Below are 129,401 nucleotides of genomic sequence, written 5' to 3'. Positions count from 1 at the left end.
CGCCGAAGAATAGATTCTTTTGAACTATGGTGCTGGAGAAGACACTTGAGCAGGGGTCTTGTTGTAGAAAAAGAGCTGCCGGAGCTCATTAGCATAACTCATTAGCATAACTTATTTGCATATGCCACGCCCCCTGACATCACCGGAAGTGACAGAAGGCCACACCCCCTGACATCACCGGAAGTGTGTCAGAAGGCCCGGCTACTTACCCTCCTGCTTCATCCTCATTCCCAAACGGAATGAGGATCGAAGCAGAGGGCGGGGTAAAGAAGGGGGCGGGGCTTCACCACGTGACCGCCCTGCCCCCTAGAGGTTCTCTTCCGGAGCTCCGTACCTGAGAGCTCCCCCCCGACTAGAGCCCTGCACTTGAGAGTCCCTTGGACTGCAAGAAGATCAAATCAGTCAATCCTAAAAGAAATCAACCCTGACTGTTCCCTGGAAGGCCAGATAATGAAACTGAAGCTCAAATACTTTGGCCACCAAATGAGAAGGGAGCACTCACTGGAGAAGACCCTGATGCTGGGAAAGGTTGAAGGTCAAAGAAGACGGGGACGGGAAAGGATGAGATGGTTAGACAGTGTCATAGATGCAACGAACATGAAGTTGAGCAAACTTCAGAGGACGACGGAAGACCGAAAGGCCTGGCGTGATCTGGTCCATGGGGTTGCGAAGAGTCGGACTCGACTGTGCGACTGAGCAACAACAACAACTTTTCAAATGCCTCCACCCTCAAGAATTAGTCGGAGAAACTTTTCCCAGCATGGGGAGAAATTTATATCAACTGATTGCTTGCTGAAGATAAAACTGCTACAAAAAGTCCAGTAGCAGACAGACAGAACTTCAGTGCCTTCCCATACATAACACGAACTCACAATATTTTCTTGGGCATATTAGTGGAAGGAAAATGTGTCCAAAGAGAGCCTTAAAGAACCTAGTATCATTGGTAACCTTTTCCAACCACACGCTGCTGAGCCCTGTAGAAGGATCTTTTGCTTTGCATTACCCTTTCCCTCACTAGAACTACAGGGACTTTTCTTAAGCTAACTATAACGACATGAGGACCGTCCTTTTACTTCAGTTAGAGCCCCATAAATAATATGGTGACCAGGAAGCTGATTTCTGCTGTTTACACCTCAAGGAATATTTCCTTCACATCAGTGAACAGTACTAGATAATTGATTGAGGGCCACCATCTTCTCAGAAATTCCAGTGAACAGGCCACAGACAAACAGCTCCCTTCCTCTCAGTTCTGTTTAAAGAAGACTCCTCATGGATCCCTTCTGATGATCCCTAATGCCACGCTAGATGTTTACTTTTTTTACTTTTTTTGCCATCAAGTTGCGATTGACTTATGGTAACCATGTAGTGTTTTCAAGGCAAGAGACTTTCAGAAGTGATTTGTCATTGTCTGCCTCTGTATAGTGACCCTGGTACTCCTTGGTGGTCTCCCATTGAAATCAGGATAGCCTGGGCTATCCAGGTCAGGAGATTTTTACACAGAGTGCCTTGATTACCAGTGTCCAAGCTGAAGTAATATATTGTATTTGTATTTGTATTTGATTACCAGTGTCCAAGCTGAAGTAATCATCAAACATGTTATTATTGCAATGCAATATAATAAAAATAGTGTCCTGTCAAGTCCCAATTGACTCATGGCAACTGTGATGGAACAGGCCTGCTTGACCTGCAGACCCTGTTCTGCCCACCCTCTGTTGGGCTGCCAACTCCTGGAGGGAGCTATTCTGCTTCCTGTCACTAGGGTATTGCTGCCATCATTGTCCTGTTAGGATTTTCCTGTTGGGAGGGACAGACTCCTAACTCTCCTTCTTAACCTGAGGCCCTGCCTTTGGTCTCCTGCTACCCAGTGCCTGGTTACCACAGCAACCAATTACTTATTTGGGGTTCCCCTCTGGCAGGTTTGCACCGGGTGCCTTGACTGCTTTCCTCCCACTCTGGGGACCCCTCCTGCAAAATAACAGCATGTCCCTGTGGTTGGGGCAAACTATGTGGTACAGAGACCCACATCAGCATCAAAGAATAAAATATTTATTGAAGAAGAAAATGTTTACAAGCATTTTTTTAAGCACAACACCAAATCAGTACAGGAAAAACAAAAGAAAGGTGGTGATAAACACATCCTCTTTCTTTTCCCTCTCCTCTAAACATACCCTAACTGATGTTATCAATAAGGTAGACACCTACTCTTAGAAAGTTACAAATTCTCTACAGCTCTTTCATTCACAGCAACACCAGGACCATGAGGTTTTTGGGGCAAGGGGTGAGTAGACGTGAATACAGCTTATAACTTCATGGCATCTCTATGGATACCTGGATGGCTCCCCAATATGGCAACATTTTTCTTGCCAACTTACAACAGCATTTCCTCACCTCCTGTGCCCTGACATCTTTAAACTACTTGGGTTTCACTGATGACATATTTATTATCTGGACTCATGGGAAGAAGACACTCGAGAAACTTCATCAGTGCTTCAACAGCATGAGTTTGTCCCAGGTCTTGAGCACAGTCCACACAGGAGGCTCACTTTCTAGACACCCCCGCACAACTCTGTGAAGTACAGATACGCACTTACCTTATATTATTTTTTTATTTATGCAATTGATAGTCCTCTTTTCTCACTGAGGCTCAAGGTGGATTACACAGTGTAAGTCAATGCAATCGGTAAAATGAAACATGTAATAAACAGTGTGACAGGACTGGGATCATAGATATGTGAAGCAAGCAGAAATCTGGAGCAGACACATTATGCAAGTGAAAAAAGGCAGGGAGGGGGGGAGTTGCCATCAAGTTGCAGCCAACTTATGAGGATCCCACAGGGTTTTCAAGGCAAGAGATGTTTAGAGGTGGCTTGCCATTGCCTGCCTTTATGTAGCAACCCTGGACATCTTTGGTGGTCGCTCACCCAAGTACTAACCAGGGTTGACCCTATGTAGCTTCTGAGATCTGATGAGATCAGGCTAGCCTAGGTCATCCAAGTAAGGGCATAAGAAGGCAGTGCTGCTGAGTGCAACTGACTCATAGAGACCCTTTCGTGGGGCATTGCAATACACTGAGAACAAGTTAAGGCATAGAGCAACAGATGATGCATACTGTACACCAATGTTCCCTCTAATCCCCCCCCCACCAAGCTGAGCAGTTCACATCCAGAGCAGAATATAACTGCTGAAATCCTAAAATGGGCAATGGGCAGTGCAAGACCCTGCAGGGCTTCAGATTGCTGCTGAGTGGGGCTTCCTGTTGCCAACAGCAGCAGACAAGGCAACCGCACTGAAATTTGGGTCCTCAAGGAAAGTAAACCAAGGAATCAATTCCTTGTTTCATTGGGGGGCAACCATACAACCATGTGTGTTCCTTTGACTGGTCATGGGAGTAAGAGGTAGCCTGTATGCTGCTACCCAGAATATGGTTGCATGCATCCTGTAACGAAATGGCTGCCAAGCAGAGGCAGCAGTTTATTTTAAAATAGCTGCCAGTCCGGTAGTCCTTCTGCAGAGGGGAGGTGCTCCATATGGAACAATGGAACTGCCATACCTCCCTGCCTACATTTCCCAGCAGCTTTAAGGGAAAAGTGCGGGAAAGTATGGACCCACCCCGGGGGCGAAGCCAGCCTGATAAAGGGTTCTGCCCATCTAGGGAGGGGTCAGTCGGCCTTCGCCTCAGCCTTGGACGAGAGCTTCAAGGGGCGGCATACAGGTGGGACTCGTGTTACCTCAGACTCCGTGGGCAATCCAGGCCACTATAAATCGTGGTGGAGAGCCAGGAGGGTGGCAGTACTGATCACCAGTCCTGAGGAGGGCTGGAGGTTTCTCTCCAACAACAAGGAGGGGGAAAGCAAATCCTATCCTGAGGCCACAACCTCCAGAAGTAGAGGGTGTGTGTGTAGGGACAGAGGAATTGCATTTTGATGCTGTTTATTTTCTGCCCGGTTGGGTTGAAGTGCCTTTGTTATTTTCCGTGCCTAACCTTGTATATAGTTAAATAAACTTTCTTTTTGAGTTATAAGACCTGGTAGTGCCTTGAACACATAGTCCTCCCCACTCAGGACGTTACCAGAAGCAAAGGGAAGCCAGGGGAACCCAAAGGCCCAGGTAGCAGCCACTGCCAAGTCGGCATTTTACCATCTTCGGCTGGCGCGGCAGTTGGTCCCCTTCCTTGGCCAGGATGACCTAGCCACAGTGATCCATGCGACGGTCACCTCAAGGCTAGACTACTGTAACGCTCTCTACAGCAGCAGACAAGGCAACCGCACTGAAATTTGGGTCCTCAAGGAAAGTAAACCAAGGAATCAATTCCTTGTTTCATTGGGGGGCAACCATACAACCATGTGTGTTCCTTTGACTGGTCATGGGAGTAAGAGGTAGCCTGTATGCTGCTACCCAGAATATGGTTGCATGCATCCTGTAACGAAATGGCTGCCAAGCAGAGGCAGCAGTTTATTTTAAAATAGCTGCCAGTCCGGTAGTCCTTCTGCAGAGGGGAGGTGCTCCATATGGAACAATGGAACTGCCATACCTCCCTACCTACATTTCCCAGCAGGTTTAGGGGGAAAGTGCGGGAAAGTATGGACCCACCCCAGGGGCGAAGCCAGCCTGATAAAGAGTTCTGCCCATCTAGGGAGGGGTCAGTCGGCCTTCGCCTCAGCCTTGGACGAGAGCTTCAAGGGGCAGCGTACAGGTGGGACTCCTGTTACCTCAGACTCCGTGGGCAATCCAGGCCACTATAAATCGTGGTGGAGAGCCAGGAGGGTGGAAGTACTGATCACCAGTCCTGAGGAGGACTGGAGGTTTCTCTCCAACAACAAGGAGGGGGAAAGCAAATCCTATCCTGAGGCCACAACCTCCAGAAGTAGAGGGTGTGTGTGTAGGGACAGAGGAATTGCATTTTGATCCTGTGTTGAAGTGCCTTTGTTATTTTCTGTGCCTAACCTTGTATATAGTTAAATAAACTTTCTTTTTGAGTTATAAGACCTGGCAGTGCCTTGACCACATAGTCCTCCCCACTCAGCACGTTACCAGAAGCAAAGGGAGGCCAGGGGAACACAAACCGGAGGGGTTGCCAACTCTCCAGGGGTACCCAAAGATTGAGGTACCCACTTTCCTGGGTTGGGGAATCAGCCGGACGGGTCTCACTGTCCCTCTAGGAAGGTGGTGTGAATCCAGTGAGTGGTGGCAGCGAGTGAGGAAGGGAAATAGCCCCACCAGGCAGGGTTGGCAGGTGAAACCAGGGGACTTGCGTGCCAGTGAACGGCTATTCAGTCTCTCAGGGCTGAGGGCGGGTCCCCATTTCGTCACACATCCTCTGGGGAGATAGTTAAAGAAGCTTTCTCAATGGGTATCGTTTGCTCAGAAGAGCATTCATGACTGGTATCCACATTTCTCTGCTTGGGTTGTTGTGAGGATAAAACAGAGAAGAGAACAATATAAGCCGCTTTAGGTCTCCACCACTGGGAAGAAAGGAGGAGTACAAATGAAATAAACAAAATAAATAAGTAGAGATCCAAATGAAGAAAACTCTTTCTCTGCCCTGAGAGCTTGTTTACTGCCTCACCAGAAAGCTGTCCCTAATGTTTATTTAGTGTAAACCTTTTCCCTGCAAAAGGAAGATCCTCTCTAAACAGAGTTTGTATTCTTCCTTTTCCTGTCATCAGTCTATTCTGCTCTTCCTCCAAGGACCTCAAGATGGTGCCCAGGATTCTCCTCTAATCCATTTTGACCATCACAAGAGACTGGGTGGCCCAGAGCCATCCATTAAGAGCTGCTTGGCTGAGTGGAATCTGAACCTGTAATTTGAACCTGAGTTTCTCCAGTTCTAAGGAGCTGCAGTGGCTCAAGTGATTAAGACGCTGAACTGCAGGCTGTGTCAGTAGTTCAGCAGTTCGAGACCCGGGTGCTGCATGATGGAGTGAGCTCCCATCTCTAGTTCCAGCTCTAGTTCCAGCTCCTGCCAACCTAGCAGTTCGAAAGCAAGAAAGTGCAAGTAGATAAATAGGTACCACTTCGGTGGGAAGGTAACAGTATTTCGTGCGCCTTGGTGTTTAGTCATGCCGGCCACATGACCACGGAAACGTCTTCGGACAGCGCTGGCTCTTCGGCTTTGAAACGGAGATGAGCACCGCAACCCTACAGTCGGACTCGACTGGCTTTCGAGCAAGGGAACCTTTACCTTTACCTTTCTCCAGTTCCAATCCACTAACCACTACATCATACTGCCTCTAGCAAGGTTCCTGTGTTTTTAACAGCTGTGCAACAGGTAAACATGCATTCTCAACAGAGCTACAGCCCTGCCAGATTAGATTATGATCTTCCAGGTCAAGCACTCAGGCTTCAAGACAAGTTTGAGCCCAGCATCTATAAACTTCTGTCAAGAACATAAACAAAACTGTCCTCAAATGTATTTTTCTCTATAGGGTGAACAATGCACTTGCATACAAGAGAGAAACAGAACCTTCTCCTCAGCCTTATTACATCTGGACTAGTTTGGTGTAGTGGTTAAGATGAAAAGTCCACGTGTATGTTCAATATGAGCGATAAAACCAGAGTTGGCAACTCTGGTTTGGGAAATTCCTGGAGATGATGGGGATGAAGCCTAGGGGGAGGGCCAGGTTTGAGGAGGGACCTCAGAAGAGTATGATGCTATAGAGCCTACCCTTCAAACCAGCCATTTTCTCCACAGGAACTGATCTCTGTAGTCGAGTTCAACTGTAATCCCAGGACATCTCTAGTCCCATACAACTTGGAGACTGGCAATCTTAGATAAAATACCTTTGTCTGAGAGATCTTTTTGCATGCATTCATGACCTGCTGTATGCATATACCCGAGGAGTATGTATGCAGGACTCTTGCTGAGTAAAAGTGGACATTCTCACATGCTTTTTTTAAAAAAATGCAGCCCAGTCATCAGAACTCTGTTATTACAGAGCATGAAGCAGATATACATCCTGTAAGTGACTCATCCAAGGTCAAATAGGAAATCTGCAGCACAGTAAGCAGTTGAAATACTGAACATTTTATTTCTCCTTGTTCATCCCCCCACCCCACCCAGGCACATAGTATGATTAACTTTTTTTTTTTTGGCTTCAGTAAATGGCTGTAGAGCCCCCAGACTTCTGCTTAGACATATATCAAGAACTGGCATTTTCCCTAGCAAAAAAGAATTATATTTATTTGAGTAATAGCTTTTTGAAGAGATCTGATTCCATTTTATTGAATTGCTGTACATGGAAACCTCTGCGAGCTTTTGGAAAGATGGGGTATCAGTCTTTTTCATTCATTTATGGGATTACTGGCTGGAAAGGAGAGCAAGACACTTCTACACTTAACACTTATATAGAAGAGAAATTTCAGGAGCTACTGCTTGTCATAGAGGGGGGAACAGGAACGGCCTTTTCTGAAATTTCCCTCTATTACAAAGCTGTTAAGGTCTGTCCTCCTTTGCAGTTATTAGCCTTAAATTTATTTTTCATTATTATCCAAGACTGCTAAGGATAGAGTTAAAAATTAGGCCACTGATTCCCAAACTGTGCCATGGTACCGAGGACATGATAAAAGCTGCATAAACTGAATAATTAAAAGCTTTTGCAAGTCTCATCTACTGAAGAGGCTGCCTGCTATAGCTCTCCATGATTTACTGATCAGGATTTTGCCTCCTTTCACTGAACTTCTGCTAGGGGTGGCTAATTCTGCCATGTCCCTGTATGTTCTATGAATTCCAGAGGCTGGGCTGCAGCAGAATTACTTTGAATAGGAGGGTACCCGTTGTGTCTCTGCATGAGTCAGGAGTCATGCTCAGAACTGTAACACATGGAAATTAATACTTTGGTATTTCATCTGCAGAAATGAGCTGCTGCAAGTCAATTAGGTACCTCTTTGATTGTCAAAGCCCCATCCCTCCATGATTTTGAAGCAATGCTTGAGCCACATCACAACTGTTTCTCCTTTGGCATACGGACGGGTTAGTCACACCCTAGTCATCATGAAAATAACCCCAAGACACTCACCACTCGATCCCAAGCCTCCTTCCTTTCTTCCAGGATGGACTTTCTAATTAATCACAAACGTTATCCCTAAAAAGTGCTGTTGCTACCAAAAAAAGAAAACAAAACGCTGTTCAAGGATGTGGGAATGAGCTGTATGTCATTAAATGTTGTGATTTCACAGCTGGCTCTCCTCACATCTGGAATTCATCAAGTTCTCTGAAAAGGACCAAGATTATGTCTTCAAGAACATGAAGGAACGCCATGAAACTTAGAAGGGCTGCATAACCTAATATGACGCTTTGATTTCAAAACAGTCTTGCAAATAAGTCCTTGCAAGTGACTCACCTACAGACTAGGGTTACCAACCTCCAAGTAGTGCCTGGAAATTTCCTGCTATTTTGACTGATCACCAGACAATAGTTCCCCTGGAGAAAATGGCTGCTCTGGAGGGTGGATTGTACTCAGCTGAGATCCGTCCCCTCCCCAAAGCCCATCCTTCCAAGGCTCCACCCCCCCCAAACCTCCAGGTATTTCTCAATCTAGAGCTGGCACCCCTACCTACAAACACTTACTGGCCTGCATACTTACCACATCAACATGTGCTACATCTTGTAGCTTGCCAGGGATGGCTCGAAAGGAAACTGTAAGACTTTCTTCCAGTTAACAAAATCTGATCACTTGCCACAGGCCGTCATTCTAGATACTAGTTACAGTCCTATCATTAACATGAGTGGCCCACACTGACTTTTAGATTTCTACAAGTGATTGGATCCATCTCATCAATGGTGAGGGAAGTTGCTCAATGTATGAAGAAGGCAGCCGTCACATACCTGGAAAGCTCATGGTGTAGTGGATCCCTCCATTGCTTTCCCAAGTAAATGGGAAAGCTTTCAGGCAATTTGCAAGTAAGCATAACATAAGACAGCACATTGGTCTAAAGCTAATTTTTAAAAATGCTAACAGGTGAGTTTTCGGGTTACATAGATCTCTCCTACGAGTTTTGACAAGTTAATGGCTAACAGTCATGATAGCTATATAGGACCTTTTTCTTCACAGGCAATCTCTCTCTGGATACCAGCTGCTGTAGGCCAGGAACAGGGAGCTGTTGACTTCTGTGCCCCAGCTATGGGCATTTCAGGGCATCTGGTTGGCTAATATAGAAAAAGAGGATGTTGGCTTAGATGGACCATTGGCCTGATCCAACAGGGCTGTTCTTATGTTTATATGTTTGGGGTGGGGGAGAAATGGGAAGCATTGTCTGGCTGTTAGTTTTGCTGTGCTATTCACCTGTTCCTACTGGGCTACTCTTTCTCTCTTCCCCCATATCTTAATTCCCTAGTGGAAAATTTTCCCTAGTAGAATCGACACTGAGGGACTGAACCACCATCTAGTCACATCTCACCTGTACCAATCAGCTTCCTACAGACCAATTTACTCAGTTCCACCGAGTCCACTACGTAGCCCTTGTTATTTGAGACCTTTTTAATCCAAAGCGACAGTCTCAGCAAGTGTTTTGCATGTGGAAAATTTTCCCTAGTAGAATCGACATTGAGGGACTGAACCACCATCTAGTCACGTCTCACCTATACCAATCAGCTTCCTACAGACCAATCTACTCAGTTCCACGGAGTCCACTATGTAGCCCTTGTTATTTGAGACCCTTTTAATCAAAAGCGACAGTCTCAGCAAGTGTTTTGCAGCATCGGTAAGCAAACTGCTCTCTTGTCAGGTTTGATATCAGATGATGTCATTATTTCACCAGAAAGGAAAATAAGAGCAAAATACAAAAACAAAACAAAAATAGAAAACAATCCGAGAACTCAAGCTTGTTCTGTCCCTGCTGACTTCTTTTATCAGTTCTTCAGACTAAGCAGCATCTCCCATTCCAGAAATTACACAATAACACGCAAACAGGAAAACTACCAGTTTTTATTTAAATAGATGCAGCCAGAGTCTATGTTCCAAAGACTTTGTGTAAAAACTAAGGGGGACTTTATTTCTCCCTTTTGTATTTTGCCCTTCTTCAAAAGAGCTGAAAGGAGCATATTGTGGGATTCTCTCTTTTTTTTATCCTCACAACAATCTTATGAACTAGGTTAGGGCAAAAAAATAGTGACAGCCTGGTCACTTAGCAAGTTTCACAGCTGGACACAGATTTGAATCTAGGTCTATATCCATTATACCACACTACCTCTTAGAATGCTGGATTAAGGATCTCAGATAGTCACTAACAGATAGTATTTGACAATCAATTCAGAATTTAAAAACTCAATAGAGAGAGAAGATTTTATTGTATTTAGCCATAGGCCATTACAAACCACAGACAGAGAAGAGCACAATAAAACACAAAAATTGTATAAAATATTTATCCTCACAACAATCTTATGAACTAGGTTAGGGCAAAAAAATAGTGACAGCCTGGTCACTTAGCAAGTTTCACAGCTGGACACAGATTTGAATCTAGGTCTATATCCATTATACCACACTACCTCTTAGAATGCTGGATTAAGGATCTCAGATAGTCACTAACAGATAGTATTTGACAATCGATTCAGAATTTAAAAACTCAATATTACTATACATTTTAGAAACTCTTCTAAACCCAACAACAGATCTTTCATATTGTTCTAGACTTTAGACATTTTCATCAGTTTTCAGGCTGTCTTCTGGCTACAGAAATAATGAACTAAGTACCATAAGAAATTCACATTTTCTCCTCAGCCTGTCCATCTAAATTTAAAGGACATAATTTGTCATCTAGTGAAGGCAAATCCTAATGTCATTGATAACACATCTATCCTCCGTTTTGAATTGTACTGTTACTTCCTATGTTCCCTTCACAATGTGGTCATCACAGATCTTGAACATACTTTTGAAATCCTAGCTTCTTATATGAATTAAGTTTACCAAGCACCCCCCAGTGTGTGGCTATAACCTGATGCAGGCTTAAGTGTGCTTAAAACCACTGAAATTAACCTGCAGAAGCATGCTTAACACATGGAAAGATCAGTCTAAATCTAAAGGGGATGATGAATCCAATTTTGATACAGGTAAATAAACTATCAGCACTACAACTACTCGCATTGCCGTCCTAACTGCTGGACCTCTTGATGGCACCTGGTATTTTTGACCACTGTGTGACAGTGTTGGACTGGATGGACCATTGGCCTAATCCAACATTGGTTTCTCTTATGTTCATAACTGGATTATTTATAGTTTTATTTCTTTACAAAACTGCCCAGAAATCTGAAGCAAATTAGAGGTGAGAAAGAACAGCTAAATAACCAGAGACTCTTGCCTACATTGTAATGTCAGGCTCGACACAGAGGATTTTTCAAAAGAGCATTTTTAAGGTGATCTATTCATAGCTTAGGAGCTGCGGTGGCTCAAGTGGTTAAGACGCTGAAATGCAGGCTGTGGAAGGTCGGTAGTTCAGCAGTTCGAGACCTGTGTTGCCGCATGACGGAGTAAGCTCCCGTCTCTAGTTCCAGCTCCTGCCAACCTAGCAGTTCGAAAGCAAGAAATTGCAAGTAGATAAATAGGTACCACTTCAGTGGGAAGGTAACAGCGTTCCGTGCGCCTTGGTGTTTAGTCATGCTGGCCACATGACCACGGAAACGTCTTTGGACAGCGCTGGCTCTTCGGCTTTGAAACGGAGATGAGCACTGCAACCCTAGAGTCGGATTCGACTGGCTTTCGAGCAAGGGAACCTTTACCTTACTCATAGCTTAGACCTACATATTTTATTAACCGTTTATATCCTGCCTTTCTCCACAATGAGGACCCAAAGCAGCTTAGATCATTCTCCTCTCCTCCATTTCTCCTCACAACAATCCTGTGAGGTTTGTTGAGTGTATGTGTTACCGAGTGAGCTTTCAGGGCATATTGGGGATATGAACCTACACAAGGTTAGAAGAAGAGTTGGATTTATTCCCTACCCTTCACTCCAAGTCTCAGAATGGCTTTCAGTCTCCTTCCCACCCCCCCACAACAGACACCCTGTGAGGTAGATGGAGCTGAGAGAGCTCTGAGAGAACTGTGACTGACCCAAGGCAGGAGTGTAGCCAAAAATATCGGGTGGTGGGACGTTGGGAAATCCTGTGGGGCAGGGGAGCTGTGGGAAAGAGAGAGAGAGAGAGAGAGACCGGTGAGCAGCGAGCTGCAAGCCTGCCCACAGCAGAGGAAGAGGACTTGACTTAGTGGCAGTGGCCTCACTGCACTTGCACCAGCCCAGCCATGTGACCCACCACCACCAAGCTGAGTCCTCTTCCTCTGCAGCAGGTGGGCTTGCTGCTCACCACTTGAGTGGCATTTAAAAGGGAGAGCCCTCTTCCATCTTTAAAAGAGGGAGCCAAGTCTTCTTCCTCATCTACTGGCTTCCTCATCTACATGAGTTGGGAAGGGGGGGATCTCCAACTCTCTAGAGAGCCAGTTTGGTGTAGTGGTTAAGTGTGCGGACTCTAATCTGGGAGAACCGGGTTTGATTCCCCACCCCTCCACTTGCACCTGGCTGGATGATCTTGGGTCAGTCACAAGCTCTGGCATAGCTGTCCTTGAAAAAGAGCAGTTTGTGTCAGAGTTCTCTCAGCCCCACCCACCTCACAGGGTGTCTGTTGTGGGGAGGGGAAGGGAAAGGAGTTTGTAAGCCGCTCTGAGACTCCAAGTGAAGGGCGGGGTATAAATCCAATCTCCTCCTCCTCCTCCTCTATTTTGCATTTTGCGATTTTATTTTTTGCAATTTTATTTTATATTTTTAAAAATCTATTTTTCAGCCTGAAAAAAAGAAAATGAGACTGAACCTTCCCTGACTGTGCTGGGGGTCATTTTGGAAACCCCTCATGCATCTTACATTTTTTTTTTAAATTTTTCCCATGGGGACAGCTATCATCCGTGGAGGGCATTGCCCCCAAATGCCCCATGTGGTTATGGGCCTGGCCCAAGGTCAGGCTTCATGTGGAGGAGTGGGGAATCAAACCTGGTTCTCCATATTAGAGTCTGCTGCTCTTAATCGCTACACCAAAAGAGAAGGAGAGGATGATGTGTGCTGCTTTGGGTATCCGTTTGAGAGAAAAGTGGGGTATAAATGAAGTAAACAAGTAACGCTTCATATTCATGTGCAAGAGCTTATTGGATAATCACAACCTGAAACAAGCTGTGGACACCTGCAGACCTCCTTCACCATCCAAGTGGTAGCCTGGGGTGCCAAGTAGGCAGGGGTGCCACATAGGAGGAAGTGAGAAATGTGTCTTGTACCTGTGGTCACCTCTCAGACTGGGACCCAGGCAGGCTGCACAGTCTCATCTGCAGCCTGCCTTGGACTGAGTGCCCCCTCCCTACTTATGCCACTGCCACCTGGCTCCAGTGGGCTGTAGAGTCCCTTCTTTTATGCCATTGCCACCGGGCTCCAAGACCGGTCCTCTTGCAGTCACATGCTTCGGGCAGCAAAATGAGGTGAGCTGGCCCTGGATGTATGTGATACTCCCACATACAGAAGAAAAGAACATGAGTCCAGTAGCACCTTAAAGACTAACAAAAATTGTGACAGGGTATGAGCTTTCGTGAGGCACTAAAGAAGTATCTGAAGAAGTGAGCAGTGACTCACAAAAGCGCATACCTTGCCACAAATATTGCTCGTCTTTAAGGTGCAACTAGACTCTTGCTCTTTTCTAATGCTACAGATAAAGTAACATGGCTACCCATCTTGATCTATCCCACACACAGAGTCACACCATTGGTCAGATTGTTTTAGGACTGGTGGGCAGTTCTCCAAGGTCTCACTCAGAGAGATCTTTGAGAACAGCAGCGTTTCAGAGGCCCTTTAGTGCCCAACACTGGAACCTTGCTCACACAAAGAATGTGCTCTATCACTGATCCATGGCCCCTTCCTGGTGGGACAATCCACAGATAAATCTGTGTGTGTGGATGCCACAAGAATTGGGTCCCTGTTGAGACTTAACTGTGACGGAGCTTTTGATCTGATGGGACCGAGGAAGTGCACAATGGGGGGATGAGTTCTGGCACAGCCCGTTGCCAGTCGCACAGGGGAGAAAGGCAGTCAATTGTCCTGTGCCGTGACTCAAGCCAGGGTTAATCAGCAGGTGCATTCAACATTGCTGGCCTTGGGCCAACCCCCAGCACCCATTCCATGATCACATGGGGGAAAAGGATGCACCCTGGAAATCCCATCTGTATCTAACAGACATAGTTGCATAGAGCTGCAACTTCTTCTCCCCAGCTCCTCATCCCATGCCATCAATCAGCCTGCTTTGGAGAGGTCCCATAGAGCAGACGGGAGGGAAAGGTTGGTGGAGGAACTGAATGGAAGAAACTGGGTCTGCATCCCACTTTTTCTCATTACAGATCATCGCCTTACCCTTCCATTTGCCTGCCTGCTATGGGGCAAAAGAAAGTCCTGCTTGCAACTATAGGCATGAGAGAATAGGCACGCAGAAGTGATAAACAGTCTGAGAATGATGACCTGGCAGCCTTGGCTACCAACACAGAGCATTTGTATCTGGAGTGAAGATACCTGGACCCTTAGAGGAGAGGCTGGGGTCCATGGTAGAGCATCTGCTTTGCATGCAGAAGGTCCCAGGTTGAATCCCCAGCATCTTCGGTTAAAAGGAACAGGGAGCAGATGATGGAAAGACCTGAGACCCTGGAGAGCCACCGCCAGTCACAGCAGACCATGTTGACCTTGACAGACCACGGTTTTTGACACAGCATTAAGGCAGCTCCACACATTCCAGATGTCAGCCACCAGTGTGCCACTTGGTAAGTAAAAAAGGAATTTTGTGCCACTTCTGGCAACTGTTTGCAGTAGGCCCCTGCAAATGGAGCAAAACTGACAGACCTGCTTTTTCCGACCTGAGACCCTGGAGAGCCACCGCCAGTCACAGCAGACCATGTTGACCTTGACAGACCACGGTTTTTGACGCAGCATTAAGGCAGCTCCACACATTACAGATGTCAGCCACCAAAAAAAGAGGAATTTTGTGCCACTTCTGTTTGCAGTAGCCCCCTGCAAACGGAGCAAAACTGACAGACCTGCTTTTTCCACAGTGCTGCAATTACCGTTTTTATTCACAGCCATGATCTCAATGACCTTGGCTGGTAATAATCCCGAAGAATATGGAGCACCGCTTGCCCTGAAGGAACGGGTGGTGATGCTGCTGTGTGGAAAAACCGGAGCCTGGGCTGGGAACTAGGTCAACTGCACTCCCCAAATCCACTGCCAGCCACACTGACCTAAAAAGGGCAGCTGCAAGTCTATCCACGAATGCTGGTCTTTCTCCCCCTGAACATACAAGCCGCTCTGCTATATTCAAATCCCTTTGACTAGAAATGGGACTGGAAAGGACCCAAATAGCCGCTCTGCATGCCAACAACAGAACACTGAGCTTCAAGTGTGATCTTTTTACCCTAGTAATGAGACCTTCTAGCGCCGCCTGCTGGACAAGGAAGAACAGCCTGCAGATCTGTAGGAAAATGTCAATCGCAGCAATAAAGATAACAACTTTTCGTTAGGAGTAACAAAAATAACATGAAACAAGAAGGAAGTGTTGACTTCTCAAGAACTCTTCAGCTAACTGGATGCTCAGTATACCAAAAACAAAAGCCAGGGAGAGGGGGAATTTGTTTCAGGAAATGATGGACAAACTACAGACTAGTGACTTCTCCATCGCATCCTGAAATACAATTTTCTTTCCCACTTTTGGGACATGGTTTGTACTGAACAGCTAGCTTGATTAAGAGATATGGGGAACTTGAACGCTTGCTCACTATTTTGTGATTAGTCCTGATTTTAAAAGGTATTAAAGGAAAACCAGAACTCTAATGTCCCGCTTCCCAATTATTCTTCCTCGGACTTCTTCCGTGTCCGCATTGTCCTTGCTCAGGCGAATAAAGCACATGATTAGCTTAGAAACACTAGGACAATACCATGGTTATTTTAGTGCCAGCCTGCTTGTAAAACAAAGAGAGAACAAGCTTCTCCTATTTACACAAAACATGGCTCTAATGTAGCCGAGTGGCATCTGCATTTTGAGAAGGACTGCACCTGTTCATCGGTCAGGGGGCATGAAAGAGACTGCACCAAAAGCAGATCTCGATGTGGTACTGGGAGTTCCAGAAACTGAGCCCCTAGAGGGTTGTTTTCCCTTTAAAATCATGGGGTGGATTTCCATGGGGAGTGTGACTCAAGAGGAGCTTTAAACCTCTCCCCCACACCATTTTTCCTTAGCATGGCCCCCCTTGCAGCAGCAAACACAGAGAACACTTTCTTAACATTCCAGGGCTGTTTCAGATGCAGAAAGAGGGGGAGCTTAACTCACACTTCCTAGCACCACAGTCTGGAACTGGGTCCCCCCCCAATGTGATTTTTAAAAGGAAAAACCCCTCTGGGAGCTCCTTTCTTAGAATCCCTTGCAGCTGAGTGCTAAAGTGACCATTTCTAGAAGCCAAAGCTAGTTAAAGCCAAAAAGGGAAAGCACATCATGACTCAAACTGGTAACTTGTTTAAAGGGCACAGCTGATTCGTGTTTCCCCAAAGCAGACATGCTTAGATATGCCTGAAAAGCATGGAGAAGGAAAAGAGCTTTTCTTGCTTGATCCCAAGAGGAAGTGTAGCTGGAAAGGTAAAGAAAAGAAATCCCAGACTCAAGAGATCACTACTGCAATTTTTTTTTTATTATTGCATCCTTTTTAAAAATGAGGAGGAGGAGGAGGAGGGAGAAGAAGAGGAGGGGGAAGAGTGGAGGCCACTACAGAGAATATGAAGGTGTCAAAAAACTTACACAGGATCAGGGAGAAGACATGGGACACTCCACCCACTCTGGTGCCTCTGAAAGCCAGCCCGACCCCCCCCCCGCACCTTATGCTGTGATGCTCCCAGCCAGCTACTCACCCCAATGTAGGGAGGGGGAAGAGAAAGGGATTTAGGAGGGTGGCAAAGTAGTCCTTGAGTATCTAACACATCAACAGCTGGGAGAAATACTTTTAAAAATTCAGACAGCATCCAACATAAAATAAAACAAAAGGTACAAAGGAGGAGCCTGAAGACTGCATCTTCTGGTCTGTGTGCTGCACAGTTCTCAGAACATGTTCCCCTGGGGACGGTTTGTTCCTATGCGCGCTATGTCCAGTCGCCATTCCAACCCCTTACAAATCCAATTCCAGGTCCTCCAGTTCCTCTTCCAAAGTTTTCCTCCGAGCCAGCTTGTCCAACTGCTCTTTGGTCGGCTGCTTGATCTCCCCAGAGTCAATCCGTGCCTGCAGCTCCTCCACCTGCCGTAGTTTCTTTTTCAGATTTTTGACTTTCTTGTTCTTCTCCAAGGCGGCGGCCACAGACGAGGCATCACTGCTGCTTGCTGGGGGCCTCACAGTGCCAGCCTGCACTGCCAGCTTGCTGTCTCCACTGCCTGCCATTGTCGACAAGGTGGCTTTCTCTAGGGACTGGATGAGGTCATCTGTATCTCGGTCTCCTTTCTCCTGCTGTTGCTTCCTCTTCTCCTTGCGTTTTAGGTTCCTCTTTGTTGTTTTGGAGAGTCCCGTCTCACCGCCCTCCGATCCTTTAACGGCTTGCTTGGCCATAGGGGTGTTGACCTCTGGATTTAGGCCCGGAGGTAGTTCTGGTTTACTTTTGAAGAATTTTACGTATTTATTCTCATATCTGCAGGGGACAAAAAGATACCCAATCTGCTTTTTATATTTGAAATATGTAATACATTTGGTAATACATCTGATTTTACTTGTATGTAACAATTCATAATATTTCACAAACTTGATGAATCTATATTTTCCCCGTACCCCTTTTTTCCTTCTATATCCCACCCTTTTAAAGAGAAAATTATAATTTTTTTTTAAAGATACAAGATCTTACAATAGTTGAAGTATAGGTGAAAGAGACACTGAGCAGGAGTCATTTCTTCAGTGCCTTTGAAAGAAAGGTGAGGGACAGCATACAAATATTCCAGCTGTGGTTTCCCCTCTCCACAGATGAGCAGCAGATTTGACAGAGGCACTACATTCGTGCTTTATAGCAAGCTGGCTGTGATGGGGACCCTCACGGGTGTTTCTCGGGCGAGTCACTGCAGATCAAATTATTTATAATACTGAGCTCTCTGAGAAGCCATTGCCCTCTTGAACATGGTACCCTGCCACTTCCTGCCCTCCTGAACATTGGGAGGAGAAGCCGGGGAGAGTAGCCCATAAGTAATACTATGCCAAAGAGTGCCAGGGACAGTGGTAAGGCCGTGCAGTCCCACGTAAGCAGCTTGAACAATCCATGCCAGCTCTGTTGTAGCCTGGGTGTTAGACGGAATGCAAATTGCAGCTCAGAGTAGCCACTCGAGTAACTGTCTTGCCCCAAGCCTACAGGGATCCTCTTGAGATCATACCATTTCCCAGCCCCCCCCCCCAAACCCCAACACTTTGCTCTGGAAGCATCTCATGGCTGTTCATTTCAAAATAACAGGCAGGAAACATGTAGCAGAGATGAAGGAAGGCATATTTCAGGTGGGTAGTTTGATATTGGTCTGCAACAGAAGAGAAAGATTCAAGTCCAGTAGCACCACAAAGACCAACAAGCTTTCCAAGGGATAAGCTTTTGAGACTCAAAGCTCCCTTCGTCAGATACATAGAGGAATGGAGATCCCGGAGCCCTTATACCCCAGTCAGAAGGTGCCACAAAGATGTGAGTCTGGATGAAACGGTACAAAGCAGAATGCAATCCCCTAAGGATTTCTCCCCTGCTGAAATCAACCTGATTACATTTTACATTGTACATATGCTTCCTGACTCCCTTCTTTGCAACACCTTCTGACTGGGGTATAAGGGCTCCGGGATCTCCATTCCTACTTGTATTTGATGAAGAGAGCTTTGACTCTTGAAAGCTTATACCCTGGAAATCTTGTTGGTCTTTATGGTGCTACAGAACTTGAATCTCAGTCTTCTAAGGAAGGCATGGAAGCACATACAGAAGCTTGTTATGGCTGCCTGGCATGGATGGATTCCTTCACATATCGGAAATTTTATGCAGCGATTACGTTTTTAATCTCTTCTTCCTTTCAGGAGCTCAGAGCAGTGCTCAAGGTTCTTCTTGCCCCCATTCCATCCTCACAACCTCACAGGTTAGGCAGAGAGATAATGACTGGCCCAAGGTCCCCCAATGCATTGCATGGCAAGTGGGGATTTGAACCTAGGGTCTCCCCAGTGGTAGTCCAGCACTTTATGCTCAACATCACACTGGCTCTCTCATGCTACCCCTCAAGCCAGAATGATGTGAGCCATGTGGGTTTACCAAGCTAGCTTTCACAGGCCTCGGCCACATGGGCAGGAAAATGCGGGGGGCGTGGGGGCGTGGCTGTTTGCCCCAGAGCAAACTAACGTGCGACTGCGCAATCAGGCTTCGGGTTGAGGTCCCGTTGAGCTCCCTTGGTTAGGGGGGAGGTGCCGATCACACGACGCGGCAAAGAAGCAGAGCGGTGCGGCAAACGGGGTTGTGTTTGTTTTTTTTAAAAAAAACCCTGAAATGTGCGCATGCTCCGTTGGGTGCTTGTGCACATCCGTGGAGACTTGGAAAAAACCCAAATCTTTTTGTGAGGGGACATGGGCAGGCACTGGAACTACCACCGGAAATGCGATCAGACGCCCGCCCTTGCCCCGCTGTTTCCAGAAACTAGTACCTCCAAGGTACTAGTTTTTTACCCCGCATCTTCGGCGGGAAGCCTCGGGTGCGCCACGGGAGCTCTACGCTTCCCAGATGTGGCGGTGAGATCGCGCCCGGAAAATCCCCCTATCTTCCATCTCTCTAGCGTGCCTAATGCTCCGTGTGACCGGGGCCACAGTTAAGCATCTTATTCAAGGGTTCTTCTAGCTATGGGAACTGGGTTCCAAGAGCAGTGCTTGTGTGGCCAAGCGTTTTTTGGTACTGCAAAGCAGTCTGTGCCTAAAATAGAACAATGGACTCAAAAATCTATCGGCTCTCACAGCTATGGGAAAAAAACAACATACAACCCAGCAACTCTTGCCCAATGAAGTTTCATTTAGCTGCCACACTTAATGGCTTTTCATTCATATAATCTGCTGGTGTGGAGGTGTAATTGAAACTGAAGGAATTATCAACACTTTTATGTCTAAAGCTATTAGATTTTCCAAATGTCAAAGGCTGGGCTCCAAAGAATAATTTTAGGCAGGCCAAGGCGCTTGGGAATGCCCAGTGGAACGTTCCCTTTAAACAGAAGATGCACATCATCCACTTATTCAAGTCAGCTTCAGAAGTCTGTCATGTGGCATGGAGAGTGGATGTTTGAAAAACACAAGTCCAGAGACCTCTTATGCACACACCACTGGCATGTGATTCTTTGGATCCCACACAATACAATCTAAAGAAAAATGAGTCTAAAAGCCAAGCACAAGTGTGAGCTAAAACCTTGCAGGTAACCTGTGAAGGCTCAGCACTACTGAGCAAGGAATTCACAAGTTCTATTTATGTCCTGATAACTGCAGGAATTGCTTGACTACGCAAAAGGTGTAAGCAAAGCCCCATTGTGAAACTTTATAAAACATGCCCATGGCTTCAGGGAAGCTCCTATCACGGCAGCCAGAGGGGAAGTGACATTTCTAGCAGGTGTTTGAAATTCAGTGATGAATTCAACCCCAAATGATAAAAGCAAAGAGGATTTGTGCGTATGTGCATACCCCAGAACATGAGAATGTCAACAACATTGCTGCCTTACCCTCCCTCTGTTATTCTTCTCATGCTGTGAAGCTAAAGTAAGAAGGAAGGAATGTAAGGGTAGTGCTATTGCCATCAAGTCGGGGGGAAGAATGGAAGACACAGCGTGGGACGGATAGGCAGCACCCAGCTTCCAAAAGGGGGACGTATACATCCCCTGATTTATCTATTCATTTCTTTGTACTGCCAAAGATATGCCAAGCTGTGTGCCATTTACCTTCACCAAGTGAGGGCAATATGTGGTTTGGAGAAAGTTTATGTATGCCAGCAAACTCCAGATGACAAAGATGATGGTACGACTTACACTGGCACCTCTTCTTGGGGGACATAGCCTTCTTTCACCCTCCTTTGCTTCCTCCAAGTACCATCTGGACGCTGTGTGGAAGCGATGTATTTTCCTGAAACATTACAACTATTTTAGTGTACAAAAGAATGTCACCCTGTTTTATTTATATATAAAAGTGATTATGGAGTCTTTTCAGTGTTCCCCATCAGAACCTATGAAGATTTCAAGGCAGAGAATTCATGCATACCTATTTTAGCCATGTATTTTTTGTGGGCACATCACAATGTTATCAAGTTCCTAGACTGAGCAGAGTAAAAATCCCAGGTAGCTTCACATACCTGATCCTTCATGGGGCTTTTCTGCTGTATTTAACTATATGTATTTACGTAACACTTTCAAATGCGCTCGCAGAAGTCCTCCTTAACAGCTGTGTACTGCATACTGCAATTGGATTCCATTATTTTTAGTTTCCATTGTCTCATTTTATTGGAGAGCATCATTTTACGCTGCGTAATCCACCTTGCATCACAGTGAAAAAGGTGGGCGATAAAGTAAATAAATAAGGCTGATCAGTATTATTATCGTCATATTGCAAATGGAATGAGCAAATGCCTACCAGGGAGGAATTTGGTAACCTATGAAGCACAGCTGACTCACAAATACCATGGCAAGAAGTCTTATCGCTTTTGTAATAATGTGAAAATAGTTGTATCTGTTTTACTTAAAGAGAGCAGATTGCATCTCTTGCTTGAGTGGTGTCATGATATGTTGCACCGTTAGGCCCTGGGACAAAACACAATAGAGGCTTCTGAATCTTTAGCAGCTGCAGAACAGGAAGTATCAGCAGGTGCCACCTTTCTTATCTCCGCATGACAAGCTGCATCTGCTGAAATGCTGTCTTTGCCACAACAATGAAATATCCCCTTTTGCAGCTGGTCACCTTAAGCTGGGGGAAGCCATGGGAAGAGAAGACATTTACAGTGGACATCCAACAGCCTAAAGAGCCCTGAATCTCTTCAAACCAGATGGGCTGGAAAATTGCATCTGACGCTTGAAAAATGCACCAGATGGACACAGCCTAAAACTTATCAGCCGTATTTCGAAAACGGGAATCAGTCAATGGAAACCTCCACAGGGATGAAATAACCAGGTGCCTTGTGGCACCCTAAAGCTGACATCTTCGGATGAACTGAGAAGATTCGTGCTACGCATTCATTTTATGTACGGACATGAAAAGCAAACTATCAGCAGGATCAAAGGGCCAGGCAAAAATAGGGTGAAACGCAACTATGTGAAATTTACATCTAATCAAGAGCGATACAGAGGCCATTCACTAGTTATGCTAGGCTAGTTAACATCTGCATAGGGTGGGGACTCCCAGGTTTTGCTAAAATAGTAAAGAGTGAGAAATCCCAAGTCCCTATTCAAGTGGGGATGGGGAGGTAGTTCAGTTGAAATCCCCATTCAGCAATATCATGCTGGTGGAGGTCTCCCTTTGAAGTTCTTTTGTTGAAGACTCGTGACTTTCATGTCAGACAGGGAACATTCAGGGAGATGAAGTCATGGTAAGAGTAATAATCCCAGAGGGAGTAGCCACATTAAGTCTGTTGCAGCAATAACTAAACAGGAGTCTTGTGGCAGCTTAAGATCCACGTTTTTCTAACGTGAGTTTTGTAGACTACGGCCTATTTTGTTACATGCACAGAGCTGGTCATCATGACTTCATCTGTAAATTTCTGCCTAGTGAGGACAGACTGAACATATCTGACAATGCAGTGTGTAGCTCACAAAACCTCAAGTTAGAATAAAAACATGAATCTTAGAACCTCACTAGGCAGACATTTATGAATCAAGTCTGAGAATCCACTAGGGGCATCTGACAAAGTAGGATGTAATCACATCACATGATCAATGCTCCCTCTAAGCTGTGGAGTCTTGTGAGCAACAATTCTACTTTGTGAGCTACTGGCATTAAAGTTGTGAGTGAGCGATTTGGCTACTGCATAAATTAGTTTGCTCTGGAGCCATCCTTTCTGAGCTAAGGCAAAAATGTGAGAGCCAGAGGCTAAAAAGCTGTGAGCTCGCTCACACTAACTCAGCTTAGAGGGAACACTGCACAGGATACTATTTCAACTACAGATGCTGAGGACTGAACCTAGGACCTTCAATATGCAAAGCTTACCAGATAGTCCCCAAAGGCTCACACTAGAACAAAAATGTGTTTTGTCTTTAAGGTACTATATAGCAAGGAACGCTTAAACAACTTCCTGCAGACCCCAATCTGTCCTGTAATTTTATTGAACTAAGCGTGTTTACCTGTTCATACATCCATACCATGAACTCAGAACAGTCCTACACCCCTGGTGCCTAGAGTTACCAACCTCATGGAGTTTTCCTGGAATTACAACTGGTCTCCAGACGACAAAGATCAAGTGCCTCAAGAGGAAACGGCTGATTTGGAGAGCAGACTCTATGGCATCATATCTCCAAGCTCCCTCCCCACCCAAACTCTCCCCTCCCAGGCACTGCCCCCAATCTCCAAAAATTTCCCAAGGTGCAGCTGGCAACCTTTAGCCTCAGGCTATTCCCATAAAATGTTATTTCCACACATAAGCAACAAAACGCGCAGAGAGGAGTGCACGAGGACCATCTCCGGATCATGCAAAAAACCGGCACCGATAGGCAAGAAAGGATCAGACACCAGAGGTACGGAAGGCGGGCCGCGGGGACGAAAGTTGGTCCCCTACCGCAAGAGGCGGGGCTAATCAGGGAGGGCCGGGAAGGGGGCGCGGCTAGCTCAGAGCGCGAAGGAGAAAACGCAAGGGGACGGAGAAAAGGGGGCGTGGCCAAAGAGAGGCTGGCCGCGGGAGGCGGGTCTGGAAGGTGCAAGGATGGGAAAAGGGAGGGACGGAACCTCGGGAGGAAGGGGACGCGTGATGGGCCAACAAGATGAGCCGCAGTGGGGCTCTGGTGAGCGGATGGAAGGGCGCGAGCCTGGAACGGAGACTTCCCCCCTCCCATCTCAGCCGCGTCTCCCTCACTCACCGGTTTCATCAGTAACATAGGGAGTCGCCATCTTGGAAACGCGACCTGCTTCCGGCCGCGTTGCCTCCACCTCCGGATATGGCGTAACGGGGCGGAGAAAACCAGGGCCCGCGGCCATTTTGCTGTTACATACAAAGCGACTGTTTGGCTGAGTCGTGTTGGGGTCTCGTATACCAACAGATTACAGGCCGGTGTGGATTTCTCCTCTCCTCGGACGGCCCTAGCAGCCTCCTAATTATACCAGAGTACAGATTTATCTTTTGAAGAAAAACAACAACAACCCTACTCTCCCGTGGCCATTCTGAATTAGGGGGAGAGAAATGTCCAACTCTCAAGATAGGGCAAATAAACTACGCCCCAGAGGGGAAAATGATACTAATCATCTATCCCTTCAGAGGGAGAAGTAGTTTTCATTCACTTTGTTTTAATCGTCACTCTGAACTCTCAAATCCCACAAAAGTGCAGTACAGAGACAAAAAAAAAATCACAGGGTTTGCAACTGTTAAGTATGGCACTAGGGAAGGAAGTCTAAGGCTGCCATCCTAAATGTGTACATAACATGGAATCCAGTCCTTTTGAAGTGGCTTCTGTGTAAGTGTGGATAGTGGTGGACAATAGAGTGACAATAATTTTTGTAGGCAGTTGAGCAGTGCTGTATGGCTTATACTTAATGGGGCTGAATTTCTGCCTCTTACTACTATGAGGGCTTCTTGTAATTTATTCATTCTGATCACTCGGATGTAGAGGCTGGATGGTGTTAAAACTCCATTGTAAAACTAACTGCAGCAACAAAAACATTTTGAAAGCCAATTTTAAAAACTTGCGGCATCCTGACTTGCAGCTTCTGGCAGCTGTTTGTTCACAGACTTGAGACACCAAAGAAAGGCCACATACTGGTTAGGAAAAGCTTGTCAGTCATACCACAAGAAAAGCCCCTGTGTGGATTTACAATTCCAGTGTTGTTAAGTACCGTAATTATCTCCATGTGGATAAATGAGCTGTCTGTATGCAGACTAGCTTATTTAGTTACAAGTGATAATGTCAAATAAAGTTAAATGTAGAGTAGTTAGGCTTTTCTGATATGTTCTTCAGATGGCGAGCTGTGTATAAATTATTGTGCAGAATCCCAGTCGCATGTTTTATAGACCAGCTTTGAAACAAAAATACTTGCAGTGAAATTGGTGACCTAAAACCAGGATTAAAGCCTTGAAAGGGGAGATGTTATATAAGTTCCATGATGGGAAAAGAACAAGATATAAATAAAATAATAATAGTGTAGGACACTAGAAAGTATCATACAATTAGAAGGAACCCTCAAGAAATAGAGCCCAGTACCCTGATCCAAAGGAAGTTACCATACCCTTCAGTTTTCCTCTGTACTTGCCATGACTGCCCTCTGCATATGCTGATTATTGGATAACTGCAAGCAAGATAAGTCAGTCACCAAGATGCACCTCGACAGCAGTGCTTGCAGGTAAGGAATAGGATTTGTGGAAATCTGCCATGATATGACATTAAAAACCAAGACTGCAGTCTTATGCACCATTTACCTGGGAGGAAGCTCGATTAAACATTGTGTTTGTAGGGCTCACCTCCAAGCAAATATGCATAGAATTGGGCTGTAAGTGATCCAGAACGAAAAGTAGTCATCATTTAGATAACTAGTTTCACAGCAGGAAACTTGAAAACAGTGACTAATTTATTTCAGTTTATCAACTTGACAGCTACACAATGAGGAGATTTCTAGTTGCAAACCTTCTGTGGCCTACACATAAAAATAGTACAGATTTGAACAGCTAGGATTGACAGTTACATAAACAATGGAGAAAGAATGTATGTTCTCCAGTAGAGAAGAAGATGAAGTGTGTAGGATCAGTCTGCTGTGAATAATATGGATTCTTTATTATATAGACATCATAAATCTAAGGTCAACTTTATATAAGTACTCACAAAAGCTCATCCACAACATAGCATGTTCCCCCAAAGAGAAATCAAAACTACAACATAATAGCTGCCAAGAAAAAGTCTATAGAGCTAGTTGTAGCTCTTTCTTATTATCCACTTATTCTGTTGATAAAAAAGGAAAAGGAAAAAAGGAGGAATCAATCTGGAAAGGTTTAACCAACTTGCTTTACTATCCTTTTTATTTATTATATTTATTTTATGGCAACAACTATGTTGGAGAGAGAGGGAATGTTTTGACTGGTTTTTAAAAAGAAGCATGATTAATGTGGTTAATAGAGTAAAAGACAAAGGAAATCAGTGTCCACAATTAGAAAACATGAGCCTGGATCCTATATGTGATTTCTCAGAAGTGCTGGTTTGTTCAGTGGAACTTGCTTCCAAGTAAGGATTGCAGACTGAGCAGGATGTGTTTTATGCTTTTCTGAGAAATACAGAAATAGGATGTTAAAAAAAAAAGAGGGATCAGTTTCTGTTGGCTAGGATTTTATATGTTCTTCCATGGCACCCTCATTGAGCATGATCTGACATATTATTTAGTCCAACCTCTGTGAAGTTAGAGATCCTTAAATATTTGATAGTTACATGAGTTTTTCCTCTGACCTTTTTTTAAAGCCAAAAGGAGTCTCAAAAGGTTGTACATTTAAGTGGCTGAAAGACAATGAGGCGAAGAGCTAATCCAACCTTGTGTCTCTACTGCAGAGAATTAGTTTTATTTCCATTCTGCCTGACAAAGAATTCTGTGTAGCTGAAAAGCTTGCACACTTTTTAAAATTCCTGCAAAAAAAAATCAGTCCATTAAGTGATAACATCTTGCCTATTTTGAAACGTGGGAGAATGTCACTGCGCAACTATGATGTTCTTTGTTCAGGCTGGCAGTACCATAATGAATAATAATCTCAGGAGCTTTCACAGAAGTGAATGCATAATGATGGGAGGGCTAAAACATTATTTTTGAATGCTAAGGTTGGGGGGGGGGTGAATTAAAGGCAGGTTTTGCCCTCTGAATCTGGTTGAGCCTCTTTTCCTGTCACAAGATTCCAACAAAAGGGGAACAACCTCAAAAAGATTTTTTTATTATTGTCTCGCCGTCTGAGCGACACTGTATCTTCCCCATCATAGAGATGACACAGGGTTGGTAGTGGATGTCAAATGTGATTTGACACCATTGCTGCCTGTGGTGTTCCTCTGTGGTGTTTCAAGTCCTGCTTATATGGGAGAATTCTGTGTGCGGAGATTTTACCCATAATTAGAAGGAAACCAGCACTTGCAATGTTGAGCTTGAACAGCTGGAGAGCTAAGGTCCCCCCCTCCCCACCCCGGACAGTTTAGTGTTGGCAGTGAATATGTTGTCCAGTAGGTGTCACTCTGGCATGCTCGCAGTAGGGGATGCTGGACCAAGAAAAATAGGTCTGGTTTATTTCTCCCATCTGGTTTGTGGCCTGAGAAAGCAATCTCTCCGCAGTGTATCATTCATGGTTGTGGACACCCTGTTCTGAACCTTTATTTGGGCTCTGCTCTTCTCTGACTCTGCTTGCATCCAGACCAAGCACACAGAGAGTCATGCAAGCATCCCCCCATCCCTTCAATCCTGCTTTAAGCATTCTGCTTCTCAGTCTGGGCAGTCTGTCCCTCATTTCAGTTTCCCCCAAACTAGGAATGTGGAGTAGCTTCTGAATCTGAGAAAAGTGAAGGTATTCCAGCATGAGAAATAGGAACGTCTTCCATACATGGGCATCTTCAGATTATTATACTGCAGCAAGGATTTCATTTATCTGCAATTTCCACTATAGCATACTTAACCTAGTGGTTAATCCAGCACAGATTTTCTTTTACTTGCGGGGAATGGCCCAAATCCTGTGTCATTGCTTGTACACCCTATATCTGTGCGACAGTATCTGCCACATCTGTCCAAGAACATTACTAGCATGCTGTTCCCTAGAGCCTCTGACAACCCTATCACAGTCGTAGCACTTCACCAGTCTCTTACATTTTTGGTGTTGCCTTGCTGTCTTTTAATTTAGTACAGTCGGCATAACCACATAGAACCGCCCACTCCCTGGCAACCCACGTCACAGTAACTTGAGAGCTGGCACAGCATGATAGATAGAATGTTGGACTAGGATCCTGGTAGACCTGAGTTTGAATCCTCACTTATACTGTGGAAGCATGCTGGGTGACCTTCGGCCCATCTCAAATTCTCAGCCTGACCTACCTCACAGGGCTGTTGCTGTGAGAAGATGGAGGAGGGGAGAATTATGTTCTAAGCTCCTTTGAGTCCAAACTGGGGAGAAAAGCAGGATAAAAATAAATAATTGAAATGCAAATGCCACAGACACTCGCACACTCACTAAATGTATTATTCCCACTGCCTCTTATAATCCCCCATTCTCTTAAATTGAATCTGACCCTGTTGCCATTTTTATCATACCCATTACCATTTTTAGCAAGGCTGGGGGGGAAAAACATAGCTTGCTGCAGATAGCAAGTTAGAACAAGCTCACAACAGCTGGATCCTGCGCTGTTAGATATGCTTAAAATTCAGTGAAATAAATGGGCTTGTGCATCTACCTCTGTATAGAAGGGTGTATAAGAAAAATATTTTGTAAAGCTTTTGATTTATTTTATTTTTAAAAGTCCACAAGAAGGACTTTTACATTAGTCATATACATGAAGTCAAGTGAGGCGTACATGTATTAGCACAGGAAAGATGAGACCATTTTCTCTTCATTCCCCTTCAGATCTGTAGTCTGAGGGTGTTCTTGGATCCAGGCCTACTCCTGGATAAGCAGGTGGCAGCTGTGGGCAGGAGCGCCTTTTCCAGCTTCGACTGTTTCGCCAGCTGCGGCCTTTCTTGGGCAGAAAAGATCTCACTACTGTGGTGCATGCCCTGGTTACATCTAGACTCGATTACTGCAACATGCTCTACTTGGGGCTGCCCAGTGTTTAAATTGTCATATTTATGTTTTTGTGTGTATTTTAACTCTGGTTTTCATTATTTTAATGGTGTGGTTTTTGTTGGTTTTAAAAGATTCTAAGACGTGGTTTTATTATGTATGTTTTTAATTTCTTAGCTGCCTTGGTGGCCCTAATGAGGGTAGACATGTGGGGCATACATTTGTAAAACAAAAACAAAAAATTATAAGTTCCATGAGCTGAATGAAAATTATAGCTGCAGTAGCAACTGTAGACAGAAGGTGGGAGACAGAAGCAAATGAAAGGTGGGAATGGGACAGAAAATTTAGTGGGGGTTAAAACAGCAACTAGAAACATTATGCAAGGATAGGTTGTTTATTTTTAAAATGTCATATGTACATTTGTTGCTTCATACTTGTGGTGATCTCTGTTTGGATCATGCTTTGGGAGATGATGATGATTTTATCAGAATCCTGCTGGTTGGAGCAAACATCCAGATTAGGGCACTGTCCTAAGGCTCCAAAAAGTTCCAGGTGGTAACAAAGCCCTGTGCTGTATGCACAGTATGCAGCACCAAGTCGTACCAGCGTTGGGCTGGTGTAACTCCGGCACCAGTGTTGAATTGGGTGGTTTCTGGTCATGTCAGGGAAGGAGTAGGGCTTAGTCCATATCCAAAGCCTCTGCGGCCTTAGGATCCAAGGCAATGTAGCCAGGACACCTGTCATGCAGATGACAGAGGGTGCAGAATTGGCTCTGTGTCTTCAGCCTCCTGCCATCCACACTGAGCACCCTGTGGGGGATTTTGCTGATGGGAATTCCACACAATGAGTGCTTTGCACAAATAGGGAGGGAAAACAAACAGTGTTGCCAACTATTACTAACACTGCTCTGCTCAAATCCATTTCATGTCTTCTGCCTCAGGGCACACACAGCAAAGGGAAGCCTCCTGTTCTTCAGCTGGGATGTATGGGCAATGCACCCCACACAGGTAAGCAAGAGAAGGGGGAATCTGTTCTTCAAACTGTGACTGCTGCTACTATCTTGCCATACCATCAGGGTCATGAACTTTCTCAGTGTATTGCCTCAACTGTTGCTAGCAGTAAGTATGAACAGTGCAGAAAGAGGGTGAGGGTTATGGGGGTTTACAGATATGCTGGCATCGCACTGTTAGAGTGATTCTATGCCAGCCTAATCCCATCCTTTGCAAAAGGGGGACACAGGAAGCCTTGCTAGAACATGAAGGTTGACAACCAGGCCCATTGCCACGAGAGGCATTTGGGGGCAATACCCCCACAGATGAATTCCACTCCGGTGGACAAAAATGCATTAAAAAATTTTTTTAAAAAATGTAACATGTGCATGGGGTTTCCAGAATGACTCCAGGCACAGTCAGGGAAACTTAAGTCTAATTTTCTTTTTTCCAGGCCAAAATCTCAGTGTATTGCCTCAACTGTTGCTAGCAGTAAGTATGAACAGTGCAGAAAGAGGGTGAGGGTTATGGGGGTTTACAGATATGCTGGCATCGCACTGTTAGAGTGATTCTATGCCAGCCTAATCCCATCCTTTGCAAAAGGGGGACACAGGAAGCCTTGCTAGAACATGAAGGTTGACAACCAGGCCCATAGCCACGAGAGGCATTTGGGGGCAATACTCCCACAGATGAATTCCACTCCCGTGGACAAAAATGCATTAAAAAAAATTAAATGTAACATGTGCATGGGGTTTCTAGAATGACTCCAGGTACAGTAAGGGAATTTCAGCCTAATTTTCTTTTTTCCAGGCCAAAAAATAAAAAAGTTTTTTAATGGGGGAAAAATTAATAAAATAAAATTGCCCCTGCCCCCCCTGGATTTCCCCATGCCTCACCAACCAAAATTTTCTGGCCACGCCCTGGTTGACAACCCCATTGATCTGTCTTGCTTTCAGTATTCCTGATGATCTTCAAGGAACATGTGGATCGCTTTGCCTCCATATGTCTGTCTGATTGGGGTTTGGTAGATGGGGGATGAGTTCCGCACTCCTGCTCATTACTGACCTTGGCTGTCTTCAGTATGAAGCTCACACTAAGAAACGTTATTTCCAATGCTTGCTTAGGTGTGTTCTTGCCAGAGGGAGGGGCAAGCTCCTCAAGTTGCACGTTCAGATCACTACTGGTGTCTGATGAGCTGTGCAGCTTGCATTATAGGGGGCAGGGACAGATGTAGAGCAAAGGTGGGATGAATGGGAGTGGCTGGCAGTAACTTGGTCCCACAAAGCGGTGTGGAGGTTGTGGAGGTGGGAGTGCCAGCCAAATTGATGGACTTATGGTGCACCCAATCACCATGAGTGGGCCATGCTGAGAGATTGTGTTCTGCAGTGCAAAATCCCAGCTGTGCCCAGAATTCCTTTCTGGGCTTCCCAGCCACCGGCAACTTTGGGTGATCTGCCTTTGCCTTCCCACTGTGCTATGCCTGTCTCTGTCATCCTTTGTTGATGCTAAGGTGACTGGGGGATTGCTAACACCCTGTGCAATGTCTTGCTCCCATGTGCCTGGTCAGCTGTGTGGTTACAGCACTGGTCCAAGTGCAGGTCCCAGGCCTAAGTGCCCTTTGGCTTGTATCTGTGACCTCACCCCTGGGTTAGACAAATGCAGAGGAGGAGAAAGAAGAAGAAGAGATTGGGTTTATACCACACCCTTCACTACCTGAAAAAGTCTCATAGGGGCTTACAATCTCCTCCCCCTCCCCCTCCCCTCCCTCTTCCCCTGCTGCCCCACAAAATTTCCCCATGCCCCACCAACCCAAAATTTCTGGCTATGGGGCTGGTCATATCATTGTGAAAAACCTATCTGGTCCATCTAGAACTTCTGGATGCTATCATGAAGTGTCAAAATCACTCTGTACATTTTGCATTTCTCTGCTCTGACCTGGGTCACTTTCTTCTTCCCTTTGTTTTGAGAGAGGCCTCATGTCAAAGACGTTTTGGTCTCAGCAATGGCTATTAAATTGCCTTTTCACTTCATACACACGGCATTGCCTTGTCTTAATTCAATGCCTGGGAAGCTAGAGATTTTCATTCCCATTTAAAAGTACTGTTCCCTGAGTTCTGCATTTCTTTGTTGCTGCCCTGGTGTCTGCATTTCAGTTGCCTGGCAAGCCCTGTCCAGCCCCAGTGTGGAACCATTTTGTGGGAGAGCTCTTGGGCATGCCTTTGGGGTTGCTTCTGCCGAGTGAGTAGTGATCTTATTACTGTGCATCAAGAGGCCTTAAAACTCCCCCTTTTCAAGCCTCTGAAAGTGTACGCATAAAAATAAATCCACGTTGGTGTAAATCTCGGTCTACTGGAGGTATTTGATGACATGCATACAAGAAGATATGTTACATTTGAACTATTATAGCACCAAAATGATAGAACAGAACTATGTTATTGCCTATTTTGTATGTCTTGAACATGGTAATGTGTGCAGAGGTAATAATTTTCAGCATTCCTTAAGTTATCAAAGGAAACAGAGTGCAACACACACAACAATATTAGTGGCATTTGTTAAAGCGCATGGTTTCCCTAGTACTAATTAGCTATCTCTGCCTTTATGGGGCATTAGTTCAGCTTCCTGGATCATTCCATATTTCCCAAGTCTAATGGGATTGTTTATACTTGCCAGTGCAAGTAATATAAAACAGAAGTACTCATTATTCATTAGACAGCGATTTATATTCTTTAAAGATACTTGGGCAAAACGAAGAACAAAGCTGTCCTTGAACTTTCTTCTAACCAGACTTTAGAGTTACTGTTTATTAGTCTCATCCTGAAAATCCTGTGTGTGTTGTAGGCACCAGTTGTAAAAGTCGAAGCAGTGATGGTATCCTTCTTTTACGAAGAAGTGTGTATTCCTGAAGGATGGTTCTCCCCCGCCTAATATCATCATGGCCCTCAGCTTGCAAGCCATGAGCAAGGCTGTTAACAATAGGATGTTTCAGAGGTCAGTAATTCATAGGGTTTCGAATTATGGTGCTGGAGAAGACTCTTGAGAGCCCCTTGGACTGCGAGGAGATCAAATCAGTCAGTCCTAAAATAAATCAACCCTGACTGTTCCCTGGAAGGCCAGATCCTGACGCTGAAGCTCAAATACTTTGGCCACCAAATGAGAAGGGAGCACTCACTGGAGAAGACCCTGATGCTGGGAAAGATTGGAGGTCAAAGAAGAAGGGGACGGCAAAGGATGAGATGGTTAGACATGAAATTAAGCAAACTCTGGAGGATGACGGAAGACAGGAGGGCCTGGCGTGATGTGGTCCATGGGGTCGCGCTGGATGGCAGTTAACATGCATACACACAATATCATCAGAAAGATCGATGCTTGATTTTGGAACTCTCTGCATTACAGATGTTTGTTTATTTATTTATTTGGATTTTAGCCCTCCCTCCCCTGTACAGCAGGGCTCAAGGCAGGTTACAACAGCAACAACTGTAAACAAACAATTAAAACATAGTTAGTATTAAAATCTATACACAACATTGACTAAAGCAACACAAGATGGCAGTCAGGTAGAAATTAATAAATGCTCCCAAGAGGAACTATATGTTATGTGTGCTCAAGGATACTGGGCAAGTGGGTGAAAAGCCACAAATAGTATGAGGTGGATGGTGCAAAGCAAGGTAGAGGAGGCCAATGTAATTTGACACTCGCCACCTCAACTGTAGGCCTGGTGGAACATCTCTGCGTTGCAGGCCCTGGGGAACTGTAACAAGTCCCTCAGGGCCCTGATCTCACTTGGGAGAGTGTTCCACCAGTCCAGAGCCAGAAAGGCGTTGACTCTGGTTGAGGCTGAGCAGATGTCCTTTGGGCCGGGGTCCACCAGCAGATGTTGATCTGTAGAGCATAGAGCTCTTTGAGGGACATACAGTTCCTTGAAGGGACATTTGTCCATCACAGTCACAGAATCCACAACTCACATCCATCTAAATCATGTCATTTGTTAGTGGCACAGTGAATGGGCATTGGAAGTCCATGGTATCTCCATATGGCTGAACTGTGAGTCCTCTCCTTGCAAAACTGCTGTGGAAGATAATTGAGCTTGCTGGAAGTTGACGTCTACTTCCACATTAGATAAGTCATTGATTTCTGAACTACATTGTTCCTCAAATGTAAAATGAGATAAGGATCTCTGAGATGTCTAAATCATATAAATGCTTAATTCCTTAGCAATATCCTGCATGTATTCACAGCGCCTATTCTATTTCTTGGCCTTTTGGCCCTACTGTTTAAAATATGGATCTGATGAAGTGGGCTGTAGTCTTCTAGTCTCTGTGTGTGTCATGTGCTGTCAAGTCACTTCTGACTGATGGTGACTCTATGAATTAATGACTTCCAAAACATCCTATCAATAACAGCCTTGCTCAGGTTTTGCAAACTGAAAGCCAGGCTTCCTTTAGTGAGTCAATCCATCTCATGCTGGCTCTTCCTCTTTTGCTACTGCCTTCTAATTTATATAAGGAGAAATCTACCAGTCCTTAGGATGCCACAAGGCTATTTTTTTAAAAAGAGATGTATTACATTTAAATCTTGCCTTTCTTTCATGAACTCAGTTGTTCTCCTACCCAGGTTCTGACCGGATCTTGACATCCTTAGCTTTAGCAAGACTGCTGTTTAATGGGCCTTCAGATTCTGTCTAGTATGGTTAACTTGCTCTGTAGTCTGTGGCTTATGTCCCCTGGATTTTGTCATCTAGAGTTATTTATTTATTTAAAATATTTATCTGCCTGCCTTTCTCCTGAGCACCTCAGGAGGACCCAAGGTAGGTAACAGTAATATAAGAACTCTTGGATAAAATAAACGTTAAAACAACAGTTCTCAAACATTAAAAGCCAGTCTGCTCTGCATACACTTTGTTAGTTTCTACTTTTTGCTTGAGGAGTGTTTGTAGGCTGGATTGTTTTGCCCCCACCCCTGATTTATTCTTTTTTGCCTATCTCATGCCAACATCAGACCCTGGCATTCCCCTCCACCAACTCCATTTCTGGCCCCACTTGGGTACACGTGGCCTGGAGTGTCTTTATGTTCATTTGTGAAATGCTGGAGAGGCATGGAGACAGTTAGCAAGAGACACCCATTTTGGTGGAGACCTCTGCGGTTCCACCAGCAGTGAAGGGTATCTGCTGATAGAAGACAGAGTCTAATACAGTTAGCAAGGGACACCCATTTTGGTGGAGACCTCTGTGCAGCTTCCACCAGCAGTGAGGGGTATCTGCTGATAGAAGACAGAGTCTACTTGCTTCTTTGGGCATCCATCCAGAGTGTGGCTGGCTCTGGCAAGAAGAGTGAACCAGGAGACCTGCCCTTTCTTTCTAGTGAAGGCATTGCTTAATTGACCACGACCACGTCCTTTGTATTTTTGGTACTAAAGACGTGTGCCCTGACTCCTGAGCTTACAGAGCTTAGCTTCTGGATGTACATTTGCACAGCTGTGTTGTTTTCAAACACAGTTCTTTCATCCTCTGGTGTTTGGTGGTTTCTGCCTCTCATGCCCTTACTCAGACGTGGGTGATGTAGCTACTGTGAGAAGCACTAGAGCTGAAGCTCTGTGTGAGTGTGTGTGTGTGTGTGTGTGTGTGTGTGGGTAGGAGAACTCTGACTCATCCACTGCAAAGAATGTGTTTTCTACTTTGGTACCAGCCTGTTCTGAACTACGTCTCTAGCCACCCCTATGCATTGCCACCTGCTTTTAAGAACCCTGCAATTGAATGGGCCAATCAGCTCACGCAGAGCAGCAAGTGTTTCTTTGTATAGTTGCACAGCAAGCCTGGGCTCAGTAGAACAATGGAAATCTTCGAAAGATGCAAGAAGTGTTTTTTTGTCCATTTTAAAATGAGTTACTTGGGGCCAGTTCTTAATCATATACTATATTCCTCAAACACAAAAAGCATTTAGCAGTAGGAAATAACACACAAATTGTGTGCAGATCACCTGTGGTCTCACAGGAATGCATTTTGATGTGTGAGAAGCTGTCAACGGCTGTGACTTCCCTTTGTATTTACACACATTGTTCAACTGTCTAGTGTGGATCTTCGACGTGGTCTCTGTGCTTCATACCCATGGGATCTAGTGCGCATGCGCTGGATCGATCGGTGCTGTAGCAAGCTCTTTTTAACAGATTTTCGCGCCCAGTCCCTCGGGCATGCGCAGGAACCCCACCGTGCATGCCCAGAGGGGTGGGCACGGACATCCTGCCAGTTCCTTTCTTACCGCCGTGTTGAGTAGACCTTCTTTGTCGGTTGATCGGTTCGCTGTTAGCTCACCTCACAGCTCTTAGGAATTATTTCCAAACTTCTCTTACTTTATTTTTTGTTTGTTTCTTCTTCAAAAACAGTTTTAAATTTTTTTTTTTGCTTTCGGTTGAGGGGAGTTTACCTCAGGTCTTCGGGCTACCCCCCCCCCAAATGTTCCCTCATCTTCTTTTCTTTTATGGAGAAGAAGTGGGGATTTTTTAATAGGTGCAGGGGTTAAGGTAGCAAACTTGCTCCTCCCGACCGCCATACCCTCTGCATTTTTTGCCTCAGAGAGTCTCACCAGCCAGAGTCCTGTCGCCACTGTGCACGTTTCTCCAACAAAACGAGAAAAAAACGTGCTGCGCGCCTTAAAGTGGTGCTGCTTGAATTGGCCCTTGCTCCTGCCTCAGCGATGGAGGCGAGACCGTCAACATCGACAGCTCCGGCATCGAGACCTGTCTCCAATGTCGACTGCCTGACGCCAAAGCTATCGACATCGAAGGCACAATTGTCCGCTTCCACGCCAGTCAAAAAGAAGGCTAAGGCAAGTAAGGATCACAAGTCCGCTAAGAAGGGCACCTCCAAGCCCCTGAAGGCAGCGAAGAAGGGGAAGGAAGTGGTGTCTGCACTGGGTGATGCCCCTAAAGTGCCTCCCGCTCCAACGGTAGTATCGATATCGGAGGCCCAAGTCCCTCCACCGATACCGACCATCCATGTTTTGGACTCCCCTGTCCACCAAACGGAGTGTCCTTACTCCAACATTGAAACGGTAGAGCTCCTAAGTCATCAAATGGATGCAGAGCCTTCTCCGTCTCCTTCCCCGTCGTTGACATCGACGGTATCGGAAGCTCCCAACATCGATCCACGTCAGCACCGATATACTTCATGCAACACGCAGCGTCACCCTCCATGTCTGCAAGGTCAATCTGTCGATATCAACGACCGAGACTACAGGGACGGCTCTCACAGACGGGCTGCTGCTTTGTCTCCCAGACGACCAAGGTCCAGAAGTCACTCACCAAGAGTCTTCCTCCCCCCCCACGCCCCCTTCCCCACCTCTCCTCGAGGACGTGTCCGTCCTTCTACAGAAGGGAGCCATTGAACAGGTACCACCACACCTCCAAGGGACGGGATTTTATTCCTGATACGGGGTGGATAGTAAGGTGGAAATATGCGTCCTGGAGGTCGAGGGTAGCCATCCAGACGTGTTTCCAAAGCAACGGCATGATCTGTTGTAGGGATACCATGCGGAAGTGGTGGTAGGTCACAAAACGGTTCAGTTCCCTTAGATCTAATATGGGTTGAATGCCTCCATCTCTCTTCGAGACTGTGAAGTATCAGAGTTCCACCTGCAGGCGGGGGGTCTTCCTCCCTGACTTCTTCCCAAATCCAACATCAGCGGAGGACAAATTATTACACACCCTGGACGTGAAGCGGGCTCTCCTATCTCAATAGAACCCACCCAACTAGAAGGGACTCACAACTTTTCGTCTCATATGCTCCGGCACGTCTGGGCACTAGCATCACAGCTCAGCACCTGTCAAAGTGGATTGTAGGTCTAATTCATCTATGTTACCTACTCGCCAAACAGCCAGTACCTGGCCCTATCAGGGCTCACTCTACCAGGGCTGTCCCGACTTCCACTGCCTTCCTCCAAGGAGTGCCAATAACGGACATTTGCAAAGCTGCTACCTGGGCCACGCCTAACACTTTCATCAGGCACTACGCCCTAGACATCCGTACAAACACCAATACCAACATGGGACGTCACATTCTGTCTTCGGCTATGCAGTAAAAGACCTGTCAGCACCCTCCTCCAGGTAGGCTACTGCTCGCTAGTCTCCCATGGGTGTGAAGCACAGAGCACGTCGAAGATAAGCAGGTTGCTTACCAGTAACTGGTGATCTTCGAGTGGTCATCTGTGCATTCACACCACCCGCCCTCCTTCCTCGCTGCTGTCAGCTTCTACATTTTAAAAAGGGGTTGATTTGCAGCAGTTTGAAGGAACTGGCGGTATGTCCGTGCCCACCCGTCTGGGCATGCGCGGTGGGGTTCCTGTGCATGCCCGAGGGACTGGGTGCGAAAATCCGTTAAAAAGAGCTTGCTACAGCACCGATCGATCCAGCGCATGCGCACTAGATCCCATGGGTGTGAATGCACAGATGACAACTCGAAGATCACCAGTTACTGGTAAGCAACCTGCTTATCCCATGCCATTTCCTACACCGGAGTCCTTTCTATGTGGAAAACATGTAATGTATGGCGTGGCCCTTTTCAAATACCTTTCACATTAGAGCAGTAGGTCTGCTATTCTCCTAACCCATCTAGTATATTGTACTATTGCCATGCAGTCATATTCTGGTTTAAAACTCAAGCAGTCTGCAGCCTACCTCTCCTGTCCCTTTCAGATATCTAAATAAGTATCACCAGAAGTCAAGTTTTGCAGTATTAGACAAATTAAGTACCATTCAAGTTGTTTTGTGTAAGTGTAGTTGGCTTACCAAATTCAGATGTTTTGACTGCAATGAATCTCACTGACAAAGGGTATTATCATTTTGGTAACCATCCTGAAAGCTTGTTGTCAATTATGCTGGAAATCCAGATAGGAGAATGGGTATTACGAGCACGTTTCCTTTTCCTGTCCCATATGGAATTGCAGGGCTGGAAGAAAACGAGTCCACCGAGTGCAACCGTCTTCCACACATCAGGCTTCCACATATCCTCCTGCCCACAAAGCTGGAACAAAACGCGTCACATTAAAGTGCCTGACAAGCAGACAGCTACACATGACTCACGTGAGTGAGCCATGGCGCATACTATAGCTAAGATTTTAAAACACACACAATAGCCAGCCTAACCCTGAAGGGAACCAGGATGCTCAGATGGTGGAGACCATGGCACAAGCAGAGAAACTATAGGGAGGAGAGGGGAAAGGGCACTAGAGGCAGAGAACAGCCTGCAGATCCAGGGCTTTTTCTTCTACTCTTTGAAGGGAGCCCTCTCTCAAAATAGGATTCAAGAGGTTTTGAAGTCTCTGTTCCAGATTACCATCACTTCCCTCCAGTTGTTGGTCTATTTTCCAATCCCCATGTTTTTATTCACCCTCAGCAGAGAGCTCCAACAGCTCTTATCTGGTCTCCAAATCTTTGGCTGACATTTATTTAAGGGTTTCTGTTTGTGTGTGAGGGGAAGGTGCTCCAGATAACATCTAAAAATAAATAAATTTTTCTGCAATAACTTCTTTATATGTACATACAGTACTGCCCTTTACTACTAGATCCAAGCACCACTGAAACGGCATCACTTTCCCCGTGAAGATCACTCCCCCACTTCAATAAGGTCCCCCAGTTTATGTAATAAGATTCCCGTGAAGATCACTCCCCCAGTTTATGTAATAAGGTCCCCCAGTTTATGTAATAAGAATGAACTGCCTAGTTTTGGAATAACTGCCTTTCTACAGAGTTATTGAAAGTGTTCCCCCAAATTAAAGTTCAGCCATAATACTCTTGCCAGTGTGGTGTAGTGGTTAGAGTGTCAGACTGCTAGGATCTGGGAGACTCAAGTTAGAATCTCCAGTCTGCCATGGAAGCTTGCTGAGTGACCTTTGGCAAGTCACTCTCAACACAGCCTACCTCACAGGGTGGTTGTGACAGTAAAGGAGAGGAGAGTGATGTAAGCCTCTTTGGGTCCCTGTTGAGAAGAAATGGTATAAATGAAGTAAATAACTGACTTTTCAGTAACTTTAGTGTTATATCTTACCATGCTAACTAGGGGTGGTGAAGGATAGTCTTGCTGCTGGGAGAGAGCTTTGTCACTCCTCTTTAAAATTTAAATTTAGCTAAACTGCATTCTTGTACGCTGCAGTCATATCCAGCGAAGGAGCGAGCAGCCTTAACAAAATGAAAAACCATTTACCAAAGGTTACTGCGTGACGGACAGAAATGTGACAAGTCCAGCTGTACCCAGCACGACGATGCAGTGATGGGGAAAGCGGCACCTGCTCTTCCTCAGCCTATCCCCCGTCTTTCAAAGGCAGAGGGGCCTCTGGGAATTGAAAGGTGATGGTCTGATTCTTTCATGGCACTACCAACATCCTGCTGCTCCGTCATGCCTGGGATTGCTTCAGCTGTGTCTCTGTTGTGATGATGGTGACAAGACGGGGAAGCCACGGCCCTTGCTGCTCATCTTGGATATTTTTGAGGGAGGTAGTGGGTTCTCAGCCGCAGCACCCGACTGGGGCAGGGTTTCTGTCTCGTCTGTACTTTGCCACTGGAGCACTAGCAAGGGTGGAGCACTGGAGCACTACCAAGAGTGAAAGGAGGCAGTCTCTGCAGCTAGTGGCCTTGTGACCCCCTCCCCACTCCAGATTATTTGTGTGATGATCCAGCAGAGTGTGCAATGTGGATTGTGAAAGGAGAGAGATTCTGCAGCGCAGAGAGCATGTTGGGGAATAACCAGCAAGACCCTGATAATAAAGCAAACATGAGGGAGGGGTGGCTGGAGGGGATTAAGAGGACTGCATGTAATGAGGACAACATCCTGAGCACTGGCTAGGGTGTGCGCGCACATCTGTTTTTGCCATTCCTCCATTTCTCCTGGGAATCCGTAATAAGGGAATGGACCTGGGTCACTGACTGCAGAGCCTGGCCTTTTCCACTCAAGAGGGTTGTGACAGCGCTAAGCTTTCTGGCTGAGAGATGGAGAAGGAAGGAAAGCGTGCATGGCAGCATTCACATGGCAACAATTTGCTAGATTCCTTCAGAATAGTAGCTTTCCTTCCACTTTCCTTACTCTGCCCCTCCCATCGTTTCTCCTTCTGTCCCAGGAGGGCTTTAGCTTAAAAGTGTAGCTGAATGCTATAGCAATATGTCAGTTACTGATTTTTGCAAAGCCTTCTAGTAGCACCCCAGGGGGGGAATGGCAGCCTTGGGGGAAACTAGGACAAGGAAAATGGCACTGATGTGGGTGGGGCCTGCAAAAACCAGTAACTTCCCATCCACGCAGCTTTCAAAGTCTCTGACTGACTGCAGTTTTTCCAAAAGATCATACCAAGCCAGGTTTAGGAAAGATCACTGCAAAGTAGTTGGGAACATGAAAAGTGTATGTTTAGAGGACAGCATAATGCAGATGTTAACACACACACACACCCCGGATTCAATTTAAGCATGAAAATGGACCAAGACCACTGCAAGGATGCAGCCTGTGTTAAGGAGCTGGACCTCTGAAGGACTCGAGAGGCCTCTTCTGTCTGCTCCTATGGCTGTGAGGTCATGGTGTTGCTCTCTGACATGGGAGACCAGGGTTCTAGTCCTGCAGCTTTCCAGCCATGTAATTTTGTTCCTAGCAAGACCACCAAATGAGTTCTCCCCAGCAAGAGACTCAAACCCACGTCTTCTGTCTCCTCTTACGTTGTTCTTTCCCACTGAGCTACTGGTATTGACTCCTGTGGGCATATGCATTCTTTCTTGTCCAAATGGCCCCCTTTCACCTTCCTTGCAAAATACATGTCCCCTTCCCACAGAAACCAATACAAATGTGTTAGATGTAGTGTTCCCAGTGGGTATTATGTAGGCATTATTCACTCAGCAGGTTTCTGCTGTATTTTATGTGCAGGCTTCCTCCAACTTCTTCTGTGCGTGGTCTGAACAGTTGATCTCCTCGATCCCAAGGTACAGTCTGAAGGCACAGAATCCAGTGATCTTCTAGTAGCTTCTCAGATTTGGATCCAGTCATTGCCTGGATGAAATAGCTCCTGGGAACCTTTACACGGTGCTGTGAGTTCTACGGCAAGATATACATTTAATAAATAGGTAATAAGTCATTCAATTAAGCAACTTTCAAACAGTTGTAACTGGAAAGACTGGCTCCCTGCCAGTAGGATAGTTGCTTTGCAGGCTGCTACTGCTGGTTGGGCTTCCAGGGGATACAGACCCTGGTCTGGGAGAAGCCCTGGAGTTGTAATTGCTGGTGTCAGTCACTGCTTTCTTGTCTGTTGAGTCACAGGAGGCTGCTGACAGGGAAGTTTGGCTTGGTTCTCCTTGAATGTGTGCATGCAGATGACATGTGGAGGGTGCGTGTACTAGGTAGTCTGATGTCATCACGGTATTCCCAGTGCAGCAGCAGGGAAGGAAAAGCAGAAGTATCTGTGAAGCTCAGCTAATGACTAGTTTGTGAGAACAGCAATGTTTAGTGTAGTGTAGTGGTTAAGTGCGCGGACTCTAATATGGGAGAACCGGGTTTGATTCCCCACTCCTCCACTTGCACCTGCTGGATGACCTTGGGCAAGCCATAGTTCTGGCACAGCTGTTCTTGAAAAAGAGCAGTTTCTGTCAGAGCTCTCTCAGCCCCACCTACCTCACAGGGTGTCTGTTGTGGGGAAGGGAAAGGAGTTTGTAAGCCGCTCGAAGACTTCCTTGGGTAGTGAAGGGGGGGTATAAATCCAATCTCCTCCTCCTCCTCCTCGTCTTCTTCTTCTGCAACAAAACCATCACTATATGTCAGGCACATGCATCTACATGCCCAGTGGGGTTTCCAGGTAAAGGACCATTTCAGACAGTTCTTTCATCTGCTCTTTTAGTATTCACCATCTCATAACAAAATGTTCTTGCTTCCAGACTATGATAAAATGCATAGGGACTTTAAGGACAGTATTAATGTACATTTTGGTGAAGGAGTTGTTTGAAACAGGTCTTTACCTGGAAAACTGTTTCAAACATAGAAGCGGGTGAACATGCTTGATATGTGATTTTTTTTTTGTTGTATCAAATATTCTTATTCTGCCACAAGATGGTTCTTAGGTTTGTTTGATACACACTTTTTGTTCTGATCACAGTGTTCCTGTCATTGCCACATGCTTGAAATGGACCTTTACCTGGAAACCTGTTTCATACATAGAAGCAGGTAAATGTACTTGACATGTGATTTTTTGTTGTTGTATCAAATATTAGTGTTCTCTCACAAGCTTGTTTGATACACACTTTTTGTCCTGGTCACAGTGTTCCTGTCGTTGCCACATGTTGATGGGTGCTTTCTGTACAAGTTGATAAGGGGACATCATTGGTTTCTAGGGATGGCTTGAGAGAGAGGTTGCACTGACACTTGTAGCTACACCTGTTGCTTGTGCCCTTATTTCTGGGAGTCCACAGAACAGTAGCATAGTGACTGTCAGCACAGCAAGACCGCAGGATCACCCTGGACATAATGCTAATTCTATTTTGGATTTTCGGAGAATCTGAAATGTTTTAGCTGTGCTTGTCTTGGTGGATAATGACAAGGGATGGAAGTAGGACATGGAGGAGCAAGTACTAGGAAAAGACAGGCAGATTAGTTTTATGTGACTTGCAGTCTAGAAACAACTGGTTATTGTGGAACATCAGAAAGCCCGGTCCTGCTCTTCCCCTTCCAACTTGATAGGAAATGTATGGCATCAACATCAGTCCTGAGACAATCTAGATGGCTCAACTCGAAAGGTATCTCTGCATTTCTCTGGCTCCATATCTTTTGTCATATCCTGAATTCAGCACTATGATCAGTGCTGGGAAATCTTGGTTTCTTGGGTACGCTCATTTGAGGCTGCTATTCCAGAACAAGTAAAGATCCTAAATATTTGATACTGGCAAATTATGGGTCTGAAATACTTAGGGTTGCCAGGTTCCCCCCTCTCCGGCCACTGGCATGGGATGGGGGTGTGTGTGTAGGTTTGCCAGATCCAGGTTGGGAAACTCCTGGAGATATGGAGAGGGAGCCTGGGGAGGACATGGACCTTAGCAGGGTATAATGCCACAGAGTCCACCCTCAAAGCAGCCGTTTTCTCCAGAGGAATTGATCTCTGTAGTTTGGAGAGGGATTGTAATTCCAGGGGATCCTCATGTCCCACCTGGAGGCTGGCATCCCTAGCAAATATTTTTTCCACACCTCTATGGTGAAAAATTGGATCTTCTCAAAAACTCTGCAGCACCAGAGCAAAGTAGTAATGACTTCACTTGGGCCCATCACTGCCAATTAGAAATATTCCTGGTGTTACCCTTTTAGGGAAGTGTTTGGGCACCTCCTCCATGTAGGTATTGAACCTTTTTTCATGGCCATCACTCTGATCCTACCTCCTGCCAAAACAGCTCCTCCGCAGAAGTCTGACAACTGCCAGCCACCTCAGACTTAATTAGCTGTTGCAATAAAAAAAACCTCGTCATCAGGGTTGCGTTGATTCATCTGAACTCTTTGTAAGTTACAGCACTTTTTTTTGGCATTAGAAATAATATCATTAATTCTCTGGTCTGCCCCCGCACTCAGTTACCATGGTATTTGAGAGCCTTTGGTCTGTTACGGATCCCCACAAAAGGAACACTCTCATTCAGCCAGCTCATCACAGTGTTATGTGCAGAACAAAACCAGGCTCTCGCTGAATACTAAAAGTGTGACTGTAAGTGGTTTCTTGTACTGTGCAAGGGGGATGTTTTCTCATTCCCATGGGGAAGTGAACAAAATATTTTACCTAAAGAGAGGGAGCAAAACTGTGTCAGGGAGGAGAGTGGCTGCATTAGAATCAGACAGCCAGTCAGAATCCATCGAAGCTGAGAGATGCTGTAAAGAAGATCAATACTGTTTCACTAAGCAACAGGAAATTCTAGGTGCAGCCTTTGACAAGGTTAATTTTCTTGTATTTGGGAGGATGATTATATTGTTTTTGAAATGTGGCCAGGTTATACAAGTTACAGATGTTCACACTGGACATATAGGCGGGAAACAGACATCCAGATTAATAGATGATGTCTTTAAAGTACTTTTGGTTCCCCTGAAAAAAAACAGCACGCCCTTAGATGTCCCCCTCCCCTCATGGCTTCTCGTTGCCAGACAGCTGCAAAAACTCTTTTGTCTCTTTTGTTGGCTGAGTTCCAGTTGCCCAACTGGTTTCTTCGGCCCCACCCGAGCAGGAAGTTTAAGTACACGGTCTGTTTTCTTTTAAATGTATGTTTTGATTTGTTTCAGATATTTCTATGCCGCTTTTCCACAAAAGTCCTACTCAGGGCCGTTTACAGTAAAAACAATAAAACATCTATAAAAACAAAACAACAGACAAGAATAAAAATAAAGCTTGAGGTACATGCCATTCAAATGTGATTTTTTTAAAAAGCAGCCAACAGAGCAAAAATCCTTGTGTCCCACTTTCTGGAAATGATTTGTCAGGTAGAAGCAGAACAGCTGGAGTGCAATCTCACTGCTCTGCCTGCTAAGAGATGTGGAAGGCTATGTTGGTTGAAGGTATCAGATGCCATTGAAAAGTCCAGGGGAATCAGCAGAGTGGTATCCACAGTCTGTCTCCTAGCTAGTTTGATCTACCAGGGAATCAAAGCAGTTTCAGTCCCCTAACTGGGCCAAAAAACAAATTGAAATGAGTCTAGATAATACACACCGGGTGCGTTCACACGGGGCATTTGCAACGGTATAGGTGCTGGTTGGAATCGGTGTACTTCCCGGCGTTCACACGGCGAACATCTGCCTTCCGTCCCTAACCATTGCAAAGAGCTTTAAACCGTTGTATTCTGCCACTAGGTCCCCAAGTGGTGGTATCCTGAGTGCAACGGTTGTAATCGCTTTACCCCCCCCCCCCGTCTGATCGCTCTCCAACGTTGTAGAGCCACTTCCGTTCGGAAGCCCGAGGCTTCTGATTTTCGCCCACCATTTTTTTTTTAGGTCGGCGATATGCGCTTGGGTGAAGCTTTGCCCTGGCGTTTGTTTAAAAAAGAAAAGAAAAGGTCCTTAGTTTAACTTTTAGAGGAGTCCAGGACATCAGGGAGGCCACTTTGCTCTTGAAACTTTAAAGGTAAGTCCTTAAAGGTAAGTCCTTAAAGGTAAGTTCTTACCTTTAAACTTTAAATGTAAGACGGGGTGTTTTGCGCATGCGTGAAGATCGCCATTCTGTGGATGGTTGCCTATGCGCATGCACAAACTGTGTTAAAAAACAAACAAACAAACCGCCGATGCCCGCTGTGGGCATACAGTGGGCATACAGCGATGGGCTCCGCAGACAGGAGGTAAGTGTGATCGCGTTTCAGCCGGCATAAACTGCACCGGTTCCAACCGGTATAGTTTATGCTGGCTGAAACGCCCCATCTGAACGCACCCATAATCTGCGAATGTCTGGAGCTGGGCAACCACCTCATTCCTTGTACCAAAATGGAAGATTAACTGCTGGTTGACAGTTAGGCAAATGATTAGGCTGAGTGAAGGTTTTTTTTAAGGAGGTCTCTCATAAGAAGCCAATGTTCGGCCAGGCTGATGGCCCATCCAGTCCAACACTCTGTCACACAGTGGGCCAAAAATACCAGGTGCCATCAGGAGGTCCACCAGTGCGGCCAGGACACTAGAAGCCCTCCCACTGTTGACCCCCCCCCCCAAGTACCAAGAATACAGGGCATCACTTGCCCCAGACTGAGAGATCCTATCTATACCTTATGGCTAATAGCTACTGATGGACCTCTGCTCCATATGTTTACCTAATTCCCTCTTGAAGATGTCCATGCTTGTAGCCGCCGCCACCTCCTGTGGCAGTGAATTCCATGTGTTAATCACTCTTTGGGTTAAGAAGGACTTCCTTTTATCCAGTCTAACCCAACTGCTCAGCAATTTCATTGATTGCCTAGACAGCTGCAAAAACTCACTTCCAAGTTCTTTAGGATGGCTGGGAAAACCATGTCTGTTGGTGTAGGATTGACCACCCAGATCCACCAAGCCTAGAATCACTGCTCTGTCTCTTATTGTCTACTACCTGGCACAAACACTCATAATTTCAGCTCTGCTACATAGGGCAACAGGAAAGGGAGATGGAATATTCAGTATGGCTGCAATTCCACTTCCTATGCTGGTGCTGTACCAAGAATCTAACTGGACACGTCTGTGGGAGGCTCACACCACCCATCTCATTGAGCCACATCTTGGTAACACAAGCTAGGCGAGCCCAACTTCCAGGGTTAAATCCTAGATGACCATTGTTTTAGGCTAGATTGACTTGGTGCTAAATAACAGTACTTTAGGGTTCACCATGGCAAGTTGTATTCCCTGGGTGGATAAAGGACTGGAAAGAGGGAGTTGTTTAACCACCTTTCCTCTTGCCTGATCATTTTGATTTTATTTCATCTTCTCTTCCCTCTGCCTGAGATGTTGAGAACTGGGGTGCTCCTTCTCTTCACATCATAACTGACCCTTGATTACCCCAGTAATCCTCCAGCCAGCCAAGATCATTTAGCAAGTATTTTCAGTTTGCAAGTGATACAAAAGTCTTATGAGATGATAATATTGCATCTCTACAGAGGATGCTTGTGAGAATACCAGCAAGCATCTTCAGCTTGCAAGCAACACAGAAGTCTCATGAGGAGATAATATTGCATCTCTGCAAAGGATGCTCATTGTAAGAACACCGAATATAGTATATGTGCAATCCCATGATAACTCAGGCATGAAGGGGCTCTACCCTTATAAATAAATTTGCCCATCTCAATGAGTTCCTTGACTTCTCAGTTATAGCACATTGAGGTCTTTCAGGTGCAGAGCAAGTAGGACATTTCACTTGAATATCTGCAAAGTATTAAGTAACAGCAAAGCAACCCCGAACATCCTGTGCGTCTGGTGTGTGTACACATAGCCCTAGATCCCTAAGGGAGATAAGAGCAGCACCTTTCTCTCTTTTGTTCACATGCTATTTTCGGCAATAGGGTTGAATTTCTGTACCTTCTGCTTGTGCCAAGTTGTTCAGGTTCTGAGATGAGAGGATGGCTCTAGCATTTACTGAGGTACCAAACAAGGAAACAAGGTAGTAAAATGTTTCCTATCAGGTCATAGTAATAAGCAGATTAATTGTACAATCTAACTGGTGATTAAAGAGACAATGGGATGGAGGGGACATTGCTACTTCATTTTATGCGAAGATTCAGTCACCATGCTGACGTTAGTGGTATGTAGACTATGGTTTCACCCTTGTGGGGTGTGTCTGGAAAGTAAACGGAAAGGGCGTAGGCAAGGTGACAATTACAACCTTTTTTTATAGCTCTCTTCATCCTGATTAAAATCATGCTTTCAATTAAAAGAGGACCAAAGGGTGTGCATTTTCTTACATACATATTGTTAAGGAGTTTCCCAGCAAATTGAAAGCTGAGATTTAGAACATATGTGAGACAAGTCTGAAATTGGAGTGTTTTGACATCAGATGTTCGATACTTGTGGCAAAAAGTGTATCCCGTAAATAACTAGCTAAGAGCAAGCCAAGCCAAAAATGATGGGTGGAATGCAGATGTGTGGGAGTTCCCTCTTCACATATATCAACCAGCCTTGGACTGGGGGAGGAGGACTTTGCAGTGACAGGAGTGTATTTAAGCTTGCAGAATGCAAGGTGGGTTTGCTTGTATTTAGTTTCCTTGGTCTTCTGAAAAGACCAAGAATGGATGAGTTTCAAAACCAACCTATAATAAAAGATATAAACCTTTTTCCAGACATAGTTAATTAACATAAGAATTCTGTTTGCTTGACCCTCAGATAACCAAATGCCAGTCCAAAGACTTTCATCGTCTCCAAATGATGTTCAGGCTTTTTGTGAACAAGTAGGTACAGTTGGCACCAATGTTCCCTCTAAGCTGTGGAGTCTTGTGAGCAGAAATTCTACTTTGTGAGCTACTGGCGCTAAAGTTGTGAGCGAGTGATTTGGCTGCTGTATAAATTAGTTTGCTTTGGAGCCCTCCTTCCTGAGCTGGGACAAAAATGTGTGAGCCGGAGGCTAAAAAACTGTGAGCTAGCTCACACTAACTCAGCTTAGAGGGAACACTGGTTGGCACGTTAGACGCTGACAATACTTCTTCACATGTTCTTGCAGTTTTAATGCGATGGGACAGTTTTTTGGGGAGCAGTTCTACACAGGGCTGTAAAAAAATCTTCAGAACCTAGGTGCATTGCTGATTCCCCACCCCCCCTGACCCAGGTGGGAATGTGCTCCTCACAATGGTAGTACAGAGGAAATATGTGGTGTCAAAGCTGCTGCCTTGGGATTTTGACCTGAGACTTGGTTGAATGAAGAAGGGAGAGGGCTTTCACAACAGTGCCTGCCAGTGTTCTCTGTACAATAACAAGTCAGACATGGTGGGAAGGGGGATGGAGTTGCCATGGTCTAGGAAGATTCAGTCTCCGTGCCCGGGTGTGTGTTGGGATTTACAAGTTCTCTCTCTGTAGTCATGAAATAATGTATTGTTTGTTTATGCATGGTGATATCTTAGTTTAACTTTAGAGACCCAGTGACCAAGTCTGCATGTATTTGCTGCCAGAGCAAGGTGACAAAATGCATAATTAGTTAGCATTGGGATTCTCCAATTGGGTAATTAATACTTTGGGGGTGGACTAGAGAGTAAGCATTGGGTTTCAGTTTTATTGCTTCCTGTTCTTCTCCTGTAGTTCGTCCTCAAATGAAGTTTAGAAGTCTCTAAGTACAGATGTAGGATAGAGCAGCTAGACAGGATGATTTTCCTGTATTTTTTGTTATTTCAACTCCCAGTTTATCCTCCTTCATTAGTAAAGCATCTTTAAAAAAAGCTAATACAAGTGTTCTGCTGCGTTTATTAACTCTGCAATATACATAGAAATCCCTAACAGTGTGTTGAACAGCAATTTCCAGATTTTGAGGGCTTGTACATTAGTGAGGAAGAATGGGGATTCTGTTGGTGCACTGTCTACCCTGCTGCCTAATAGTCTACCTGCCTGAGCTACCCAGGCTGATCTCTGTGTGTATGACTCTGAGGCCGTTAGTTTTGGGTGATGTCAGCATCCATGCTGAGGGGTCATTGGTAGGAGCAGCTCAAGGTTTCATAGCTGCCACAACAACTGGGGTCTATCTCAGGTGATTCTGAGTTACATATACCTGATTGGGTGTTTGAAGCATGGTTGGAGTCATCTGATTTGGAGGGGGGGATTAGTATAACTCCATTGCCAGGTAGGGTTTAGATTCAGGGCGGGGCTCAGGGGAGGCCTGTTAGGATGACTCATTCTCAGAGAAGGGTGGATCCAGATGCTTTCTTGTCACCTGTTGGGGGTTTTCTTTCTGAGATGGTTAGCTGTTGGGCCAAAGAGCCAGTGGACCCCTGGAATACAGAAACTCCTTATGCTATAGACATAATTGCTCCTGAGCAGTCTCTGCCCCTCACCTCTCCACATTTAACCCTTTGGTTTGTACCACGACAGGGATTTGGAGCATCAGAGGTGGCAACTAGAACCATGATGGATGGAAACTTGGGTGAAATCCAAATGAATGCAGATTATTTATAAAGTAATCTGACTGTGGCTCAGATCATGAGCTACTCATTGCAAAATTCAGACTTAAACTGAAGAAAATTAGGGAAACCACTAGGCCATTCAGGTTTGACCTAGATTGCATCCCTGATGAATATCCAGTAGAGGTGAAGAATAGGTTTAAGGGACTTGATTTGATAGATAGAGTGCCTGAAGAACTATGGATGGAGGTTTGTGACATTGTACAGGAGGCAGCAATCACCACCATCCCAAAGAAAAAGAAATGCAAGAAGCAAAGTGGCTGTGATGAGGCTTTATAAATAGCAGAGGAAAGAAGGAAAGTGAAAGGGACTACCAGAAGTACAAGCTGGGTTTCGAAGAGGTAGAGGAACTAGAGATCAAATTGCCAACATTCGCTGGATTATGGAGAAAGCAAGAGAGTACCAGAAAAATATCTACTTCTGCTTCATTGACTATGCTAAAGCTTTTGACTGTGTGGATCACAACAAACTATGGCAGGTCCTTAAAGAGATGGGAGTACCAGACCACCTCACATGTCTCTTGAGAAACCTGTATAAGGGCCAAGAAGCGACAGTTAGAACCGGATATGGAACAACTGATTGGTTTAGCATAGGAAAAGGAGTACGACAAGGATGTATATTGTCACCTTGCTTATTTAATATATATGCAGAGTACATCATGCGAAATGCTGGCCTGGATGAATCACAAGCGGGAATTAAGATTGCTGGGGAAAAGATCAACAACCTCAGATATGCAGACGATACCACTCTAATGGCAGAAAGTGAAGAGGACCTAAAGAGCCTCTTGCTCAGGGTAAAAGAGGAGAGCGCAAAAGTGGGCTTGAAGCTCAACATCAAAAAAACTAAGATCATGGCATCCGGCCCCATCACTCCTTGGCAAATAGAAGGGGAAGTCGTGGAAGTAGTGACAGACTTCACGTTCCTGGGATCCCAGATCACCGCAGACTGTGACAGCAGCCATGAAATTAAAAGATTTCCTTGGGAGGAAAGTGATGGCGAACCTAAACAGCATGATAAAAAGTAGAGACATCACCCTGCCAACAAAAGTCCGCATGGTCAAAGCAATGGTATTCCCAGTAGTCATGTATGGCTGTGAGAGTTGGACTATAAGGAAGGCCGAGCGCCGAAGAATAGATTCTTTTGAACTATGGTGCTGGAGGAGACTCTTGAGAGTCCCTTGGACTGCAAGAAGAACAAATCAGTCAATCCTCAAAGAAATCAACCCTGACTGTTCCCTGGAAGGCCAGATAATGAAACTGAAGCTCAAATCCTTTGGCCACCAAATGAGAAGGGAGCACTCACTGGAGAAGACCCTGATGCTGGGAAAGATTGAAGGTCAAAGAAGACGGGGACGGCAAAGGATGAGATGGTTAGACAGTGTCATAGATGCAACGAACATGAAATTGAGCAAACTTCAGAGGACAGCGGAAGACAGGAGGGCCTGGCGGGAGCTGGTCCATGGGGTCGCGAAGAGTCGGACTCGACTGTGCGACTGAACAACAACAATAACATTTTTAAATTGGTTTCCTCCAGGGAGCTCAGGACAGTATACATTATTTTGTGCCCCTCACTAGATTAGTATGGGAGAGATTGACTGGCCCAGAGTCACCCAGCAAACTTCATGGCAGAATGGAGACTTGAACCTGGCTGTCCTAGACCCCAGTCCAGCACTTGGACTGCTATTCACACAGAGCCCACTTGAAAGCCTGCTCTGTAGAACTGAAAAAGGAATACTTCTTTGCTACCATTGTGTTTGAACAGCATCATCCAGTGATCCTGTTTAAGGTGGTAGGAGGCTTGTTACATCCGCCCTCTTGGGAGAAATTACAGAATCCTTAACAGCTTTTTGTGACCAGCTTGCTAGGAAGTTCATAGGTGAAATCACAATGATTTTGACTTGGACTTCATTTTAACAACGAAACAGATGATGTTCCCAAGATTCCAGCTTGTCAGGATTTTTATGGATGCTTTTCAATTAATTGTTCCTGAGGATATGGACAATATTCTTGAAGAAATGCAGCCTGCTGCCTCAATCCGTGTCCTTCGTGGTTCATGATATTGGCCAAGACGGTCTTGGCACAATGGACTATGCCAATTATAAATAGTTCCTTGGAAAGAAGGAGTAATTCCATCAGCCTTAAAGCAGGTTATTATTAGACTTTTATTGAAAAAGCTTTCTTTGGAGAGCACAGATCTCAATAATAATAGAGTGGGGTCAAACCTCTTTCTTCTAGAAGGTTCTGGAAAGGATGGTTGCCAGGCAACTCCATTTTCTTGGATGAAACATTATCTGGATCCTGTTCATTCTGGATTCAGATTTAATTATGGTATAGAAATTGCCTTGATTCCCCTCTTCGATGTTCAGTGGTGGCCAGTTGACAGGGGAAGTATATCTCTGTGGTTCTCAGGTACTTCTCTGTGCCCTTTCATACTATCAACATTGTATTCTTCTAGACTGCCTAGCAGAGATGGGTCTGGATGTATCAGTGTTATGCTTGGCTCCATTTATTCCTGGAGGGTAGGTCCCAGAAGGTGGTGCAGGGGTCTATCTTGTCCCCTTGGCTTTTAATATCTACATGAAGCCACTCAGATTATCCAGAGAACTGGAGCACAGAAAGCCCTGTCTCTCCTTTCCAGCAAAACTGAGAGAGATAGTAGAAGTGCTGAACTGGTACCTATAGTCAGTAAATGAGTGGATTAGGGAAAATAAATTGATACTTAATCCAGACAAGAGATAAATGCTTTGATGTGGAATAAAGATGACATTGTTGTTGTTCAGTCGCACAGTCGAGTCTGACTCTTCATGCCATGATCTTAGTTTTTTTGATGTTGAGCTTCAAGCCCACTTTTGCGCTCTCCTCTTTTACTCTGAGCAAGAGGCTCTTTAGATCCTTTTCACTTTCAGCCATTAGAGTGGTATCATCTGCATATCTGAGGTTGTTGATCTTTTCCCCAGCAATCTTAATTCCCGCTTGTGATTCATCCAGGCCAGCATTTCGCATGATGTACTCTGCATATATATTAAATAAGCAAGGTGACAGTATACATCCTTGTCGTACTCCTTTTCCTATGCTGAACCAATCAGTTGTTCCGTATCCGGTTCTAACTGTCGCTTCTTGGCCCTTATACAGGTTTCTCAAGAGACATGTGAGGTGGTCTGGTACTCCCATCTCTTTAAGGACCTGCCATAGTTTGTTGTGATCCACACAGTCAAAGGCTTTAGCATAGTCAATGAAGCAGAAGTAGATATTTTTCTGGTACTCTCTTGCTTTCTCCATAATCCAGCGAATGTTGGCAATATGATCTCTCGTTCCTCTACCTCTTCGAAACCCAGCTTGTACTTCTGGTAGTTCTCTATCCACGTACTGTTGAAGCCTAGCTTGTAGGATCTTGAGCATGACCTTGCTAGCGTGTGATATGAGTGCAATTGTGCGATAGTTTGAACATTCCTTGGCGTTGCCCTTCTTTGGGATTGGAATGTATACTGATCTTTTCCAATCCTGTGGCCACTGTTGCGTTTTCCAAATTTGCTGGCAAATGGAGTGCAGAACTTTAACAGCATCCTCTTCTAAGACTTTGAATAGCTCAGCTGGAATACCATCACCTCCACTAGCTTTGTTGTTAGTAATGCTTTCTAAGGCCCATTTAACTTCACATTCCAGGATGTCTGGCTCGAGGTCAGTGATTATACCGTCGTGGTTGTCAAGGACATCGAGGTCTTTCTTGTATAGTTCTTCTGTGTATTCTTGCCATCTTTTCCTAATCTCTTCTGCTTCTGTTAGGTCCCTACCGTTTTTGTCCTTTATCATGGCCAGCTTTGCATGGAACGCTCCCTTTATTTCTCCAATTTTCTTGAAGAGATCTCTAGTCCTTCCCATTCTATTGTTTTCCTCTATTACTTTGCACTGTTCATTCAGGAAGGCCTCCTTATCTCTCCTTGCTGTTCTCTGGAAATCTGCATTCAGTTGGGTAAATCTTTCCTTTTCGCCTTTGCCTTTCGCTTTCCTTCTTTCCTCTGCTATTTGTAAAGCCTCATCAGAAAACCACTTTGCTTTCTTGCATTTCTTTTTCATTGGGATCGTGGTGATTGCTGTATAATGTCACGAACCTCCGTCCATAGTTCTTCAGGTTGATGACATAGGAGTGGGTATTTCACTTGTTTTTGATGGGGTGACATGCCTCCTGAACGATCAGGTTTGTGGCTTTGGAGGGTATTTTGGTCTCTGCATTGTCCCTGCATCTCACAGACCTTGGTGACATTTAGGCTGCTTCCAGACAGGAAAAGGTGCCTCTGCCATGGAAGCAACAGCAAGCAGAATGCAACCAGACAGAAATGGTGCCCACTTGCTGCTTTCTCTGCCCCTTTGTGATCTGTCTGTCAGTGATGACCACTGTAGGCAATGCCCCCTTTCCCCTTTCACAGCCAGGGCCGGCTCTTTCACTAGGCCAACTAGGGAGATGGCCTAAGGCGCAGATCTCCCAGGGGCGCAGCGAGGCCCCTGCCGCCACCCGCCCACCCCCAACATGGCTTTCTGGGCGCCTGCTCCACAGCGTGCCCCTTCCCGCCGGCTTGCTTTGCCTCGCGCCCCCTGAGTCAGTCGATTGTGTGGACTCCCCCCATGTTGTCCGCCTGGAGCCCAGGTGAGAAAGGCGGACGAGAAATGGCATCACACCATAAAATGGAAACCAATCTTGCATTTCGGCGGCGGGCTTGCTTAGGCACCTCCCTGCTGCCGAAGGACTTGGGGCTGGACCGCCGGGCGCCTTCTCTGGTCTGGAGCCTGAAAGACAGGCCGGTGGGGGTGCATGGACTTGGCTCCACGGGGGGAGAAGGAACGGAACGCGCACGAGGAGACGGCCGTCTTCCACCAGAAGTGGACGGGGGGGAGGGGCAGGCAAACAGGCCGGGACACCCAGCTGGCCAAGGCTGGAAACAGGGAACTGGGCAGAGCCTCAATCGGAGGCGGCGGCAGCTCCTCTCTCCCTCGATGTTAAATGTGGTTTCCGCAAGCCTTCTTGAGAGTCGGGAGATAAGGGGACAGGTTTTTTAAAAAATAAACGATCGCTGAAACCATTCCCGGCCAGGGCCTGCAGCCTGATCTCGACCCCGAGGCATGGAGGGAAGAGGAAATGGCCGCCCCGCTGGCAAAGGAGTCCTCTGCAACCAAGCCCCCGTTGGTTAGTCTTTAAGGCGCTGCTGGACTGTTGCTGTTTTCCAAATCCTCCAGGGATTCTGTTGGACATCCAGGTCAGCAGGACAACCCCCCTCAGCTTCCCCTTCTAGGGAGGGGCCAGGGAGGTTTCTCAGGTATTGCGCTCTGCCCCTTAGATGATGGGGCTTCTGCTCCAAGGGGCCTTCCAGCACCAGGGCTGGGCCAAGAAGCTGTTGCCCAGTGTGTGTGTGATTTCTGGACTATCGTCTTGGATTTGGTTCTGTTCCACAAAGACCCAAGTTACTCAACCAGTAGAAACTGACTTTGGACTTCACTGCTGCCCCTTGTGCACAAGAACTGGTTGTGTATTTGAACACACTCCCTGTCAATGGGGGGGGGATTAGTCATCAGGGCTAGGCTTACCAAACTCCAGGTGGGGGCTGGAGATCTCCCGGAATTACAACGGTTCCCCAGACTACATCAATCACTGGTTTATTTGTTTAAAACATATGTGCCACTCCTCCTGGAGAAAAGAGCTGCTTTGGAAGGGGGACTGCATGGCATGATTCCCCACTAAGGTCAGCTCATATTGACTCAGCTTGGGGGAGGGGGGGGCACAAGCTAGCCTCGCCTAGTGTGCAAAAATAAATAAATAAATAAATAAGTGTCCTAGCTAGGACCCACCATGGAGATCATATAAAGCCAGTGTTATCCCAGCTACTCTGCTTTCCATTTTCCCCCCCTCCTGGGCCCAATTCAAGGTGTTTTTCTAGACAGCAACCTCCATGGGCTGTTTGAAGTAGACTGAAACAGAACAGGTGCTATGCTCTAACTATGAGGTGGCAGTCACCTTAGCCGATGCTTTCTGGAAAGCTATGTGTGGGGGGGAGTTGGTGGGGTTTGTGTATTCCCTTAAGAGCCCCCTCCCTTCCCTCATAATTCAAAGACTCTCTAGACATATACAAACATACAGTAGACTATAGACCAGTGAGCATGCAGAGTAAACAGAAAACAAAATCACAGAACACCCAGATAGATAGAGGGCTAAAAGTAAATGCCATACAAAATGAGATTATATCTGATGTTTCAGATTTGGTATCCTGTGCCTATTCTACATTACCGGTCTGTCCTGGTCTGAATGTAAAATGAGGCTGCCTTTGCAATTTCTCTCTTTTTGGCTTCTACTAGGAGCTTTGCAATATTTACCTGTCTGTGTTCCTGATTAGAATGGCTTTAGGAAGCCCTTCTCAGTCATTCCTCTTTCCATTTGGCTGCAAAAACCGTTCAGCTTTGCCTTTGGAGTTTGCTTCCTTCCTTGTTGAGGAGCCCTTGGGTTCTATTTAGTCTTGTTTATTCTTACAACAGCCCTGCAAAATAGTTAGGCTGAGAGGCCATGACTTGCCCAGGAGGCTGAATAGCTGGGAGGTATTTGTTTCTGGGTCTGCCATGTCCAAACGCAGCCCTCTGTTCATTGCACCTGGCGTTTTCATAGCCTGGTTCGCAGTTGGAGCATCATTTGCTTTTAGTAGGTTGGGGGGGGGAGTCCTTTGGAGAGAAAGGGTAAACCAGTGACATATTCCCGTCTCTGAGATATTGGGCTGGAAGGATTAATTAGCTAATGATGGTAATTGAATCTAGAAATGCAACTGCAGAGTAGGCTGGGAGCAAATGTGTGCGAGAGACTCTGTGTAAACCGCAGCACCAAACACCTCCCGCCCACGCACATTTAACTGGCGGAGAAAACATCTGCAACCTCGAGAGAGGGGAAATTCCAGATGCAGCGTTCGTTACACAGTCAGCCAGGGGGTGGGTGGAGTGGTTCCCCTCCATCATCGAGGCATCCCTTGTTCTGTGTGTATGCGCGGCTGTTAAAATCCTGTATCCTCAGAGATAGTAACGGAAATTGAATAACCTGCCCTTAGAAGCATCTGCTCCAGGAGTGGGTGGGTGGAATGAGAAGTGCAGCTTCTCGCCTTTTTCAAGCCTTTCACTTGTCAACAGTGTCATGGAAGCAGCCTTGCCTTTTTCAAGCCTTTCACTTTTCCGTTGCAAGCTCACTTGTCAACAGTGTCATGGAAGCAGCTGTGGTTTCTTGCGGCATAAATAGGGTTGCAAAAGAAGGGCTAAAAAAGATCTGTGACTTACAGCCAGTCTGTTCTGTAGGCTATGCCGAGAGGCCAATGTTGAAACGTATGTATCTGACCCGGGGATATGTGATATTTGAGCTGTCCATTAACTGTGGTTAAGGGGTTGGGAAGAGCAGTGGTGTTACGCATTCTCCCCGCAAGTGAATACTCTACCTTTCTTCCCACCATCCTTATGCCTGGTTTGGCAGAGAAGTTAACCGTGTTTAACCTTAAAGCATTCTGGTAAATACAGGTTGCATTACTTATTTGGTATATTTTTGTCCTGTCCTCCTTCCAAGGAATTCAGGGGCAGTGTACACCATTCTCCTCTCCTCCATTTTATCCTCCCAACAATCCTGTGGGGTAGGTTAGGCTGAGAGAAAACAACTGGCCCAAGGTCAGCCAGCAAGCTTCATGACGTAGAAGGGATCAGAACCTGGGTCTCCTGGATCCTAATCCAACATCCTAATCTACACCCTACACTGTCCCACCCTTCCTCTAAGATAGCTTCAGGTGGACAGCTGTGTTGGTCTGCAGGAGAAGAACAAGATTCAAGTCCAATAACACCTTAATGTAAGCTTTTGAGAGTCCGAGCTCCCTTTGTCAGTTGAAGGGACCCTTGACTCTTGACAGCTTTGATTAAGGGAGCTTTGACTCTCGGAAGCTTATACCGTTGAAATCTTCTTCCTCTCCAAGGTACTATCAGACTCTAATCTTGTCGTTCCTTTAAGAAGCTCAGAACGGCATACGGAGTGTTCCAAGATGGTTCTGCAACCACATATTTGCCAGCCCAGACTTGTGATGGAACTTCATCTGGCACCTTCAGGCCTTTGTTTGATCCTTCAACTACGAGGTTATAGGTGTGGCATAGGTATGCAAAGAGATCTGAGCCAAGCAAACCTGAAGGCAGCCCTTAACCTATAGGAACCTTCCTACCAATGAAAAGCTGTGAGGAATTTGACCAAGAAGCTACTGAGTGTTTATACCACTGCCTTCTGTGGTGTTCCAGGCAGCATCGTCTGCTTCTCCCAGCCAGGTACTGGTCAGACCTGCCCCTGCTTAGCTTACAGCATTGTGTTCCCTCAGGCCAGGCCCTTAAGCTTCAGGGGTGTTAGCAAGGCATTCTAATGGTGTTGTCCCAACTGGTGATTGAGACTCACTACACTTCAGTCCTCCTTTCTTGAAGACAGGAGAAACATTTCTATGTAGACCAGTATTTCAGATTTAGTTTATTTATTTTAGTAGTGGTAATGCAGACTGCTGGGGATCCCCCCCCCCCCATTTATAGCTTTGTGATCATGTTCCTTTTAACTAGCTGCCTGGAGTCGCTGTTTTGTGGTGAGAAAGGCAAGATCAAAATGGAAAGAAAGCCGTCTCTAGTTCTGGAATCTGCTTTGTGGAAACTGCCGTGGTATGAATTTAGTTATATTCTAGAAACAGTAAAAGACAAGCATTGTACGATGGAGGATAGATAGGAGTTTTGAAAAAGTATTTCTGGTTTCTGTTTTGTAGTTCTAGGCTACAGAAGTTTTTTTTAAAAATGTTTTACAGCCTTTTCCATTGGAACAAAGTCCAGTGGCATCTTTAAAACTAACAAAGTTTTATGCTAGGAATAAGCTTTTGTGTGCATTCACACTTCTTTTCCATTGTTGTTACTGTTTCTGAGCTTGATGGAATGGGATATGAGAGTTAAAGAAAAAAACAACAACCAGTATGTCAGTGAGTACATATGCGCTCAGTTGCAGAAGACAGCCACAGTTTGACGTTCACGTAGACCACACCCGCCCACATGGATGAATTGATTCATGCACACAGTATTTATTGAAAAGCACACAGGCTCACTGAGTCAGGAGTGCCAATACATAGATGCGTGTTCCTATACCTCATCACAGTTGTAGACGCTGACACCCTCATCTTGAGACACTGATTAAATTATTTTTATTACATTGAGGCCATGCTACACACACAGAGCTAATAATGGACAAATGCATATATAAATTATAATCCTATTGAGATATGCTTATGCGCATGGGGATAGGAAATTGGGAAGCATGGCATTATGTATATTTCACCCGGAAATCCACAAAGCCCTGCATGGCCTTGGACCCTCATACCTGTGGGACTGTCTCTCTTCCTATGTTCTGTCATGACAGCTCTGCTCATCCGTTCAGGGCCTTCTGCAGGTGCCACCCTGCAAACGGACAAGATCGACTACTGCCTGTATCCATGCTTTCTCTTTTGTGGCCCCCACCTTGTGAAACCGTTTGCCTAAGGAGGTCAGCAAGGCTACAACGCTCCTGTCATTCTGCAAATTACGTAAAATGGAGTTGTTCAGGAGAGCTTTTCTATGAGGGTAATTGGCCTACACAATAATGGAATAGTACAGGAAGACACTTTCTGAAGGGAAAGGGACTGTGGATTATACCACTATGTACAGGAAGGACATATTATCAGTTTGCTGCACATACTGTTGTCATTTCCTCTGTCTTCTGCTGCCATAATACCACTTTTCTTCATTATATCCACACTCTGTATCATGCTTAGTATGTTGTGCTCACTCAGATTTTGGTCATCCTGGTTCTAGCACATAGTTCATTCGATGTCTCCTCATATAGGTTGTATTGACCTACACTGTGCTTGTTAGATATGTCTTTGCATGGACTGTTATTGATTTACACCGTGTAATCTGACTTGAGTCTCAGTGAAAAAGGCAGACTATAAATACAGTAAATAAATAAATAATGCCGGAACACACAGTAGTGTTGCCAGTCACAGAATTATCCCACCCTGGAGCATTTCTCATTTGCATATGCTAGTTTATAATGAAATAAATTAAAGATACAGACTACCTTATTTAGCATGCTCGGTTTAAAAGAGGCAACAAAATTCTGGTGCACTCTTTCACCTCTAGGCAAATGGAATCTAGGATCTGGGGATCTCAGTTTAAACCCCTACTCCACCATGGAAGTCTGTTGGGTGACCTTGGGCCAGTCACGGGGGAGTTGTTGTGAGGATCAAATGGAGGGTAGAATGCTGTAAGCTGTTTTGGGTGTCCATTGGGAAGAAAAGTGTCTGTCTATCATCATCATCTATCATAAAATAGAGGTACATAATATATGCAGACAGCACTGCAGCAGAGAGCCAGAAATGTCCTTCCCTATTTATTTAGGAAATATATATGCCAGCTTTCCAGAGTCTGTAAATTTGGTTTGTGGGGTGGAGAACTGCAGCCGCTCATTGCTCACCTGCTTTTGTGCATAATCCCCCCTCCCCATAACAGCAGGTGGCTGCTGGCAGCTGAGCAGCTGGATTTACCTTTCTGCCAAGAAGGAAAACCTTGTTGAAGAAAGAAATAACAGTAATGGGTGTAGCTTTTGCCCGAGCCAAGGAGTGAGCATGGCATATGGAATGCAGTTGTTTAGCCTATCAAGGGCCAGATTTCCTTAAGCACTCAACTCTAGTTTCAGCACTACATTACGTTTTCAGAGAGTCATCATCAGTTCCTAGTTTGTTTGTTGTCTCCTAAGAACAAATTGCTAGAAGAAGCTGCTTAACAGGGAGCTGAGCTCTTTGGACAATCAAGCACAGATTTTATGTCCAAGGCCCATTACTCTGCAGAGACATGCACATGAAGTGTGCCTTTGAATGGTATGCAGCAATGAGTTTGTGCATGCAGTCTCAAAGAATTTGAGTAGAACAGTGATTTTCTCTGAAGCAAGCTAGATTAATGGAATTTGGATGTGTAAAATTGCAGTCTGAGATTGTGATGAATCCCTTCTTGCATGGCCGCAATAACTGATATATAGCTGCACTCCAAAACTGAGTTATAAGGGAGTAAATCTTGTTGAACTCATTGGGATTTCTTGGATGTTTAGTGAGCCAGCTATATGCACAGGAGCGATGTTTAAATAGGGCTGCCAACCTCCAGATGGGGACTGGAGATCTCCCAGAATTACAATTGAACTCTGGACTACTGAGATCAGTTCCCCTGGAGGAAATGGCAGCTTCAATGGGTGGACCACCACAGATCTCCAAGGATTTTCCAAGTTGGAGTTGTCAGCATAATGTTTTGCACACAACTGCTGTGGAGCCTGCTGTCAGTCTAGATTTGTGGCAAACCGGCTCACATATTCAATCACTATTTAATAAAGGAAAGTGAGCAGATTAAAAAATAATACCCAACAACCTCATTTGAAACAAGATTAACGCCTTCAGCTTTCAAAGCACTCAATAGGAGGAGGCTGTGCAAAATAAATGTGGCAAGGAGTGTTCTTTAATACGCTATTCAAGTTGTGTTATTGTGATGAACAGGAAGAGCTGCTGTTGATGCCACCCAAATGCAGAAAGATTGTGTCATGTAAAGTGTAGTCATGTTTGATAAGGTTGGAACAGCCCCATAGCAGTTTATTGAGATGATTCTCCACTCAGTTCCTTGAAAGACAGCTGGTCTTCCATTGCCAGTCTTTCCCACAGGGGAAGTATGAGGTGGATTATGCAGTGGGTTCTCAGTATGAGGTGCAACCAGCCAGTGTTCTGTGTGGACTTATAAACGCATGAAGTTGTGTTGGCCACCTTGAGTTCCGTACAGGATTTTATTTCCAGCGTGGGGTGAGCAGTACGAAACAACTCCCCTTCGCTGACTGTTAGAAGCCATTGCAAGTGGGGAGAAGCAGCCTGCCTAAAATCCCTCATGTCCCCATTTGCTTCCAAATGAATGCCCTCCAAGCATTTGTAGATCAGTACATTGGAGCCCTGCAACGTTGGTTATGAATCACTGCTCTAGACCCTCCCATGCACACAGGGTTGAGACTGGTTTGTCTGTGGGGGTACTGCTGGACTCTAGCTCCATTCTCACATCTTTTTGTGCTAATTTGCTGCTATCCATTGATCTTACTGGCCACCTGATCCAATTTCATCTCTGCATATGCATCTTGGCTCTGAGTGGCCCCTCCTAACAGCTGCCTCTCACCCTCTTTTTTCCTGTAAATAACCCTTGAGGAGATTTTGTTCCATTTGTCTGAAGAAGTGTGCTTTGCACATGAAAGCTTACACTTTGAATAAAACTTTGTTGTTCTTAAAGGTGCCACTGGACTCAAAATTTGTTCTGCTCTAGACCCTACTGCGCATGTTCTTTTTAGGGTTGTCAGAAACCTTGGGAAGTGTAATTCTTGCCTGTTGAGATCAGCAGTGTCTCCATACCTTCTAGTGGAGATCTTTTAATCTGGAGATGCCCAGGATTGAATGTGGGACTTTGTGCATGCTAGGCATTAAGCCAGGGCTTTTCCACATAACTGGTTTGTTCTCTAGAATATACCCCTTGGATGTCCTGCAACGTACAGGTGTGCTCTTGGTTCCTGAACATGAAAACCCCTGCTCCAAGGGGAACTGTGATGGATGCTTTTGTACTTGTTTGTGTCTTCTCCAGGAATTTTTATATGTAACTAGTCCCCCTCCCTTTAACTTGTCTTGTGCGTGTATTCTTTATGAAAATAAACTATTACAGATATTTAAGTCTGGACGTGAGGGAAGTGGAAAAAGAACAGGGAGAACCAGGGGGAGAGAACTCGGGAGCCAGCTTTCCACAGTTCCACCAGGTACCATGGGAAGAGGTTTGGAGAGATAGGTGTGTTCTTTAAAAGCTCTATGCTAATTTGAGTTCAAGTCCCACCCTCTCCGTGGTTGGCCGGTTCTCATCTTGAGGAAGCAGCTCGTGTCTTTTTGCCAGTCTTTCCTGCCCTCTGATGTGTTTTTTTTTCTTTAACGTGTACAATGAAAAGCTGAAGGAAAGAAGAAGTCAAAAGAGAATCGCCTTGTGCTGATGTCAGGAGTAGGGCTGGCTCACAGGAGGGTGTGATTGAGTTTGGCTGAGCTTCAGACAGCCCTCTATCTTCTAACTTCCAGTGTGCTGAGACAGGCTGCAGAGCAAGGTACAGAACCCCTCCCTGCTTTCTCCTTCCTTACAGTGACGCTTTGTTGGGGGGGGGTGAGTGTGTGTGCGTGCGTGGGTGCGCAGAGGATGAAGGAATCCCAACAGGATTTGGGAGAGGAGGGTGGCAGAAGTTGGAGAGATGCAGTGAATAGTCAGTTTCAGGCCGATGTGATTTAGAAATGTCAGCTCCTCTGGCAGCGGACTGGAAAAGATTTCAAAGCAATAGAGAGCCCCGCTGCTTGGCTGTCTGTGATCAAAGCCTCTGGGGGCTGCGTGCAAGGGCTGAAGTGTGTACGAATGGTGTGGATCATAATTGCAGTCCGATTGCGTGGGGGTGGGGGTGGGGTGGGGTGGGGGAGTCTGCCTGCTTGGGAGAGCTGCAATCTTGGAAGGTGGAAAAATAGGTTTCTGTAAAATATTTATGACTCCGAGGCGCGTCCAGGGGAGCTGGCTGATATCTTCTTATTTTAGCAGCAACTAGGGGAGAGGGAGGGAGAACTTTGTCTGCTCTCAGGAGTGGGGGGGGGGAGAGAGAAAAAACGGATAATGAAACTTCACAGTGTCTCTGATGAATCACCTCTCCTGCCTTACTGAAATGGGGCACATCAGTTGCATTGAGAAACAAAGCGAGTGACCAAACTTTCTTTTGTGTTTGCTTCTTCGCCACCACCAAGAGGAAGGAAAGCCGTTTAGATCCTGCATGTTCGGTGGGGGGGGGGGAGTGCAGTTTCATACCACTTTAAACTTGAATGTTGTGGCACTGGTATCAGTTACTCGTTCACTGAAGGCCCTCTCAATTTATCTGACCCTGGGGAAGGCTTGCCTGGCCTCATTTCCTGTGGAATAAGAGGGCGTTGATTCTTCCGATTTAATGTATTGATAACAGGGTAGCGTATGTCCCGGTTCATTGGCACATCAAATTATTTCAGATTATAAAGCTGAGCATTGCCTCTGTTTCTGCGTGTGTGCAATCAGGGACGAATGGTGAGGTTCCATTTAGATATTTTGGCCAAAAAAACCCAAAAATGAATGCTTGGGTAAGTGCTTGGCAAATATTACTCATCTGTGTTCTGGGAGGTCCCTTTCTGTAGATGCTATTGCCGACATTATGGTTTAATGATACAGCAGGGTCCCCTTTTTCAACAGCAGGTTGCAGCACCCTCAAGGTCCCAGGTGTGGGTCTTTCCTAACTCTGCAGACAGAGATGGCTGAACTGAAGAGAAATGCTAAACCTGGACCCTCATGCATGCCCTGCTGCCCCAAGCTACAGCCCATCAGTCAAGAATGGCACATACTTCTTTACATAATGGTGGAGTCTTTGATAATCATAATAAGCTTTCCTGACTTTGAAACCCCTGCTGGGAAAGGCTCTGTATAAATATGAGAGAATCTGTTTTGTATAGGATTAAACCAGCTGTAAAAGGGAACCCCACACTCAGTGGAGGGCTCTAGGGACCAAATAAGGATGCCAGCCTCCAGGTGGGAGGAATTCCCCCACCCCCACCAGTTTCTGGGGGGACTTGACAACCTTCCAACCAAACCTTGCGGCCGCCATGACGATGGCTGCAGACATTGTAAAGTCATTTAAAAATGCTGTGAAGGCCCAATCCTGACTGGGCCCGCAGTGTGGCAGGCTGATGCACTCCTCCACTCCCCTTGTCAAGTGCTGAAATGGCTGCACATGTACACCCCACAGCTGTTCTGACACTTAAAAAGGTGGGGGGAACACGAGTGCCCCACTGCTTGGGCCCTTGCGGCATTTTTAAATGACTTTAAAGTGGTGGTGGCCACGAGGAGGACACCATCATGTTTAGTTTGGCCAAGACACCGTGGCGGTTCGGTTCACCTTTAATTCTTGTGCCTCTATGGATCTGTCCGCCTAGAGAGTGAATACCATCTGAGAGAATAACATCTGGGATGTTAACAATGCAGTAAAGGAGTCTGACTGCTAGGTTATGGGTTAGGGCTCTGCATAATCACAAAACGCAATCGGTTGCTCTTCTAAATCTTAAGTTCAGTTGGCCTTTCAAAGAATGGCATGGTACTAGTGTTGGGGGGCAAAAGACGAAGTTTCAAATTCATGTTCAATCATGACCCTCACAGAAGCCTTGGGCAACTCACTTTATCTCCATATGACCTGCATCATGGGGTTGCTGTATTGAGAAAACATATTGGACACTAGAAAGAAACAAACATTCAGTGGGTACTCAAATGCTGCAAATACCTTTGAAAAAACTAGCTCTCTCAGTGTTATACCTAAATGGCATAATCCAGTTTGGCCACTCAAAGCCCCGTTTAAGTCTAAGGAAATTAGCTGAAGGTCTCCGTAGATGAGACTCTTGGAGATAGAGGATCTTTCCAGTGCTTTTTAAAATTGATATGGCAGCCCTGTGCAGCCCCAATTCAGGCGGAGAAGGAGAGATAGGGTTAAGCTCTTCGTCCCAGCATGGTTTTGTCAGTTAAAACCGCTCCCAATTTGTGTTCCCATCTGTTATCATCCACAGACCAATGGCAGCATTCAGTTTGGTGAAACCATGCTTGAATGGTAACCTCCCCTCCCCTTCCACTGCATGACCCCAATCTAAATGAGGAGCCCCCCTGCAGCTGCTCTTTTTTTAGCTCTGTGGATGTTGTGGAGGTTTTCTTGTGGATCTTCCAGTGTCTCATCTGATGTCGGCCTCTGGGCTAAGGCTGTTCTGCTTCCATTGATCAAACCAAGACCTGTCCAATTAGCTATGTTACAATCTCTGGAGGCTCCTGGAAAGAGAAAACCAAGCAAACTTCTCATTAAGCTCAATGAGGCGGGCATTCCTCACCAGTTTTCATTCTGTTTCAGAGTACTGCTTTACAGTATGACTAGTGATTTCTGGTCAGGTCCCACTATTTTATGGTTTGGGGACTTGGGATCCAGGGAAAACCTTTCATGTCTTTTCTGGTAGCCGAGAACTTCTCCAAACACTGCTGTAAACGAGCAGTGAAGCTGTGGAGCCAGAAAGCCCAGTAACTGTGATGTTTCATGTGTATAAAGATTAGGGGTATCTTCTGTTCTAGCAGAGATCATCTTGAACATTTGGTTGAGCTGGTCTCGTAAACAAGAAGTTCAGTGCACAACTTGTGCTTTTTAAATGTTAAAGCTGAGTAAACCTTATGATTTAAAAAGCCTCCACCAAAACTGGAATTTCCCAGGGAAAGAAATTGGGAGAACAATACTGTTTTGACCCAGGATTCATTATCGGAAATAATGTTATTTCCAGGAACATTTCCCTACGTTTTTTTTTTAAAAAAATTGAGATTGGGTGAAGTGGTTGGAGGAGGGGCAAGCAATGACTCAAACTGACAAAGACGTTATTCTCCTGTTATGCTATTGGTGCTGTTTAAAGAATCTTCGTATGCTGGCCAAGTGCTTGATTTTTTAGCTATTAACACATCAGTGTTATGCCAAGAATAATATCTAGTCTGATAGAGAATTCTGCTTCCCTCTTGCTTCGTGAATATAAAGCACTCAAGATTGAGAAAGGCGATAACTTTAATTGTGCTAACATATGGTGGTCAAAAGGGTATATATAGGCTTTGGCTTTTTATTCCGTAGTGTGCTCTATAGCTCAACACATTTTCAAGTCCCCAAGTTATTTCCTAGCTTGGGTGCGTGGGGTGGGGGATCTTCATTCCGCATTCAGGGGAGGCTGGGATAAGCATTTGCTTGAGTGTGAGGAGCTAATCCAAGCTACGAAGCAGATCTATAGCAAGAGACACAGACACATCATCTTGTCTGCTGCTTCTCAACAAGTCGAGCTCCATGGTCAAAAGTGGTACTAGACACAAGAGTCCTGACTCATGTGACTTTTTCTTTCTGTAATCCATTAGGCATCTTATTGACCACTGAGACCACTTGGCATGACATTTTCACTGATGGCTTATTCATGGGACCCCATGGTAGCCATATAAGGTTGCTAACCCTGGGTTAGGAAATTCCTGGGAATTTGGGTCTGGAGCCTAGGGTGCCTGGGGTTTGGGGAGGGGAGGGATCTCAGCAGGGCATAAGGCCATAGTGGGCACCCTCCAAAGAGGCCATTTTGTCCAATGGACCTGCTCTCTGTCGTCAGGAGGTCAGTTGTAATTCAAGGAGATCTCCAGGCCCCGCCTGGTAGATCTGTAACCACATGACAGATCTCGGGGAAAACCTACCTGTTGGGCAAGCTGGTTATATGTCTATGTCTACCACAGCACTGCAGATGTCTCAGCAGGGATGTGAATTCTAAATCACTGCTGGTGGGCCCAGTGCAGATAGCTTACACTCTTGAAAGTGGCGGAGCTGCGCTGTTTTGATAGATGGGCTTTCAAGTCATTAAGGTTTAGAAAGTTAGTGAATTTGTGCTTCTTTTTACCTTCCCTTAACTGTGCGTTCCGTGCACCTTGGTGTTTAGTCATGCCAGCCACATGACCACGGAAACGTCTTCGGACAGCGCTGGCTCTTCGGCTTTGAAACGGAGATGAGCACCGCAACCCTAGAGTCGGATTCGACTGGCTTTCGAGCAAGGGAACCTTTACCTTTACCTTTTAACTGTGCTTCAGTGTTTTCCCCCAACTATGTTTTAAAAACCAGGCTTGGAAACTTTTATAAACATTAAAATCTTAGAAAAAGAGTTGGTTTTTATACCCTACTTTTCGCTACCTTAAGGAGTCTCAAAGCAGCTTACACTCTCCTTCCCTTCTCCTCCCCACAACAGGCATCTTGTGAGGTAGGTGGGACTAAGAGGGTTCCGAGAGAACTGTGACTGGCCCAAGGTCACCCGGCAGGCTTTATGTGGAAGAGTGGGGAATCAAACCCTGTTCTCCAGATTAGAGTCCAGCACTCTTAACCACTGCACCATGCTGGTTCACTTAGAAAGAAATCTTAGAGGCAGACCGGAGCCCAGCAGATACTCAAAACCAGGGCTTTTTTTGTAGAAAAAGCCCAGCAGTAACTCATTAGCATTATAAGCCACACCCCTGACACCACAGTTCATTAACATATCAGGCCACACCCCATGCCTTCTCTTGGCTTGCCTGGGCGCCCCGTGGCTGTGGGGAGCCTGGGAAAGCCAGCCCATGGAGAGAAGGGAAGGCAGTTTAAAATGCCTTTTGGCTTGCCCGGGCGCCCCGCAGCTGCAGGAAGCCTGGGCAAGCCGGCTCTTGGACAGGCCGGGGAAGGCATGGGGAGGCATTTAAATGCCTCTACGATCCTTCCAGAGGCCCCTTGGCCCACCCGCCTTGGAGTTGCCGGGAGGGCTCGCTCTCCAGGCCTTTCCTCTGTAGCCACGCACGCAGAGGTTTTGGCTGTAGTGGGCGTGGCCAACTCTGAAGCCTGCCGGAACTCCATTCCTGTGCGTTCCTGCTCAACAATAGCCCTGCTCAAAACTGTAGTGTTGAATGCGGCTTATGGGTTCAGTATCACCCACTCTCTCAACAGAATGTATTTGTTCCAGCTAGGGATGCCAGCCTCCAGGTGGGGCCTGAGTATCTCCTGGAATTATAGTTTATCTCGATGCTATGGAGATAATTTCTCATGGAGAAAATGGATGCTTTGGATGGTAGGCTCTACAGCACTGTACCCACTGAGGTCCCTGTCCTCCCCAGACTCCACTCCCAAATATCCAGGAATTTCCCAACCTGGAGCTGGCAGACCTATCCCCCCCTCCCCCACTAGGGGGGACCTGGCAACTCTAGTTCCACCCAAAGCAGAACTCAGGCACCCTGGTTTCTTATATTCTCCATGCTTCGGACAAATCTCTTTGATTTGTTTACTGCAAAGCAATTAGTTTTCTATTTTTATTAGATACCTGCCTCTTCCAGGGGGATCAGCAAAAACCATTGTTTGTGCATCCAATTCTCTTTACGTTAAAGGCATAACACCCACCTCTTCCATATATTTTCCTTTGTTCAAGGGCCTAGCGACAGCACACACACATGCCAAAGTACACATTTACTCAAGTGATCAGGGCGCCGTTTCTGGGCAAATATCACAGGACTTTATAACCTTCCAATGGAGTTATTTTTTGATTTAGGAAAACAAAAGAAACTTCCTGTCTAGAAATTAAGTAGGAAAAACAAATCAGGTACTAATCCATAAGAGACAATTATCTCAAAGCAAACAACGACCGTAATAAGGCCTGTAAATATTTTGTGTCTCTTGGGATTTTCCATATAGATGTAGAATTTGCTATCCAGAATACTTGTGGGACAATCCATAATGGAAATTGTGCACTAAGCAGGGGTGGGGTAGGAGGTAAGGTGTAGCGATGTGGTGACCAATGAGAGGTTTAGTACTGAGGCAAAGTGTAATAAGAAGGGAGGATTATCAGAGGCCTAAAATATGAAATAGCTTATGAACAGTCCATGGGTGGTACCCTGAGAGAATCTTAGCTTGTGTGTATGTCTTTTTGGCCACTTCCACACTATTATTTTTGTCACTCTTTTGTCCCTATTGCTTTGGCTCCCCCCTTTCCACATGTGTTTTGCTCCCTCTGGGACTACTAGAGAGAGCAAAACACATTGGGGGAGGGGGGACCCTGAAACAATACGGACAAACGAGTGACAAAAATTACAGTGCGGAAGTGGCTGTTTTAAAAAGCATTTTTCTAGCCATCAGTTTCACAAAAGAGAGTTTCCAAATCCGTGTCCTACCTTCAGTCTCTCCATTTCTCATCAGCTTTGGCTGTTCCTTACTAAAATCTTACTTAAAAAATAAAAGTAATATATAACATTCCAATTGAGTAGGGTAGCCGTCTTTAGTCTCCGGGTTGGGAAATACCTGGAGATTTTGGGGGTGGAGCCTGGAGAGGGCAGGATTTGTGGAGGGGAGGGGAGGAACCGCAGCAGGGTTATAATGGCATAGAGTCCACCTTCCAAAGTGGCTGTTTTCTCCAGGTGAATAGATCTCTACCGCCTGGAGATCAGTTATAATCCCAAAAGATCTCCAGCAACCCTTCTGGTAACCCCGCTGTTTGGCAGCCCTACTGGTAACAGAAGCAACAAAAGGTCTTTTCAAAGAAAGGCTTCCCCACTCTTTGGGGCCAAACTACAGCAGTTTTCCTTTGAGTTTCCTCACAACATTGTTTTCCATCTGTTGTTTCCCCATGGTTTCCTTGTCTTCTCCATGCTTACTCAAACGCCCTCTGTGTAGGGCTGCCCTTGAAGACAACACGGAAATGACAACTGGTCCAGAATGCAGCAGCACATCTGTTATCAGGAGCTCACTGCCGGGAACATATGTTGCCCATTTTGAAACAGCTTCATTGGCTGTCAGTCTGTTTCTGAGTTCAAGGTGCTAGTTATGACCTTTAAAGCCCTTCAAAAACCAGGGAGCCATATATTTGAAGGACCATCTCCTTCCATATGTCTCTGTGCGCAAACTGCAGTCATCAGGCAGCCATCTGTTGGCTATCCTAGCACTAAGTGTGGCCTGTTGGCATCTATTAGAACCTGGGCATTTTCTGTCGTGGCGCCAGCTTTGTGGAATGGGCTTCCTTGAAGAGGTGAGAGAGGCCCCCTCCTTGGAGATATTTAGGAGGTGCTGCAAGGATTACCTGTTTGTCAGGGCATTTCAGGAGATTTGAACAGCAGGTACCTTTTAAGAGGGGAGTGGGAGGGCTTTGAGGCTTTTTATTTTTATCTTAGATTTTAGTTGGGGAAGTTTTAATTATTGTAAGCCATGTTGAATCAAGAAGAAATGCAAGAATGTGAATGTTTTAATTAAAAAACCCCACACCTTTGTTCCCGTTTGAGAAAGCACGGGGGACCCAACGAAGAAACCATAAAAAACTATAAAATGAAAAATGATGAGGAAGCTTCATGAAGAAGCTCAGAGAAAAAATGCTGTAGTTTGACACCCAAACCAGGGAAACCCTCTGCATGAAAAGATCCATAGAGTCATCCTGACCTGGATAGCCTAAGAAAGCCCGATCTTGGAAGCAAGCAGAGCCGACCCTGGGAAGTATTTGGATGGGAGACCTCCAAAGAATACCAGGGCTGGGAAGCAGGGGCAGGCTATCAAGCCACTTTGCTGAACGTCCTCCATGCCCCAGTAGGAGTCGCGTGAGGTCGCCATGACTTCCAGGCATGGGTGCACGTGCATGCACGTGCACACGCAAATGCAAAAATACCACAAAAATAAAAGATCCATAGAGTCCTATGACAAAGTAAAGGTTTTTTACATAACAGCTAAGAATGATTAGGATTCCGTGTCACTTTAATACGATAACTCATGGAAGATGGTAGAGTTAAAAACAATTGGAAACTGCATGGAAATATGCCTAATTTATTCTAATTGCAGAAGTTGGGTTTGTTCCTTGCAGAATTTTGGAATAGCTCCCAAGTCTAGGTAGGATGTCTTGGTGCAGCTGCTTCTGCGCTGTTGAGAAGGTGTAAGTATTAGGTGAAGACATTTCTATTTGTTCAACATTTAGCAATTATGTTCGTTTTTCTTTTAACTTTTTTGGAGGGGGGAGGCAACTTGTAAAACATGCTGGAGTTCCTTTTAATCCACAGTTAGATTGTATTTTTATCAGTTTTATTGCTTATGCTGCTAACTAGGGTTTTCTGTGCTGCTGTTTGTTGTTCTGTTTTACACCTTTGTTTTATTGCTGTTTTGCCATTTGCTGAAAACCGCTTCATGTTACCAGGAGATGACACATAATGCTTCCGTTCTAAGAACACTTTCCTGGGAGTAAGCCCTAGTGAATACAGTAGGGCTTACTTCTGAGTAGCCCTCCTTAGAACTGCTCTCAGTATACTTTAGATAAATGAACTACCCCTTTCCCACCCCATTTGCAAAAGTGGTTGTAGCAAGCAGTTGTCAGTGCTTTGCTGTCGTTCTTTTGTTGTGCGGATAAGCTTTTATTCTCCATTTCAAATTGCACAAAATCTATGGAGGGACCAGTGAAGAAAGCAGGGATGTTTACTTTTAAATTATACTGGCTCCCTGGACAAGGGACACTAAAGTTCAACATTATTATGGCTTGGCTGCTGTTCATAACCTATTAGCAAAAAAAAAAAAATTGGTCAACTTTTGTGTGCAACCTGTTCAATATTTAATAATAGCATTTCCTAGAGTTTAGGGCATGTCACTTTTGTGTGTGTGTGCGTGCGTGTGCATGTGAGAGAGAGAAATCACGGAAAGAAGCAGGGGGAAAATTGCAGCAGCCGAACATTTCAAGATTAAAGAAGAGGGATGGAAATACATGGAAGAAGCATACGGAAGCAACCTGAGAAATCCAAAATGAGATCTTGAGTCCATTTGGTGTAGGGCAGCGCACAGCTGTCTGCAGACCGCAGGATGTGGAAGCAGATGGCTTGGCTGCTGTTCATAACCTATTAGCAAGAAAAAAAAATAGTCAACTTTTGTGTGCAACCTGTTCAATATTTAATAATAGAATTTCCTAGAGCTTAGGGCATGTCACTTTTGTGTGTGTGTGTGTGCATTTGTGAGAGAGAAATCATGGAAAGAAGCAGAGGAGAAATTGCAGCAGCCTAACATTTCAGGATTAAAGAAGAGGAATGGAAATACATGGAAGAAGCATACAGAAGCAACCTGAGAAATCCAAAATGAGATCTTGAGTCCATTTGGTGTAGGGCAGCGCACAGCTGTCTGCAGACCGCAGGATGTGGAAGCAGTTTTCCATCCCCAGGATTATAAGCAGGAGAGAGACTGGAAGGCTTGGCAAAACTTTGATAACTCCTGTTTGATAGGTATAATCCTGCACTGGATCTTCTTAAAACCCCGTTTCTTCACACAAGCGCTAGGGCAGAAGTACAGTCTACCACTCCTCTGTGGTAACAGTTGTGTGTGTGTGTGCCTTCCCGCCCAAGCCCTGTCTGGGTGTTTTCGTGGTGGGGGTGGTGGGGAAGCGCAGGGCTATCCCTTGTGCTGGGATACAGCGGAGGAAGAAGCACAATGCAGGGAGCAGATGACTGCAGGAGCGGGGAGGGTGGTGGAGGAGCAGAGTGGGGGAAGGGCACAGAGACACTGCAAAATTAGGCTGGCGACATGGGGGTGTGATGGATTTTTCAGAGCATCAAAGGCTGCTTGAATGAGGGATGGCTGCTGGGGATCACCTCGTTTTTTGCCTTAGGTAAACAAGCTCCTCAAGTCTTTGTACTTGTTTCAAAAAATGACAGCGGGACAAGAGAAATGCGTTTGTACTGTACAAGCAACCGTCAACTCTCTCTCTCTTGTCTCCAGTCTTTCCTTGTGAGGGCGTGCTGAGGGAACAACTCAGGCGTGGAGGGGGGGGGTGAAGAGTGAGCAACGAAGCAGATGCTGAGAGGTCTTCCGTGATGCGAAAAAAACAAGAAAGCATCAGTCTGATTTTAATCTCCTTTTCACCTGTCAGAATTTCTAAGGTAGAGCAGCAGTTCGGGACCTGTTTCAGGCACAACACAGAAGAGGGAGCCGGGTCCTAAGAAATGCCGGCCTCCACTGACAGAGCCGCAAGCCTCTGGGCCTTTCCAGTGAGGCGAGGCAAAAAGAGGCAATGTCGCTTTAATGGATGGCTCGCGCTTTTCGTTCAAGAGTCAGCATTCAAGGGGAATACTGGGTGGTAGCCTGACAAAGGAAAGGCGTTGGAAAGAGACCCTGGCTCATATTCTCGGTCTTTTTTACGTGCTTGGATTACAGATCATAGGGCCTGTCACGTGCCTGTGTGAGACCAAAGGCAGATCCCATGTGACAAAAAGAGGCTCGGGAGATGAGGTTCTGACCCAGTTCTGGTGTGCAAGGGCCGGGGAAGGGGGCAAAGTGTTTTTTTTTCAAAGCAGAGAGTTTAAAATGAGAGAGCATGATACATGACACGGTGCAAAATGAGTCACTGGTTGTGTCTCCCACTCTCTTCTGTTCTTTGCTTGCAAGATGTCTGCCATTTCAGAACCAGAAATAACAGTCCAGGAGACCCTTCTTTGCCTACGATCTGACCATTAACACCCATCCCTTCACAGAAATTTGCCACATGCCTGGCCGACCTCTTGTGCGCCTGTTGCCGGTAGTCGGGAAAAGAAGCTGAACAGATGAATTTGTATCTGTTTGGGACCTTTTATTTATTAAAAAAATTGCTGGAAGGCTTCCAAAATCACAGTGATTTTTGTTGGGTGTAGTGTAAAAAAAGAAAAGGAACAGATTTTGCTACCTAAGTGTCTTTATTATTGGGATTTTTATCCTATTCTGCTTCAGGGCTGCTAACCAGCATTTAGCAATAAGTAACAGAAAATAACTTAAACCATAAAATAGAAAATACATTTGCTGTGTTGTAAAGACAAATGAATTTATTGTGGCATAGATGAATTGTAGCATTGTCTGCATCTCAGAATATGAGCTCTCAAAAGCATAGGCCACAACACATTTTTTAGTCTTCAAGGTGCCACAAGACTCTTTGTTATTTTGATTTCAGGAGACCAACAGCATTCCCAAACCAAACATAAAACAGTCTAGTAAAAATCCACTATTTGTATGACTGGTCTAAGGACTGTAGAAATAAACTAAACTAAAACCACTATTGAAGAACCCTTTGTTCGCCTTCATTGCAAAGGGGAAACAGCCACAGTCTCCCTGCATGCCTTTATTATTCAAAATGAGGTACCAAAAAGAAACTGCCCTTTGTACCACTAGTGGAAAGATGCTGTCTTTTAAGTCAGTTGGATCTAGGATATTTAGGGATTTGTAATTTTTAAAACAGCTATCCTGTTCTGTCAAGTTGGCAGCAAGGTTCTAGGATCACAGGCAAGCAACAAGCCAGGGCAGGATCCAAGGGTCAAGGTGGGAGCTGAAGCTGGGGACTAGAGATGTCCACAAGAGGCAAAAGGGCACTAGAAAACTGGACCTAAGCAATTGGCTACTTTCTAGGCCAAATTACAATCTGCTTTAGATGTTGAACCAGCAAAGGTTGGAACTCAACAGCAGGTTTAGATTGGGAACTAAGTGTCCCACCTTTTTCTATAGCCAGGGCTAGGTCCCAGGTCCTGCCAAGATCTATAGACTAGTGCTGCAGTTTTCTCCTGAGAGAAGCTAGCATGGGAGGACTCAAACTGCCAAGTGTGCACTTCTCTACCTGGTCCAGGTTTCTGCTCTGTCCATCTGTCTTTTCCATTACTGGGGTCACAGGGGAGATGCTGGAGGTGGAGGAGGTGGACAGGTCCACTCAGGAGAACTAAGGGAACTTGAACAGGAGCCTGCTCTTGGAAGGGAGGCATGGTGTCTTCCCAGGGAGCTTCTGGAGTGCACGCAGCCTTGGACAAAGTAGAAACCACAGGAAGCCCTTCTTCTGAGGAGTTTTTGCCCCATGTGCAGGCAAAGCTAGGGCACACCTTGACACCAGCTGCTTGAACTGTGTGATGATAGAATTATAGTGAAGAGGTTCAGAGTCAGTTGCCCTGAGCTCTTGGTGATCTGTTGTTTTGGGCCCATGGGACAAAAGTGAGTGAAAAGTCTCTGGTTGTATTCTTAAAGGAGAATCTTGTACTGGCATCCATTCCTATGTTAGTGCAGGCACCTGGCTGAGTATCAGTGCACATCCAATACACAACTGACCCATGGCTTTGCAGGTCAGCAGGCACAGCCTCCCTTGCTGGCTATTCTCCAAGGGCAAAGGAGAGGAGAGCTTACTGTGGCCTTGGCTTGGCTGTTGGCACAGTGTAACTGAGCATCAGTTAGGTAAATGTGTGTGGACAGAAGTATTGCAAATTGGACATGGTTCTCTGAGAGCTGACAATCATTTGTTTTACTTGCTCGGTATATTTCTTGCTCACCTTTCTCTAATAACACAGAACCAAATTAAAAGATACTGATTAAAACATCATAAATACAATCTCAGGTTAAAATATTCAAAGGAACATATTTAAAATAACGTTACGTTATCATTCCCAATACATTTGCTGTTTTTTCTAAGGTGATCGAGGATTGACCTCTGCAAGCATCCTGAGGGAGAGTTCTACACTTTGTGATGCCACTGTAGAAAATGTCCCGCTTCTTGTAGACATCAGCCTAATCTCTGGAGGTGGTTGCATTTGGCTTGGGTTTTTCAAATTACTTAAAAGTCTGAGGAGGTTCATGTTGGAGAAAGTGCTCCTTAAAGGCAGGATCAAAATACTGTACAGCTTTACGCATCAGTACCACTACTTTGAATTGAAAAGGGGCTGTGTCTCAGGGTTACAGTACACGCTGTGCAGGTGGAAGTTCAGTCATCAGCGTCTCTAGTTAGTAAGTGCAGAGAATTCCTGCTACACTTGCTGAAGCTCAGGAACAGGTACCATGGACTAGGCTACAGAGCCGAGGAGCTCTTGACAGGGAGGATGAAGAACGTTAAAAATGGCATTGGGATTCCAAGAACACAGCCCGTGTAATTGCTTGTTTTAAGACCAAGCTGGCCCAGGCACCATTTCTTCTTGTTTGTGGCGCCTCGATCAAGTATCATGAAGGGTTAAGCTCCTCTTTCCTTCCTAAGAAGTTACTAAATAAGGGAAATGGTTAAAGAGCACAAGCTCTCCCCAGGCTCAGTGGGGAACCCAGGCTGTCCTATAAATCTCTAGCAAAGAGGCCACTATGCTGATCTAAGAAAACCTTCCTCCTTTGCTGCCACCACCGGGTGTTGGTAGGTCTGGGATGGAGTAAGGCAGTTGGCTCAGGAGAAGACCAGGATAGGAACATAGCAGCAAGCAGCAGTGCCCAGAGAGGCTGGCAATGGCTGCAGCAGAAGCCAGGAATTCAGGCTTCCTTCCTGCCCTCGCATCTAACCACATTGCCCTTTTGGGTTTGCTTCCATCCATACAGGGTACGCATACCAAACTGCATTTTCAGAACACTTTGCTCACTTTGAATATTTAACTGCAAATTCAGTTGTTACATGAACATGGAAATGAGGAAATGCTGTGTTCATATGCATGTTTTATGTATTGGGCATTTGGATTGCTTATTTGTGCTCTTTTGGGGTTTGTATGTGTGTGCCCATGCACCATTTGCGGTCATTGTCCATTAAGAAAAGCAAAGGCTTTAGTATGTTTTTTAAAGTTTCCTGAAACCTTGGGTGAAAGCTTTAGGAGCAGGTGAAATGTATTATGTGTGTGTACACTGATGGATGCCAACAGGGAATCCAGAGTTTAAAGCATCCATTTAGTCTGACACATTCATATTTTTTGCTGTGTTGTCCTGTTGTTCTCAGGAAAAATACATGTACGTGCTTGCTTCATACTTTTACAAATTGGCTGTCTGTTTTCTTTTTAAAACTTTGGAAACTAGGGGAATCTAGTTGCTGACTGAACCTAATGAAATATACTGCTTGAAAGTATCCTGCGTGAAGCATAATATGGCCCAGATGCCACTCAACTCTAATCTGCCCACCTTCTTGTGAATCAGGAACTCATTTTCCGTAAATAAGGCCCTGAAAGTGAAAAGTATATGTGGCTTGTGGTTGCTATTTCCTTTATCCTTTCAATTTAAATACACACACCACTCTACGTATAGACTAGGGCATATAGTCGTTTTCTTTCAAGTCCCTTGGCTTGTTGATAGTACATGGCTTGTTGGCAATGTTGTGGTATGATTGCCTCTCTTGAGCAGTGTGTAAGGCATCCCCAGTGACTCATCCCACTCCCATTATTATCCTAAATCATGTCCTGCCACACTTTTGATTTTCTAGCTGGGAGAATCCTTCCAAGCTTGAACCTAGGAATATCCAGGGGTTTCCTCCCCTGCAGTCTGAGATCCTGTGGAGAGGGGCGGAGGAGATCAGACACTGATCTCTGGCTTCTCTCCCTCCAACATCTGGTTTGCATTGTGCACTCCTGGCCCCCGGAGCCAAGGGCATCTGCCGCTGAACTAAAATTAGCTCAGGATGTTGATCTTGTTAGCTGGACTTGGTAACTCCAAGCTCCTGGGTGGACTCCAGAGATGAGTCAGTTCTCCTACCCAGCCCTCTGTGCATATTGGATCCAGTTCATGTCTTTTGCAGTGATACTCTCCCAGACCTGCTGTCTTTGCCTCGGTTTGCGCATCTATAAATCGGTAGTTGCGGCTGAAATTAAAGACAAGCCTGAGCGGCATCACCCTGTCTCAGTTGTTGCAGGCTGCTAGACTTCAGCCTTGCTGCCAGGAGCAGCCCTTGGGACACAGAGGGTCTTGCAGCCGAACTCTTCCTTTGTCTGCAGTGCTTGTCGACACATGCCTCAATCACTATTGGCAGGGCTGAGGTGTTTATGTAGGGCAGGAGTTTCATAGACTCGTACCACAGTGCTCAGGAGGGGGGAGGTGAAGGAGACTTCGACTTGTCAGTTGTTCCAGTGTGGCACAGTGCTGAGGCAAGGAGCCGTCTTTGGGCTCAGTTAGGATAAGAAAAATGGGGCTGCGGTGGCTCAGTGGTTAAGACGCTGAACTGCAGACTGGAAGGTCAGTAGTTCAGCTGTTCGAGACCCGAGTGCCGCATGATGGAGTGAGCTCCCGTCTCTGGTCCCAGCTCCTGCCAACCTAGCAGTTGTGAAAGCAAGAAATTGCAAGTAGATAAATAGGTACCACTTCGGTGTGAAGGTAACAGCGTTCCATTCCCCTCTGCGTTTAGTCATGCCAGCCACATGACCATGGAAACGTCTTCGGACAGCGCTGGCTCTTCAGCTTAGAAACAGAGGTGAGCACTGCGCCCTAGTGTCGGATTCGACTGGCTTTCAAGCAAGGGAAACCTTTACCTAGGATAAGAAAATGGCACTTCCTTGCGCCCTGCTCAAGTGGCTAATGCTCAGCATTCCCCCATAGTCACCAGTTACAGGGCTGATAAAACAATCAGCTAGTTCTGGCTCTGGAGAGAAGGGGTCTGATTTCTCCCATCCCCAGGATCCCCCGCTGACGTCACGAGCTGCTTTGCTTTTGCACAAACACAGCCTTTGCTTTTCTTCTGTGTGGCAGGCTTGTTAGCCGCATTCTTTGTGCATATGGAACAGGTCCTGATAACATGGGGAAACGAAGAGGCAGGAACACCTCTGCTGCTCCCCTGCCACATATCACACTGCAGGCAGTTCAAGTATACGAGAATGTCTGGCAGGAACAGGTCACTGTTCTGGTTGCATAGGATGGATGTGCATCCTGGGCTGTTTCCACAAGGAGGCTCTGCTCGGCCTGGGCCACCTTTCAGCAGTGCTGTTCTCTGCAGCATCCACATAACATCATCCTCTATTCATAACATCCCCCCCCCCCAATTTCCATAGTTTTCTCTGCTTTGCTGCGATCTTTCCCAAACCTGGTTCAGTACGATGTTTTTAGAAAAATTGCAGCCTGAGCACCTTTGGATGGTGTGTGGATGGAAAAGTGTACATTTTTTCAGGTGCTGCCTGCGTTGTGCTTTTTTCCTTACCTCGGTCATTGCGTTGGCTGCTTGTTTTCTGCTTATAAATCTGCAAGCTAAAGTGATAGAGTTACTTTTTTAAAAAGCCGACCTGAGCCTGTTTGCGGGGAGGGCGGGATAAAAATGCAATAAATAAATAAATAAAGGAAGCTGGGAATTAGTCCATTGTTACAATAGATTATTGTAATGTTTCTATAGAGCTATTATCTTTTTTTAAAAAGCCTCTGGTTAGCTGAGTCTGGTGGGGGGGGATTGGCAGCCACAGAGGGCTGAGATAACAAAAGTGAGGGGGAAACTTGAGTGTGGACAAGGGTGTAGACTTTCCAATTTCCCGGGGGGGGCTGGGGCTGGGCCAGAGGCATTGCTGTGCTAGGAGCAAGGGTGGCTCCCGGGGGAGGCTGAGCACTTTCCCGAAAATTTCGGCGGGGGCTGAAGCCCCGCCGCCCCCACGAAGATTACGCCTATGAGTGTGGATGCTCCATTGCCACTGGGAATATCTCTGCATTTGCAGCTGTAATGAAAGTGACATGGAGAATTTTCTCAGTGTAGCCCATTTGCAAGATGCAGTCATATAAAAGCTGCTACACAGGCTAATTTCTTGACAAACCCTCCTGGCTCTTCCATAAGAACATAAGAGATGCCAATGTTGGATCAGGCCAAAGGCCCATCCAGTCCAACACTCTGTATCCCACAGTGGCCAGAAATACCAGTGCCATCAGGAGGGCCACCAGTGGGGCCAGGACATTAGAAGCCCTCCCACTGTTGACCCCCCCCAAGCACCAAGATGACAGAGCATCACTTGCCCCAGAGTCCCTATCTATACCTTGTGGCTAATAGCCACTGATGGACCTCTGCTCCATATGCTTATCTAATTCCCTCTTGAAGCCGTCCATGCTTGTAGCCGCCACCACTTCCTGTGGCAGTGAATTCCAAGTGTTAATCACTCTTTGGGTGAAGAAGTACTTCCTCTTATCCGTTCTAACCCGACCGCTCAGCAATTTCATGGAGTGCCCACGGGTTCTTGTATTGTGAGAAAGGGAGAAAAGTACCTCTTTCTCTACCTGCTCTTTCCCATGCATAATCTTATAAACCTCAATCATGTCACCCCTCAGTCGTCGTTTCTCCAAGCTAAAGAGCCCTAAGCGCCTTAACCGTTCCTCATAGGGAAAGTGTTCCAACCCTTTTATCATTCGAGTTGCTCTTTTCTGCACTTTTTCCAAAGCTATAATATCCTTTTTAAGGTGTGGTGACCAGAATTGCACACAGTATTCCAGATGAGGTCGCACCATTGATTTATATAGCGGCATTATGATATTGGCTGATCTGTTTACAATACCCTTCCTAATAATCCCCAGCATAGCATTGGCCTTCTTTATTGCAGTCACACACTGTCTCGACATTTTCAGTGAGTTATCTACTACAACTCCAAGATCTCTCTCTTGATCAGTCTCTGCCAGTTCAGACCCCATCAACGTGTATTTATAGTTAGGATTTTTGGCTCCAATGTGCATCACCTTGCACTTGGCCACATTGAACCCCATTTGCCATGTTGACGCCCACTCGCCCAACTTTGACAGATCCCTTTGGAGTGCCTCACAATCCTCACTGGTTTTCACCACCCTGAACAACTTCGTATCATCCGCAAATTTAGCCACTTCACTGCTTACTCCCAACTCCAAATCATTAATGAACAAGTTAAAAAGCAGTGGACCAAGTACTGATCCCTGTGGTACCCCACTGCTTACACCCCTCCACTGGGAGAACTGCCCATTTATACTCACTCTCTGTTTTCTATTAATTAGCCAGTTTTTGATCCATAAAAGGACTTGTCCTTTTATCCCATGATTTTTGAGCTTGCTTAGGAGCCTTTGATGAGGAACTTTATCAAAAGCTTTCTGGAAGTCAAGGTAAACAATATCTATTGGATCCCCCTTGTCCACATGTTTGTTCACCCCCTCAAAGAACATTAACAGGTTAGTGAGACAAGATCTTCCCTTACAGAACCCATGTTGAGTCTGCCTCAATAGGTTTTGTTCATCTATGTGCCTACTAATTCTTTCCTTAATAATGGTTTCCACCAATTTACCCGGTATCGACGTCAGACTGACTGGCCTGTAATTTCCCGGATCTCCTCTGGAACCCTTTTTAAAGATGGGAGTGACATTAGCTACCTTCCAGTCCTCAGGAATGGAGGCTGATTTTAAGGAGAGATTACATATTTTTGTCAGGAGATCCACAAGTTCACAATTGAGTTCTTTCAGAACTCTTGGATGTATGCCATCTGGGCCTGGTGATTTATCAGTTTTTAAGTTGTTTATCAGTTTTAGGACCTCCTCTCTCGTCACCTCAATCTGACTCAGGTCTTTCAACACCCCTCCCGAACTCAGCGGCTCTGGAGTGGGCAAGCACCTCTCATCTTCCACAGTGAAGACGGAGGCAAAAAATGCATTTAGCTTCTCAGCCATTTCCCTATCATCCTTCAGTACTCCTTTTACCCCTTGGTCATCCAAGGGCCCCACTGCCTCCCTGGCTGGTTTCCTGTTTCTAATGTATTTGAAGAAAGTTTTATTGTTGGTCTTTACATTTTTTGCTATATGCTCCTCATATTCCCTTTTTGCATGCCTGACCACAGACTTGCATTTTATTTGCCATAGCCTGTGTTCTGTTTTATCAGCCTCACTGTGACTAGCTTTCCACCGCTTAAAGGAATCCTTTTTACCTTTTACAGCTTCCATTACTTTGTTTGTTAACCATGTAGGCTTTTTCTTATACCTGTTTGTGCCTTTCCTAACCTGCGGAATATATTTTATTTGAGCTTCTAGAATTGTAGTTTTAAACAGTTTCCAAGCTTCCCCAATGGTTTTGACCCTTTCTACTTTTCCCTTCAGTTTCCTCCCCACATGTCCCCTCATATCAGAAAAATTACCCCTTTTAAAGTTAAAAGTGGTTGTGTGAGTCTTTTTGGCCAATTCCCTATTTGTACAAATGTTGAACTCAACAACATTATGATCACTGTTCCCAAGCGGTGCAATCACTTTTACATCTCTCACCAGGTCTTGAGTGTTACTTAGGACCAAATCAAGGATCGCCTCTCCCCTGGTAGGTTCCATGACCATCTGCTCCATAGCACAGTCATTTAGAGTGTCTAGAAACTCAATCTCTTTCTCTCGACTAGAACACATATTGACCCAATCAATGTGTGGGTAGTTAAAATCACCTATTACGACACAGTGTTTTTGTCTAGCTGCTATCTTTAATTCATTCATCATTTTATAATCCTCCTCTATCTTTTGATCCGGTGGGCGATAACAAACTCCCAGTGTTAAGTTTCCTTTTGGCCCCCCTATTTCAACCCACAGAACTTCAAGAAGCGAATCCAATTCTCTTAGCCTCTCGATCTTTCTGGACTTTATACCCTCTCTGACATACAGAGCCACCCCACCTCCAACCCTTCCCCCCCTATCCTTCCGATATAATATATAACCGGGAATCACCGTATCCCACTGATTTTCCTCATCCCACCAAGTTTCTGAAATACCCACAATGTCTATTTTTCCCTCTGACACCAAGCACTCCAACTCCCCGATTTTACCTCGGACACTTCGAGCATTTGTATAGAAACAGCTGTAATTTCCCATACTGGTTAAGCCTGCCACCTTCCTCTTGCAATCTCGAGACCTTGTCAGGCAGTCCATGTCACTAGCCATGGTCTCAGTGGACAATTTCAATCCACCTCCCTGTAGAAAAGCAACAGGTACCCCCTCATCTCTCTGAGATGAGCCAACCCGAACCAGAGACTTTTCATCTCCTGTCGGCTTTCCCCCAATATTCAGTTTAAAAACTGCTCTGCCACCTTTTTGATTTTAAGCGCCAGCAGCCTGGTTCCTTCTCGGGACAAGTGGAGACCGTCTCGCCTGTACAGCTCCCTCTTGTTCCAAAAAGAATCCCAGTGCCTAACAAACCTGAACCCTTCCCCTCTACACCATCGTCTCATCCACGCATTGAGACTCCTGATCTGTGCCTGTCTCTCCGGCCCTGCGCGTGGAACAGGTAGCACTTCTGAGAAGGCTACCTTGGAGGTCCTGGCCTTGAGTTTCCTGCCCAGCAGCCTAAATTTCTCCTCCAGGACCTCACGACTGCATTTCCCCACATCGTTGGTGCCGACATGCACCACGACCACTGGCTCCTCCCCAGCACTATCTACCAGCCTATCTAAAACACGCGTAATGTCCGCTACCTTTGCACCAGGCAGGCAAGTCACCATACGGTCAGTACGCGGGTTCGCCACCCAGCTGTCTACCTGCCTAAGGATCGAATCACCCACTACCAAGAGCCCCCCTCCCACCCTGCCCAGGGATGGTTCCTTGGTGCAAAAGGATAACCGCTCACCAGCTGGGGAAGAGGTCCCTTCTGAGGGCACATTCCCCTTATCCTCAGCACGGTGCCCTGTTTCCCCTAGACCCTCATGCTCCCTGACAGCAGCGGGGCTGCCAGATCCAGAGTGGGACGTAGCTAACAAGTCCCCGAGAGTCTTTTCTGTGCGCCTAGCTGACTGTCTCTGCTTCTCCAGGTCAGCCACCTTGGCCTCAAGGGAGCACACACGTTCCCTGAGAACCAGGAGCTCCTTGCACCGAGCACACACCCAAGACTTCTGCCCAGTGGGCAGATAGTCATACATGTGACACTCTGTGCAAAACACTGGATAGCCCCCAACCCCCTGCTGGCATTCTGGCTTCATAATTCTTTTAAAATAAGTAAATGTAATCCCCCTTTTAAATCCCTTTGTATTTATGTGTTTTTTTCTTGTCAAAGTCAAATTACTTTATGGGGAAAACAAGGAGCCTAGGGTTTTCACTTTCTGCCTCTTCTTGGGCGTCTCACAGAGCCCCTAGTCCAAGAGTCCCTGGGCTAAGAGCCACGGGCAAAGAGCCCTTTAGCTCGCCCTTCGGCTCGTGCCAGAGGCTCGTGCCTCTGGCAAGGTGCTTCCTTAAATAGAGGCCTCCCCCAGCAGAGTGCTGGCAGCAGCTATTCAAATGCACCCAGGCACTCAATCACATGCAAAACAATGCCCCTTCCTTTTCCTCTCAATTGCAGTCAATCACAGTCAAACAATGCCCTTTCCTCTCTCAAGCAGCCAGGAATCTGCAAAAACTCCAAGCGCTTCCACACACTCCCAGACCAGTTCTCCCACCAAAATCCTCAGCTGGATCCTCTCCGCTGAAAGCAGGGACGCCTCAATTCTCTGGCATTTGGCCATTGAAGAGGTCGCCTCTCAAAAGCCCCCTGGCTGGGAGCCTTTTACCAAGGCTCTGGGGCAGTGTTCCCTCTAAGCTGAGTTAGTGTGAGCCAACTCATAGTTTTTTAGCCTCTGGCTCACACATTTTTGTCTCAGCTCAGGAAGGAGGGCTCCAGAGCAAACTGATTGATGCAGTAGCCAAATCTCTCGCTCACAACTTTAATGCCGGTAGCTCACAAAGTAGAATTTTTGCTCATGAGACTCCACAGCTTAGAGGGAACATTGCTCCGGGGGGGTCATGACCTGTCGGACCCCCTCCCACACGTTGGTGTGCAGTTTACATCCTCGGGACGTCCGGGAGATGTGTCTGCCTGCGTGTCGCCATAAACCGGAAGTCTACGCTCTCTCCTCTTACGTGAGCCTTAACTCACCCTTCCTCATCCCTGCTTGCCTCCTCCCCTCCCTGCCACATCTGCCCTCTTATTTCTGCTGCTCTTTCCTCAGCTGCCTGAATACATGCCCTTTATTGCCTCACTTTCTGAAATGGTGGAGGAACTTTGACCAGAACTTTGGCTGTTGGGAGAATCGTTAGTATCGGCTCAAATGCTTATAACGTTATGAAATCAAATAGACTTATCTGCAGTCCTCTCCATCTCCTCTGTGTGGGGAAGAAAATTACATTTCTTTTGCTAGCCTCTAATTTTTAACTCCCATTACTGGCCCTGCAAAGTCACCTTTCCTTTATGCATCTGCTCCAACCCCTGGAGCTATTTAGGTCTTCACTGAAGCCCATAGAGGAGCCTCAAGTCTGTGGTTTTTAAGTAACTGGGAATCTGATTGTCCAGATCCAAACGGCAAAATTCTAGGATATTTAACTGGAACAGTTTCTATTACTAGCTATGCTGCAGTTTCTGCAAATTGCATTTTGGGGCTGAGCATGTTTGAGCAAATATGCCATGTCTCTGTGAGGAATATATTTACGTTATTGTTGCCATGTTGATTCCATAGCATGAGCAATGGAGAAGGAAACAGACATGTAATCTCTCTTGTACATGTGTTGTTGAAATGCACAAGGACCCAGGAACTAGACCAATTCCTGAAGGGGTTTGGTCCCATTATGTTTTAGTGGGTAAGCTCATGAATTGCTTATGAATTGCCAGCTTTTGAACTCCTAGGGTTCTTCCTCTGTCAAAGGAATTTCCGTCTGACCTCAAGTTATGTATACAGGAAAAAGGCACAAAAAGTTTGTGTTGGATCCTATCCATATCCTACCATTTCACAGAGCAAAGCCGGAAGCCTTTCGTCAGTTTAAGGAACCTTCCTCCAGGTGAGGTGTCTCTCTTCCTCCAAAAGAAGAGCCACTCAAGTTGGAGAAAGGCTCCTTGGACAGACCTTGGATCCATGCCAGGGTGTGCAGTATTTCACACGTAGTGCTAGTCCAGTGCCAGGCCTGTTACTTCTAAAACCCCCCTGCCTCCAGCAACAGGTAGCTGGTGGAAGCTTTGAATGTGGGGGGGGGGGCAGTGGAGGTTGGAAGGCGGGTTAAAACTGCGTCACTTTGGCTGGAGGTGTTTGAACCAACCTGTAGAATCTGCAGGCTCTCACTGCTGTGGGCATCTGAAACATGTCCCAAAGCAATTTCTGAGTTTTGATCTGGCCAATCTAGTTTAATTTAAACAAGGGAGAATGGCAGTTTCATTGAATAATGGAAAAAGCAGTTGAAGATGTACAGCCGTTTGGCAAGGATTGTTTTATCTTTTAATTTACAGGAGTGTACAGCTGGAACGAAAACTGCCTCCACAGTTTAAAAAAAATTAAGTACGTTACAGCTTGTCATCATTCCAAGTAACAAATGCTGAGTGTTGATTTTCAAACCGAAATGTAGGGGAAAGCGCTAAGTAGAAGCACGAGGCAAGAGAGAGGCCTGTTGACAATAAAAGGATTGGGAAAACAAGTCTATGGGCTATGATTTGTGTTTGCTGATTTGTCAGATGCCTGGGAGGAGAAGGAATCCTTTTGCTGTTTGATCGTATTCTGCTTCATGGATAACGTTTTCTGAACATTCAATTATATTGAACGGCTGAATTGACTTTTTTCATTGTATAACAGGTCTTAATTGCTTAACATTTGAGAAAAGGAGCCTGCCTTTAAATGCCTACACCAAAGTCAGTCTTTCTCTGATACAGTCCCTCCGATGCCTGGGGATCTGTATGAGATAGAGACATTTTGGTGCACCGAGGTAAAAATCCAAATGGCACCTAGCCATGGTATTAAAAACTGATAATTTGCTACCCTTGGGCTCTCTACAAACTTGCTATTGGTAAGGACAGCCCTGCTGTGGCTACAACTTTTCATGCAGTAATTTCTCAGTATATTCCGGGCATGCTTTCTTCCCCTGTAAGTCATTCTGTGAAGTTGGGAATACTTTGTCATTCTGAATTTCATACTTTTAAACACCCTTGTCTCTGGCAGCAGGTACCTGGTCAAAGTTTGGAATGCCACAAGGGGCAGTGGAAGTTGGGTTTAAAAGAAAATGGAAATCCAGTCATGCTGGCTTTGCCGGCCATGGGTGTCTATTTCTCCCTCCCTCCCTCCCTCCCAAGGCTTACCTACAGCATCTCCTGTTCCCAAGGCTATGTGCCTTATTCCCCACCCTGCCCCCATTGCAAATCCCACACTGTCCTGCACCTCCTCCCTCTCTTATCTGGATATGTACACAAATAATCATTCATTCCTGGGCCGATTGGTTTGCTGGCTGGCTTGCTGACATCAAGTTGCCTGATGCAGAATGGCTGGAGGTGGAATGAAGCCAGGGTGACCACCAGCTCACTGGCCAGTGCATTTTTAAAAATAAATGTGTTATTATAGGGGCAGGTTTGCTGTGCCAAGAATCCAAAGTTCCGTCCCCAGTTGTTGAGGGGAAAATGCAGTCTAGTAGAATCGAGGTGACTGGGGGAGGTGTGAGTCCGCAGATAATCCTTGTTGCATTATTCATTCTCACTGTCACATCCTTCAGTGGGTCTTTTCGATGTATCTCATGTCCCCTGATTATGAAGGGATGGCAGAGCTATCGCATGTAGCACATTGGCAGCCTGGGGAGGGGGAAAAGTGTCACAGCCATTTTTGACTTATCAAATACTATGCCCTAGGGGACTGTTATCTCCCAAGTATCTGTGAGCTTCCTGGTTATGCAGACTCACCTGGCAAGTTAAGAGTCCTTGACTTGAACAATCAAAATTTCAGATCACTGTAGGCTAGAGGTCTCAGCTAGAGGTCTCCCACAAAGAAAACTTCTTGTAAGGGGGAAATTCATGCTAAGTGTATTAGATCCCATATGTATGACTCAGGTATCCCTTGGTCATGTTACAGCATGACCGATAGATAGATAGACAGACAGACAGACAGACAGACAGACAGAGGTGGGGAGGGGGAGGGAGAGGGAGGGAGAAAGGGAGAGGGAGGGAGAAGGAGGGAGGGAGGCAAGGGCTCTTTCCTTACTTTGATTGTAAAGGCCCGGCCATGGCTGGGGGTGAGGAGAGTGGGAGTGCTTTCCCACCTTCTTTTCTTGCAGCAGAAACCTTGGTGTTGAAGGAAGAAAGCATCCTCTTTTTCTCATGGTGACTGAAACTGTACCTCAGCTGGGCTTAAATAGATGGGGAGGGAATTTTCTCTCTCTTCCCCTGCCTGATTTGAGTACAGGTGAATAGCTTCCGCTGCAACTGGTGACAAGGAGCATGAGGACTCCAGCTGGCAACAGGGTTCCTGTTTCACTGGCTTGGGTTGCTTGGTGAATGGAAAGAGAAAGAAGCCTCTCCCTGCCCAACCCAGCTACCAGATCTGCTGCTGGCTGGCTGGCTGGCTGGCAGGCAAAGCCCTCTGCCCATCACCCTACCATGCCAAGCCACAGTGGAGGAGGGCGCTCAGCTAACAGGTGATTGTCAGGGGCTGTTGCAGAGGGCCCGGGACCTCTCCCTCATTTGCTGCTTCCCATTTAATGTGCTGGTAAATAAGATCTTTTGTTGTTGTAGTTTACATTGGGGTTTTTCCACCGTTATCATCAGGGATCACATCTATATAGGTCTTGTTCCGGGGTATTGAGAGCGCTCTACACTGGCTCTTGAAACGGCTTCTTAACTTAGTGCTCCCAAAGACCAGAGGAAATTCAGCGGCCTAAGAGAGAAAAGTTTCCACATCAGTTATCTCAGTGAATCCTTCTGACCTTAAAAAGTATGAAACTCTGGCTGAGGCCCCAGAATACACTAACTCGGCTCCCAGGATGCACTGGGTGGGATACCTTGTGTGTGGTGGTATTGTTACAGCAGCGGGAACGCGTGTTCTTGTTTCCAGCGGCAAAACTGCTGTAATTTAGTGGCTACAATAACCTTGGCAGATGTTGTTCTGGTTGCTAGGGAAACGTTTCCTTTGTCGTAGCCCACGAGCCACCGCGTGAAATTTATTGTTTTATTTAGTTTTAGGCTCCTGACAAGCAGGTTGTGATTGTGGTGGGAGAAGGGTAGGATTATAGCCTGAAAAGGAGGAGCCATCACTTCAGCCCTTGAGAAGAGGGCTGTGTAGGCAGAGCAAACCCCAGGGTTTAGGTTGGGCACGCTTTTATGCCCTTCACTCCTTTCCAATACCAGCTCTGAGAATTAGGGATTCTGTGTTAGAACCTTAGTTCAACCCACAAACCCAAACCCAGCTGTTGGGGGGGGGGGATATCAGACATTTGTATACATTTTACTTAATTTGCAGGCTGTTGATATAGTTTGCACAGTTACATAATGGGGTGTTTTTAAAATTAAGAGTGCCCCCCCCATTTTGATTTTTTTTCAGCGTGTGGAAATATTGGGTAGAACCATATGGAAAATGAAGGGATACTTGGAGCTTGAGGTGTATCAGTTGCATATAGAGGAGGAGGACTTCCCTTCATTTCTCATTCCATTGTCTTCTCCCTGCCCTTTCCCCTTCCTGCTGTTTGAAATTATAATGTAAGCTCCTCAGAGCAAGGCCCTGCCTGCCTTTATATTACTTTGTGAAGCACAAGCTACACAGAGGGTACTATAGAGCTAGATTCAAGTCCAGTAGCACCTTAAGAGACCAGCAAGATTTTTGAGGTGCAAGTTTTCAAGAGTCAAAGCTCCCTTCACCAGAGGGTACCAAGGGGCTGATGTCTCTGTTGAAAAAAAGAAAAGACCCACACCCTCCTCTGGACACTTGGAACTCTTCGGCAAGGAGAAAAATGTGTTCTCTGGGGGCCTAACTACAGGATATACTTTCCCCAGGTCAGGTTGAAGTTGCAAGCTTTGGGTTGGGAAATTCCTGGAGATTTTAGGGTGGAGCCTGGGGGATAGGGCAGGGTTTAGGAAGGGGAGAAGCATGATGGCTGTAATGCCGTAGAGTCCACCCTCCAAAGCAGCCATTTTCTCCAGAGGAACTGATCTCTGTTGTCTGGAGATCAGCTGTCATTCTGGGAGATCTCCAGACCCCACCTGGAGGTTGGTGACTGTAGTCTGGGGGCTCTGTGCCTCCCAGTTTTATATGAACTGGGGGCTTAAGCCTCCCCCTGTGCCATTCTCCTGACCCAATATGGCCTTGGTGAGCTGCTATGTGCCCCCTTGGGGAAATTCAATGTGGAGCCCATTAGTGTCCCCAAGGGGCAAATAACAGCTCCTCAGGGCCATATCTGGTCAGGAGAATAGCATGGGGTGGTTGTTGTTCAGTCGCACAGTCGAGTCCGACTCGTCGCGACCCCATGGACCAGATCATGGGGTGGAGGAAGGCTTAATTTCCACTCCCTGTGAGTCATGGTCCTGAACTGAATTGGGGATGCCTGGGAAGCACCTAGACCACATCTGTCAACACAGGAATGTAACTGGGGAAAAGTGTTTCGTATCGTTTGGCAGCTCTACATGATACACTTTGGCCTATTATGCACGGGACTTTTGCCTCACTTTCACCGTGCATGTTCATTGGGTTTTCTTTTTCATTCTGCATTGTTTTTCCTCCCTTCAGTGCTCAGTTCACTTTCCGTTCGCTGAATCCCCAAGTTTTCTGAGAGTGATTTTGTGCCAGTTTTTCCCTTGCTTCACTTCCAAGCCAAAGGGTAATTCAAAAGCATACAGACTCCCTCGGATTCCCCCTGCCACCCTTTTCCTGCCCCTCGTAGGCCAGTCCCACGCTCACATCCAGGTTGTTCCGCCCACTCTGTACCTTCCACCATTCAACAGTGTGTCCCCCGTTGTTTTGCATTTAATTTTTTTTTACAAGCAGCATGAGTCTAGCGATATGAGACTATCTCTAGTCTCAGATCGCTGTAAAGAATGACTCCTGGCTGGGCTGCCCTCTCCTGCCACTCAGTTTAAACTGGACAGTGGGAGGAGGCAGCACAGAGGCGCGTCTGCAGGGACCCATCAGCTCCCTGCAGGCACAGTGAGCCTGGCTGGGCTGCCCTCTCCTGCTGCCCGGTTTAAACCAGGGGGCGGGAGGAGGCTGCGCAGAGCTGTGCCTGTGGGGAGTCATCGGCTCCCCACAGGCATACCGAGCCCAGGTTTGCTGCCCTCTCCTGCCACCGGCGGCAGCAGAGGTCGATTCGGGGGGGATCGCGGGGATCACAGTTCCCCCGGGTGAGGTGCAGGGGGCGGGGCACACGACAAAGCCCCGCCCCCTTCCGGCTGCCCCCTGCTTCCAGCCTCATTCTGTTGCAGAAGGAGGAAGAGCAGGAGGGTAAGTTGGCGTCCTCCCCCTCTGCCTGGCCGAGGACACTCCACGTGGCCTCCGCAAGGACTCCCAGCCCCATCCAGGAGCTTCCCCGGGGTAGCTGTGTTAGTCTGTTGCTGCAAAATAGTCCAAGAGTTCAAATAGCACCTTTAAGACTAACAAATAGCACCTTTAAGACTAACCTTTAAGACTAAGACTAACTGAGTGGTGGGTGTGGCCATATGACACACTTCCGGTGATGGCAGGGGGTGTGGCATATGCTAATGAGTTCCCCTAGCTCTTTTTCTACGGAACGACCCGTGGGCGGCAGGAGGAGGCAGCGCAGAGCTGTGCCTGTGGGGAGTCATCGGCTCCCCACAGGCATACCGAGCCCAGCTTTGCTGCCCTCTCCTGTCACCTGGTTTAAACCTGGCGGCGGGAGGAGGCAGCGCAGAGCTGCGCCTGTGGGGAGCCAGTGGCACAGCGGTCCTGGCTGGTTTGCACGCACCGCTTACTGCAGAGAATCTGAGCAGTCAAGCCTTTTTGGTTGTAGCTGCAGAATAAATACACCGGAGAAAAAAGAAGGGTTCATATGGCAGGCACAGAATACGAAGTCAGGCTTAAAGGCTTGACTGCTCGGATTCTCTGCAGTAAGCTGTGTGTGCACAATAGGCCCTCGTCTTCCAGGGTGAGACCTACTGATTTAATGAAGAAAGCTCCAGTTGCCTGTGTACAGATGATTGCTTTTCAGAGATGTAGAAGGGATGTGTTTGATCACAAAACGTGTATCCTCCCTTCCCCTCCCCACAGATTCCTGGAGCACAGTCTGTGATGTGCACGCACACGTCCCACAAAAGCCTAGGGTAACTTCTTGAAACTGGTATTGAAGGGTTTTTTAAATTATGAAGCTCCCCAATCCCTCGTTACATTGGTACAGTTGATGCAGTCTCGATTTGCAGCAAATGCCACAGTAGAGCTAAGGGAGAAATCTGTTGTACAGAAATTGTCTGTACATATAATGAAGCTGTCCACCCACATGATATGTATAAGTCCTCTCAGGGCCAGGCCTGGAAAAAGCATTCCGGGTTACTTGCAGTTTCTCTGCACTGATTCAGCCTTCGTACTGGCGTTCTCTGTACCAGCTGCTGAATCCAAGTTTGGTTTTCAGGGGTACTGCTCTTTCTTATAAAGAAAACTAAATGGCAAAGGCTGCTCTGAATATCCCACCACTTTGAGAAAGAAGAGCCAAGTTCTGAGGGGGTTGCCAGCCCCAGTATGGGGCCAGGGTTCTTGTGGCTCCAGCATCTGTGTGCGTGGGAATCATTGTGTGGGGCTAAAATTCTCCCTCCTGTACTTGCTCACCTGTGATTCCAGGGCCCTGACCTGGTCTCACTGTGTTGGGAAGACTCACTAAAATGTATGCATACAAGAAGGGGGGGGATGGGCTTGAAAACCTAGCAAGAAAATAGCAAAATGGGGTTATAAGATAAGGACTGAAAAGGGGTTCAGGAGACCTGTGGCAAGGGAGTGCAGAGAAGGAGAGAGAGAGCTATGGGGCAGGGTTGATGAGGGTTGATTTAATGGGCCTGGAAATGGCTGTTAGAGTTGGGATGAGTCCTTCTCCTCCCAGTGTTTCCGTAGAGCTAATTGCAATTAGTCCTATTAGCACTAATGGGTCTGAATGCAGGGCTTTTCTTTCCACACCCAGTGGGGAGTAGGTAGCATTTGGTGCTGCCGCTCTTAAGTGAAGCGGGGATCAGTCTGAGTATGAATTAATGATACTTAGGGGAGGTTCCTGCCTGCTGGGCGGTAAATAACCAGACGGACTGAGTGCGGGAACAAAATGGGGAAAATCTGACAAAAGAAGTTCTCGGCTGTAGTTCTAAACAGGGTGAAGCAGCTTGGCTCGTGAGATTGGGATAGTGAGTTGCCACGTGGGGACAGGACACAAACTTGCCAGAAATGAGCAAACTTCCAATTCTCATACTAGACTCTGCTAGGGTTGCCAACTCCAGGTCTGGAAATACCCGGAGATTTGAGGCTGGGAGAGTGGGATTTAGGGAGGGGAGGGGGCCTCAGTTAGGGTATATTGCCATGCGGTCCACCTTCCAAAGCAGCCATTTTCTCCAGGAGAAGTGAATGAATATTTTAAATGAATAATAATTAAATAAACAATGTATGTAGTCTGGAAATCAGTTGTAATTCTGGGAGATCTCCAACCCCCACCTGGCAACCCTTGACCCTGCAGCTCTATTCCTCTTTCTTCCCCTCTCCCCTTAGCTCCAGAAGTCCTTGCTTGAACTTTCTTGGTCCACCCCCAGGACTGCCACCTCCTCCCTTCTCAGGAGCCAGGGGTATGACTATATGAAATCACCATCTACCAAATCAAAGTATTGGCCCATCTAGCTTAATTAATCATCAAATCATAGAGTTGGAAGGGGCCATACAGGCCATCTAGTCCAACCTTCTCAATACAGGATCAGCCTAGAGCAGAGCATCCCTGACAAGTGTTTGTCCAGCCGCTGCTTAAAGACTGCCAGTGAGGGGGAGCTCTCTACTCTGACTGGCAGTAACTCTGCAGGCTCTCTGTCAGAGAAAGGTCAGCATAGGTTAACCAAGATTCTTTTGATTGAGCATGGCAGAGATTAAACCTGGGCCCTCCTTCATGCGCTCTATTCCTCTTTCTTCCCCTCTCCCCTTAGCTCCAGAAGTCCTTGCTTGAACTTTCTTGGTCCACCCCCAGGACTGCCACCTCCTCCCTTCTCAGGAGCCAGGGGTATGACTATATGAAATCACCATCTACCAAATCAAAGTATTGGCCCATCTAGCTTAATTAATCATCAAATCATAGAGTTGGAAGGGGCCATACAGGCCATCTAGTCCAACCTTCTCAATACAGGATCAGCCTAGAGCAGAGCATCCCTGACAAGTGTTTGTCCAGCCGCTGCTTAAAGACTGCCAGTGAGGGGGAGCTCTCTACTCTGACTGGCAGTAACTCTGCAGGCTCTCTGGCAGAGAAAGGTCAGGATAGGTTAACTAAGATTCTTTTGATTTAGCATGGCAGAGATTAAACCTGGACCCTGCTTCATGCAAAGCACGTACCCTACCACTGGACCACAGCCCTGCCTCTTTGCCTTGTGGCTCATTCTCTTCCATAACTCATGCGTGCCGGTTGAATTAAAGGGTTGCTATTAATATGCTCGAGACAGAAGAGCACAGAATGAGTCCAGCTATATAGTATTAACACTAAGGCATCATTTAATGTTCTTTGCCGTGTACAAAGCATCTGACGTACATAATGATCCTTTCAGTAGCCCAGTAAGATAGATCATTATTATTGCCCCATATCGCATCGGTAGGGCTGAAGGTGAATGAGAGGGTGGCTTGCCAAAGGCCACCCAGGGGCCTTATAGCGTAGGCAGAACCTGGGGTTTACAGTGCTATCCGATGCACCTGGGCGAGAGCCCCACTGAGCACAATGCGGCCTGATTCTGGGTAAACATGCATCGGATCGCTTGGTTACAGTGTGATCCTAAACTGAGTTATAGCCTTCTAAATCCATTTAATGCAGTTGTCTTAGAATGGCATCGCTCTGCTTGGGACTGTATTCTTAACAAGAAAAATGAGATTTCTGCATTTAGAAGAGATTGTGCAAACTGGTTCAATTTACGTGCATATTTAGGGGGTTGTACCATTCCGAAATAACCTCTGATTTTTGTGTGCCCACCTACGCCCTCCTAGCTTGTGAGCACTTAGCAGAAACTGCCCGTGAGTTTAGATATGATTGCAGAAATAATACGTGAAACACTATACAGCCAAAGGCATTAAAAGTAAATGTGCACCTTGGGCTCCGATCAGCCCATCTCAGGGAGCACCATAGCGGAATTGAAAAGAACTTTAAAGGGATTGTTTGGCTCCAAGGAGAGTCAGCTGAGAAGGTGGGGAAGTACCCAATCATAGGAAAAACCAAATGGTGCTTCAAGCTTTTATGTCATCCCAGGGGTACCTGCTGAAATTAAGCAGAAGGCATTTTTCCCCCCATGCAGCATATTGATCTGTGGAACTGCCTGCCATGGGGTTGTTGAAGGCCAACAGTATAAATGGGCTAAGAAAAAAGAAAGAACTGAACAAGTTTAATGGGGGATAAAGGTATCAGTAGCTGTTAGTGGGGTCAGGGAGGGCAGTTTCCGACTCAGATCCTCTTTCTAAGCATTAAGTGCCTGGAATTTGTGAGTGAGGAACAGGCTGGGGCACAATTAGTGCGTTGCTGAGGGTGTCTCCTGAAGCATCCAGAATTGCTTTTGCTGGCCACAAGCTGTTGGGCGAGATGGACTCCTCATTTGACCCAGTCAGAAGGGGATGTTCTGGCATCCTTAACTGATGCCTTTCTCCATTTCAATAAGTTTCCTTGTGGAAGTGAGCAGGTGAAGAGCTCCGGCCCAGCCAGCTCCCTGCAAATTCCCACCTTCGTGCTGACGGCTGGGATCGCATCTTTTTTACAGCGAGCATACAAACAGTGCAGCATTTCCGGCAACAATGCACAAAAAGTTGGCGCGGTGACTCTTCTCCATTAAATATTAATGGGATTGGGGCTGGCACCATCCGCAGCAAAAGGGTATAAATTGCCAGACTCCTTTTTTCCTCCACCTTCCAGTGTGGACAGTCTTGGCGCCAGCCTGTTGCTTGGCCTATGAGCCACTCTGCTGGAGACCTTTCTAGCCCCGGGCGTGTGTGTGTGGGGAGGGTAGTCTACAGCAATGGGCTTGCTCTGGGGTAAAAGATGCGAGAAGTGCTCTGTCGGCTGTCCACCTACCTATGCAGGTAATGGGGCACTATTCCTTTAAGAGGCTGCATGTGCAAGCATGTCACAGATGAGAGGGGTGAGGTGCAAGGGGTGTAAGCGTGGAGGCCGTTCCTGGGAAGGAGCAGTGCATTCCCAATTTGGCTATGCCCGCCACCCTTTTTCTCTCCGCTCCAATCACACTTCCGACTGGATCGAGAGCAAAGGCATTCGGATAGCTGTGTTCCTCTGGGGGTTAAATCTGCCAGTGGCACTTCTTTTCCTCGGCTGTGCCTGTGCCGCTGGAGTCTTGCCTGCTCTGTGGCTGCATGTGCTGTGGCGAAATTCCCAGTTGCTGCTCTGGAAACCAATTGTGCCAGTGAAGAATGTGCCGGCTCAGCGAATCGGTCAGGAGAGTGTGAGAAGGGAGAGGGAGAGGGAGAGAGACAGAGAGAAACTGAGCCCAAAGCAACCTCTCTCTATCTATTCCATCTCCATCCCTTGCTGCCTTACAAGATCTCCTTGACTCTCCTGTTTTCAGGAGTCAAGTGGAACAAGGAGGACGCGATGTCCGACAGCAAGGAGTGGGCCACGCTCAGCCCGGAAGAGTTCACCCAGCTGCAGAAGTACATTGATTGTAAGTTGTTTTTCCTTCTCTCTCTCCATCGCTCTAGTTTGGTCCCACCACCCTTTGGGGAGGAAGAACAGGTAGGAATGACCATTGTGAGGGGAAAGCTTGCATTGTAAAAGGGACTCTCTTTCTGAAACCGAAGGTCACTCTGGGACACGATCCCCCAAATGTGGTATATCAGCCTATCCTGTGTCATTGAGCTATGTGGGATTGAGGAGGGGGGACCAGCAGTCCCTGTTCCAGTCCAAGGGAGGCTTGCAGGGATACCAAAGGGCCCACTGGTCCTGGGGATCACCCACCACCACACTGCCATGATGATAACTTACCTGGTGTTGCCTGTGGGAGACCAAAGCCATATTGGGTAACCACAGGGAAGTATGGGGGAAGGTGGAAGTCAGTTTGTGAAGGAGTTTGTGGGGAAAAGACCTTGGATTCTGCTGAGCTTGGCAAGGTCAGGAGGGTTCTAGATCTCTGCCTCTCTTGGACTGAAATGCTTGGCCCACTGATCCCAACTGATGCGTGGGCAAACGTGAAATTTCATTGCGTCCCATGATCAGGACTGTTGAAATCCTCATGCCCTGCCATTTTTTTTTTTGTGTGTCTTGCTGCGGCGTCCTGTTGCCCATTTCCCTTTCGGAATAAGGCACAAACCTTGGAGCGCTGATTGCCAGCCTCCCCCACCGTTCTGCCTGCCAATCCTACAGGCATGGGCACTTGCCCGGATTCCTGGACTCTTATCGTTTTCTCTGGTTTCTTTGCCCTACAGACACCAACAAGAAAGTGCAGGATGTGCTTCAGGAATTCTACGGAGAGGGCACCTTGTCCAGGCACTTGCAGGGAGATGTGAGTACGCTCTTTTCCTCCCACCCCCGCCCTCAAATCACTTACATCGCCAGGTTGGCGAGTGGTGAATCTCTCATTCCAGGAAAGGAATTTGCCTCAAATATTTATGCACATGAGGTGATCTTGCAAATGTGCCTTCTGTTCCACCCCTGTGCACCACTTCCCATCCCAGCCACTCTCTGGCTAGACTATCCGGCACACGCTTCCCACCTCTCTGGCCTCCTGCTTGGGCTGCCGAGCCTTCCCTTCCACTTCCTTTCCTATGTCCTGTGACAGTCCAAAGCTGCCCTGTGACTTCTCTTGCTTCACCCACTCCAAGTGCTCCTTCCTGCCCAGTCTTAGTTTCTGGCTGTCAGTTACCTGCTCATCCCGTGTGTTGACTCCTCCCTTTCCTATCGCCACTCTTGTTACATTCCGTTTATCCCCATTAGATTGGGACAGAAAGAGGGAGCTTCTCCTCAGCTCTATCCATCAGGCACAGAAGTTAACTGTGGTCGTTTGCCAAATTAGTGCTCTGCCAACCTGGTCTTGCAATAGACAGCACTGGTAGTTCTAGCTGCATTTACCTTTTTTCTTCCTCCCCATCCTTTTCTCTTACTCCTCCATTGATGATGTCGGTGCCAGTCAATAGACTTTGAGGGTTTCAAGCTCTTCTTAAAAACCTACTTGGAGGCAGAGGAGATCTCCGATGAACTTTGCCGCCACCTCTTCATGTCCTTCCAGACAACTGCAGGGCAGGACACAACGGAACCAACAGCACACTCTGGTAAGGAGACTGGCATGATTTTATCTTGCAGTGGGATGCAGAGAATTCTTCCGCCCTCTGTGAATTTTTTTTTTTTAAAATCAGTGCTTGCAAACTGGGCCAGAATGCAATACTAATAATCAGGCTACACTTGGCATCTGAAACAGCAGTGAAATAATCTGGACATTTATTTGAAATATGGAGTTATGGCATGGGGTGCATGAGAGAGGGGGGGGGAGAGGGGAGAGAAGCCCCTCGGTTCTTTGGTCACTGTTTCCTCAAACCTCTCTCTGCTTTTCAGCCCCTGGTTTTGTTTGCGTCAATGATGTCTCCTGTTACTTCTCACTGCTGGAAGGTGGGAGGCCAGAGGACAAGCTTGAATGTAAGTACTGCAAAAGAGTCAAGAAGGAAAAGCAGTATGAGACCCAAGTTCAAATCCTGATCTTTTTGTGTGTGAAAGGGGGGTCAAATATTAGCAGGGAGAAATCTGACCCTGGCAGTTCCCAGGTGCAGCCCATCAATTCATTCTCATCTTGCTACAATTAGAACATCCTTGTCAGGGCCACACTGACCAGTTCATTCTGTCACATACGCAAAAGCTATTTTGGTATCCCTCGAGGGTCTCCCCGCCCCAGCAACATGCTGGTTTTCTCCAGCATTCCTGGGATAGTCATATGACCCCCCCCCCAGCATGAGATTTGCTTTCAATCTGTGGCTGTTCTATTTCTGAAAGAGAATTTTAGGGGGCTTTGTTGGAGAGAAATTATTCTATCCCGAAACCGTGGGAAAGCCTCCTATAGAGCTATGTTTCTCCCCCATAGAACACAGCTGGGCCCTGAAGGAACGGAGACTCTGCACTGAGCGTTCAGATCAGTAAAGGCCCCTGATGACCCCCAATCCAGAATCCCTCATTTTTCTTACCCTTCTTTCTTCTCCCACAGTCACCTTCAAGCTCTATGACAAAGATGGCAATGGCCTGCTCGACAGTTCAGTGAGTAGCCCAAGACATTCAGCAGCTACAGGTTAACCCTTTGGGATTGCAGCTCATCTGTTCAGTTCTTTCTCCTCCCCACCATTCAAGCAAGAGAACTGGCTTATCCCCGCCCCTCCCAATCCTACAAAGCTAAGCCTTTGGACTGGGTGCTTTTAATTCCAAGGCTGGCAGAAGTAGAAAATGGAGATAGCACCCACCCTTCTAGGCGTGCACACACAGGCAGGAACTAGTGTAAATGTTTTTCTTCCCAGTAAGACTGTACAAGAGAGCATCCGAGCATGCCTCACAGGTCAGACATGTCTCTCCTGTTCTGCTCTGGATGGTGCCCCAGCTCTGCTGCCTGATAGCCAAATTAGACATGACAACACAAAGCCACCGCCACCATTGTAAAGTCATTCAAAAATGTGGCAAGGCCGCAGCATGGTGCTCTGGTTCCCCCATCCTGCCCTGCGCCTTTTCAAGTGCCGAAAGAGCCGTGGGTGGGAGTGCGGCTGTTTCGGTATTTGGTAAGGCACTGGGGGAGTGAGGGGGGGAGCTCCTCAGCCTGCCATTCTGCCCTCGCAGCACATATAGTGTGGTCCTGAGTTGCCATCTCTGCCTCTGTTCTATGTTCATAAGGACTCCCCCCCCCAAAAAAAATGAGTCCTCTCTCTTGGTATCCTGCCCTGATTTCTAGTTCGTAGCCTAGAGCCCTCTCAGCCTGGCTAGGATTCCAGTCCTTCCTGCTTCTGCCCTTTCATTAATGCAGTATTTTGAAAAGGGCATTTGACATGACATGCAAGATAGATCCACCCATGTTTTCTTTTAGGCCGTTTCCACGCAAAGGTCTCAACTCAAGCATGTCTTTTTCTGAGTCTCCACATGACGTCATTCTGTTTCTATTCATTCTGTTTCTGTGTTTTTGCCCCGCTTTGTGGTGATTTCTTTTTCCTAGTCTGGTTTGGTACAGTTTTTTGGGAGAGATCCCAGTCCAGTGCCTCAGCATGCTGTGTGGATGTGAAGGTGCATATTTTGGCAGGTCCCGCCCACGTCACTGCCCTTTTCCTTGCCTCAGTCCCTCGCAGCTACCATTTCCCTTGTGCTACCAGAGGGCTTTAAAAACGTTGCTGTCGCTTAAAACTGGTATTGCTACACTGATGTGTTAAGTTACTGATTTTTTAAAAGCCCATAAAAGCCCCTCCGGTGGCACTGGAGGGGGGTGGGGGTGGGAATGGCAGCTGCAGGGCAACGGAGAGAGGAAAGTGCTGGGAAAACTGTTGTGTGGGCCCTCTGTTGCCACTGCAAATGCCTCTGGATTTCTTGTGGCAGTGGAAGGAAAATCATTGCCACATGGATGCAGCCTTAAAGAAGCATGATTGGTGTTTCCTCCCATCCTAGTCCAACTGAAGTCAGCACCATATCTATCACATGTGTACCTGCCTGGTTTGCTGTGTGCCTGGCGGAAAATCAGCAGGCAAAGCTTTCCCCTATCACTGCATCTCCTGCTAGACGAACGGCAGTCACCCTGTTTCTGCGTGGGCAAAGATATTGCACTGACCTTGGCTTCTCCTCTCCCTATGATGAAAGGCATCTCCTGCCCCCTTCAGGCCCTAACACCTCATGATCTGTTTGCGTGCCCCCAAATACTTTACTCTGGCCATATTTTTTTTTTGTCAGACTCTTCTTTAATGCTGGCACTAAACTCTGTTCTTTGGCAGGAGGTGGATCGCATTATCACGCAGATGATGCGCGTGGCTGAATATCTGGATTGGGACGTCACTGAGCTTAAACCAGTAAGTGCCGAGCTCCCGTGCCCAACTCTTCTTCAGCGGTTACACAGCAGACTGTATGCCTCTGAGATTATCTGTTGGGATTAACGGGGAACATACGAGGGCAGGTGGGTGAACTGTTGCCTTCAACATCAACATTTCACCTGGCATCAGGAAAGGGAGGCACCAAAGCAGTGTGCGTTTATGGAGACGGAATGATCAATAGGGAAGGAGCTGGAGAGGAATGAGTTAAGGCAGGCAGTGGAATTGATGTATGAAATCTGTCCTTGCTTAATGGGATTATCGTCAGAGGGTAGCCTCTCCTTGCTCTGAATTTCCCGGCACAGAGTAGCCATGCAAGCCCCGTTCCCCTCATCCCTGTGTATATACTGTGCTGTCACGTGAAGCCGAGTGTTGCTCGTATTCCACTGTAGAAGTTGGGAGGATGCGAGACCGATATGAGTGGAAGGTTGGCATCTCATATATTGGACTTTGATACACATGTACGGGGAGAATGCCTTGTCCTCCAGGAGACTTCCAGTTTAAACTGCAGGGGAAGAAGACATGGCTTGCATGTTAACTGGAGCTGAACAGGATGCAGTGATCACTGGTGTCGCTCCCCCTGATCCTCCCTCTTTCTCCACCTGCCTTCCACTCAGATCCTGCAGGAGATGATGCGAGAGATTGACTACGACGGCAGTGGCACGGTGTCTCTATCCGAGTGGCTCCGTGGTGGCGCCACCACTGTCCCCCTTCTGGTGCTCCTGGGGCTGGAAGCGGTAAGTGCAAGAGGGGAAGAGGGAGGAGAGAAGGGCAGAGATCAGAAGGCCCCTGAGCCACGACATAACATTGGGGCTGAGAGGTGGATGATCTTCCCTGATCAGGGCTTGTTTATTCTTGCTGGAAGCACCCAGTCAGTTATGCCAAAGGCCACCATAGAATGGTTTCAAGCTGACACCCTGTTTGGGAAGAAAAATGTCAGAATATATACAGTTGCCTTCTACCAAGTCAGACTGTTGGTTCTTCTAGCGAACAGTTGGCTGTTTTGACGGGCAGTGGCTGTCTCGGGTCTGCAGGCCAAAATAGACAAGACACTGGGACATCCATCACCAGATCCTCATAGCACTGTTAAAGATAAATAGCAGCCAGGTGGGGCCCCAATTTGAATTGGGGATGTGGCGTGAAGGGAGCTGAACCATTCCCACCCCGTTTCGTCTTGTAGATCAAAACCAACCAATCCCCAGACTGTCACCAGTCCTGGAAAAGGGGGGAAAAAGACAAGCAAATAACTACACAAGTTGGGAGAGTCACCCATGTAGGAGTAAGAGGGGTAAACCTCTTCTTCCTGTTTGCAGTGACCCTGATCTGGATGCCAGTAGCTGCTCTGGGCTGCCATGGCAGAGATTGCCGGAAGCCTCTCTGGGCCTGGTCACCTGTGGTAGAGGACACCGGGAGCCGCTCGGGGCCTGGCCTGGAGCTGCTGTGGTCCAGCAGTGGGGGAGGGAGATGGGATTATTCCTACCATGAGTCTTCTGGGCTCCTCACTTGTTTGCAGTTAAAAAACAAACAAACGATCAGGAGTCTCCCAGCATCTTGTTTTAGTTTGACCCTGAAGCAGATGATGTGCTTGCTGCCTTGGATCCTTTTAACTGGTGATGCCAGGGACTGAACTTGAGACTTTGTGCATGCAAAGCATGTTCTTTACACTAAGCTGTGACCCCATTCCACTGGAAGCTGTCGCAAACAGCAAAACGTACCCCATTGCATTTACAAAGCTAATGTAGCTTGTTGAGTAGGCATGTGTGTGTTTGAATTCATGGGACGTGACATTCTGAGGACCCAAAGGTGTGGGCTCTTACCTACACACTTGTAATGTCCTTTACCTCCCCTCCCCAACCCCCCAGAAATATTGCTACTATTGTCTTAAATGCTTGCCTGTTTAGAATGTTTCCTCTCATCTTAAGGAGCCCTGATTTCTCTGTGAGCCGCGTAAACTCAGCCCACCATTCTCATAACCGCTGCCTTTCTCTGTTGCCTTCAGACCATGAAAGATGACGGACAGCACTTGTGGCGCCTGAAGCACTTTAACCGCCCAGTTTACTGCAACGTGTGTGAGACGCTGCTGTTAGGGTTGCGCAAGCAGGGCCTGCGCTGCACCTGTGAGTGAGTCACTGTGTCCTTGGGTTACAGGTGGGAAGAGATCAGATGCATTTGTTCTTCTTTTTTTCTGGCAAAGGGTTCTCTAGCATCTTTCCACCACTGTGTCCTAGAAGGGACCTGGGAAGGTTCTATTTGAAATGAAAGAATCTGAGGGCCGGGAAGCAAGAAGGGGCCATATATATATTCAGAACATCTCAGGGCACAACTAGACATCGTCAGAGGCTTGAGACTGCCCCTCCCTCTCCCTCTTGATCTCATCTAGTGTAGCGCAACAAGGTGATGTTCCCGTCACATGTTGCGTTATCCTAGATAGTACCAGAAATAGCAGAAAAGGAAGCACAGCATGACAGCAGCTCTGTATCTCTTGTAATGTTTTATTAACAAGGACATAAAGACCTACTGCTTGAGATTCTGAGCAAGTGTGGCTTTAAGGTAGCTTGATGTCAGCAAATGTCACGTTGGTTTCATTCACAAGGCCCTTGTCTGACATCACTTTAGAGACATGAGAGATGTTGCCATATGGCTTCTTACCTTGACAGTCTCAGGTCCCAGGGGGAAAGCTGGCAATACAGCCAGTTCTTGTGCATTGTGCATCCTGGGATGCAGGGAAAGGGAGGCATGGAGAAGGGGCCATATCATGTTTTCCCCACATGATGTTAGGCTTCTGACATTACTGGAGTGCTTGGCATGCAACAGTTTGTCCTGAGAGTGTTGACGGGCAGACGTTGTGAAGAAACAATGACATGAATTGTAAGATGTGTAGCACACCTTAGTTTTACTTTGGGCCCAAATCCAGAATTCTGTGAATAGTCAAATCTTGTAAGTTTTCTGTGGATTAGCTGGGGTTTTTTCCCCCGGTTTGCAATTTCAAGAACTAATAGCATAAATCAAAAGTGTAGCTCCTTTTGCTTGGCCGCTATTGCCACAATAGATGTGGTGGGGGGTGGAGGTGGAATAATGTGTGAGTTTCCCTTATTGGGAAATTTACTGGGAGATTGACTAGACCAAAAACTTCTTGCGATTTCTGGAGATCAAAGATAATTGTGATTTCCCCCTCGCAAAATGCTCACACAGGTACGTTAATTCTGGACGCTGCTTGCAATCCTACTTTGGTCTCAGAATCTGTGAAAATGTTTTCTTCCCCATGTAACAATGTTTCTCACAGAAGCTTGCCTGTTAAAAACAAACCAAGAGTAAGGTTCCCAAGAATCTCCTGATTAGTTGTTTGCTACTTCTTAAGGAATCTGGAAGCCTCTCTGAAACTTGGCTCCCAAGTGGTGCTGTCATGGAAAGGGGGGAGTGGAGAGTCTGTGTTGTGATTGGTTGTCTATTGTCATTAATTATACCACAGGCCATGTCCAACAATGGCCTTGACATTTGCCTATTCACATTCCATGCAGCAACTAATGAGTTATCTAAGAAAAGGACTTGATATTTCCTGGTACAAAGTATTATGATTTGCACGCATAGGGAAACGTGGTACCTTTTCAACAACAAAGAGTGTGGGATGTACAGCAAAAAGGGCTCAGGCATGCATTTAATGCACAGAAACGCATTGTGAGACATACCCCTTAATGTCTCTTCTCCTCCTCCCAAAAGTTCTGGTTGTGCTAAAAAATACATTGACCAAAGAAAAGGAGCTGCAGCAAGTGGAACCGGGGAGGACAGGGAGGGAAAAGAGCTTTTAGAGTCAGCTGTTAGTTGGGAGGGGGCGGAATCTATGAGAGCGGCCTGTGGACTATTGTGGACAAGGCTGTAGAGGAGTTCATTCCATCCCTCAACAAATCCATCCTTCCTTCTTGTTCCTGTTTCTGCAGTCTGCAAGTTCACAGTTCATGAGCGCTGTGCCCGCAAGGCCCCACCAAGCTGTATCAGCACTTATGCCAAGAGCCGTCGCGACACCAATGTAAGTGGCATGGGCAGGGGGAAGGCATTGTAGCCCCAAACCAACATTTTGTCCTTTTGCCTGCTTGATCCAGGTTTGCTTGTTTGTTTTGGTAGGCTCCACCTGTCTTTGCTTTTTCCATTCCACCCCCACTCTCCGTTGGCCCTGTTGTGACTCCTTTCAGAGCCAGAGAAAAGCCTGTCTCTTCCTCTGGTCCCCTTTGTGGACTGTCCCTCCTTCCTTTTAGGAGCTGCTTTTACCTGTTTCTCCTGCCCTTTTGTTGTTCTAAGAAATGTGGGTGACACTATCTCTTCCTTTCATTCCCAGGAAATAGTATTTTAGTGGCCATCACCTTCCATTTCTAGGCATTATTATTCCTTCTGTTCATACCTCTACTGGTAGATTGCCTCTAGATCTTGCAGTAAATAGAGGGTGCCTGGCTAATTGCAACACCTGTGTCCTTGGGGTGGAAAGTGCCACAAGGTTGCAGCCAGCTTGTGGTGGCATCATAGGTTTTCAAGTCAGGAGATGTTCAGAGGTGGTTGGCTCTTGCCTGCCTGTTCATACCAATCCTGGACTTCCTTGGTGGTCTCCCACCCAAGTACTAACCAGGGCTGATTCTGCTTAGCTTCCCAGATCTGGTGAGATTGTGCTAGCCTGGGTGCTGTATCTTTACTCCTGGACAATGGGTTACATCTGTTCTCTTAACTGAAAGAGAGAGGAGGACTGACTGTGGTAGCTGTAAACAAAGGACTCCCGAGTCTTGGCCCCTATCCTCCCCTCCCTCCTTGTAGCTCTTTGGACCTTCCTGTGTTCTAGAAGTCAGAGGTAGAAATGTAGGGGGTGCCACTGGTTCCTGCCTGTCCACTGTTACCACTTGTTGCTTTTTCCCTGCAGGTGCAAGCCCATGTCTGGGTCAGAGGTGGTTGTGACGGCAATAAATGTGATCGGTGTCAGAAGAAGATCAAGAGTTTTCAGAGCCTGACAGGCATAACCTGTGCCTGGTGCCATCAGACGGTGAGTTCTTGCTTCACAGGGTTGCTCCACATGTGATAAAGCAGCTTATGTGCATGGGTTCACTACACAATTTGCACAGTTTCCAATGCAGAAGTGACTGTTTTGTAAATAGCCCTTCATATCAACTCTGAAAGGTGTTTGGGTGCAGACTTTAGTAAGCCTTCAGAGGAAGGCATCTCTAGAGCTTGGGAGTTTGTCACTAAGAGTTCATCCCCTGCTAGCACGGTAATGTTTCAGTGTGATAGGAGATTGGATTTATACCCCACCCTTCACTCGAGTCTCAGAGTGGCTTACAATCTCCTTCCCTTCCTCTCCCCACAACAGACAACCTGTGAGGTAGGTGAGACTGAGAGAGCTCTGAGAGAACAGCTCTTGCGAGAACTTGTGACTGACCCAAGGTCACCCAGCAGCTGCATGTGGAGGAGTGGGGAATCAAACCCGGTTCTGCCGGATTAGAGCCCTCCGCTCTTAACCACGACACCAAACTGGCTCTCTCTTTAGAATAGAAATGGCTAGGTGGAGGTATGTATAGATCAAGGGCTTGTGTATGGCAAGCACCCTTGAGGGATGTACTGCAACTCTGGGACCCCTGTCAGTGAGAGGAAGGTTGCCCATTGTCAGGAATGGATGTTGCTGTTATTGCAACAACATTCTTTTGCTTAGCACTTTACTTTTCCTGTAGGAATAATATGGCAATCATTCACCTGCATCGGAGAAAGTAAAAAGAGTGCAGTCAGGTACACTGTTTGGGTGAGAACTAAACTAGCACCTACCTTCAGGGGCTCCCAGTCATTGAAAAGCAAACCTGATCCTAGAATATACTTACCTGGCAGGGGAGACACCTTGATCACCTTGAATGTGATGGGATGCTTGGAAGTGGGATGGGGAGATTAATGCTGTGTGCACATGACACAGATAAAAGTTTCTCTCTGCCAATGGCTATTTCACACGCATACAAGCAAACATGTGGCTCGATGTGCCACTGCAGTGGAGAGGGCTGTGCTGGGTATTATTAGGAAAAGGACTGAAAATAAAACAGCCAATATTGTAATGCCCCTGTAGAGATCTATGGTGCAGCCTCATTTGGAATACTGTGAGTATCTCAAAAAGGACATTGCCGTGCTGGAAAAAGTACAGGAGAGGGCAACCAAAATGATTAGGGGGTTGGAGCACCTTCCCTGTGAGGAAAGGCTGAAGAGTCTGGGACTTCTCAGTTTAGAAGGGGGGGGGGGACATGATAGAGATTTACTGAATTATGCATGAAGGTAGAGAGAGTAGACTAGGAGGACTTTTTCTCCGTCTCCCAAAATACTAGAACTCAAAGGCATCCAATGACATTTATGTGCCATACACTGAGGATGGACAAAAGGAAATTCTTCTTTACTCAACAAGTGATTAAAATGTGGAATTCACTGCAAGAGGATGTAGTGATGGCTACAGGCACAGACAACTTTAAAAGGGAATTTAACAGATTCCTGGAGGATAGGTCTATCATTGGCTACTAGCCATGGTGAATAAGGGGAATCTCCAGATTCAGAGGCAGTAAACCTCTGAATGCTAGCATCGGAAGGCAACATCAAGAGAAGGTCTCGGCCTCTTTGCCCTATTGTTGGCCCTCCGAAGGAACTGGTTGGTCACTGTGTGAGACAGGATGCTGGACTAGATGGACCTCTGGTCACATCCTGCAGGGCTCTTCTTTTCCCTTGAGAGTTCAGGTTCTAGAGGAGTAGTCACATTAGTCTATGTGGTGTCAAAGACAAATACAGAGAAAGCTCTATCTGCTTTGGTGTAGCCTTTTGTAGACCATTGCCTTTTTTGTAGCTTACCACATGTAAGTATTTCCTCTTATCCTTCCGGTGGAGGAAGGGAAGGATAGTGAGGGGCAGTGCATAGGAGGACTCACGGTGAGCCTTAAGGGACCTAGATGAGGATAAGCAGGGACAGGAGCGGAGGCAGGGGAGGGGAGAAAGGGCTGGCTTCTAGATGGTCTGTATCTGATGAATGTTGACATCCACCATGAATAGTGGCTGTCCCTAGAACAGTTTCATGAACATCCTAAAACAGAAAAACATTTCCCCGCTGTTCAGACTCAAAACAAATGAATACTAGCCATCATGTTTAGGGCCCTGTCAGCATTCACCAACGTATCTCAGTACTCAGATATTCGCAAAATGTGTCTGGGGTTGTAAGTGTTCACAAAATGTTAGCTATTCACTGCGACATATATTTATCAAGTGTTTGGGTGTGTTGGGTTGGTGGGCAGGTAGGTAGGTAGCCTTTGTTAACACAGAGACCAACAACGTTAGAAATAACAGCTCTAGGAATATTCAACAATTAAAAACCACATAAGCTGTGGAAGCAAGAGGCATAATTAGGCAGCGAACAGCACTATAAGAAATACCTAACATCAGAACAATATAACATTGTCCAGGAACAGCCCTTGCCTTAAGTGCAGGAATCGCCACAGTGTAAGAAACTGCCATTTCTTCTCCTTACTATGAAAATTTGAAATTTGAGAAATCCCTGCTGTTACTCTCCATAGATCCATGACGAGTGCCTGCCCTTCATGTCTTCAACTTGTGATTGCGGGATCCTCAGGGACCATATTCTGCCACCTTCAGCAATCTACCCTGTTGTGCTGGTGAGATCAAGGGACTTAACTCGGATATATGGAGTACACTCAAGAGTCACACATACACACACGTTCAAATATACTCTCACTTGCACAGGATAGACACAGACAATGGGAATGTGTACTGATCTGAAGATGCACCGGCCATGCCTTTTGAGAGATGTGAAGGCAGTGTTCTTGAGTTTGTCTTTGCCCAAAGTGTATGTGTTCAGTGTTTACATCCTGCTGTAGTCTCTACGGCCCAAACTACACGTTATGTTTGCCATGAGTTCAACCACAGGAACTCATGAGTTCCCCATGGAAAATCCATTAAGAAGTGCCTCAGGGGCCTGATTTTCATCATGACCATGGTAAAGTCACGCCGTGGTCCCAACCAGAACTGGGTCCCCGTGGCACTTCTAAATTGGGTTCCCACAGGGAACTTGCAGCTATTGCATGGCTGCAAGTCCCCCATGATGATAGTGTGGCAGATGGACTGTGTAGTTTGGCTCTTAATCACCTGATTTTGTATATTCTCAGAGCTCTTAGAGCTGAAACCTGGGAAAAGTGGAGCAGGCCTCCAAAAATGTAGTTGATGCTGTTGCAATAGATGTGTTTTGCTGCCGTTCAGTTTTTGGCAAGTACCCATGATATGTATCCTATTTCGTCTTTGTTCCTGAGGCCCAAAGCAGTCTTCAAACTATGTTTGAATTTTTGTTTGGTTACCCACGTATCATCAAACTGGAAAAAGAGGGCAGAGCAACGTGCAAACTCTGCCTCAACAGCACCCTGCCATCAAGACCATTTGTGGTTTTCCTTAAGAGCATAACTGACTCGGTTAGGGAGTGTGGTCTGCTCTGCTCTGCTCTGAAGCTTGTCCCTTTCTGTTCCAGGAGAGGCAGAACAGTCAGAAGAATGGAGTTTGCGGGACCCCTGGGACCCCTTCAGAAGAACCAGCCCAACCCTTCACCACCCCGGAGGGACAGGCATTACGAGTGAGCTGGGGAATCACGAGGAGGGGGTGTTACCCAGTTTCCCCTGCCCCCCAATAACCCTTGCTGGCCTGGACGCTCTGGGCTATCTGAGCATTGCCTGCTCTGTAGCATAGCACAGCAGTGACCCAACTGGTTGCCCGTGGGAGAAAGGTCAGGCAATAGATAAACTTCCATAAACCTTTGATTGTTTTCAGCCATGAGGCTACGAAGCACATTCAAGCCAGTTTCGTGTGAGTTGTCCCACATGTGCAAATTGTTGGTGCCAGAAACTGAATACACATTCTTCTCAACATGGGTTTCGCATTCAGTTCTAGCACAAACCCATTTGAGCCTTGCATGTGAAAACGCCCCCCCACCCCCACCTGAAGCTGACGGTCCTGCATCTTAAGCTGTAGCTTCCTTGCTTACTCTGGTGGAGACCAGATGTTCAGATGCAGTCGTATGTAAACGCACACACACACACCCCAGCCTAAAGCATCATAAGGTGGTTGGTTGCGAGTTTAGCAGAGGAATGGAGAGTTGAGGGACTTAACTCCCCACCCCCCCAACTGTTTGTTCACTCAAAATGTCACTCCTACATGCTGTTTTACACCTACAGAGGAAAAAGATATATAATCTGTATATGTGGGGAAAATGTTGGGGGGGGGATTTTTAAGGGGGAAAACAGCCCGAGGGAAACTCTGTACTTCCCCATGCATCTATTCAAATTCTTAGCTTCCCGAGGCTGCTTTTGGATTGAAAAAAATGTTGAGTGGGCAGAGTAGAGCATGATTGTATGTAATGTTTAATTGGGCCCTCTCATGATGACCCTTCACTTCCCACCCTCTTTTCTATCCTTCCCTCGCCCAAGCAGGCCTTTTCTGGGAATCCATAAAAGGCCCAAGGGCTCCCCCTTGTGATGCAGAAACAGCCAAATCCTTAGCAGCGGCTGTTTGGAACCTTCCTCATTCCAATTGCATCGATACCTTCCGCTAGTTTAAAGCATCATTGTTTCTCTCACAGGGACCCCTGGGAATTACAGTTTTGTGTGGGGTGCCTGCTTTCTGGCACCAACTATTGTGAGAGATTCCTAGGGCCTTGGAGAACTAAAATCCCCACGACTGGTTGGGGATTAAGGGACGGGGACAAACATTCTGCCAGTTAAAACCGGTTGATCCAAAGATGCAAAGTGTGCTCAAAACAACTCCCCCCAGAAAGGGAAGAGGTACAGTTGGGTGACTGGGAACGATCCAAATTATGCCGTACCCTGTTAAACCCATAAGCCTGTGTCTCGACCCCTGCTTGTCCCTCTGAACCCTTCTGCAGTTTGCTTGTCACAGCCCTGGACAACCAAATTTGGCCCTTGACCTATCTGCTGCTCCAAACCTTTTCTTGTTCCCATCGCTCTTTCCACAGATCATCCCAGTGCCTGACACTCACCCCTTGCTTGTCTTTGTCAACCCCAAGAGTGGTGGGAAACAGGGAGAGAGGTGAGAGGGGAACGGCATCCGATGCGTAAAGGGGAGGGAGGCTAGGGAAAACCCTCTTTCCTGAGTCAAACCATCCACATCAGCTTTCCTTTTGGATGTTTAGATGTAGGGCTGTTTTGTGATCATTTCTTCAGAGGCACTTCTTCCCCAAAATGGGCGCCCCTGCCTTCAGAATTAAGTCTCTCTTAAGTCTTAATCATGCAAAAATAATCTCGATGGAGATCTTTTAGAGCCCCGGGTTGTAACGCATTGTTTTCTGCAATGTAATGTTTAAAGCAGGCTCCCAAATTACTGTTGTGGAGCATTTATTACTGTCTTCTGGAGTTGGTGATCCGTAATATTAGACAAAAAGTAGAATCTTGGCAACAGTCAGTGATAGGGAGGGGGAAGTACTGTATTCTCTGGGGACATGTTACTCCCCCAACAGCGTTCCAGAGACTCAGTGTCTTCTGCACCACAAACACACTATCTTATGAGGTGGTACCTTCTTGCAATAAAGGCATCACAGTTAGGAAGCCCACTTATCAAGGTATTAATGTATGAAATCCAAGCATGGGCTGTCTCAGTCTCTTACAACATGATTTCCCCCTCCCCCTTAAAGCAGTGAGCAAATCTTTTCCCTCACTTGATTTAAATCACGGCTGACAGGAATCTGATAAAAATGTGCAGGGTGGAGCAGGAATATGTGTGTGTGTGTGTGTGTGTGTGTGTGTGTGTGTGTGTGTGTGTGGGGATGTTGTCTGTAGACTGCTTGGTAGCTATCCTTAATCTATGAGATTCAGTCATCCATAATCCTGTCCAGAAGTGAGTAGGTGTGGCAAAGAGCCTGTTGTGAACTCAATGGAGGTGGCTTCTGACTAGCTGCCTCTGTCCTGTCTCCCCTGGCAGGGTGCTGCGGAAATTCCAGTATCTCCTTAACCCACGGCAGGTCTACAATTTACTCAAGGGGGGGCCTGGACCAGGGTGAGTAGCAAGGAACTTGGGGGCGTACTAGCCTGATTTCCCTGTCGGACATTTGCCTGTGTTTCCAAGCCTCTTTCGCAGGCTGGAGGAGAAAAGAAGTGTGTACATGGGAGATAGATGAGCACTGGCACATTTGTGGGAACCTGAGATCTATAACCGGGGGCTGGGTGGGTTGCAATTTAGGAGTAAGGGGGCATCTGCAACACCAGTTGGTCCATGCTTTTCTCCCCTCCCCCCAGGCTGAATTTTTTCCGGGATGTGCCAGATTTCCGTATCCTGGTCTGTGGTGGTGATGGCACAGTGGGATGGATCTTGGATGCCATCGGTAGGTTCTGAAGAGACATGAAATGCTTAAGTTTCTCCAGTCTGTGTGGATAGAGCAGTCAGTTCAGAAGCACGAAAGCTTACTTAAAAGGGCCATCTTTCTAGCAGCTGGTGTTGCCACTCAATCCATGCGCTTGCACCACTTTTGAGTTTTGGCCCTATTTCCCTTTTCCTTTCAGATAAAGCGAATCTACCGACTCGGCCTCCAGTGGCTGTGCTGCCTCTAGGAACTGGCAATGATCTGGCTCGCTGCCTTCGCTGGGGAGGGGGTGAGTGTATCACAGTATAACAGCTTGGTGTATTCCTGCTTAGAAGTGGGCCAGTTTATTCAGTGGAACCTTTTCCCTGGCCCAGCAAAGACCTCTTAGCCACGTAGCGTTTCTCCATCAGTCCTGAGTAGGATCAGTTGGTCCACATCAGGGCCCCCCAATGTTTTTGATCCTGCAGGCACCTTTGGAATCCTGGCACAATGTGGTGGGCGCAGTCACAAAACGGCTGTCACAGAACAACTGCCGCAGGAGGCGGAGCCAGCCACAAAATGTCTGCTACGGCTCATCTTCAGTCACAGAGTGGTGATCCTTGTGCTGTGGGGGCAGCTGCTGCCAAAGGAATGTTTTTAAAAATCAAATCTCCAGTGGCCAATCAGAAGGCTTGCTGGGCAAAAGCCCTACCTGGTCCCACCAACTTCCTAAGAATACTGGATGGGTACCAAAAAGGTGTTGGTAGGTGCAATGGCACCCACCAGCACCCTGTTGGGGGGACCCCGGTCCACATTATTAATGATCAGTGTGTCATTTTCCTTGTTATTAACCAAATGAAGGAACTTAAAGGACCTCTCGGCTGTGGGTTTAGACTCTGAATGTGAAGCTGGTGGTATAAGGTGCCTCTTGTGTTTCTTTTATGATTTCAAATTCAGTGTCTGCAGTTTGAGTTCAGAACATTTAGTCCATGAGCTATCAGCTGTAGGTTACAAGAGCGGATATAGCATTGGACTTGGATTCTGATTATCTCTTTATCTCTCTAGCATCTATCATCTATCTATTTTATGGCAGAGTTACATACAGGAAGTATATAATGATATAAAATATGTAACCAAGTTCATACAGTGGGTATGCAGACTGATTGGGCAATCCCCCTAAATATGAACATCTAGATTCTAAGTCCACTCAGTTGCAGCTGGGGAGAGTTCAAAGAGCTTCATCACATCTCCCTGGAAAGCATGACACTCACATTCCTGGGACAGATGGAAAATAGTTTGGTGGGGCTGCACTACAATCGCATTTGGATTCTGGTGTCCTGGTTTCAAATCTCCACTCAGGCAAGAACCTTTTAGCATAATCTGTCTGACTGAACTTTTTTGAGGGAAGGATGAGATGTAATTTGCCCTGAGCTCACTGGAGGAAGGGCAAGATACAGATTCAAGAAAAATAAGAGGAGAAACATGCATGAAAGACAACTGCCAGAAATACTTAAGGGCATCTTGTCAGACTGAGTGTGTAACCAAAGGGCATTCAATTAGGGCTAACTCTTGTCCCGAAGTACTAGCAACCCAAATGTTCTAGTGTGTGAGAGCTAAACTAGTATGTGGAAAAGTGCACTCTACCTGAGTGCAAATAACTGATCCGATACAGCACAACAAATAGAGATTTGTTTCGATGGTTATTAAATTTACTGATAATTCTTTATTAAAAAGGCTCAAAATACTGTTTTTTTAAAAAATGCAGGTGCTGACTTGGGGCACTGTTCACCATGCATTAAAAAGATCAACATTAAGCACCATTGAATAGACTTGAGTAAGATTCTGAGTAGACCTGTTTAGGATTTCTCTCTTAGTCTGCAATCCTGCACACACTTAGTAGGGAGATGGTCCCTTTGGACCCAGAGGGACTTGCATCCAAGTAGGTGATCTTAAGATCAGATAGTCAGAACTCAAGATAACCCTCTTGAATTCACTGAAGGAGTGGGAATGAATGGGATTCTAGAATGTTTGCTTCAGCCAGAATGTTCTGAATGTGATGTAGCACGACAAAAGAACAAGCTTTTTTTGGGGGGGGGGTCGTTTTAAAACCTTTGCTAGCAAAGCTGCTGGCATATACAAATCACACCTGGAAAGCACATCTTGCTGATTGATTAACCTGACAAGATACTACAGTATGTTTTGGGGAGAAACAGAGAAGACCGTCTGGCATTTCTTCTTTGCTCTTGGTTTTTCTGAAGTTGTGCAACCACTGGGCAAGTTTAAAGGGAATAGACTACATGAAATGTACTTCCCTTTCCAAATGCAGGTGCTGACTTGGGGCACTGTTCACCATGCATTAAAAAGATCAACATTAAGCACCATTGAATAGCCTTGAGTAAGATTCTGAGTAGACCTGTTTAGGATTTCTCTCTTAGTCTGCAATCCTGCACACACTTAGTAGGGAGATGGTCCCTTTGGACCCAGAGGGACTTGCATCCAAGTAGGTGATCTTAAGATCAGATAGTCAGAACTCAAGATAACCCTCTTGAATTCACTGAAGGAGTGGGAATGAATGGGATTCTAGAATGTTTGCTTCAGCCAGAATGTTCTGAATGTGATGTAGCACGACAAAAGAACAAGCTTTTTTTGGGGGGGGGGTCGTTTTAAAACCTTTGCTAGCAAAGCTGCTGGCATATACAAATCACACCTGGAAAGCACATCTTGCTGATTGATTAACCTGACAAGATACTACAGTATGTTTTGGGGAGAAACAGAGAAGACCGTCTGGCATTTCTTCTTTGCTCTTGGTTTTTCTGAAGTTGTGCAACCACTGGACAAGTTTAAAGGGAATAGACTACGTGAAATGTACTTCATTGTCTGTTACATCTCCCTCCTCATGACCTCTACTTAGGTTAAGCTTGGCTGGCCTAGGAGGGGACATGGAACCCAGGTAACTCATGATAGTTGATCCCTGCCCCCACCAGATTATATTCAAGGTTCATAAATTAGTTTGCCCTCCTGCCAATTTGGTCATAAAGCCATGTCCTCCCACATACTCCCACTCTTGTTCCTCTCTAATGCATCCATCTCTTCCCAGGGTATGATGGTGAAAATCTGGTGAAGATACTGAAAGATATTGAGGCCAGCAACATCCTGCAGATGGATCGCTGGTCAGTGCAAGTGATGCCTGATAACCCCGAGGAGAAGGGTGACCCTGTCCCCTATGAGATCATCAACAACTATTTCTCCATTGGTGTCGTAAGTATTAGAAGGGGCAAGGGAAAGTTCCCGGGAGGGAATGCCTTCTTGTTTGAATTTTTAGAGAGTAGGTATTTTCACTTGTGTCTGTCTGTGTACTGTGAGAAACAGGAGTAGTGGAACGCACGCTCTTGCAAGCTCTTGGTGTGCTGGTGCCCCTGAAGTTGTTGGTGGCAGGAAGTGAAACCGCCATACCTAAGTGTGTGTGTGTGTGGGGGGGGAATGCCTGCAGGGTCTGGGAAGCCTGAAACAAGAAAAGCAGATGGTGGCACAAAGAGCTAAGCAGAACTGAGAGGGGAGCTGAGAGATAGAAGAAGGAGAGGGACCTTTAGGTTGTTTCACTGAAGGAATCTGCAGTGACGATGGCTCAGATGTGGGATACAGATAAACACGCACACCTGGCCACCTCCTTTGTTAATCTCTGCTCCGTTTTCTCCCCTCCATCTCTCATTGTCCTCTCTCTCCAGGATGCCTCCATTGCCCATCGATTCCACGTTATGAGGGAGAAATATCCGGAGAAATTTAACAGCAGGTGAGATCAGCAGGTGGGAGGAGCCCTCACCCTTCTGCTAGCTTCCAGCTAGAATCCTCTTGGCGCTTGATTTGTTGCCTTAGAGTCACAAGACCTCCTCCGTAGCTAGCCTTTCTTAGAATTGGCTGCTTCATCAGGAAGCTCTTCTCCTGGAAAGGGACTTCCTTGGTTCATGACCTCTTTGGCACACAATCACTTTTTGGTAGTACCTTGAGGAAGGGATGTGGGATGTGTAGGGTGGCAGGTGCGGTTCTTTACCTGCAGCAGGATCCTGCCACGTGTTCCTCTTTTGTTGCTTTCTCCTTGCCCTGAACAGGATGAAGAACAAACTCTGGTATTTTGAGTTTGCCACGTCTGAGACCATCTTTGCCACGTGCAAAAAGCTCAAGGAGTGTCTGTCTGTGGAGGTGAGCTTCTCTCTGGTTGCCTTTGAGTTGAGCAGCTGTAGGTGAGAGCGTCCTTCAGTGAACAGCTTGCCTCCCTGTTTGCTGCAATGACGTTTGCTGTGGCTTAATTTGCACCCTTGGAACCTCTTGTGAATGCCAGAACTCAAACCAGAAGCCACGTAAAAGAGACTGAGCATGTGCAGAGTGTTGTTTCCTTATTGTGGAGTAACCAGAAGCAACCTGGAGTCTCCCACCCCATGTTTGGGATCAGAGCTCCACAGTATGGTTGCCAGATAGGGTTGAGCTCCGGTGTCTTTTGTTTTAAAAATAAGCATCCTCCCCGCCTCCATCCCCTCTATGGCAGCGCCATCGTATTCCCTACAGCTTCCATGTTTTATGCCCCCCCATCTGGGCAGAATCTGGTCTTCCATCTCAGTGTTGTTTTAAATGAGGGATTGCACTGGGAAGGTTCCATACCAAGTCACTCAAGTTTCTTTTTCCCCTCCCCCCCCCCCCCTCCAGTGCTGCGAGCAGCCCCTCGACCTCAGTGGAGCGCTTTCTGGAGTGGCTATTCTCAACATTCCCAGCATGCACGGCGGCTCCAATCTCTGGGGCGAGACCAAAAGACCCTTGGGGGAGGCCGCAGCCCGAAGCACAGCAGGGGGGGCAGTGCAACCCCAGGTGATCACTGATGCTGAGACCCTGAAGAACTGCGTGCAAGGTGAGCAGAGGATGGAGACAGGCTGGGCAGGCTACTCGGGTCACGAAACGTGAGAGTCACTTGGGAGTATCGAGCAGGGCACGGAGCGAAGCTTTGCAGGTGGCAGGCTGGCCTGGATGAGCCAGGCTTGTTGGTGTTCTTGAAAGTCCCACCAGAGAGGATTTGGAAGAGGAAACTCACCATGCTTGGGATACTTCCCAGTGTCCTCTGTCCCCCCCCCTCCCCCCAGATCTGAGTGACCGGCGCGTGGAGGTGGTTGGCTTGGAAGGTGTGATCGAGATGGGACAGATCTACACAGGGCTGAAGAGCGCAGGCAAGCGGCTGGCCAAATGCTCTGACATCATGCTGCGGTGAGTGGCCCATGTACTCAGGGCAGCTTCTCCTCCTCCTCTTGCCTGGAACGTCATGCAGTCTAAGGGGAAGAATGAGGGTGGAAAGTCTCTGGCCCTGCTGACCCCCCTCCCAGAGGGGGCCAAATAAATGATTGCCCTGTTAGTCTGCTTACACCCAGAATTAAACTTTGTTGGTCTCAAAGGTGCCACTGGACTCAAACTTTGTTCTAACATTTATTTCAGTGTAATGTGAGCTTCCGTGAGTTGCAGCTCACTTCCTCAGATATGTGGAGGGAAATTTTCACCAAATGCATGACACCTGGCTGGGAGAGCAACATTTGTTGCTCAATTTGAACCAGGAATCAGTATCGCAACATTCTTGCTGTTCTGTGGCTCTGCTCTGTTGGTGGTGGAAAGTGCTGTCAAGTCACAGCTGACTTATGGCGATCCCCACGGAGCTTTCAAGGTGGTTCGCGTTCAGAGGTGGTTTGCCATTGCCTGTCTCTGTGTCATGACCCTGATATTCCTTGGAGGTCTCCCATCCAAATACTAACCAGGGCCAACCCTGCTTAGCTTCCGAGATCTGACAAGATTGGGCTATCCTGGGCTATCCAAGTCAAGGTGGCTTTGGTCTGGGACATATGAAAGATTCTGTACATATACTGTGCAACACTTTCATCAGTAGTGGTCAGTACTGTCCACGTGGGATCCAGTCAACATAATGTAGCTAATAGCCTTCAGCAAGCCACTCCTTTCAACCCCACCCAATCCCACCCCAGCAATCTGAGAATAATAGTACTGGCCAAACTCACAAGGCTGTTGTAAGGATTATTGCAATAATGTTTGAGCATGCTTTGTAAATGCTAAATATTATTAGTATAGGTTGCCATAGCAGGAAGCCAGAGATCAGTACAATGGTCTCATAATTTAGTTATTTCTAACCTACACAACTCTTTCATCAGATAGTGAGATATATATTTGCTTGAAATCTGTGGTTTTGTGCCAGCCTCCCTCCACTGAGTTTCTGTCCTTTGCAGGACCTTCAAGCACCTCCCCATGCAGATTGATGGAGAGCCTTGGATGCAAGCACCATGCACAGTAAGCATCTGACAGGGCGGGGACCACCACTGGCATTTGCAGTGTAAAAACCTTGTGACTGCAGGTTTATCCGGAGCTTGCCTTCCCCCCCCCCCCATCAGAGGATGGATGTCCAGTCAGAATGCTGCCAGAGCTGCAACGCGTTACCTGCTGGGATGGGAGGTGGCCAGGGAAAGGGCTTTCGAGAGATTTCCCTCTATTGCTCCCACCGATTTCAAAGCTGTGTTTTCGCTTGATCAAAAAAGAAATGAAGCTGGGTAACAACTGCTGTGCCCAGTGCCAATTGCACGCTGTGCTTAATGGTCAAGAGGAGAGGGAATGAAGTTTTTAGGCATGCCTTCTCTTGCACATTTCCAGATCAAGATAACCCACAAGAACCAGGCCCCGATGCTCATCGCACCGCCTCCACGATCCTCCAGCTTCTTTGGCCTCAAGAAGGGACCACAGGAGGCCTGAAGGTGCTTTGGTGCCTGTCGGGGAACAGCAGCCTCTGTGGCGATGCAGCCTCTGGGCCTGCGCCCGGGATGCCACGTGCCCTGCACCACGGGGTGTGTGTGTGTGAGAGAATCCTCCTCCGCCATCGCCCCACGAAACTGAGCGAACCAGGTGGCGCTTCTTGCTGCCTCGTACATGACAAGGGGAGGGGCGACAGCCGCCTCCACCACACAGATCAGCCTTGCCAATTCCCTGGCCTGGGGTGGGGTTCCCAAGGCTCTCTGCCCCTTAGGCTTTGCAGCGCCCTTGTGTCCAGTGTTGCCCCTCAGGCTGCCCGACTGTCCCGTCACCCTCCCTCCCTCCCTTGCAGATGCCAAATCCTCTGCCCCGGCCTGCCCCCTGAATGGCCAGCTCTCGCCCTTGTAATTCTGCCCCACGTAGATTCCACCCCTACACTTGAGGTAACTACTGAGAGACTGTGGTGGCACCAGCTGTTCTCTCCCACTTCTCCCACTTCCCTCTTTATTTATTGCATCTCCATTCCGAGTCCTCCACTTGCAGTTAAGTTATCAGAAGTGCCTCAGCATAGTAATAAAGGGTAGGGTTGGGTTTTTTCTCTCCTTCTGTTGTATCTGATTTCTTTAAATATGGGAGTATGTGAGAAACCTTGGCTGTGGGGTTCCAAGAATTTCAGGTCTTCCTGTTGGCCAGGTCTGAACACTGCGCTGGTAAACTGTGCAAATGTGTCGAGTATGTGCACACGCCTAGAAATAAATGTTCACTAGACCAGTGATGCCTAACATGGTGCCTGCCAATGAGTCACCTAGTGGCCGCTTGCTTCTTCTTCAGATCGTCTCTTCCTGAAAGCAAAGAGCCAATCCCCTTTTTCCTGCACCTCACTGGAGCTTCAAAAGAACCCAAGAGGGTTCTTCTGTGTTTGTAGGGAGCATCCATTAAGTAATTTTCTCCATCGTAGGAGGATGCTTGGCTTGCAACTAGCCAGCATTTTGTGTGTGGTTGCCCTTGGAGAGGTGGGGCCATTTTGGGGTGGCGGCCACTTCCCCTTCTCAGAGTTCCAAAAAGCTCAACAAGGTTGGGAATCCTTACACTAGACTTTGGGGGATGTAATAGCTTAGAATTTAGACAAATGTCATTTTGAACAAAGCCTTTCTGACTCTTCTCGCACATTTACACTCAGACATTGGGATGTTTGCTGGGTCAAAGTTCGGAATTGTGCAGCACAATCTCCACTCTACACAAAGGAGGAGGAGGAGGGTTTATACCCCACTCTTCACTACCCAAAGGAGCTTTGGAGTGGCTCACAATCTCCGTTCCTCTCCCCACAACTGACACCCTGTGAGGTAGGTGGGGCTGAGAGAGTTCTGAGAGAACTGTGATTGACCCAAGGTCACCCAGCTGCCTTCATATGGAGGAGTAGGGAATCAAACCCGGTTCTTCAGATTAGAGTCTGCCACTCTTACCTACTACACCAGGCATTTCACTGCAGTCAAGCGAAGGACTCAAAGTGCAGACCAGCATCTTTGCTGCTGCAGCTCACAGCTACTGCTTCGCCTGGAGCCATAATGTGTCATTGTAGGCTCTTCCATGGGAACACTGCTTTTGTTTTGAGGGATATGCCTCACTTCCTCCTCCTGCAAGGCAGCAGTGTAAGGTGGAGCAGAAATTACATTAAGTTAATTTCAGGTGCTATTTTTTTGATCCTCACTGATCTTATAACAAACGGTCTTAGTCACTTGGGTTTGCTTTGCATCCCGGATTTGCTCTGAGATCCATTTGCGACACCGGGACCCTCAGTCTGCAAACAGTTATGTCTCTGGTGGTGTGGCAGAACTGCCATGGCACTGGCCCTGATCCAACAACTATAAGCTTGATAATGATTTTAATATGGCTTCATATTAATGTGGCTTAAAATGGCTTCAGGTAGCAATAAAGGACTAAGAGAGATGACTTCCTTTGGGGAAACTAATTGTTCCGCTTTCTGGTTTCTTATTGAGACCTGTTTGGTGCTACACAGGTCAACGCAATGAAATTGTCTAGAATGAGATTGTAGGCAATTTTGATCTATCTGTTCCATTTCTTTCCTAAGAGACACTGTTCTTTCCCCCCTGTTTTCAAAGGGCTCCATGAAAACCTGTATGGATATTCTCCTAGCCTTTCCTATTCAAAAGAGAAAACTTTTGACAAACAATTCCAAAAGTATACTGGGCATTACAGTGGGAGAAGGCATGTGTGTGTTGTTTATCAAAAAATAGATCCCACACCAAACTGACTGCATTACTGAAGGTTTGTTTCAGTTTTTCAGGAAAGAGTTTGAAACGTTAAGAGAACAAGCATCTTGACCTGAGCAAATGGTTAGTCACATACACACAAAGCATGTGTGTACTAAAGGCAGCTCTTATCCTATCAGGTATGTGAAAAGTTATCATCTGTCCACAGTTTCAGGTTGTGCTGAGGGCCAGGATTGCTTTTCAATAGCTGTGTTTGTTTGGGGAAGGGCTGCAACCTATTCGTCTGGATTTAGACTGAGGAGAGGCCCCCATCTTTCACTCCTTTGTAGTTTCTAGATTGGACTGTTGTGCTTTCGTGAGCACCAGAGAAGGGGAGGTGGTTATTCATCACTCCCATTTCCCTAATACAGAGACCCCACCACCACCATCCTGCGCAATAAACAACGAGTCATTTAAGCCATTGTTACACATGGCTGCAGTGCAACATAATTTCCCCTAAACTGATTCCTGCCTTTGGCACCCATTTAGGAAGTCATGGTAGATCCTATGCATGGCACTTAATTAATGAAGAACAGAATGCAAATATAGTGAAGAGTCTTGACAAATATGTGCAAATATCACTTCTGAATGCCTAAAGCCCTTTCCCCATTTACCATTTTTGGCACAATAAAAGTGCATTTATTGGTTTTCTGTGGCATGGGTTCCCAATGTCTTTCCTGAAAGATAGCGCGGGGAGATTATGGTTTTCCAGGATATGCACATTTGGTTTAGTTCTGCTATCATTAGGGACGTACACACACACACACACACACACACTTGACCTGTGCATTCTAAGACCATATGGACAAATCCTACAAGGGTGCCAGTTTTACTAATCTCAGGAGTGCAACTGCTATGAAACTGACAAGCCATTTAGAAAGCGACATCACAGGACACCTTCCCCCCAGTAAGGAGCAAAATCCTAGCAAAAGACCAAGATGAGAGAAAACATTTTGATTTAAGTGACATGGCATCTTCTGTAAAAAAAGGAAGCAATATTGTGTGGTGGTTCTTGCCCAGTGGTAGAAAGTGCTGTCAAGTTGCAACCGAGCCATGCAGGGTTTTCAAGTTCACAGCATTTGTTTCAGTTTTTCAGCAGAGAGCTTGAAATGTCTCCCATTCAAGTACGAACCAAGGGTGACCCTACTTAGCTTCTGAGATCTGACTAAGATCAGCCTGGGCTATTCAGGTCAGGGTACTTCTTGCGTAGTGGGGAGGTTCTTTTAAAGAACGAAATATGTTCCAGACAGGTTTATAGAATGAGGGGTTAATACTTTATATACCAAAGTAAAGTTTATGTCCACTTGCATTGTGTATAGAAATGTATAGCATTTGGTGGATGGAGATTCAGGGGAGAACAGAGGGGCTTCTTCGTTTGCGGTAGTGTTGGGAGAGGTGATAGCTCAGTGCACTGTAAGGGGGAAGCGCTTAATCTTCCGCTGCTTCCCCTCTTGGGTGTGTTCAGATGCCCCCCCCCCCAGCAGTGTGGTGATTGAAATGCTTGACAAGGACCAGGTTCAAATCCCCATGAAACTCACCGGGGGACTGTGGGCCAGTCTTTCTCAGCCTAATCTACCCTGCAGGGTTGCCAGAAGGATAAAATGGAGGAGCGGAAAAACACGTATGCCGCTCTGATCTCCTTTGAGGAAGGGCGGGATAAAAATGTAATAAGACTTTTGTGGACCAACAAGTACAACTTTCCCCTGACTGCTCTAGTGACTTTAACTCTACCAGAGCTAAATCCCGTATCAGAATTTGAACTAGTGTCCTGAAGAATTTCAGGCTGGGACTCAGTCTGCTTGTCAAGGTGGCACTGCAGGGAGACCAGCCAGAGCCATCCCCTTGGTACCAGTGGCACCCAGGTTAGGTTTGCTTGGTTATTTATTTATTTATTTTGCCATCACGTCAAGCTAGTGAGGCTTGACGGAAAGGGATATTCAGAGGTGGGTTGCCATCTCCCGGCTCTGTGTCATGACCCTGGTATTTCTTGGAAGCCTCCCTCCCACCCAAATAGTAGCCAGGGCCATCCCTGCTTAGCTTTCGAGATCTGACGTGATCAGGCTTGCCAGGGCTATCCAGGTCAGGGTGCTTGCTTGGTTATTTTTATGCAACTACCAAACCGGCTCTTGCTTACTGCAGACTGGCTTCATTTCCCTCCGCCTCACCCACCTTCAACTACACTGGAACCAGGCAAGATGAGCAGTGAGCCTCCTTCACTGGCTGGACATGAAGGAGAGGGGCTTCTCTGCAACGAGTGGTGGGAGGGAACAGACCTACTGCAAGAGGAAGCCTCTTTCTCCTATCCCCTCTTTTTTTTCTTTTAAAAAGCAGTGTTTGCTATAGGAGAGGAGTGTGCAGTCCCCAAAGAAACATGAATCTCAAAATAATTAGAAGTGGTGGGCTTTGCTCTGGGAAAGGGTTGGTCTCATCAGATTGATGTTCTTTTTAAAAGGCTCCATGACTTTTCCATGGGTGGCCACTTGAGCAGGGGTGGGGTGGGGTGGGGAGCAGGACTTAGAGAATGCCACTGATCACTCTGTTGCTACCCGCAGCGACTCACACTGCAGCTCCAGAATTCCAGGTCAGCTCTTGCTTCCATATTGCAACTGCTTTCATTTCGTGAATTGCTGTTTGCCAATGGCCAAACAACATGTTTTCTGTATTGGATGTTGGTAGGGGAAGAGCATTTCCTTATAATAACCAATTATTCACATCCCCCTCAGAATATTAAAAATCTTTCTTTCTCTTTCATCTGTGTTCAGCACCTGTGAAGCCCATGCTTTTTAAGGACCATGTTTATAGAAATCTGTGGTCTGCTACTTCCGACTAAAAATGGGGTATCCCTCTCCAAACAAAAGGCTGTGTGCCTATAATAAATTGCACATGGGTGGGGCCCTGGCTCAGAGGTACATTGTGAGGGTCCAAGGTTCAATCCCTGACATCTCCATTTTAAAAAGATAATAGGTGATGTGAAACACCACTGCCTGATTGATCAAGATGGGTAGCCGTGTTAGTCTGTAGCAGAAGAAAAGAGCAAGAGTCCAATAGCACCTTAAAGACTAACAAAATATGTGGCAGGGGATGAGCTTTTGGTATCTGAAGAAGTGAGCAGGGACTCATGAAATCTCATACCCTGCCACATATTTTATGAGCTTTCGTGAGTCACTGCTCACTTCTTCAGATACCAAAAGCTCATACCCTGCCACAAATTTTATTAGTCTTTAAGATACTAATCAGGGGTCGTTTCATAGAAAAATAGGTGGAGGAGCTTATTAGCATAACTTATTTGCATATGCCACACCCCCTGACATCACCGGAAGTGTGTCAGAAGGCAACCCCCACCGCTCAGGCTCCACTGGACTGTTTTGGATTGCTAGCTATTGGGGGGGGGGCGTGCAGATCTGCCCTCACAGGGGAGGGAGAGCTTGTACCTGAAGGTGGGCCGGGGGGGGGGGCTCTGCAACTTACCTGGCTGGTTCTTGCTCTGACTGAGGGCTGCTGGGAGCAGGGGGTGGGGCTTGTTGCATGTGCCCGCCCCCTGGGCTCTTTACTGCCGGAGCTCCGCTCCTGGGTGCTCCTGCAGGAAATGACCCCTGGTGCTAATGGATTCTTGCTCTTTTCTACCTCTGCCTGAGACCCTGGAGAGCCACTGCTAGTCAGAGCAAACAATACGAACCTTCACAGACCAATTTAGTGGAAGGCAGCATAATGGCGATGATTTGGGACTACATAGTCCAGTAGCCCATATCTTTGACCCTGACCTAAGAAATAGTTGCCTTTTTCCTGAGGGGAGGAGGGAGAGCGGAGAGAAGGGCAGAGAGAAGTGTCTGCCTGGGCCTGAAAATGAACTGCAGCCGGGAACAGCCGGGAACAGGCCTATGAGAGATGGAAGGACAGCAGTAAAGGTTGTAGAAGTTGGAGCACTTTCCGTTTGAAACAGAATTCTACCACCTCGTTCAGTGCAAAACACAGATTAGCTGTAGGAGTGGCATGTTAACTGCCAGTGGGATCAGCAGATGGGACAGATGTTGACCCCAGAGGGAGCAGATCACCAAGGGCAGAAATACATAACAGAGTAGTTTCACCTTCCTTTTTAACAACTAACTTTATATAATGCAGTCAGTGGGGTTGAAATTTTAATGTGGGAACCCCTTCATTTTCTGATTAAAAACCAGTCCCGCCGCCCCCCCAACCCCCCCCCCAAAAAAACTTCTTATAGGAAAAATTACAGATATGCATGTTTCCCCAGCAGAAGTAAAAGCAGCCTGGTGATTTTCAACAGGAAAGGAAGATAACAGTAATACCCGTCCCGGCACTGCTCCTCCCCTTTAGAAATCGCAGCCCCACTGGCTGAATTGTATAAAATAAAATGTTGGTAAAAAGGATCACAGAGCTACCTGCCTGAATTAACATTGCAATGGTGTTTCTGTCTCTCCCACCCAGACAAGGCAGTGAGATGGCAGCATCAAGGAGTCTGGGCATTTACTTAGCTGGAAATCTTTAAAAAAAGAACAGTGCTGGGAAGGGCAGTTTAGAGGGGACGAATTCAGGGGAAGACACTGTCTCCTTTCTCAGTGCAGGCTCCATGGGGAGTAGCTGACAAGGCTTCGGTAGGTCCCTTGGCATGTGTCTCCGCCTTTAGATGACATTCCCACTCAGCAGCGGGCTGCTTTCCCCGCTGGCCCCCTTCCCGAAAGCTTGGCGCAGGAAGAGGCGCACACTGGTACGGTTGGGCAACCAGTTCCTTGACGAAGTGCCGGCAGAAATCGCAGTACGCAGGGGAGTGTATTTGACACGCCTGTAATGGGAGGAAAAACATCTGCTAAAACTCCAGGGTGGATGGGGGCACCAAAAAATATATTGTAGTACCACAGATTCCCCCTGCTGCCTGATATTCTGAATTCAAAATGATAACCCTTTAAAAGGATAGGGGCATCCGTCGGGTAGATACCCTTCTACCCTGCAAACTTTGCACCATGGAGGACTGAATCCCAGTGAATGTTGGGTAAGACTGATCATTTCGAGATTATCACATACCAGAAATGAAGACTGGAACAGATGGGAGACGAGCAGTGGTTTGTGGGGGAATTATTATAAGATAATGGTCTGTGGGTGCAGGTAGGAAGGGGGTAGGGGAGGGAATTTGCTTTTTTAGAGCTTTAGGGAGCAGGTGGATCATCCATCCACAAGCTTTGATCCCAGTCACCATTTCAGTTTCTGATTTCACTGACAGAGCTAATCCCGTTGATGGCTTAGTGGTAGAGCACCTGCTTGCATGCAGAAGGTCCAAGGTTCAATTCCCAACACGTCCAGTTAAAAAAGATCAAGTAGTAGGAGACGTGACAGACCTTTACTGACCATTGACCAGTGGTCTGACTCCACACAAGACAGCTTCATATGATAATGTGATATTTGTTTGAGCAGGGTGCGGTATTAGTTATGTTCATTGCTGCTCTGGCCTTTTCTCTCTCTGGTAGTGGCCTTATCTCTTTACGGTAGTTTCGTCAAAGAGGAGAATGGATATGTACTGGGAAAGAAGTGCTGGGCTGAAGACAGCAAATTGCTTGGTGGTAAAGCACATGCTTAAGGTCCCAAGTTCAATCCCTGGTATCTCCAACTGAAAGACAGCAGGGCTGGGAAAGGCCCCCATCCAGGACCTTGGAGAGGTCAGAGGACAGTGCTGGGCCAGACGGACACGAGACTCTTCCATGTCATGCTGCTAGCTTCAGAGAGGATACACTTACTCCTGACGCAGACTGACTGTACTCAGAACTGCTAGGCAGAGACTCACCTGTAGGTATAGGCAACAGCACCTAAGAGACCAACAACCAGCACCACGCCAACTACTAGGGTCGCTTGGGCTGAGGCTGGAGATCTTCCTGCTGCAGGAGAAAAGGAGAAAGAAGTAATAGTTGGTTTCCATTTGGTTTCAGGGGGCTGAGCAAAGTAACAGAGGCAGCAAATAAACAGGGCTGGAAAGAATGCATACATCTCCAGAAAAGAATGGAAGGTCAGTGCCTCAGTCCAGCCTTGTAATGCTCTTCTGCATCTCCTCCAAATACCTATCTTCTAAGAGCAGAGAACATGAAGATGCTGTGCCCAGCCTTCTTGCTAATCATGTTATTAATTTATATCCCACCTTTCTACCCAAAGGGGTCCCAAAATGGCAAACATTGTTCTCCTCTCCTCCTTTTTATCCTCACAACAACCCTGTGACATAGGTTAGGCTGAGAGCACATGAGCAGCCCAAGTTTACCCAGCAAGCTTCCAGGGCAGAGTGGGGATTCAAACCTGCGTCTCCCAGATCCTAGTCCGACACTTTAACCACTGCACCATGCAGGCTCTTGTGATAGTAAGAACAGTAGGAGTTTGGATAGGTAGCTACCGAAAGGGACTGAAGGAGACCTTTTCTTTAAGGAGACCTTTTCTTAGACTTGGAAGCTAGGACATATGCAGGCTCTTGTGATAGTAAGAACAGTAGGAGTTTGGATAGGTAGCTGCAACAGTGCTGATCCTACCGAAAGGGACTGAAGGAGACCTTTTCTTTCCTCCCGGAAGCTTTAAGACTTGGAAGCTAGGATAGAGCTGAACCACTGAAAGGCCGACTCCCTCAGATTCAGGCCTTACCCTGGATGTTGACTTGGGTGCTGGCCATAGCCAAGCTGTTGGCATCAGCCAGTGAGACATTGACACAGTAAAGACCAGACTGGTTGAAGACCTGGCGCAAAACCAACTGGCAGTCAGGGCTGGGCTGGACCGGGCTGCACACAGTCTGTTGGGCCGTCAGACACTCGGCATCTGCGATGGTAGTGCAGACTTCTTCAGGGAGGCTGCAAACAGGACAAGGATATCAATCCAAACTGCTATGTCAGCCCATTTCAGCTCCATTGTGGTTTTCCTTTCTCAGCCCCTTGGTTTATTGAGTATGAGAAAACACAAATCAGCCAACAACTCTCTTTGCTCAGGTTCTGATTTCCTTGCATTTCTCTCTACCTGTTCATATTGATGTTCCCACTTGCTTCAGCCACTATTTATGAATGAGAAACTGGAAATCCCTAGGAATAGGTTTCTCCTGCCTCTGAAATCCTAGCCAAGCAGCCCACCATTCAGTCCTCCTACTGACTTCCACAATGTTTCAGTTCAATGTGAACTTTGTTTGGCTATGTAATGAAAGGAGAAATCTGCTGTTAGAATAACACAGGCTTAACCATGGGGATTGGACAGCTAAATCCTAAATCACATCCCAGG

At 46.6% G+C, this 129,401-nt stretch overlaps 3 protein-coding genes across 3 annotated transcripts in view; 1 reads left to right on the top strand and 2 right to left on the bottom strand.

Moving 5' to 3' along the window:
• Positions 1-16,711: 16,711 nt before the first annotated feature.
• On the bottom strand, positions 16,712-24,130 carry PYM1 (PYM homolog 1, exon junction complex associated factor). Its single transcript, XM_015405896.1, has 3 exons — positions 24,062-24,130; positions 21,035-21,128; positions 16,712-17,664 (listed from the first exon to the last, which is right to left on the bottom strand). Exons 1-3 carry the CDS (start codon positions 24,090-24,092, stop codon positions 17,154-17,156), a joined length of 636 nt encoding a protein of 211 aa, XP_015261382.1. The 5' UTR covers positions 24,093-24,130; the 3' UTR covers positions 16,712-17,153.
• A 39,429-nt stretch (positions 24,131-63,559) lies between these two features.
• Positions 63,560-120,749, top strand: DGKA (diacylglycerol kinase alpha). The gene is made up of 24 exons (XM_015405882.1): positions 63,560-63,693; positions 97,301-97,396; positions 98,157-98,233; positions 98,858-98,999; positions 99,280-99,360; positions 99,920-99,969; positions 101,670-101,744; positions 102,380-102,499; positions 103,762-103,879; positions 105,698-105,786; positions 106,663-106,782; positions 109,325-109,423; positions 110,287-110,388; positions 111,784-111,857; positions 112,746-112,820; positions 113,060-113,145; positions 113,324-113,413; positions 116,201-116,361; positions 116,829-116,893; positions 117,210-117,300; positions 117,802-118,000; positions 118,230-118,350; positions 119,370-119,430; positions 119,788-120,749. The coding sequence occupies exons 2-24, from the start codon at positions 97,327-97,329 to the stop codon at positions 119,884-119,886; spliced, it is 2,265 nt and encodes a 754-aa protein (XP_015261368.1). The 5' UTR covers positions 63,560-63,693; positions 97,301-97,326; the 3' UTR covers positions 119,887-120,749.
• A 5,524-nt stretch (positions 120,750-126,273) lies between these two features.
• Positions 126,274-129,401, bottom strand: part of PMEL (premelanosome protein) — a 16,946-nt gene continuing 13,818 nt past the window's right edge. Inside the window, exons 10-12 of the mRNA XM_015405872.1 lie at positions 128,781-128,983; positions 127,945-128,035; positions 126,274-126,951 (exon numbers count right to left, since the gene is read on the bottom strand). Coding sequence (XP_015261358.1) covers positions 126,792-126,951; positions 127,945-128,035; positions 128,781-128,983 — 454 coding nt within the window. The 3' untranslated portion in view covers positions 126,274-126,791. The remainder of the gene's footprint in view (positions 126,952-127,944; positions 128,036-128,780; positions 128,984-129,401) is intronic.

This window comes from Gekko japonicus, unplaced genomic scaffold, assembly GCF_001447785.1.
Source record: "Gekko japonicus isolate JY-2015 unplaced genomic scaffold, Gekko_japonicus_V1.1 scaffold246, whole genome shotgun sequence".
Classification (NCBI taxonomy): Eukaryota; Metazoa; Chordata; class Lepidosauria; order Squamata; family Gekkonidae; genus Gekko; species Gekko japonicus.
Note: the sequence above shows the minus strand (reverse complement) of the source record. Positions and strands in the feature narration are given on the sequence as shown.

What these genes read in the sequence shown, in the direction of transcription:
- PYM1 (XM_015405896.1), bottom strand. Translation starts at nt 24,092, where the DNA reads ATGGCGACTCCCTATGTTACTGATGAAACCG. An exon ending in CTATGTTACTGATGAAACCG is followed by an intron (nt 21,129 to 24,061) that starts GTGAGTGAGGGA and finishes GTAATGTTTCAG; the next exon opens with GAAAATACATCGCTTCCACA. An exon ending in CCCCAAGAAGAGGTGCCAGT is followed by an intron (nt 17,665 to 21,034) that starts GTAAGTCGTACC and finishes TGTCCCCTGCAG; the next exon opens with ATATGAGAATAAATACGTAA.
- DGKA (XM_015405882.1), top strand. Translation starts at nt 97,327, where the DNA reads ATGTCCGACAGCAAGGAGTGGGCCACGCTCAGCCCGGAAGAGTTCACC. An exon ending in CCAGGCACTTGCAGGGAGAT is followed by an intron (nt 98,234 to 98,857) that starts GTGAGTACGCTC and finishes TGTCGGTGCCAG; the next exon opens with TCAATAGACTTTGAGGGTTT. An exon ending in GCAGGGCCTGCGCTGCACCT is followed by an intron (nt 103,880 to 105,697) that starts GTGAGTGAGTCA and finishes CTGTTTCTGCAG; the next exon opens with TCTGCAAGTTCACAGTTCAT.